The sequence below is a fragment of the Bos indicus genome, chromosome X, assembly GCF_029378745.1.
Source record: "Bos indicus isolate NIAB-ARS_2022 breed Sahiwal x Tharparkar chromosome X, NIAB-ARS_B.indTharparkar_mat_pri_1.0, whole genome shotgun sequence".
Classification (NCBI taxonomy): domain Eukaryota; kingdom Metazoa; phylum Chordata; class Mammalia; order Artiodactyla; family Bovidae; genus Bos; species Bos indicus.
In genome coordinates, this window is record NC_091789.1 from 69,318,058 (window position 1) to 69,462,236 (window position 144,179).

At 36.3% G+C, this 144,179-nt stretch overlaps 1 protein-coding gene and 1 non-coding gene across 2 annotated transcripts; both read right to left on the reverse strand.

Annotated features, from left to right (window-relative positions):
- Positions 1-16,233: 16,233 nt before the first annotated feature.
- On the reverse strand, positions 16,234-120,895 carry LRCH2 (leucine rich repeats and calponin homology domain containing 2). The gene is made up of 21 exons (XM_070785332.1): positions 120,529-120,895; positions 88,045-88,189; positions 84,242-84,368; positions 79,849-79,954; positions 79,630-79,766; positions 69,503-69,636; positions 63,055-63,142; positions 62,615-62,726; positions 62,073-62,170; positions 61,918-61,976; positions 59,899-60,006; positions 54,214-54,279; positions 41,537-41,585; positions 41,342-41,458; positions 31,765-31,809; positions 29,492-29,542; positions 27,174-27,231; positions 26,318-26,430; positions 26,008-26,145; positions 25,778-25,855; positions 16,234-19,284 (listed from the first exon to the last, which is right to left on the reverse strand). The coding sequence occupies exons 1-21, from the start codon at positions 120,878-120,880 to the stop codon at positions 19,165-19,167; spliced, it is 2,301 nt and encodes a 766-aa protein (XP_070641433.1). The 5' UTR covers positions 120,881-120,895; the 3' UTR covers positions 16,234-19,164.
- Positions 29,033-29,161, reverse strand: LOC139181809 (small nucleolar RNA SNORA35). The gene has a single exon (XR_011565548.1). It is a non-coding gene; the product is annotated as a small nucleolar RNA SNORA35 (small nucleolar RNA).
- Positions 120,896-144,179: the final 23,284 nt, after the last annotated feature.

Below are 144,179 nucleotides of genomic sequence, written 5' to 3' on the forward strand. Positions count from 1 at the left end.
GCAAAAACAAGACTTGGAGCTGACTGTGGCTCAGATCATGAACTTCTTATTGCCAAAGCCAGACTTAAATTGAAGAAAGTAGGGAAAATCACTTGACCATTCAGATATGACTTAAATCAAATCCCTTATTATTATACAGTGGAAGTGACAAATAGATTTAAAGGATTATATCTGATAGACAGAATGCCTGAAGAACTATGGATGGAGATTGGTGACACTGCACAGGAGTTAGGGAAGAAGATCATCCCCAAGAAAAAGAAATGCAAAAAAGCAAAATGGCTATCTGAGGAGGCCTTACAAAAAACTGTGAAAAGAAAGGAAGCAAAAAGCAAAAAAGAAAAGGAAAGATATACCCATTTGAATGCAGAGATCCAAAGAATAGCAAGGAGAGATAAGAAAGCCTTCCTCAGTGATCAATGCAAAGAAATAGAGGAAAACAATAGAATGGGAAAGACCAGAGATCTCTTCAAGAAAACTAGAGATACCAAGGGAATATTTCATGCAAAGATGGGCACAATAAAGGACAGAAATTGTAGGGACCTAACAGAAGAAGAAGAGGTGGCAAGAATACACAGAAGAACTATACAAAAAAGATCTTCATGACTCAGATAGTCACGATGGTGTGATCACTCACCTAGAGCCAGACATCCTGGAATGTGAAGTCAAATGGGTCTTAGAAAGCATCACTACGAACAAAGCTAGTGGAGGTGATGGAATTCCAGCTGAACTATTTCAAATCCTGAAAGATGATGCTGTGAAAGTGCTGCACCCAATATGCCAGCAAATTTGGAAAACTCAGCAGTGGCCACAGGACTGGAAAAGGTCAGTTTTCATTCCAATCCCTAATAAAGGTAATGACAAAGAATGCTCAAACTACTGCACAATTGCACTCATCTCACATGCTAATAAAATAATGCTCCAAATTCTCCAAGCCAGGCTTCAGCAAAACGTGAACTATGAACTTCCAGATGTTCAAGCTGGTTTTAGAAAAGGCAGAGGAACCAGAGATCAAATTGCCAACATCCGATGGATCATGGAAAAAGCAAGAGAGTACCAGCAAAACATCTATTTCTGCTTTATTGACTATGCCAAAGCCTTTGCCTGCGTGGATCACAATAAACTGTGGAAAATTCTTCAAGAGATGGGAATTCCAGACCACCTGACCTGCCTCTTGAGAAACCTGTATTCAGTTCAGAAAGCAACAGTTAGAACTGTACATGGAACAACAGACTGGTTCCAAACAGGAAAAGGAGTACGTCAAGACTGCATATTTTCACCCTGTTTATTTAACTTCTATGCAGAGTACATCATGAGAAACACTGGGCTGGAGGAAGCACAGGTTGGAATCAAGATTGCTGGGAGAAATATCAATAACCTCAGATATGCAGATGACACCACCCTTATGGCAGAAAGTAAAGAACTAAGGAGCCTCTTGATGAAAGTGAAAGAGAAGAGTGAAAAAGTTGGCTTAAATTTCAACGTTCAGAAAACGAAGATTATGGCATCCAACCCCATCGCTTTATGGCAAATAGATGGGGAAACAGTGGAGACAATGGTTGACTTATTTTTCTGGGCTCCAAAATCACTGCAGATGGTGACTGCAGCCATGAAATTAAAAGACGCTTACTCCTTGGAAGGAAAGTTATGACCAACCTAGACAGCATATTGAAAAGCAGAGACATTACTTTGTCAACAAAGGTCCGTCTAGTCAAGGCTATGGTTTTTCCAGTGGTCATGTATGGATGTGAGAGTTGTACTATAGTTGGAGAAAACTCTTGAGAGTCCCTTGGACTGCATGGAGATCCAACCAGTCCATCTGAAAGGAAATCAGTCCTGAATATTTATTGGAAGGACTGATGCTAAAGCTGAAACTCCAATACTTTGGCCACCTGATGCGAAGAGCTGACTTATTTGCAAAGACCCTGATGTTGGGAAAGTTTGATGGCAGGAAGAGAAGTAGACAACAGAAGATGAGATGGTTGGATGGCATCACCAACTCAATGGACATGGGTTTCGGTGAACTCAGGGAATTGGTGATGGTCAGGGAGGCCTGGCATTCTGCAGTTCATGGGGTCGCAAAGAGTTGGACACAACTAAAGGACTGAACTGTACTAACTGAATTAATTAAAAAAAAAAAAACACAGTATCTGCAAAGCACAATAAAACTGTTATGTCTATAGTCCCATCTGTACCTTTGTTCATTCAAACTGTTTTCCACAGGAATTTTAGAACATCATACTAAAAGAGATGATTTCCTCATGGCCTGGCAAGGTTTAGAATTTTTTTTTTCTTTTTTTTCCCTAGTCTATCTTTATGACCAGAGTGGCCTTCAAAAGAATAAAGCCTTTATGTATTCTCTCTTCCATCCCATATTTCCCAAGGCCATCTTAGCTATGTCTTATCTTCCCTACAGCACCAAGGAATAGTTTTGATCCCTGAAAATACATACTATTCCCATGGAAAAGGAGAGAAAAGCTAATTCAAAGGGAATACACAGAGAGAGAGAGAGAGGTAGAGAGAGACACTTACTAAGTAGTTTCAGAGTAACTAATAAAACATATCATTTTTAAGCCTATATCACAGATCTGACAGACATAGTTCACTGGAAAACAATTCAAAAATAATAATAATGACAGATAAAAGATTTCCTGAAATAGATAAAATCCTCTTTCCCTGAATGCAGTAGTCAAGCAGATGTCCCCCTTGAGAAAGGTTCTTATATTGTTATTTATATTGATTGGGAGAGTCTTCATTCCTTACAGACTGGAATTATAGTTCTCAGTAAAGTCTGCAAACCTGTCCCTGCATGTTTGTGTATACACATTTAGGTGTAGTTCACTCTCCTCATACACATATTCATCACACTTCACTTTGACTCTCCTGGTGAGAGTAGCAATATCTTCTGGGAACTGAACATGTACAAAGCCTGGTCAGACTGGGGTAGCTGGAAGACTGAAGTTTGAGGGGGAAGCAGATATGAGAGTGAGAAGTATGAAAATTAGGAGCACGAAGTACACCCATATACAAATGGTGGAGCAAATTCCATTAAGACATAGGAACTCATTACTGAACTTAGAGAGAATCCCACTCTGTAACAGACTTTTCAGTTCAGTTCAGTTCAGTGGCTCAGTAGTGTACAACTCTTTGCAACCCTATGGACTGCAGCAAACCAGGCTTCCCTTGTCCAGCACCAACTCCCACAGCTTGCTCAAACTCGTGTCCATCAAGTCAGTGAAACTATCCAAACATCTCATCCTCTGTCATCCCCTTCTCCTCCTGCCTTCAGTCTTTTCCAGCATCAGGATCTTTCCTAATGAGTCAGTTCTTCACATCAGGTGGCCAAAGTACTGGAGCTTCAGGTTCAGCATCAGTCTTCCAATGAATATTCAGGACTGACTTCCTTTTAGCAAAATGCAAATACTTGTACAAAGGGTACTTTTAGATGCATCCATTATTATCTTAGAGGATACAGCTGTCAAGCTAGCAAAGGGCAAGGCCCTATAGGAAGTAAAATCAAGCAAGACAGGAAGGGGATCAAAGAGCAAAAGTAAGATAATGGAGGTGGGGAGAGAGGCCGAACAAGGAGAACAGAAGCTACAAAAGAAACATGTTTGTCTGCTTCATAAATTTGATTGGTTCCATCTCCAAATTTTCAAGTTTCCCTTTTTTCTGCAGATTTCTCATGCTATACTTCATTTCCTAATCACTGTTCTTTAATTTCTAATCCAGACAGGATCGATCTAGTAGATTGGAAGAATCAGTGGGTAATTTCTGGGCACAAATAGAGGAAGTATACAAAATGAAAGCCAAATAATAAACAGAAAAATATGAAGTACAGGCAAACATGTATTATGGCTCTTTTTTCCCATTAGAATGCTTTAATCTCAGTTTGTTTTCATACCTCAAGTGACATTCAAAGTTATATTAGACAATTGTTAGACTAGAAAAAACTAGGACATAGTCCAGAGAAAGAACATTAAATTAAAATATATCTGGGAAGACTGAGTTATAAACCCTGTCCATTACACAACATATCCTAAATTAAACAAAAAGGTAATTGGCAGTGAAACTTCCAAAGAAGGAACTTGCTTTAATGGGGGGTGAGGGGACACCCATGCCTTGAAACTCCTGAGCATTCTAGAAATCTTGAGGTTTTATTTAAAGTTTCATAGATCTACCATTCCCATTTTAAAATATTTTCAAAATTATCATCCTTTTACAGCTTAAATATTTCTTATCCTACTTTCCTAGAAATATATGATAGACATTTTTATATATGTCATGACCTGAAAAATTCTAATAAAAATAGAGATCTTGTTACTAATGTCTTTTCTACCCTTGTTAAAATACTACATACATTATATTATTCTTGGAAGGCACAGATCATGTCCATAATGTAGGAAATGTTCTTCAGAACACAAGTCTTTTTGGATGTTGTTTATTAGTGTGTAGCCAGCTGTGCATGCAGTTCCATGTCATAATGTTGGCTTATTTTCTTTGTACATTAGTTTTTTCTTCTCTAGGGAATTTATTTTTAGTGTCTATTGAAATCAGAGAGTTCAGTGGAATTGGATATAATAAATAAAAACAGCTTTGTCAGAAAAACAAAGAAATTCAAGAAAAAGGAAACACTTGATTTGTCTTGATTGGGGCTAATATAGCAAATCCTTAGCTTCTGAAGAACGAGAAACATTTTATCTGCTACTTAAGGTTCGATCTGTGGGTTGATTTTCTCATTTGACTGGGAAATTAAATGGTTCTAGTCACTTCATAAAGAACATCAATGAGTAGGTACACAAATCTTTTAAGAACAGGTCTTCCCTAGAATTTTAATTCAAGTTTGTTCAGATATGCCAATGTATACCCCCAGGGAACAACTGATTGATTCCTTCCTGGTTATCTTTTAAGTCAAAGGACATATCTTGCAGGCCTACTTGGAACTTGTGTTGTTCGCATCACTCGAATTTACTCCCTGTAATCCAAATACGAATATGGAATAAAATGGAGGAAAAAAGTTTAGAAAGAGGAAAAACTCAACAGAAATTACATTAGAAAACTATAAGTAACTCAAATTCAATATATGTGGAACTTAACTGTCCTGTTCCAGATCTGCTTCTCCTTATATTCCTTATATTGGTAAGGGCATCACCATTAATATGATTCAAGTCAGAAAGCCTAGAATATACTTGACTTTCCCTCCAATGCCTATATGTAACCACTCATCAACTTCTGTTGATTTCACCCTAAAATCTCTCTCATATTAGTCCTTTCCTCTCCTACCCACTTCCACTGACCTAATCTGTGTCCTCAACATTTCTCACAAAAACCTGTCTCAGACTTCTTGTCAATCTTGTTTCCAAAAGCCCAATATGAATATTCCTTTGCTTAGAAACATTCCTTAGCATCATTTCTTACAGAATCATGGCTAAATTCCTTAGCATGGAGTTCAGGGTTTTTCACTACCTATCCTAGTCTACCTTTCCAACCTTATCTCCCAGTCACTCATTTACATGCATCATATATGCTAGCACTCAGGACTTTTTTCTCACAGCTAAACCATATAATTTCAGGCCTCTACCTTTTTTTCCCTCATGCTTTTCCCCCCATAACTTTCAACCACTAATAAACCCCAACTCATATTGAAAGACTTAATTTTCAAATATCACCTTTGCTCCACAGCTTTCCCTTATTTCCTCCACAGCCTCCATCTCCACTCTAGGCACACATAAATGATTGCTCCCTTGTGTATGTTTCTATAAGCAATTCTCTTACAGTTCTTTTCAATTTATTATCATCTTTGGAGTATTTGTATATACCAGTGATGACTTATTGCCTGTTTTTCACATCCCTGCTGGGTATACACCACCATAGTCTATACCAAATGACCCTGTTCACCCTCAAGCTGTGGCTGATTAGACCAAAAGGGAAATAGTGCTTTACAATAGACAGATCTGGTGGTCACATTAACCTAGTGGTAAAGCTAGACCTCAACAATAATGGAATGGCTTGACATGATATGCATCCTAATGTGATGCTGTGAGAATTATACACTGCTCATGTTATCTTCTCACTAGATATGTTTCACCAGTGGCTCAGATGGTAAAGGGACATCCACTGGAGAAGGGAATGGCTACCAACTCCAGTATTCTTGCTGGAGAATTCCCTGGACAGAGGAGCCTGGAAGGCTATAGTCCATAGCTTTATAAAAAGTCGGACACGACTGAGCAACTAATATACATCATCTTCTCGCTAGAGATGTTTCACCTGAAAGTAATTATAAGGAAATCAAACACATCCAGAATTCTGGAGAACATCTACTGGACTCTTCCATCCAGAATATCTGGACTCTTCAAAATTAGTGAAATGAAAAAAGAGGTAATGGGAGCCTCATATCCACTCTGAATCTTTAGAGCTATGAGCCAGACCCCTTAGAAATTCAAGCCAGAAAATAACTCCCTCCCTCCCTTGAATCCAAGACTCAAATCCTCTTAGAAGTGCAAAGAACCTACAGCTGTTTGTCAACATCCACTAAAGGAAAAGTCAGGATTTCTTATAACTGTCAAGCAACTTAATTCACACATGTATCATTTCTGTATGAACCTAAGTTCATTCAGCTCTCTATTCACCTTTTACCTATTCTTTTCACCTGACTGAATCTACCACTGATCTCTATCTCTTACTTCTTCAAAACCTTCAGAATATTTTAACTGTGCTACAACTGAAGCTTCTTCACTGACTGTAATTTCCTTCTCTAACTTTGATTTGAACAGGTTTATCTCTGGATAATATTTCTCCTGCTATACTATCAGGTAGAGACTATTATTTCTCCCATATTCAATTTACCTCTGGGTAAGTGATGGGACCTTAATCTCTGTCTTCCATAACTTCTACCCCATTTCAGTTGTGCACTTCCCTCAGGACCTTGCAGTCAGTCACCCAGAACTAATTACTTATGAAATAAATTTGTCACTATACCATTTGAGAATATTTTCAGGATTCTCACCCTACAAATATCAAGACATCAGTTCTTCAACCATCTCACAGACCCATCTACTTAATCCATATAAACCTTTTGTATTTGCTTTTCTCTCCTATAAAATTTAGATTTCATGTTCTAACACTTCAACTTCTGTTGTCAGTTATCTTCAACTCTCACATTTTGTGGCACCAAACTCCCACTGCCTTCTGGCTTCTATTCTTTCTGATGAGAAACCAGCTATGAATCTTATTAAGGTTCCTTTGCACATAATCAGTCATTTTTTACTTGCTGTTTTCAAGTTTCTCTCATTTTAACACTTTGATCATGATTTGTCTTGGAGTGTATCTCTTTGAGTTTATCCTACTTGGAATTTGTTGAACTTCTTGGATGTGTAGATTAATGTTTTCATCAAATTTGAGAAGTTTTATATGTAAGTATGTTTGATGGTGTCCCACAGGTTTCTCAGAGAAAGCAATGGCACCCCACTCCAGTACTCTTGCCTGGAAAATCCCATGGGCAGAGGAGCCTGGTGAGCTGCAGTCCATGGGGTCGCTAAGAGTCAGACGTGACTGAGCGACTTCCCTTTCACTTTTCACTTTCATGCATTGGAGAAGGAAATGGCAACCCACTCCAGTGTTCTTGCCTGGAGAATCCCAGGGACAGGGGAGCCTGGTGGGCTTCTGTCTATGGGGTCGCACAGAGTTGGACACGACTGAAGCGATGCAGCAGCAGCAGCAGCAGCACAGGTTTCTATTCATTTTTTTCATCTATTTTTTTTTTTCTGTTCCTCACACTGGATAATCTCAACAGTCCTATCTTAAACATGTCTGATTATTTCTTCTGCTAGCTCAAATCTGCTTTTGAGACTGACTCTAATGAACTGCACTTTTCAACTGTGAAATTTCTATTTGGTTCTGCCTTATAAATTCTCTTTACTGATATTCTCTATTTGGTGGACATCATTTTCATACCTCTGTTAACTCTTGATACACGGTTTCCTTTAATTTTTTGAGCATAGTTATAATTGCTTATTTGTATTCATTGTATAGTACTGGTATATCAAAATTCAGGGCTTCCTCAGGGATAGTTTCTACTGACTACATTTTTTAAGTGTATGTACCATACTTTCCCATTTCTTTGTGTGTCTTGTAATTTTTTGTTGTTGAAAATTGGATGTTTTAAATAAAATAATGTGGCAACTCTGGAAATCAGATTTTCCTTCCCCAGGGTGTGTTATTGATATTTGTTTAGTGTCTTCCCTTAACTAATTCTTCAGAGATTATATTCTTAGCCTTTTGTGGCCACTGAAGCCTCTGTTCAGATATCTGAGTGGTCAGCTCATGACTGAACAGCAGTTACCTCAACCACCTCAAACTAGTAAGCCTCCTACCTTTTACTGAGGTAGGAGGTTTGTTGACAAATGCCTTCAATATTGGCAGTTTGCAATCCCATCTTAGCCTTTATTTCCTGCTTTTGCATAACTTCAAGGTCAGCCAGAAAAGAGATTAGGTCTTCTCAGTTCTTTCTTGGGTATTTGCTCAGACGTGCACATGTTCATGGCCATCTAGATCCCCAGGGATACATCAGAACTTTTCAAAGATTCCTATGGACATTTCATTCCCCAGATTTTTAAGTTTTTGGCTTGCTGCCTGTTTGTCCCATCCACTGATGCCCCCTGAAGAGACTGTGATGTTAAACAACTGCCTCTAATTATGTTTTTAATGAAAAGTGTTCTAAGGATAGACTTTACTCATCAAGCAAGCCCAGAGTCAGGTCAAACAAAAGCCAGTTCTGATAATGAGGATTTCATAGAGAAATACTGAAAGGTCAAATGTTCTGGGAATGAGGCTCTTTGGGGAGCTCCAAATCCATTCTGTCCCTTTTTAAGTATGGGAGGCTGTAGTTATTCACAGCTCACATGGTCCTAAGACTGTTGATTTTCAAGGCTATCCCAGAGCTCACCAAAGGAGAATGGAAACAGGGCAAGTCAAAATTTCATAATGCTTACTATTTTACTGAGATTCATTCATTTCTCTTAAATAAATGCTTCTTGGATTGTCACAAGGCTTTGGTAAATTTTCAGAGTTGTGAAAGAGTTAATTTCGACAAATTTTGCTGTTCTCATTTCTTCTATGAAGGAACTGATTTCCAGAGGTCCATACACTACCATTGTGGAAGTGCTTCTCTCATCATCCTTCTATTTTGATTGACTCTTTTTCTCAAACCATTCCTCCTCTTATTTTAGAATATTTTTTTCTTTAATCTTTTAGTTGTTACTGTATTTTCTTATACATGCTTAAAGTACAAAGTTAAAAAAAAATCTTACCTTCTCCTGAAAAGATAAGCATCATAGAACATTAACTCAACACTTTCCTCTCAAGGTATGTTAAATATGGTCTGGTATTTTATCATATATAGTCTTTTTAGCCATCATTGTTATAATTTAATAGTCAATGTTTATTCTGATTTACCCATATGTTTAGCTTTACTCTTTTCATTTGTTCTTGAATCTCAGATGATCTCACATCATTTTCCCTCTGCCTAAAGTGCTTCCTTTAAATTTTTCATTAATGTGATTCTATGAGTGGTAAACAATCTTAGTTGTTGTTGTCGCTGAATCACTCAGTCGTTTCTGACTCTTTGGGACCCCATGGACTGCAGCATGCACTTTCCTGTCCTTCACCACCTCCTGGAGTTTGCTCAAACCCATGTCCATTGAGTTTGTGATAACATCCAACCATCTCATCCTCTGTAGTCCCCTTCTCTTCCTGCTTTCAATCTTTCCCAGCATCAGGGTCTTTTTCAATGAATCAGCTCTTCACATCAGGTGGTCAAAGTATTGGAGCTTCAGCTTCTGCATCAGTCCTTCCAGTGAATATTCAGGGTTGATTTCCTTTATAAATATTTTGTCCTAGTTTTTAAAAACCAGTCTGACTATACAGTTCTAGGTTGATAATGATTTTCTAATAGATACTGAGGATATTATTCTACTGTCTTCTAGCTTTCATTGTTGTTTTAGAGAAATAAGTAATCAGCATAATTACTGATGGTTTGTAGCTCATTTCACTCTTAGTGCTTTGTCTTTTGCTTTACCTCTGGCATTCTATATTTGTTTGTAAGTTTGGATATCTATTTATTTTGCTTGAGATTTGTTGGTCTCTTTAAGAATTATTTTTTATTCCATTTTGGTAAATTTCAGGTTTCTTCTATTCAATTATTCCCTCTCGCCCATTTTCTTTCACCTCTTCTTTTGGAAATCCCATTATAGAGATTAGACCTTCCCACTTTTATCTTCCATATCTAAATTTCTCTCTTCCTCACTTTGATAAATTCCAGGTAATTTCTTCTTCATTCTCTCTTCAGCTACCTCTGTGCTCCAAAATCTGTTGACTGAATTTTTAAAATTTAGTGATTATAACTTTATTTCTGGATCATTTTGATAGTTTTAAAAACATCTGCTTGGTCTTTTTTATAGTCTTTCGTCCTTTATTCATACTATCAATTTCCATATTTAATATCTCCAAACACTTTCAAAAATCTTTTATATTCTGTGCTCAGTAATTTCAACATCTAAAGTCTTTTCACTTCTTAGTCTATTTTCTATTATCTCTGTTGAACCCTTGTTTTCTTGTGGTTTGTTTTTGAAATTTGACTGTGAGTTTATATTCTATAAAACTCTGAGAATTTGTCATTGAAGATTCACTCCTCCAGAAGAGATACTCTTTTGCTTTGTTAAGTTACCTGAAAACATTACCAATCTGAGTACACTTCAATTAAACTCTATGTGTGAGGCTTTTGCAATATACACAAAAAAATGTGCAATAAGTTACAAGCCCATGCTGGAGATGGTTAATTTGAGGTTTTAAATACTTATGAGAGATTTTTTTTTTTTTTTCTTTTCTACTTAATGTCAAAGTCAAGCCAGGCAAGTTTCCTTTTACTCCTTATTACACAACCTTTTGAAGTTTAAGCCTTATGCCACATTCTCCTTTTGGAATGCCAACTTTGAAAAATCTCAGATTTTATCTCCTATCCTCAAGTCCCATGCAACTGTCAATACAGGATTTTTTTCAGAAAACATCAGGCTAATCTGCAGCTATGGTGCCTTATTATTAGCTCAGCAATGTCTTAAGCAATATATTTTATTTTTGTAGTATGACCTCGTAACTATTATATATATATATATATATATATATAAATAATCAAGCACTTTTAAGGAGGTGGATGGTTCTCGTGTTATTTCACTTATAATAACATAGGAAACAGACTATCTTGAAGTACTGTTCTAAACATCTACATCTCATTAAAATATGTGAACTGCACTGATACCAATATTCCAGACAAAATTTTAACTCTTATTTTTGCTTAATATTTTTCATAAATAATTGAAATGAATTAAGCTAAGCAAAAGTAGCTTTTCATGGCATGTCTAAAATATGTAGAAACTAATTATAGGCACCCTGAAACTTTAGAAACACCTACTTACCATTATCTAGATGATTTTTAAATCAATCATATCTGTATATCAAGCATTCCTCCACATTTTCATCATAACCAAGAGCCTAGAAACATGCAGGTAAATAGATGGAAGTAAGTGAATGAGAATTTCAAAGTATTTTGGTCTAATTTGTCAGTCTGTCTGAGTTTGTTGAAGACTTGGCAGAAACTAAGCTGGTCCAAAATAGGGCTCATTATTAATAATACTGTTAACCAAAAATTGCATCTTCAGTGTTTTCGGAATCCTGGCAATGTACAGAGAGATTAGTAAGCAGCTTTCTGTGCCAGTTTATAGAGCAAATTTAATTTCTTTTTATGGTTTTTCCTGGCAGGCAAGTCAGGGAAAGTCTTATTTTTAATGTGTCTTATTCCTGAAGAAGTTATTTACAAAGCTGCTCATGATTACTTTATTTGTGATTAAGAAATGTGCCTAGGTCCTTGCTACTCAAAATGTTCCACAGACCATCAGCAACAACCTCACATAAAAGCTTGTTATAAATGCAAAATCTCAGACTCTTCCCCAGACCTACTTGATCAGTTCATTTTAACAAGATTTCCAGGTAATTTGTGTGCACATTAAAGTTTGAGTAGCACTGACCTAGGTGACTCTGGTAGGTTTGTAACTGGTTGACAAATGACATTCACAGTGTTGACTGCTATCAATAGTGAATAAGATCTCAACCAGACTACCACATTCATAAAATGCTGAACATCACAATGTATAAAGACTTAGATGAAGACATAAATGGTGTGATTATAAAATTTTGGACTGCAGAATCAAAATTCAAAAAATATTTTGGAAAGGTCTGACAAATAACAAGATAAAATGTATTGAGAAGAAATATAAAGGTTCAAAAACTAAACTGTACAAACACAAAAGAGGGGACTCTTGTTTAATAGTAGTTCATATATAAAATACCTAAACAAGACTTCCAAAGGTCCTATCAATGATGGAAAACGAGCAAGATTACTAGCTTTTTTTCCCATTAATTTTCAAGAAACTATACAGGTAAACATAGACCCAAATAACTAATTTTAAGAAATCCCTGAAAACCCCCTGTGAAGGTGTGACAAGGGGCTGAAGTCTGGTGCAAAGGTTAGTTGGAGGCAGCAATGAGGGAAACGGTTAGGAAAAGAAGAGGTTTATGTTTTGGTTTTGTCTCTAGTCTGCATCTCCTTGAAATACGCATTACATAGGGCTAGCCAAATAAAATATGAGGTTTAAAAAAATCATTATAAAGAAATATTTATCCTATGAATACAAAGTTGAGTCAACATCAGAAAATCTGTTAATATAAATCTTTGCATAATAGACTACTGGATTAAATTACAATTGATGCATAAATATATTTGGTAAGGTTCAACATCCATTTATGATTATTTTTAAAAGTCATAAAAGCTGGGTACTTGATAAATGTTCAAAAACTTATAGAAAATATTATACTTAATGGAATAACATTAGTTATATTTCCATTAAAACCAAAATGAGTACAAAGCAGCCAGCTGTCACCGCAGTTTAACATGGTATTGCAGGTCCTGGACAATGTTATAAAAAATACATAAAATATAAAGAAGTTTACGGATTAGAAGGAAGACCTTAAAAATATCATTACTTGCAAATTATATGATTGTTTGCATAGAAGAATGTGTAGAATTAGCAAATCATTAAAACTATGAAGAGTTAAGCAAGACTTCCAGATACAAAATCAACAGCATTTTCCCATGCCAGCAACAACCAATTAATAGAAAATATACTATTCACAATTGCATCAAAATTTAAAAATATCTTAGGCATTACCTTAATCAGGTAGGCCTAATACCTTTATGGAGAAAATTATTAACTCTAATATAGGAAATATAGGTGGTGTTAGAGAAGACTCTTGAGAGTCCCTTGGACTGCAAGGAGATCCAACCAGTCCATCTTAAAGGAGATCAGTCCTGGGTGTTCATTGGAAGGACTGATGTTGAAGCTGAAACTCCAGTACTTTGGCCACTTGATGTGAAGAGCTGACTCATTTGAAAAGACCCTGATGCTGGGAAAGATTGAGGGCAGGACGACAAGGGGACGACAGAGGATGAGATAGTTGGATGGCATCACCGACTTGATGGACAGGGGTTTGGGTGGACTCCGGGAGTTGGTGATGGACCCGGAGGCCTGGCATGCTGAGGTTCATGGGGTCGCAAAGAGTCGGATATGACTGAGCGACTGAACTGAACTGAACGGAACATAGGAAACAGTTGAGCTGAATAGAGATACATTCCATGCTCTTGAATGGGAAGACTTATTATAAATATATCAATTGTCTCCACATTAATATTTAAATTCAATGTAATCTCAACCAAAATCTCAGCTGATTTTTAAAGAAAGTAAATAAATGTAATAAAAATGTACACAATGTAATAAAAGCCCACAAATTGCTATGCCAACCTTAAGAAAGATGAAGAGCCATAATAACATTTTCACTTTTTAAAAAACTGATCTTTTTGCAACAAATACAGAACAAAGTACAGTTTATCCCATTTCTTAAAGCCTTACCTCTCCAAGATTACAATTTATCAATTTTCTAAATATCTCCAAATTGTCCTTTCTTCTCTCCTTTCTCTCTCCACCTCTCAAAAATGCTCTTAAAAAAACAGAAATGGCTTCCTTTTAACTATTATTTAACTCTCTATTTTCATAATATTGAAGACTTAATAACTACATAAGAATTTTACAGAAAATAATGAAAAACTTTTGACTGTGAATATATAGATTGGAGCCATCAATGAACTATGCATGGGGCTTCCCTGGTGGTTCAGTGGTAAAAAATTCACCTGAAAACATAGGAGACATGGGTTTGATACTGGGTTGGAAAGATCCCCTGGAGAAGGAAATGGCAACCCACTTCAGTAATTTTGCCTGGAAAATTCCATGGACAGAGGAACCTGGTGGGCTATAATAGTACATGGGGTTGCAAAGTGTCAGACACGACTTAGCAACTAAACAACAACTGATATAAATCTTACCAACTAATTTTCAAATAATATCAAAAGTATCTACAAACAAGTACAGAAAATAGTGAAAAATTTCCTGCTACTTTATAATTTGTTTAAAAAAAAACTTTTGATTAACATTTTCATAGGCCAAAATTACCAGAGCTTCTGAGTAATATTAATGATTTATCTGCAACAGAACCATAAACATAAAAGCATTATATTTAAGCTAACGTGAAATATTCTAAAACTTAACACAGAGAAAGATCTCAGAGTTAACTGCTTTAGAAATAAACTATTTTAAAAAATATAAAACTTAATGAAATACATTGTTTTTTACGTAGAATATTTTACAAATCTATGGAATAGATATATCAATTTCCTCCATGAAAATATAGCATACTATCATTCAAAATAATTATTTTTTAAAGAAATATGACTGTCAGAACCAGCTAGCAGAAATTAATAGTCAATGACAAGCGTAGTACTGAGAGGTAAATTTCAAAAATTAAACTTGCAAAATATGAGCATGAAAAACAATTAAATTTTAATAGTTGGTAACCTCACTGACATCAGTCTTAGCAATGTTTTTGCAGATCTGACTCAAGGGAAACAAAAGCAAAAATAAACAAATGAGACTACATCAAACTAAAAAGCTTCCACACAACAAAGGAAATCATAATCAAAATAAAACGGCAATCTCCTGACTGGGGAAGATATTTGTGAATCATATATCTGATAAAGGGTTAATATTTAAAATAAATAAAGAACTCATACAACTCAACAATAACAACAAAGAAACTGATTAAAAATGTGCAGAGGATCTAAATAGACATTTTTCCAAAGATATACAGATAACCAATAAGTACATGAAAAGATGTTCAACATCACTAATTATTAGGGAACTGCATATCAAAACAAAAATGAGATATCACCTGCCTGTAAGAATGGCTATTATTTAAAAGACAAGAAATAATAAGTGTTGGCAAGGATGTGGAGAAAAGAGAACACTTGTACACTGTCGGTGGGATAGTAAATTGATAGAGCCGCTATGGAAAACAGCAGAGAAATTCCTCAAAAAATTAAGACTAGAACTACCATATGACCCAGCTATTCCACTTCTGGGTATTTATCTAAAGAACACAAAACACTAATTTAAAAAAAATATATGCACCCCTATGTTAACTGCAGCATTATTTACAATAATCAAGATACAGAAATAAACTAAGTATCCATTGATGGATGAATAAAAATATGGTTTATATACACAACAAAATCTACTCAGTCATAAAAAAGAATGAAATTCTGCCATTTACACAACAAGGATGGACCTTGAAGGTATTAGGCCAGTGAAATCCAAAAGAAAATAAAACAAAAACAAACTGACAGATTTCAAGATCAGATTAGTGGTTTATCAGAGGGTAAGGGGGTGGGGGAAAGGCAATATAGCTGGAGTGGGTAAACTGTATAGTGATGGATGGTAACTAGCTTTGTGGTGGTGACCACTTTGTAGTATATGTATACATGTTGAATTATAATCCTGTATACCTAAAACTTATATAATGAAAAAGAATAATAGCCCTAGGGTATAATTTCAATTACTACTTTATAAATTATACAACATTACTTTGTATTTCTCTGCATTAGAAATGACTGAGATATCTAAACAAAGTTCTAGAAAATTCAACTTGCTAACTGAAAAATCTATTTTTCCCATGTATTTACACATGTACATAATACATTTCTGATTTATTTAGGTAGCTACTTGATGCATACTAATGGAGCACAGTAAAAATAAATTTATTTCTAACTTTGAACGACAGGAAGCGCAGAGAGTCCCATACAGGATTAAGATGACATCATTTTCTAAAGATATCCAAAGAAACCATTTTTCTAAAAGAAAACATTGCCTATTAAAAATATCATGATGTACAGAAAATCTAGACTAAACTTACTTTGAATATCCTCTCAAAGTCTATTTTTCCATACTAGGGAACATAGACACAAGTTATCAAATACCTACAGAAATTGGATGCTGTGATGTTAAGAGAAGAGGTAGAAATGGAAAAAAGAAATCTCAGCCTTTAATTTTTTTGTTCAACTTTATACACAATTCGCATCGGTAATATACATTTAGTGTTCCATTTATTTTTAAATGCATCAGAAAATCAATCATGATAGATCTGTGACCAATACAAACATTTCTGAATTCAAAAAATTCAGTTAGTAAAGTCAATAAACTAGCACTTCTGTAAAGATAATTATTAAACAAATGGTAATGTATTTTTACTCCTTATTTCAGTTCTAACATATCCAACATCACTTCTTTCTTGTGCCATATAGGAATAAAATTTAGCAGGAAGAAAGCCATCTACTGTATGTTTTAGGGCCTAATAAAATATTTTAGTTTGATTACTTAACGTTCTTCAAATCACAAATCCAATTCAAATAATGATAATCATTCCTTATTCAATAACTGGTGAAGTAAATATATAATAACCATACAAACTATTTTGAATAAATTTTACACTTACTCAAAAACTACTAAAAGAAATACATCAGAGACTTGGTATAATGTTTGCTTGGGGACTATGCTGAGAAACTGAGCAAGAGAAGTGTTCTTTTTGTCACTCAGTAAATAAAACTGCCATGGTATGGACCTCAGATAGACCCATCTTAAACGGAACTTTGCAATAAAGAATGTTACAGAGGTTCTGGTCTATTTTCTCTTTAAAATAATAATTAATTGACAAGTAAGTGAAATGCAATAAGGAAATGGCCTATAATTTCACTAATATTTCAATGATACAAAACATGAACATACTTGTAAAATAATTAACATCTAGATTAATTAACAAGAGGAATTCTACAGCATGATAACTATGAAAGCAGTATGAATGATTGCTGTAGCTTTTTAATGATCACTTCATTTGTAACACTGTCAAATTTTTACATTAAAAACTAATAACTAAGGTATATATTTGTAATTTCTTACTTTATTACCCAATTTTTCACTAGAGAGAGATTTTTGTCAATGACTTTTTTTAGATCCAACTGAAAAATAACTAATTAGCTCAAATATTTAAAGTAATAAATTATCAATGATTTAATTTTTAAAACTTTTAGTCATAAAAAGCTTTAGTTCTTTAAAAGTTCCGATTTGACCCTTGGGGAATGTAAAAACACATCTGTATCCTAAAGCCAAAACTTAATTATATGGCTTCATGCCATATAACTGATCAAAAAAAGTAGAGTTGCTCTTAAACCAATCCTTATTATATCATTTGGCACAATAGTTTTTACCTTTTATAGATATCATTGAAACACCCAGGCCAACATTTCTAATAAGTTGCATCCATATTAAGAGGTAACAAGTGCAAATAATCACATACTTAAGATATGATACTTGCTTGACTACTACAAAAGTAATTATACTTAAGTTTTTCTGTAGGAAACTGATTATTCATTACAGTAATGTTTTTGAAAAATTCCTGCACTACTACAAATGTCAATTTATCCATCCTTAAATTAAACAAGGACTTTATATAATAGTATGCTTATGAAAAGATTTATAGAGTGGTCTGTATTTATTTCATCATGTTAATTGAGCATAAGTTAAGATTTACAGGATCCACAAATGGACATATTTTCTAATAAAAACCTATTCCTCAGCTGCTGCTCTCTGAATCTGAATATAACCAAAGGCAGCATACTGATGTAGTAATGTTCCTGAAAGTCAAGACATAAACCCAAACTTTGGCAGTTTTATCAAAATGTTCTTGATAATTAAATACTCTGCTAGTTCTCAAAAACCTTACTGCTTTGTGTAACATTTTCAATACAGAAATAAAATACTCTTCAAATAATATATTTCAAAAGATGATTAAGTTTTGCAAAATTAAATAGTATAAATTAAGCATATTAACATCGTTTTTCTGACAACATGAAATAACCAGTTTAAGAAAACTGCAATGGACTAAATAAAAAACACAAATGTCACAATGTGAGGCACATTTATCCTCACATATTACTGAACTTACAAAATCTACTAAAATATTTTAAAATTCCATTAATACATTTAAAAAAACTGCAAAAATGTTTAAGACTATATGAGAGTCATCAATTACACAGGCACTTCACATGTAAACAATCTACAGTACAACTGAAAATATTTTGGCACCAACCTATAATACTAAAAGAATTCAATATAAAGCCAGAGTTCTGTAACTTCTACTCACTTTTTTCTATAAAACTAAGACCAAAGACGGAAGAAATTATGTATAAACTAGAATCACAAGTATATTAAATAACTCAAATATAGAATTAGTTTTAAATTGGTAAAAAATGATTACCTTGTCCAGATGTTTACCAGTATGCTATGATAAAACAAAATAAACCTAATGTGATTATTAAATTGAAATCACATTTTAAACTTAGTGTTAATCTGATTATTGAAAAATAATCAAGATTATTAGCTAACTTAGCAAAAAGAGAATTTGAATTTATCAAAAACTCTTATCAAATTGATCTAGTTTTCCCTCAAAAGAAGTTTGGGCAATTCAAAATTGAATTTGATGTTTTAACATGATTTTTCTTAAATCTAAGGCTTGAATAATAAAATTATTTTTGACTAGACATCCTTATTCATAAATTTGAGATATTTGAAATCACTTCAAATAAATGAAACTAGACATTTAGGATTTTTAAATGTTATGTCAAGCCGTAGAAAGCTGAGATGCCTTGGTTGTAGGTAATTCAAGAAGAGCCTGAACTGTGACACCAACTTTCACAAGACCTCTTTCTTCCAAAATATGATGAGGCAAACAGAGTCTTTCCTGAAAAAACAAAACAAATGATATCTAAACATGTGCTTTTTAATAGTACAGCAAAACCTCAGTAAGTCAGAACTGGGTTTTTAAATCCTGCTTTTTTATAAAACTCCAGGTAAAAATTATACAATTCTAATGAAATAAACTTTAAGATGTCTGCTTCAATAGATTCTTATGGGCTGTATTTTTATCTGAGGTTGACCTGATCTACACAATAAGAAAATATTTTTAAGTGAGACGGTGGTGCTAGATGTTCCCTAAGCCCTTGTGCTAGAGCAGAAAGAGCACTATGCTTCCAGCCAAGAGATCTAAGGGTCATATGGAGTACTAAACGTACTAAAATTCCCTGAGATACTGTTTTTTCATCCTGAAAATGGAACTGTGTGAGAAACAAATAGAAGAATCTATATATGGAAGCATTTTAAGCATTTTGTAACCTGCTTAGTCCTATACAAAACTAGCCACTCTCCTTCCTTCTACCAGTTCTTAGGTTACATGGTCTGTGATGTATATAGCACTTCAGTACTTTTTTTGTCATTAAGATGACTTCCCTCCAGCTTCTAGTGATGTTGTGTTGCTTCTTAGTTAAAATAGTCTAGAATTTGGTAAATAACAACTGTCTTCTCTTCTAAGTCATTATATATGTCATTTCTTCACAATTCTATGAGAAAGAGAGCTTAGAGACAACTTTGCATTAGGTTTTATTAGCCTTCAGTGATCCTCTTTTAACATTCTTAATGTTTCCAAGGGTTCTGTCTTCACCCTCTTCTCTTTCTGTACTGTATTCTCTCTTTGGTATTCTCAAAGCCTCATCAAAATCACAAGGATTTTAATTGAAGATCTGCATGAATGTGCACAGCATCAAATAAATTTGGTGGTATTTTTTGAAGAAATGATACAGTCTACCGCTTCAGTTGGAACACTCACTCATCTCAGGAAAATAAGCTAGTAGTAGATAGAGTAGGCGCCAAACAGACCATTTATAGGTCCCATATGGTCCATGATTTGTTTTAGTTGACTAGCATAGTGTTTTATAACATTACTTTTTTTAATCCTGTGTTTCTTGAAACACTGGAAACTTTGGCAAGATAAGGCCCCTAACCCCAATGAGTAACAACTATATCTTCCATTCTGTTAATTTTCAAATCTTTATTTCCTGCCAAGATCTCTCTACTGAGCTCCAGATACAAACGTCAACTTGATACAGGCAAATGGATGTCCAACAGACATATCAAAATTAATATGTCCACAACAGAACTACTTCCTTACTAAATTAAATTTTCTGTCTGTATTCTATACCTCAGTCAGTAATACACTATTCAGTCTCTCTCAACATAAACCTGGGAATCATAATCATCTTTCTTCCTTATTCCCCTAACTCAGTCATCAAATACTACTGATACTATCCCATTTATTAAAACAGTTCTGAAAAACTATCTTCTCACTCCATTTTCACTGCAACATTTATTGCCCTCCTAATATTTTGCTTGTTTATTCAAAAAGTCACCAACATATATCAGAAACTAAAAAAGGTTTCAAATCAATGGCATCAGCTCCTACCTTAGAAACTAGAAAAAGAAGAGCAAATTAAACCAATGGTAAGCAGAAAGAAGCAAATAATGAAGATAAGAAAGGAAACCAGTAAAATTAAAAAACAGAAAATATTAGTGAAAAAAATCAATAAAACCAAACGTTAGTTCACTGAGAATTTTTTTTTTTTAGTTCACAAAATCCCTAGCTAGATTAATCAGGAAAAAGAGAGAAAAATACACGAATTAACAATATCAGGAATAAAAGAAGTGATGCCACAAGAGAATCTATAAATACTAAAATGATAAAAAGGGGGATATTATAAACAACATTATAGCAACAAGTTTGACAAACTAGATGAAAAGGACAAAGTCTTTTAAAGACACCATATATCAAAGCTCATACAAAAAGAAATAGAAAATTAGAATAGCCCTATATTTATTAAAGAAATTTAAACTGTAGTTAAAATTTTTCCTACAAAGAAAACCCCCTGCCTAGATGGATTCAAAGTTCAATAATGACTGTGACTAAATATTTAATGAGTAAGTAATATTAAGTCTATCCATAATATTCAATAAAAGTGAAGAGTGGGGAATACTTCCTAACATGTTCCATGAAGTCTGTATTACCTTGACACCAAAACCAGACAAAAACTTTAAAAGAAAGAAAACTAACAAACAATAACCCTATTGATATAGATGCAAAAAGGCTAAACAAAATTTTAACAAACTGAATCCAACAACATAAAAATAGCAACAACAACAAAATCCATCATGACCAAGTGGGGCTTATCCCAGGAGTCAAGGTGTGAGGTAGTATCTGAAAATCGACCAATGTAATTAACAATGCTGTGAAAGAAAAAAATGTTAACTCAGTAGATGTAGAAAAAGCACTTGACAAAATTCATTCCTGGTAAGAACTCTCAGCAAACTAGAATCATGTATTTCACAAGGAACCTGTATCTGGAATATATAAAGAAATAATAAAAGGTGACTAATTCAATTAACAAATGAGCACAGAATTTGAAAAGACATTTCTCCAAAGAATATATACAAATAGTTAACAGGCACACAAAAAGATGACCAACATCATTAGCCATTAAGGAAAAGCTAAGCAAAACCACAATGAGACCACTTCAGACCTCCTACTAGGATGACTAGAATCAAAAAGGTAGACAATAATAATTGGTGAGGATGCAGAGAAATTAGAATCCACATACACTGCTTCTGTGAATGTAAACTGGAAAATAATTTAGCAGTTCCTCAAAAAGATAGAGAGTTACCATATAACCCACCACAGAGCAACCATTTAACCTACCATATAACCTTGTTAACTAAGAGAATTAAAACAAGCATTCACACAAAAACATGTTCATGAATGTCCACAGTAGCATTATTCATAATAAACAATGAGTGGAAACAGCCCAAATATCCATCAACTGATGAATGGTGAACAAAATGTGGTACATACATACAATGGACTATTACTCAACCCCAAAAAATGAAGTACAGTCATGCCTCAGAGATAGTGAGACTTCGGTTCTAGACCACCCAAATAAAGCAAATATTGCAATAAAGTAAGTCACATGAATTTTTGTTTCCCAATGTATATAAAAGTTATATTTACACTATACTGTAGTCTCTTAGTGTGCAATAACATCTTTTTAAAAACACTTAATTAAAAAATATCTTATTACTAAAAATACTATTCATCATCTGACAGTGCAGGTTGTCACAAATCTTGAATTCATATAAAATGCTGTATTTGTGATGTACAATAAAGTGAAGTGCAATAAACCTGAGTATGTCTGTACTGCTTTATGCTACAACATGGATAAACCTTGAGAGCATATAATAAATGAAAGAAGCCACACACAAAAGACCCCATATCATATGACATTATTAATATGTAATGTCAAGAATAGGCAAATTCATACAGATAAAAAAGGGGAGGGACTGCTAACAGCTAAGAGGTTTCTTTTGGGGTGATAAAAATATTCTACTCTCATTAATAGTTTGCTGCCCAACTATGTGACTATACTAAAAACCATTGAATTATACACTTTAAATGGGTGAATTTCATGAAATATTAAATATTTTTTAAATAAAAAACAATGTGTGTGCCCAGGCCTAAAAAAAAGATAACTTCAATCCATACCTTTCAGCATATATAAAAATTAACTAAAATTTGATTATAGACCTAAATGTAAAAATTAAGACCATAAAAATTCTAGAAATAAATATAGGATAAAATCTTTGTGACCTTAAGTTATGTAAAGATTTCTTTGGTTTGACACCAAAAGTACAATCAATTTTTTTAAATGAAAAATTACAAAAAATTTAAAATTTCTAATCTTTGAAAGATACTATAATGAAAATGAAAAGACAAGGCAAAGACTGGGATACAGTATTTGTAAATCATATATTGCATCTGATAAAGGACTTGATCCACACATCCAATAAAGGACTTTGTCTACAGTTTATAAAGAATCTCAAACTCAATAAGAAATAACTCAAAAGATAGACAAAAGATTGGAACAGACACTTCATAAAAGTCATACAAATGGAAAATAAGACCTTGAAAAAATGATCAACATCATTAGTCTTCAGGCAAATGGAAACTAAAACCACACTGACAAACAGTACATACCTATTAAAATGAATAAATTTAAAAAAACACTGACCATATTGAATATTACTGAGGATGTGGAGGAACTGGAACTCCCCTACGCTGCTGACGGGAATGTAAAATGATATAACCACTTTGGAAAAGTTTTATACTCAATGTTAAGCATACACTTCCTATATGTTCTAGTCATTCCACTTTCATGTGCCTACCCAAAATTAAAGAATGTATATATCCAAAGACTGGTACATAAATGTTCATAGCAGCCTTATTTATAGTAGTCCCTAAAACTGTAAACAACCCAAATGGCCATCAACAAACGGGTCAATGGACTGACAAATTGTGATGTATTCATATAATAAAATACTATACAATAATAAAAAGGAATGACCTATTTATACATGCAACATTGATGAGTCTTAGAATAGCTACACTGAGCAAAAGAAGCCAGAAAAAAAAAATCGTACATATTTTATCATTCCAGTTATATATAACTCCAGATGGAAAATACAAACTAAACTATAATAACAGAAAACAGCTTTTAGTGGTTGACTAGAGGATTGCAAAGGGATAAAAGGAAACTTTTGAGGGTAATGGACATGTTCATTATCCTGACTATGGTAATGATTTCATGCTATATGCATATGTCAAAATTAATCAAATTGTATACTTTACTTATATGAACTTTATTGTATGTCAATTATACTTCAATAAAACTGTTAAAAATACAAAAATATCCTAAAAAGTTAAATTTAAAAACTGACTATATATTATCATTTTCAAGTCAGGGAAAAACAAATTGAAGCTAAAAATAAAATCTCTCCTTTTGTTACCAATACCTGGAGAGTTTTGAAAATGAAAGCTGGTAAGCCACCCTTATGGTGAGGATGGGTGAGTCACTAACTCTGTCATAGAACAAACAAGCAGGAGAAAGATGAGAGCATGCTAAGTAGAATAGTTTTCATAAGACCTTTCCTGTCATTCTCCTTGGCTACTGTATAAAGAAAGTGTCAGGAGTAAGTCAGACTATCTTTCATTTCATGTAAAAGAACAGAAATAGAGAATATCCAAGTTAGGGGGTGGGTTCTGGAATTAGATCACTGGGGTTCATAGTTTGCCTCCACTGTTTACTAAAGTTTTAGTAAAAGTAAAGTTTAGCAAACTTGGATAAGTTTTCTAAGCTCTCTGTGCCTCAGTTTCCTCATCTGTAAAATGTCATTCATTTAATAAATGTTGACTGAGAACCCCTCATCAAAAAACTCTTAAAACAAAAACTGACAAAACAGGAAAATATATACAATGCAATAACAAACTTCAAAAAAACCTTCCTAATTTTTCTACTTTCTCACTAAGAGATTAAGAGTACAAAAAGAAAGAACTAACATAAAAATGCTTAGGAATTAAAATTTCTAAACATCATGTCAAGCATAGACAAGAAGTAACTAGAGGAGAACTGAATATAGCTTCCAAATTAAACAGTAATTCAACTGATTCTCTCTATATAAATTATATTTATTCACTTGCAGGAAGCGGTTACAGTAGAATTTGTAAACCAGATTATTATGACACTATTGAAAAGAGAACTTAATAATCACAATATTTAAGTGTATCAAAACAACACACGGTACACCTTAAACTTACAAAATGTTATGTCAATGATATCTCAATAAAATACACTTTAAAAAATAACAGGAAAAAAAGTACAACTACATTGTGACCTGCTAACAATTCCAAGTCCTCTCAACAGTCCATCATGTTGTTAAGTTTATAATGTTATCAAAAAAGCAATATTTTTATTTTTCATTTTCATTATTTATAATATTGCTTTGTTAATTTAATACTATTACAATTATTACATGAAATATAAGCTAATTTCTACAAATGTCAGAAAAAGTTTATCCAGTGAGGTATTATCATAATGTCGCTAAGATTTCCAAATTGACATTTTAAATAAAGTTTTAAATGTTGTTCACACTGAATGCAAATCTTCCAATCAGAGTCTATTCTTAGATTAAAGGAATCCAAATATCCTCTATCAGGAAAAATAAGAGTAGCAACAGCATCATAATCAACTTGTCATATGACCAGTAAATTATGTTTATTCAATGATGTGCATGATTAGTAAATTTTTCTATATATGTAGCTATTTTATAATTACTTTAAAAGCAGCTTAAAAATCATTCAGTAGATAGCTTTTACATTTAAATATGGAATTCAGTAGAAGGTGAAAAGGAAGGTATTCATTTTCATGTTCAGAAAGCATTATTCACGCCTACTGTGAAGAAGCCAGTTTGCATGTAATAAATTCATATTTAAATGATCATTTTGTTAGAAAAATAATTACCTGTGAGACACCCAACTTTTTACAAGCATCAAGAAAATTTTCTACATTTCTTCGACATTTCGCCATGCTAAGCTTAGGCTGTAAAGTAAGAGAAATAGTATATTTTCAGGTATATTTGTACAAAACTTATAAAAACTGAAAATTATATTTATTGAAGAATATTATTTAAAGATTGTTTCAAGCAGCTTTATCTTTCTTTAGAGAACTAACAAACTGTAGCCAAAACTTACCACTGCTGGTGATGGCACATGAATACTAGCTACAGAGCGTGGCCTTATATGATTGGCTAAATGGCAAAGAACAACCCCATCCATCAGTGCAGCTCCTATGTCATCAGGCAAAATTACTTTTAACCTGGATTCAAGATTCTATAAAAGAAATGGGTATAAATCACAGACATTCTATTTAAATATATGTGTATATAACTAATCATTACATAATCTAAAATTTTAAAGAGTACTGAAAATAATATATTCTTTTTTAATTTTCCAAGTTAAACCCATTTCTATAAAGCAGACCTGAAAGGTCAATGTGACTTACATTGCGAAGTTGTCGTATTTGTTCTCGCTCTTCCCGTAGATGTTCCATCTTTCTTCTCATTGTAAAACCTGGATCTGCTGCCCCATATTCCTGGCGAGATGAGCGGCTGAAAGCTATAAAAACAGAAATTTCCTAGCTTATTACAAAGCTAATCGGAAGGATCAACCATCGGCGGGGAAAAGGCATGATACAAAGAACTAGAACAAAATGACATAAAACACTTTCATTATTAATGAATTCTAAATATTTTTTACAGAATATAATTGAAATTTACTTATCTGCATAATTGAAAACAATAGGGAAGACAAGTGTAACAACTGCTACCACCTATAGATGTTCTTACTTAAACATATGTTATTAGAAACATGATCCAGGTTAAGAAATCAGCCTTTATTATCTTTAAAGAAAAGGAAATTATTCTTGACGGTCAATACAGTTATTCAGGAATAAAAACTATAATTCAATACCTTGCCAAGTAACATGGATCCATTTTCTTTTGGGCTTGCCAATTGCGAAAAGATCCCTTTTTAAAACCACAATATAATGGAGTGCTATAATTTCAAACAGTGTTTGGTCTGCTGGCAGAGTGGTCATTCTAATAGCAGTCACAGTAGAGTAGAAATAAGACTGCAGTATATCTAAGGCAAAAAGCTGAGTTTTCAGGAGCTTGAAGGTAAAGAGGAAGAAAGAAATGGGGAATGGGAATTGGAAAGACAAATAAGGTTAAGAGAAAATTACTTTTAGGAGAGGGGAAAGAATCTACGTGTACTTAAAACTAAGGAATCAATCCCATTTAAGCTGAGAAACTCTAGTTTTGTATATAACCAATAGATTGTATTTGTGAATATATATTTACCTGATCTAGGCTTCAAGCCAAAGGGACCATGTGAAAAAACATCAGTTCTATCATACTCCTAAAAACAAAAAACAAATAAAATCTTTTTTCTTTCAAAATAAAGTAGTTATATCCATTCCAATTTTGAGAAGTATTTATTTTTTTCCATAATTAGTGGAGTAGAGAAAGGTAAACTGCAGTTTAATTCAAATATATAATGTTTCATTTTTAAAAGGTCTACAAATATTTGCTAATTAACCTCTCTCTTAGCATAAGGGAAATGAAAGTTATTGAAGTGAATCAAATAAACATATACTCTTTTTTTGAATGAAGAACCATATTAAAGTCTCCTGAAAAATGGAAAAAAGTTTCAATGAAAAGATAAGTGAAATTAGTGACACTTACTCACTGTCTACTATGGACTTGACTCTTAGTGAATAATCTGAGGCAAATATACACATTCAAACTAACAGTGGCTACAGAGTGATAGATAATAAAACATTATTTGTTCTATCTGAATTCACATTATTTCAAAGTGCTTTCAAACAGTAGTGTACTGTGAAAAGAAACGTGGTATATTTTAAAAATCTGAACTCAGAGTCAGAAAGTTTAGACTAAGTTTTAAGCAAAACATTTAATTTTTCTGTAACTATCCTTTCACCTTTAAAATAGGCTGCTGTAAAAATTAACTGAGATAACTAAAAGAAAGCACTTTGTAAATTATAAAATGGAAATATAATGCAATTTTAATAGCATCTTATTTAATCTGTACAACAACTGTGACGTTGTTAAGAGTTTGGGCTTCAGTCACTCCTCTACCATTTATTGACTGAAGTCTTTAGGAAAACTTATCACTCTTGAGCTGTAAAAGGATGAGGATAATACCCAGCTCATGGGACTGCTCTTAGGTTTAAATGTATAAGCAAGCACTTTGTTAATAGTAAAGCACAATACTAATTGTTTTTACCATTTTCCTTTCACTGATGAAACTGAAACAATCAGCATTCTGGTGACTCTCTTAATTTTCTGATTAATATGGGATAAGCAATTCAACTGGAACATCAGTTGAGCTACCAAAATACATGCTCACCACCTATCCATCCACAAGCCTGTTTGTCTTGATTATTTCAGTTAAAGTATTATGAATTTCCAGACACAAATTTAGCTTATCCAAATGTAAGGAAAATGTGTTACAAAAACAATATAGATTAATTGGGAAAATTGGCACTGATCCTCTTCTCATTGAGCATAGATCATAAAATCATAAAAAAGTCTAAGTAAATAAGTCATCACCTACATTTGTTATAACTGAATGTAAAAGAAAGGATTTACAAAAGCATGTGACAAAGACGAATTTTAGAATATCCTAATTTAAACTGTTTTGAAAAAAGAATGTAAACCAGTTTACCTGCCATATAAGTAATTTAGAAACATGTTTATGAAACTAATGTCCAAGTCCATCTTAAAGTTTTATAATGCAACTCACCCAAAACAATACATAAACAATTCTGGCTTTAAAAAAAATAATAATACTACCTATATAAAATGAAATACTGTCTAATTAACCAAAATTATATTGTGATTTAATTCACACAATATAAATTTATTGTATTTAAAGTCCTGAATTCACCAAATAAATAAAAAATCATCGATTTACTAATGCCAGTATAGTTTTAGAATACTAAGTAATCTGAAATAGAAGAGCTATTGTTTCGAATTTTTAAAATTTATCTCATAACATATTAAAAGCAACACGTTTAACTAAATTAGAAGAGTCAATCATTCAAACCAAAAGAATATTTGGTTGAGATCTCAAAAACTCTTAACTTTCATCTAGCCCTTTTCCCCATGCCCCCTCCTTAGGTCTAAGATGCTAGGAAAAGTGTACCCTCTTGTCGATAGGAACAACCCACTACAGGGATGTTTCTCGTGGAAAAAGGAAGTTTTTCTTGCATTGCTTTCAGACCTAATTGGTTATGAGAAAAACCAAAGGTCATTGCACAATGCTGAAGTATTTTTTTCAAATTTAAAATCTGAAAGCTACTCTTGTCATTTATTTCAAAATATGGATGAATTATAAAACATAAAAATTTATAAAGTGAATTATTCCATGTGATCTATAGGCATTTTTCAATAAGTAATTTAAGTGATATTCATTATGAATATTTGTACCAAAACATGGTGTTCTTAGAAGTTTTTGTAGGCTAGTTTTGTACAAATTAACCTACTATGTATTTTTAAATATGGGTGAATAAACTACATTTAAAAAAGAAAGATGAGGTTAGAGAGAAGTGACAAAGAAAACCTATGTAAACACATTTAAAAAACAGAACTTGTACCTCAGATGATACTGGAGATTGTGGTGATATATTAGCATTATCACTGTCTTGCTAAAATATAAAAATAAAAACATGAAACATGAAATTAAAATATGAATGATGATTCAGACATGTAAAAAGAAAACTGAAACTACTAAAGGAAGGATCTGGAAAATACCATCCACCACCTTGCCAAAGTGTGGTCTATAGACCAGTAGCATCAGCATCCTCTGGGAGCTTGTTACAAATGCAAAATCTCAGGCCCCACCCAAGACCTACTGAATCAGAATCTGTATTTCAGTAAAATCCCCAGGTGATTCATAAGCAATTTAAAGTTTTATAAGTAGTATCTACTTACATCAAATATACAAGTTTATTTCCTTTAAATATCACAAATGAAAAACCTTTCTATAATTCTTAGAAAATAGCCACATTTTAAGATTAATTCCTGATAGGAAATGGCAGCAATATGTTCTAATGTGTGACAGACACATGGACGCATGCAAAAATTCCATCACCCCAAATAATAACATTTACCTGGAAAATTACGTTTATCTAATATAAGCTTAGAAATAATGACAAAGAATTGAACTGCATAAAATACTACTAAATGGTTCATGTTTTTTCTCAATGACTACTACTAAACAAATACAAAAATCTTAACATTTAACCTTGAATATACATACAACATAGAGTATACATTCATCATCAACAAATGATTACTGACTGTCTACTATATGTCAGATACTGGTGCTAGACCCTGGGAATATTGAAACTTAGTAAAATATCATCCACTCAAGGATCTCTCAGTCTAGGGGGAAAATAGATTCATTTACAGAAGCAATACAAACTTCTCAGAACAATAATAGAGCTATGCATAACATATTTTAGGCACAGATAAGGGACACGGGGAAATGGTGGGGCTGATAAGTAAAGGCAAGTTTCCTGAGAAACTAAAAACTGAGATGTTTAACAATATTCCAAGATAAGAGGACAAGGACAAAGGCACAGAAACAATAAATATAAGGATGAGTGCAGAAAACCTTGTGCTGTGCTGTGCTTAGTAGAAAACCTTGTAGTTTTGTATTTTTGAAGAGTATGGTGAAAGGAAGGTAAATCGTGAATTGAGGCTGATGTGGGAAGCCGAAGCTTGATCAAGAAGAACCCTGAATTTACTATCTAAGTGATGAGGAGACAGAGAAGGTTTCTAAGCAAAGGAATGGCCTGATCATATTTGCGTTCTTTGAAACAATCATTGGCAGCAGAGAGGAAAACAGATTGGAGAAAGGGAGAAGATCAAGTATGCTATTGCAGTAGTACAGGCCAGAAATGATAAGGGCTTGTGCCAGAGCAGAAATGCAGATGGAGAATGTATTCAAAATATTTCTGTATTCAGAAAAAAAAGAGAGTAGGTTTTGGTAACTGATTAGATATTGAAGCATGCAGGACCAAAGTGGATTAAACATAAAAAGGAACAAAGAAAGCATCCAAGCGGAACCTCTAACCTACAGTACAACACACACTTTTTGGGTGATTCCATATCTTAAAATTAAAAGAGCTTTCAGAAGTCCTCCCAAGTATTCAACATCATATTAATTACCAATCTGTCCAAACAAAAGTACATAGAGTTACTTAAGTATTTATGGTGATGAGACTGTATCATTTCAAAAATGCCAGGCTGTTGTACAAGTTAAAATGATGAGGTATAAATACCAGGTTCGATGCACGATACTGGATGCTTGGGGCTGGTGCACTGGGACGACCCAGAGGGATGGTATGGGGAGGGAGGAGGGAGGAGGGTTCAGGATGGGGAACACATGTATACCTGTGGTGGATTCATTTTGATGTTTGGCAAAACTAATACAATTATGTAAAGTTTAAAAATAAAATAAAATTAAAACCAAAAAAAAAAAAAAATTTACAGTAATGCTCAAACTGTAGAAATCTAATTTTAAATGTTAAAATAGTATACAGAGTTGTGAAAAGAGAATAATAAATTTCAAAGGAAAAATCTCAATTGACCACCATGCTGATTTAAGATAAAATATGCAAAAATTTTAATCACAGTTTCAATATGAATGTTAATAAAATTCTAAGACCAAACTACTAAGAACATGTGGAAATTATATAATCAAACTAATAACAGTCTAATCATGCTAATTTTTTTATTACTGGATAAAACCCATGCATTAAATCAATAAATAACAAGATGGATTATCTTTTACTCTGATTGAGCCAATTACATATGAAAATAAATGTTTTAAATAATTACTAATATTACACTCTTTTCTCACCTCATTGTTTTCATTGCCACTTGAACTCTTCCTTGATGATTTATACTGAAAAAAACACATAAAACACATACTTTATTTTCCCTTGGACATGAATTCTCTAACTAGTAAAGTATATATGAGGTTTATTCACATTTTGATACTTTTAAATTATCTAAATTATATGTAAAATGTAAATTTTATGTAAATATCTTTAAACTGTTTAATTTCATAATCATTTTAAACAGTCCTACTACTTACTAATAGCAAATACAAATAGTACTTTCTACATGCAAGGCATTGTTCTAAGTACATACATCAAGTAACATTTATTTCCTAAACCAATCTATTTCCCATTCATTCAGGTTTGCTGAGTCTTGTCTTAAATCCTCCTTTTTCTTAATCCACTATATACAAAACATCAGATCAGTTCTTTCTGAAAAGCCTCTCAGACTTCTGAATTCTCTCAACTATTAAACTATTAGTCTATTCTAGGCCTTATTACCTCATGATTAGTTTGCAATCTCACCATTCAAAAATGTCATTCATTTTTAAGAAACCTACTGATTTTAGGTTAAGAAATTCTACATGACATGTATGTATTGACTATACAATAATAGTAACAGTGATAATAGCTAACTTATACTAGTGCTTACTATTAATATATACTTGGCACTGACTGAAGTGTCTTATATGTATACACCCACTTAATCTTAACAACTCTGAGGTAAATACTATTATCTCCATTTTATATGAGGAACAGAGGTAATATGCTTAATATCACAAGTGCTGGAATGTAAAAAGTGCTTTTACTAGGATCAATAATCAAGGAAATACAGTTTTGACACATGGCATCTGGTCCCATCACTTCATGGGAAATAGATGGGGAAACAGTGGAAACAGTGTCAGACTTTATTTTTTTGGGCTCCAAAATCACTACAGATGGTGACTGCAGCCATGAAATTAAAAGATGCTTACTCCTTGGAAGAAAAGTTATGACCAACCTAGATAGCATATTGAAAAGCAGAGACATTACTTTGCTAACAAAGGTCCATCCAGTCAAGGCTATGGTTCTTCCAGTGGTCATGTATGGATGTGAGAGCTGGACTATGAAGAAGGCTGAACGCCAAAGAATTGCTGCTTTTGAACTGTGGTGTTGGAGAAGATTCTTGAGAGTCCCTTGGACTGCAAGGAGATCCAACCAGTCCATTCTAAAGGAGATCAGTCCTGGGTGTTCTTTGGAAGGAATGATGCTAAAGCTGAAACTCCAGTACTTTGGCCAACTCATGCGAAGAGTTGACTCATTAGAAAAGACTCTGATGCTGGGAGGGACTGGGGGCAAGAGGAGAAGGGGACGACAGAGGATGAGATGGCTGGATGGCATCACTGACTCGATGGACGTGAGTTTGAGTGAACTCCGGGAGTTGGTGATGGGACAGGGAGGCCTGGCGTGCTGCAGTTCATGGGGTCGCAAAGAGTCAGACACGACTGAGCGACTGAACTGAACTGAACTGAAAGTTCTTCTGATTCCTCCATCAGAGAAATTTTCCTGCAAATCAGTGGTAGATTGACCTTTTTCAAAACACTAACTCTTCTATTGGAAAAACACTAATTTTCCAATTACGTCCAAATTTCTCTGCTGGCATTCAAGGTTCTATTTAATGCCCCCCACCTTTACTTATGCAGAATTATCTTCCATAACTCTTGGAAAAACAGATAACCTACCTGGTAACTCAACCACAAACTGGAGGATGAACAGCATCAGGGATTATAAATATAAGACCTAAATTCCTCTAAGTGTCTCTCCTGTGGCTTACAAAAACTATCAGTAATCTACCAAGGTGTTCTTTGCAGCCAATCCCAGACAAAGCCTCAATACACTTTCAACCCAGTGTTCCAGATAGCCATTGAACAGAGCTGGCATGTGTGAATAAACCTATTTTCCACCCTTAAGCATGATGTCACTGATGGCACTTGTTCTATTTCAATAAAAGAGTAACACCTGGAGAGTGAACACCAGGACCCCAAGATAGCATCAGTCACACTATTGAAGGAGAAGAAACTCATGGATGTCAAAACAGAGGAACTGCCCAAGCTTGTTACTGCTGCAGGATTTCACCTCTAAAGGCACTGTTGAAGAGTTTCAAAAAGGTTTTCAAAAAGGTATTACAAGCATGTCACTGGAGTTTCTATGCTTACGTGCTTTTCAACTACTGCCTTTCTTAAAAGGAACTCAAACATGAGCAGTTATACAAGTACCCACTGAAGAGGACACAGTCTGCATTCCTGACCATGACTACCTTTGCCCAACAGCCCTGATCTTTACTGAATCCTTTCATATTTTAATTGAGAATTAACACCTGATAAAAGATGACTAGTAGAAAAACAAACCAAAAACAAAAGAATGACATTTTAGTAAATAATAAGCTAAATAAGTATGGGGAAATACATACAGAAATTTGTATGCAGGTCAAGAAGCAACAGTTATAACTGGACATGGAACAACAGACTGGTTCCAAATCAGAAAAGGAGTATGTCAAGGTTGTATATTTTCACCCTGCTTATTTAACTTATATGCAGAATAGATCATGCGAAATGCCAGGCTGCATGAAGCACAAGCTAGAATCAAGATTGCCAGGAGAAATATCTATAACCTCAAATATGCAGATGACACCACCCTTATGGCAGAAAGTGAAGAAGAACTAAAGAGCCTCTTAATGAAAGTGTAAGAGGAGAGTGAAAAAGTTGGCTTAAAACTCACCATTTAGAAAACTAAGATCATGGCATCTGGTCCCATCACTTCATGGCAAACAGATGGGAAAATAATGGAAACAGTGACATACTTTATTTTCTTGGGCTCCAAAATCACTGCAGATGGTGACTGCTGCCATGAAATTAAAAGATGCTTGTTCCTTGGAAGAAAAGCTATGACCAACCTAGATAGCATATTCAAAAGCAGAGACATTACTTTGCCAACAAAGGTCTGTCTAATCAAAGCTATGGTTTTTCCAGTAGTCATGTATGGATGTGAGAGATTTATCAATAAAGAAAGCTGAGCACTGAAGAATTGATGTTTTTGAACTGCGGTGTTGGAGAAGACTCTTGAGAGTCCCTTGGACCGCAAGGAGATCCAACCAGTCAATCCTAAAGGAAATCAGTCCTGAATATTCATTGAAATGACTTATGCTGAAGCTGAAACTCCGATACTTGGGTCACCTCATGTGAAGAAGTGACTCACTGGAAAAGACCCTGATGCTGAGAAATATTGAAGGCAGAAGGAGAAGGGGATGACAGAGGATGAGATGGTTAGATGGCATCACTGACTTGATGGACATGAGTTTGAGTAAACTCCGGGAGTTGGTGATGGACAAGGAAGCCTGGCGAGCTGTGGTCCATGGGGTCGCAAAGAGTTGAACACGACTGAGTGACTGGACTGAACTGAACTGAAGTCTGGAGAAGGGTATGGCAATCCACTCTAGTTCTTGCCTGGAGAATCCCATGGACAGAGGAGTCTGGCGGGCTATAGTCCATGGGGTTGCAAAGGACACGACTGAGTGAATAACACACACACACACATACACACACACATGCTAATTAAGTATATACTCTTTGCATTGGAGAAGGAAATGGCAATCCACTCCAGTGTTCTTGCCTGGAGAATCCCAGGGACGGGGGAGCCTAGTGGGCTGCTGTCTATGGGGTCACACAGAGTCGGACATGACTGAAGTGACTTAGCAGCAGTAGCTGTGGCAAGTACTGTTTTAAGCACTTTACATTATTCATTAAATAATTAATTATTCATTAAATAATTCAGTAGCTACAATAATCTTGTGAAGGAAGATACCAAAAGAGTCATTTGAAGATAAAAATAATAAGCTCAGCAAGATTAGGTAATTTACCAAATTTACCAAAGTCACTCAATTAGATATCTAAGTGAGAACTGGAACCAAAGTGGTTTGATTTCTGAGGACAAGGCTCTTAACCACTATGCTATACTCTCATTCCTAAATCCTAAATGATTAGTAGGGATTTTTCAGGAATAAGGAAATGAGCATGCTCAGAAAGAGGAGAGCACAAAGGAAAAAAGTTCAGCCTTGGAAAAAGTCAAAGAGTTGCTAATGAGACTGTGTCAGGCAATAGAACTTAGGTAAAGATGGACATGATGCTTTTAAAAAGTCCATATTTTGTTATTGCTAATGGGGAGCCAATAAAGAATTTTAAGCCAGGGATTTCTCTACAAACTGTGAAACTAGAGAAAGCAGAATCATTAAGAAGTTATTATTAACACAACTGCCCATAAAAGAAAGAATATGTGTTCCAACACAAGGAAGGGCAGTAGATATGGAGAAGAGGTAATGAACTGGAGAAAGATGTATAGTTAGCATTCTGGTGAACAAGTAGGTGAGGAGAAAGAAAGAGAGCAAGATCAAGGAAGACTGAGGTACAGAGCTTAGAAAACTGGATGGGTAATACTGCTATTAACTAAAATAAAGAATAGAGAGGAAGAGCAAGTTCCATGGTGGTGGGATGGGACAGGGAGACACGATGAATATGAAACACATGGTATCCAGACAATTAGAAACACAGGTACAGAGACAAGTGAAAAAAAGTTATGAGATGTAAATTTAGACCCAGGAGAATATGAGACATCTGAAATCATAAAAGCTTCAGAGAGAGTAAGGAAAGAGGATGAGACCCTAAGAGCAAGTAGGAGAAAAATCAGAAGAAAAGTTAGCCAGGAGTATCAAAAAGAAAAAAGAAGAATCAGGGAAGGAAAATGAGGAAGAAACCAAGTAAAGGGTTTTGAGAAGAAAGATGTCTCATCACTGTCAAACGCTGAACTGAATTTTGCCGTTAATAGGTATGTTACGCTCCAGTGAGGCTATTTCAGAGAAGGCCATGGCACCCCACTCCAGTACTCTTGCCTGGAAAATCCCATGGACAGAGGAGCTTGGTAGGCTGCAGTCCATGGAGTCACTGAGAGTCGGACACGACTGAGCGACTTCACTTCCACTTTTCACTTTCATGCATTGGAGAAGGAAGTGACAATCCACTCCAGTGTTCTTGCCTGGAGAATCCCAGGGATGGTGGAGCCTGGTGGGCTGCCATCTATGGGGTTGCACAGAGTCAGACACGACTGAAGTAACTTAGCAGCAGCAGCAGAAGCAGTGAGACTATTTTAATGGCGAAATGGAAGTAAAAGCTGCACTGCAGTGAGTTAAGTGAAATGAAAGTTGCTCAGTTGTGTCCGACTCTTTGAGACCCCATGGACTATAGCCTGCCAGCATCTTCTGTCCACGGAATTTTACAGGCAAGAATACTGAAATGGGTTGCCATTTCCTTCTCTAGGGGATCTTCCCAACCTAGGGATTGAACCCAGGTCTCCTGCATTGCACACAGATTCTTTATCATCTGAGCCACCAGGGAAGTCCAAGAATAATAGAGTGGGTAGCCTATTCCTTCTCCAGGGGATCTTCCCAACCCAGAGATCAAACCGGGGTCTTCTGCATTGCAGGTGGATTCTTTACCAGCTGAGCTACCAGGAAAGCCCACAGTGAGTTAAGGAGTGATCAAAAACTGCAGATCTAGAAAAGGCAAGTTTGGTCCCAGAAGAAAGCAAAGAAACAAGGCAACAGCTGAAAAGGGAATCAGGGATAACAGTAGAGGTCTGAGCACATTTATAAGATGGAAGGTAAAGAGACAGGACATAGAAGAGTGAGCAGATAATTGATAAAGGAAAGAAACAGAGGATGATGCAGTCAAAAACTCGATGAGACTTGTATTATTGTTACTCAAGTACTATTCTAATTTAAAATATCTATTATACACAAAAACTTAGAAAGATATTTGTTTTGCATTACTGTACATATTTAAATATCCTAAAACCCAAATCTGAAAATATACATAGATTTAAAGTATTCTGTAAGTCCAAATTCTTACTAATTCACCTCAGCTATCCTCAGTTAATATTAGTTTGAAAAACTGAAGTTTCATTAATTCAAAATTCAAAATTCAAATACTATACAATAAAGGCCTATTTAAAAAACAAAGATCAGTTTGTTCATCTCTGAAGCTCATATTAACTTCACAGAAAAGACAGTACTTGTGCACAAACTTACTCAGAACAAATCAATTCACTTCACAAGCCCAGCTGGCTTCCCTATTCTGGTACAGTTAAACACAGTCAGAAAAAATATTTTCCTTCAGGTTAAGCCTAATTAAACTATCGTACTATATTTACAAAATTAAATAAGTATTCTAAGAGTCATAATGCTTTATCACAAAAGTAACGAGATACATTTGAAGACAAATATATATATCGCATTTAAATAAATCAAATAATCCATGTTGATGTATGGCAAAACCAATACAATATTGTAAAGTAATTAGCCTCTAATTAAAATAAATAAATTTATATTAAAATAAATAAACTATGTTAAAAAACTAATTTAGAACAGTTATCTAGTGTTTTTAACTTTATTTAAAAAAGAATCAAATGCATTTAGAAATTTGTATTGTCATTCCATTATTTCATTCCAATATTTCATGATGAAATATTCCATCATTTCATTACAAGAAATGAAAGCTTCTAATTTACATTGAACATTATCAACAAAAGGTTAGATTTTCATACTTTGTTTATATACTAACACATTTCTCTAAGATTTTTTTTTAAAGTAATGTATTTTCTGGAATACCTTTACTTTGAGAAATGCAGTGGTTTTATTTCAGCAACAATGACATTAAATTTTATTTACTAGAATAGTAATCTAAACAAGGGTGGCCAAGAGTCTAAAAGTTAACATAACTCTCCTACAATGATCTACTTACTCATATAGTTTGACCTAAATTATCTTCTTACTCACATTATCTGGCCAATTATGTTGAAACATTTTTTAATTTCGTCTCAGGGGCTTACCTGAAAAACATACCTCCCCAAACCAGTCCCAGCAACTAAGAAACTGGAGAGCTAGAGTTTACACACACACATTTTCAATAAATCTCCTAAATAACAGCATCATGAATAATTTACCATGGGACACAAACAAAGAAATCCTGTGGTTCAGTCATTTATATGTGCTGGGGTAAAGTTGCACAAAAGCTCTATGTTTCATAACAAAGCAAGTTAAAGGAGCCATCACTGAGTGAGTTTAGTGATAATTTGATATATATCTCTAGAGTAGTATACATTAACTATGTATCTAAATTAAGTTCAATATTATATCTTATGAGTAAGCCTTTTAATTCCTGAGGGATAAGTGATTAAAAGAAATTTTCTTTTTGAAAGAAAGATACTTCACAGAAATCGATGATATTTTAACCATGAAAACACTGGCAAATCTGAACAACACTTTTGACTTCACTTAGTAGTATCTCAGGAGAAGGCGATGGCACCCCACTCCAGTACTCTTGCCTGGAAAATCCCATGGACGGAGGAGCCTGGTAGGCTGCAGTCCATGGAGTCGCTCAGAGTTGGACACGACTGAGCGACTTGACTTTCACTTTTCACTTTCATGCATTGGAGAAGGAAATGGCAACCCATTCCAGTGTTCTTGCCTGGAGAATCCCAGATGGGGGAGCCTGGTGGGCTGCCGTCCATGGGGTTGCACAGAGTCGGACACGACTGAAGCAACTTAGCAGTAGTATCTCAATTTTACAGTTTTTTTAACATCTTAGGAAAAAATTGTTGACATTCAATTTCTTACAGTGTCCTAACACTGACATCTTCTGACTATTGAGGAGAACTACATATCTGTTTAAAACATTTCCCAGTACTTGAAGCTTATCTTTGCACCTACTTTATTAACTATAGTAGAAATTCACATTTGTTGAATGATGATTATGGACTCTTCAAATATTATCTTATTTGATCCCTTAGCAACTTATAAAATGGTAATATTATGGAAGGTATACTTAAGCCATAGAAAACAAAATATTAAACAACAAATTATTCTAATTAAATCAAACAACTATTTTTTAAGGTTCACTGAGGCTTATATTAAGATTTTTATTGAGAGTTTTACTTGAGTTACAATAAATTAAAAACACAAAAGTGTTCATTTGGTATTAGGCTATCCCAGTAGATCAACAGGCAGCACAGCACAGGCTCTGGGTTCAATGAACTCAGACGTTTGTTACCCTAAGTGACCTGGAGCATATTACTTAGCCTCTCTGTGCCTTAATTTGCCCATCTATAAAGTAAACATGGTAATAAACGTACTTACTCATAGGGTTGTTATAAAGATTAAATGAGTTGATATTTGTAAAGTAAGTACTTAGAACAGTGCCTGGCACTTACTAACTGCCATATATAAGTATTTTGACAAACAGAATCTGTATGCTTTTACTACACTAATGATCAAATAAATATCAAATCTCTTTTATTAGTTAAAAATATTAAAATTTATACCACATCATCAGTTACTCATCAAGTTTTATCTGTTAACAAATTTCCTTTAGTGCCTTTGTTCAAGTTCCATAAACAAAAAAAGGGGACTTTAAATTAATAAATATCAGAATGTAAATATAACTGCAGATTTGTAAAGGGTATTGACCAGGGTTCTACCTAGAATGTCTTTCCCTTTTTCCCTTTGTCTTTTATTTCTTCATTATCTCTCATATTGACCAGGTAACATGAGGCTCATTAAAAGGATCCAGTAATTATTTGTTGACAGCATAAACTTACACAGACTAAGACATATAACATTTTTGTTTTGGGCGTATGATACTACTTCCAAATATATGTTACACATACATAAAAAGAAAACTGATCAGTGTGCATAGAGATCCACTTTTATCAAACTGATAACAGCATGAAATAAGAACTATGTACTTATATATGTATTTATTATTAGACAAAATTAGGTTTGGGGAAACAGAAAAAGTCCACAAAGACAACAACATTTGCTGAATAGAGCAGGAACTTCTTTTCACTGTTCATTTGAATCAGAAATTCCAATAACAAATTCAAGAGTACTCCAATTCTAATGACTGGTCACTACAAATACAGCAGACCTGAATCACAAATAGACAAAAAATATTTCAATGTTTACGAAGGCGTATGCAATGAAATTTCATTAAAATCCTGCTAACTAGAAATTTGAGATAATTCAGATGGCCTGAGCCTTTAATTGAGACAAAACATCATCCTAAGAAATATATTAAGGTAATAAGAAAATGGGGGAGAGGCTTTTTAGAATTATATAAATAGCATTTATTTACATTGAAACAGTTAAATGCTAATTGTGAAAATGTGTCAACTCTATTGAAACAAACTCAATGAAAGACCTTTTTAGGCAATTCTTTTAAAACATTATTACATATAGCTACAACAATCAGTGTAGTAAACATTCATATTTCTTGTAAAGTATCTGGAAAATCACAATTCACTCTGATCTACTCTTAATTATTTTGAATGGCTGAAATTTTATGGAAATAACTGGATCATATAATTATACCACATGCATGTAGGAAATCAAGATAAAATAACACATTTACTATATTTAACTAGAGAGTTATATTCTGTCATATTGATGTAAAACAAAATGGGTAAAATCAAAACTAATAATTACAAAGTACATTTTATAATTGAATAAAGTACCTTTAAATATTCTTTTCTAATCTGTTTGCTCCGCCTCCTTTCTTCACTCTGCCAGATTATAGGGTGAGATTCTGGCCATTGCTGCCCATCTGTTTGATCCTTTTGATTTTCTAAGGGCTGTAACAAGATAATTTATTTTAATGAAATAAATGAGAAAAAAATATTAGATATAACAGAAATTTAATTTCTTCTTACCTGCCATATGAGGGGTGATAATGGTGAATTAACTTCATCTGCTGAGACACTAAAAAATTAAAAATGGCTTATTATTTAAAATATTTAGAATTACTCTTAGGTATACATTTTTAACATTATAAAATTATCAGTTTTTTCTTTTTACCAGAAATCTAAAGAATTTACCCATGCCTATGCTTTGAACTAATAACATAAAACTTTTACAAACCGTATTCAATTCTGATTAACTTATGCTCGTTTAAAAAACATCAAAATGCATTTATTATTTAATAACACCCTATGCATAGAGCTACTCTAAAGACTTTTGAGCCCAAAAGAAATGTAGTATCTGGAGATATATAGTCAAAAATATTATAGGATATTTATTATATTAATTCATTACCAAAAACTAAAAAAAAAAATGCAATTTCTTTAGATGATCTGCATGAAACTTCAAGTGACCTAATATAATTGGAGTTCCAAAATAATATATGCTATGTGATAGGAATGATGAAGATAAATAAAGACTTCAAAATTTCAAATTTCATGAAAACAATAAACACACAACACACAAATTTGAGCACAATGAACTCCAAGCAAAAAAAAAAAAAAAAAGACGAATACTACAATAAGATACATCACAATTAAATTAAAAGCAAATGATAAAGATAAAATATAAAAAGCAGCCAGAGAAAAAAAATACACATTAGGCTCAGTAAACTGACAAGAGAGTTCTCAAAGGAAACACTGCAATCCAGAAGACAGGAGAAAAACCTCTTTAAGGTACCAAAAGAAAACAAAATTCTCAAATATATTCTCATATATATATATGCTAGTATAAAATTCTCATTTGATAACTTTGTTTTGTATACTAGCAAAGATATCTTTCAAAAATGAAAGTGAAATACTCTTTTATGGCCACACCATGTGGCTTATGGGATCTTAGTTCCCTGACCAGGGGTTGAACTAACCACTGGACAACCAGGGAATTGTCAAGACGTTTTAAAACATTACAGAAACTGAAGGATTCAACATCAGCAGACCAGCAGTAAAAGTAATGTGAAAATAGTTCTTTCAGATAGAAGGAAAATGATATGCATGGAAATACAGAACTACACAAAGGAACTAAGGCTACTGGATGGTAACTAAAGGGGTAAAGATAGAAGACATTATTCTGATTAAATCTCTTTAAAGAAAAAATTGACTAAAGTAAGAATAATACCCATGTAAAATACACAGAAGAACTGTACAACAAAGATCTTCACGACCCAGATAATCACGATGGTGTGATCACTCATCTAGAACCAGACATCCTGGAATGTGAAGTCAAGTGGGCCTTAGGAAGCATCACTACGAACAAAGCTAGTGGAGGTGATGGAATTCCAGTGGAGCTATTTCAAATCCTGAAAGATGATGCTGTGAAAGTGCTGCACCCAATATGCCAGCAAATTGGGAAAACTCAGCAGTGACCACAGGACTGGAAAAGGTCCGTTTTCATTCCAATCCCAAAGAAAGGCAATGCCAAGGAATGCTCAAACTACCGCACAATTGTACTCATCTCACATGCTAGTAAAGTAATGCTCAAAATTCTCCAAGCCAGGATTCAGCAATATGTGAACCATGAACTTCCTGATGTTCAAGCTGGTTTTAGAAAAGGCAGAGGAACCGGAGATCAAATTTCCAACATCCGCTGGATCATGGAAAAAGCAAGAGAGTTCCAGAAAAACATCTATTTCTGCTTTATTGACTATGCCAAAGCCTTTGACTATGTAGATCACAATAAACTGTGGAAAATTCTGAAAGAGATGGGAATACCAGACCATCTGATCTGCCTCTTGAGAAATCTGTATGCAGGTCAGGAAGCAACAGTTAGAACTGGACATGGAACAACAGACTGGTCTTAAATAGGAAATGGAGTACGTCAAGGCTGTATATTATCACCCTGCTTATTTAACTTCTATGCAGAGTACATCATGAGAAACGCTGGACTGGAAGAAACACAAGCTGGAATCAAGATGGCCGTGAGAAATATGAATAACCTCAGATATGCAGATGACACCACCCTTATGGCAAAAAGTGAAGAAGAACTAAAAAGCCTCTTGATGAAGGTGAAAGAGGAGAGTGAAAAAGTTGGCTTAAAGCTCAACATTCAGAAAACGAAGATCATAGCATCTGGTCCCATCACTTCACGGGAAATAGATGGGGAAATAGTAGAAACAGTGTCAGACTTTATTTTTTGGGGCTCCAAAATCACTGCAGATGGTGATTGCAGCCATGAAATTAAAAGACGCTTACTCCTTGGAAGGAAAGTTATGACCAACCTAGACAGCATATTCAAAAGCAGAGACATTACTTTGCCAACAAAGGTCCGTCTAGTTAAGGCTATGGCTTTTCCTGTGGTCATGTATGGATGTGAGAGTTGGACTGTGAAGAAGGCTGAGCACCGAAGAAATTGATGCTTTTGAATTGTGGTGTTGGAGAAGACTCTTGAGAGTCCCTTGGACTGCAAGGAGATCCAACCAGTCCATTCTGAAGGAGATCAGCCCTGGGATTTTTTTGGAGGGAATGATGCTGAAGCTGAAACTCCAGTACTTTGGCCACCTCATGCGAAGAGTTGACTCATTGGAAAAGACTCTGATGCTGGGAAGGATTGCGGGCAGGAGGAGAATGGGACGACAGAGGATGAGATGACTGGATGGCATCACTGACTCGATGGACGTGAGTCTGAGTGAACTCCGGGAGTTGGTGATGGACAGGGAGGCCTGGCATGCTGCGATTCATGGGGTCACAAAGAGTTGGACATGACTGAGGGACTGAACTGAACTGAATATCCCAAGTCCGGGGTCGGGGCGGCAGCCGAGAGGAACTACCCCGTGTCTGAGGTCAGGGGATGCATTCGTGAGTGCCAGGCTGCGACTGTGGAGGAGCAGCTGAGAGGAGGTACCCCAAGTCCAAAATCAGGGGCGGCAGCTGGGAGGAGCTACCCCACGTCCAAGGAGCGGTGGCTGCGCAGGCACAGGAGGGCCAAGGGGAGCTACTCCATGTTCAAGGTCAGGAGGGGCAGCAGTGAGGAGATACCCCTCATCCAAGGTAAGGAGCAGTGGCTGCACTTTGCTGGAGCAGCCATGAAGAGATACCCAAGTAAAACGGTAGGTGTTGCAAGAGGGCATCAGAGGGCAGACACACTGAAACCATAATCACAGAAAACTAGTCAATCTAATCACACTAGGACCACAGCCTTGTCTAACTCAATGAAACTAAGCCATGCCCAGTGGGGCCACCCAAGACGGGCAGGTCATGGTGGAGAGGTCTGACAGAATGTGGTCCACTGGAGATGGAAATGGAAAACCACTTCAGTATTCTTGCCTTGAGAACCCCATGAACAGTATGAAAAGGAAAAATGCTAGGATACTGAAAGAGGAACTCCCCAGGTCTGTAGGTGCCCAATATGCTACCGGAGATCAGTGGAGAAATAACTCCAGAAAGAATGAAGGGATGGAGCCAAAGCAAAAACAATACCCAGCTGTGAATGTGACTGGTGAGAGGAGCATGGTCCAATGCTGTAAAGAGTAATACTGCATAGGAACCTGGATGTTAGGTCCATGAATCAAGGCAAATTGGAAGTGGTCAAACAGGAGATGGCAAGAGTGAACGTCAACATTCTTGGAATCAGCGAACTAAAATGGACTGGAAGGCGTGAATTTAACTCAGATGACCATTATATCTACTACTGTGGGCAGGAATCCCTTAGAAGAAATGGAGTAGCCATCGTGGTCAACAAAAGAGTCCAAAATGCAGTACTTGGATGCAATCTCAAAAACAAGAGAATGATCTCTGTTCGTTTCAAAAGCAAACCATTCAGTATCACAGTAATCCAAGTCTATGCCCCAACCAGTAATGCTGAAGAAGCTGAAGTTGAACAGTTCTATGAAGACCTACAAGACCTTCTAGAACTAACACCCAAAAAAGATGTCCTTTTCATTATAGGGGACTGGAATGCAAAAGTAGGAAGTCAAGAAACACCTGGAGTAACAGGCAAATTTGGCCTTGGAATATTGAATGAAGCAGGGCAAAGGCTAATAGAGTTTTGCCAAGAGAACGTACTAGTCATAGCAAACACCCTCTTCCAACAACACAAGAGAAGACTCTACACATGGACATCACCAGATGGTCAACACCAAAATCAGATTGATTATATTCTTTGCAGCCAAAGATGGAGAAGCTCTATACGGTCAACAAAAACAACACCGGGAGCTGACTGTGGATCATATCATGAGCTCCTTATTGTCAACTTCAGACTTAAATTCAAGAAAGTAGGGAAAACCACTAGACGATTCAGGTATGACCTAAATCAAATCCCTTATGATTATACAGTGGAAATGAGAAATAGATTTAAGGGACTAGATCTGATAGACAGTGCCTGATGAACTATGGACTGAGCTTCGTGACACTGTACAGGAGACAGGGATCAAGACCATCCCCACTGAAAAGAAATGCAAAAAATCAAAATGGCTGTCTGGGGAGGCCTTACAAATAGCTGTGAAAAGAAGAGAAGCAAAAAGCAAAGGAGAAAAGAAAAGATTTAAGCATCTGAATGCAGAGTTCCAAAGAATAGCAAGGAAAGATAAGAAAGCCTTCTTCAGCAATCAATGCAAAGAAATAGAGGAAAACAACATAATGGGAAAGCATAGAGATCTCTTCAAGAAAATTAGAAATACCAAGGGAACATTTCATGCAAAGATGGGCTTGATAAAGGACAGAAATTGTAGGGACCTAACAAAAGCAGAAGATATTAAGAAGAGGTGGCAAGAATACACAGAAGAACTGTACAAAAATGTTCTTCATGACCAAGATAATCACAATGGTGTGATCACTCATCTAGAACCAGACATCCTGGAATGTGAAGTCAAGTGGGCCTTAGAAAGCATCGCTATGAACAAAGCTAGTGGAGGTGATGGAATTCCAGTTGAGCCCTTTCAAATCCTAAAAGATGATGCTGTGAAATTGCTGCACTCAATATGCCAGCAAATTGGGAAAACTCAGCAGTGGCCACAGGACTAGAATTCCAATCCCAAAGAAAGGCAGTGCCAAAGAATGCTCAAACTACCACATGGTTGCACTCATCTCACACGCTAGTAAAGTAACGCTCAAAATTCTCCAAGCCAGGCTTCAGCAATACGTGAACCGTGAACTTCCAGATGTTCAAGCTGGTTTTAGAAAAGGCAGAGGAACCAGAGATCAAATTGCCAACATCCACTCGATCATCGAAAAAGTAAGGGAGTTCCAGAAAAACATCTACTTTGGCTTTATTCACTATGCCAAAGCCTTTGACTGTGTGGATCACAATAAACTGTGGAAAATTCTGAAAGAGATAGGAGTACCAGACCACCTGATCTGCCTCTTGAGAAACCTATATGCAGGTCAGGAAGCAACAGTGAGAACCGGACATGGAACAACAGACTGGTTCCAAATAGAAAAAGGAGTACGTCAAGGCTGTATACTGTCACCCTGTTCATTTAACTTCTATGCAGAGTACATCATGAGAAACGCTGGACTGGAAGAAGCACAAGCTGGAATCAAGATTGCCGGGAGAAATATCAATAACCTCAGATATGCAGATGACACCACCCTTATGGCAGAAAGTGAAGAGGAACTAAAAAGCCTCTTGATGAAGGTGAAAGAGGAGAGTGAAAAAGTTGGCTTAAAGCTCAACATTCAGAAAACAAAGATCACGGCATCTGGTCCCATCACTTCATGGGAAATAGATGGGGAAACAGTGGAAACAGTGTCAGACTTTATTTTTTGGGGCTCCAGGGTCTCTGCAGATGGTGATTGTAGCCATGAAACTAAAAGACACTTACTCCTTGGAAGGAAAGTTATGACCAACCTAGACAGCATATTCAAAAGCAGAGACATTACTTTGCCAACCAAGGTCTCTCTAGTCAAGGCTGTGGTTTTTCCAGTAGTCATTATTGGATGTGAGAGTTAGACTGTGAAGAAAGCTGAGTGCTGAAGAATTGATGCTTTTGAACTGTGGTATTGGAGAAGACTCTTGAGAGTCACATGGACTGCAAGGAGATCCAACCAGTCCATTCTAAAGGAGATCAGTCCTGGGTGTTTTTTGGAAGGAATGATGCTGAAGCTGAAACTCCAGTACTTTGGCCACCTCATGTGAAGAGTTGACTCGTTGGAAAAGACTCTCATGCTGGGAGGGATTGGGGACAGGAAGAGAAGGGGATGACAGAGGATGAGATGGCTGGATGGCATCACTGACTCGATGGACGTGAGTTTGAGTGAACTCCGACAGTTAGTGATGGACAGGGAGGCCTGGCATGCTGCAGTTCATGGGTTCGCAAAGAGTCGGACACGACTGAGCGACTGAACTGAAATGAACTGATGTTAACACAAATGTAAAACGTATGGCAACAATACTGCAAAGGCCAGGAGGGAAGATATAGAAGTATACTCTTGTTCTTATCCAATATATATATATGGCATAATAGCACTTAAAGATAGACTGTGATAAATTAAATATACTTTAAACCCTAAAACAATCACTAACATAACAACTAGTTATGTCTAATAAACCCACAACAGAGATAAATAGGAATTTAAAATGTAATTCAAAAGACAGGAGAAAAAGAAGGAAGATATTAAAAATAATGCATAAGACAAAATTTAAACACCTAATGATAGAGTAGACTTAAATCCATTAATACCAGTAGTTTCAATTAAATATTAAAAATCCTAACATTGGAATTAATAGTTAGATTGTCAGATTTGATAGAAAAGGAAGATGCTACCATATGCTAACAACAAGAAACTGCCTTTCTCCATAAAGACACAAATAGGTTAAATATAAAAGGAAGAAGAAAGATATATCATGTAAACACTCAGAAAGAAACTAAACTAGAAGAAAGCTGAGGTGACTCTATACTATCAGGGAAGTATACTTCAGAGCAAAGAATATAACCAGGGGACTTCCCTGGCGGTCCAATGGTTAAGAGTCTGTGCATCTCTTGAAGGGGGCATGGGTTTGATCCCTGATTGAGGAACTAAGACCCTGTACACCACACACAAAAAAGCCACCCTAACCAGGAATATTTAAAAAGTCATTTTATAATGACAAAGATGTAAATCCACCAAAAGGACATTATAATCCTAAACATTTATGTATTTAATAACAGCTTTAGAATAAATGAAGGAAAAATGAAAGAACTTTAAAGAGAAAGACAAATTCACAGTGTTGGAAATTTCAAATAGTCTCCTATCACTGCAGATGGTGACTGCAGCCATGAAATTAAAAGATGCTTACTCCTTGGAAGGAAAGTTATGACCAACCCAAAGCATATTGAAAAGCAGAGACATTACTTTGCCAACAAAGGTTCGTCTAGTCAAGGCTATGGTTTTTCCTGTGGTCATGTATGGATGTGAGAGTTGGACTGTGAAAAAAGTTGAGTGCCAAAGAATTGATGCTTTTGAACTGTGGTCTGGAGAAGACTCTTGAGAGTCCCTTGGACTGCAAGGAGATCCAACCAGTCCATTCTGAAGGAGATCAGCCCTGGGATTTCTTTGGAAGGAATGATGCTGAAGCTGAAACTCCAGTACTTTGGCCACCCCATGCGAAGAGTTGACTCATTGGAAAAGACTCTGATGCTTGGAGGGATTGGGGAAAAGAGGAGAAGGGGACGACAGAGGATGAGATGGCTGGATGGCATCACTGACTCAATGGACGTGAGTCTGAGTGAACTCCGGGAGTTGGTGATGGACAGGGAGGCCTGGCGTGCTGCGATTCATGGGGTCGCAAAGAGTCGGACATGACTGAGTGACTGATCTGATCTGATTAATTGATAAAAGAAACACTGTTTTGCACCCAGGTGGTGGTAGGGTGGTGAAGACAAACAATGAACAAATAAAGAAGTCTGAGATATGAATAATAAAGTACTGAGAATGTCAGATGGTAAAAAAGTATATATTTACAATGTCAGACAGTACTAAGTTCTGTGGAGAAAAGTAAAGCAGGGTATGCGAAAAGGGAAGAAGGAATGAGGAAGAGACGCTCTTTTATCTAAGCTGTCCAGGGAATCTCGTGCTGAAGCAATGAAAGTTGAGCAGAAACGTAAAGACAAGGGAATAAGCCATATGGTTTTCTGAGAGGAAATCATTTCAATAGAGGCAAAAGCTTTGAGGGGGTGGGAAACTTGGGAGTATTGGGAGTCAACAAGGAGGCCAGTATAACTAGAGAAGAATTAACAAGCAGGAAGAACAAGGCAAAAGGAATGCAGTAGGGAGCCAAATAATGCAAAGGTTCACAAGTCCTTAAAAGACCCTAGTTTTTATTATGAATGAAATGAGAGATCATTAGAAAATTCTGAAGAATGACATGATGCAACTTACATTTTAAAAATACCAATCTGATTCTTCTTCTTTTTTTTAATTGAAAACAGACTAGAGAGAAGCAAGGATGGAAAGGAGACTTGGTAGAAGGCTGTTATAACTGAAGTAAGAGATTTCTAGGGCTGGGGTGATAGTTGTGGAGGTGGTAAGACATGATCAGATTCTGGGCATATTTTGAAGGTAGAGTCAATAGAATTTGCTAAAGGATTAGTTGTGGAATGTGAAAGAAAGTGACAAGTTACAGATGACTCTGAGGTCTTTGAGCTGAGCAACTATTAATAGAAGGATGGAGCTGACATTTTCTGAAATGGGGAAAAATGCAAGAAGAGTTAAGTTTTGAGGGACAAAGAGAATGATTAAAAGTGCTATATGGGAAGGTTAAGTCTCAAATGCATCATACATCCTAGCAGAGCTGTTGAGTAGGTAACAGGCAATACAACTCTGCTGTGTGTGTGTGTATGTATATATATACATATGTACACAGAAATACACATGCACATGCAGATGTTCATGCATATGTACAGAAAACTGGTTTAAGGGGAAAATACCAAAATATTAAGACTTGTCATCTCTGGGGAGTAGGATAATAGATGATTCTTTTTTTCCTTTATGACAAAATTTTCCTATTTTTAAACAATAAAGCTACATTATTCTGATAAACAGGAAAAAACTAAAATTTTGTTTTGTTTTTAAAGAAGAAATTAGGTGACTGTTCTGAAAATGAGAAAAGTGAAAGTAAGAGTTTTGTAAAGAAAAGGCCAAGATTGAATACCACCATTTTGAAGTTTGGGTAATTGGGGCTTTCTCAAGAGAATGTTAGGAACCTGGTGAGGAAGCTTAAGATAGAAATGAAAGAAACTGACAATGTATGGCAAAAACTACTACAATATTGTAAAGTAATTAGCCTCCAATTAAAATAAATTAAAAAAGGAAAGAAACTGAGAAGGAAGGTAATAACAGAAACTTCAAGGACAAAAAACATGTGAGATAAAGAATCAGTATTCAAAAAGGGAGAGAGTGGGTTAAATCCAGTTTAATGCAGGAGATATAGAAGATGAGGGCTCAAACCCTGGGTCAGGAAGAGCTGCTGGAAGAGGAAATGGCAATCCACTCCAGTATTCTTGCCAGAAGAATCCCATGGTCAGAGGAGCCTGGTGGGCTACAACCCATGGGATCACAAAGAGTTGGACATGACTGAATGACTGAGCACACACATACACACAAGTGAAATTTGAGACAGATGAATGTTTCTAGATTTGGGTATAAAAAGTTATCTTATACCTGAACTGAATTCTAAAGGCTAAGTGAAAAATTGTTCAAGCTGGTTTTAGAAAAGGCAGAGGAACCAGAGATCAAATTGCCAACATCCACCGGATTATGGAAAAAGCAAGAGAGTTCCAGAAAAACATCTATTTCTGTTTTATTGACTATGCCAAAGCCTTCGACTGTGTGCATCACAATAAACTGTGGAAAATTCTGAAAGAGATGGGAATACCAGACCACCTGACCTGCCTCTTGAGAAATCTATATGCAGGTCAGGAAGCAACAGTTAGAACTGGACATGGAACAACAGACTGGTTCCAAATAGGAAAAGGAGTACGTCAAGGCTGTATATTGTCACCCTGCTTATTTAACTTCTATGCAGAGTACATCATGAAAAACGTTGGACTGGATGAAACACAAGCTGGAATCAAGATCGCCGGGAGAAATATCAGTAACCTCAGATATGCAGATGACACCACCCTTATGGCAGAAAGTGAAGAGGAACTAAAAAGCCTCTTGATGAAGGTGAAAGAGGAGAGGGAAAAAATTGGCTTAAAGCTGAACATTCAGAAAACGAAGATCATGGCATCCGGTCCCATCACTTCATAGGAAATAGATGGGGAAAGAGTGGAAACAGTTTTTTTTTTTTTTTTTTAAAGAAAAAAACAGACTTTATTTTTTTGGGCTCCAAAATCACTGCAGATGATGACTGCAGCCATGAAATTAAAAGACGCTTACTCCTTGGAAGGAAAGTTATGACCAACCCAAAGCATATTCAAAAGCAGAGACATTACTTTGCCAACAAAGGTCCATCTAGTCAAGGCTATGGTTTTTCCTGTGGTCATGTATGGATATGAGAGTTGGACTGTGAAGAAGGCTGAGCACCGAAGAATTGATGCTTTTGAACTGTGGTGTTGGAGAAGACTCTTGAGAGTCCCTTGGACTGCAAGGAGATCCAACCAGTCCATTCTGAAGGAGATCAGCCCTGGGATTTCTTTGGAAGGAATGATGCTAAAGCTGAAACTCCAGTACTTTGGCCACCTCAGGCGAAGAGTTGACTCATTGTTAAAGACTCTGATGCTGGGAGGAATTGGCCACCTCACGCGAAGAGTTGACTCATTGGAAAAGACTCTGATGCTGGGAGGGATTGAGGGCAGGAGAAGACGGGGACGACAGAGGATGAGATGGCTAGATGGCATCACCGACTCAATGGACGTCAGTCTGAGTGAACTCAGGGAGTTGTTGATGGACAGGGAGGCCTGGCGTGCTGCGATTCATGGGGTCACAGAGTCGGACATGACTGAGCGACTGAACTGAAGTGAAAAATGGAAGAAGAAGGGGCAATTCCAGCAGAAACACCAGGACACAGAACACAGAGATATGAAATCATGTTGGAATAAAGGAAGGAGTACTATGGTTCCTAGCTGTAAAACGTGCCAGTGCAAGAGTACACAGGCTGAGGCTTACAAGCTAGGCAGAAACTCACTTCAATCTTGTGGGTTAAGCCAAACATTTTAAGCTTTATTCTAAAAGTTAGAAAAAGAAGATTAATAACTTGGAAACACATGTCAGGCCTGTGCTTTAGAACCATCACTCTAAAAAAAAAAAAAAGAAAAAAAAGAACCATCACTCTTACACCATTGGCACAGAAAACAGATTTAAAGGTAGGCCAAACTTGAGAAACGAGGTATGGCTGCGAACTGTTGCAATAGTCCAGGTAGAAACGTAGAAAAGACAGGGCCTGAGCCAACATCACTGCAACAGGAATGGAGAGGTTGAGACAGATGTAAATAATGTTAAGAAGTTAAGATACAAATAATGTTAACAAGCTAAAGTTTTCTGTGACTGGCTGGATTGGGAAGAATGTGTAAGAGAAAGCAATTTCCAATGATTCCAAAGTTGACTATATAAACAGTGGCACATTCACTCAAGGTGCACTATACAGGAGAAGAAATAGATTTGGGAAAAGTAAGTCCAGTTTGGATTGTAAGGTAGTTTGGAAAAGACATCAATGAAATGTATGCATCTGGAGAAAGCAAGCTGTTCTTGTTTCCATACATTAAAAGTTGGGGTTCTGAAGCCAGACTTCCTGGGTTTAAATTCTCACTATACCATTTACTAGCTGTGTGACCCTGAAAAGCTATGGCAATTTCTGAGCCTCAGTTTCTCACCTATAAAATGGGGATGACAATAGCAACAACTTCTTAAGTTATTATGAGGATTAAATGAGATCATACAGCTAAAACACTAAGAATAGTATACATACAACAACCATTTAACAAATGTTAATTCTCTCTGTGTGTTATTCTGTACCCACACCCTAGCCTTCAACTTTTACATTCCCATAGGAATAACTCAGAAGTTGAGTTTGGTGCAAATTTTCAAACCACCAAAAAGAATAAATAGAAACTTTCAAGGTCCTCTAGTTCTCTGGAATTCATATGTCTGGATTTAGACTATGTATTCATATAGAAGAAGTGAATAAAACCTAATGAAAAAGAAATTAAAAAGTGAACTATAACATAGAGAACAAATACAATCAATGATAACACATTATTCCTGATCATAATACTAATACAATAAATGTCTGCTAAATGGATAAATATTGAGAGCAAGAGAATGAGATGGTTGGATAGCATCATCAACACAATAGACACAAGTTTGAGCAAACTGAGGAAGATAGTGAAGGATAGGAAAGCCTGGTGTAGTGCAGTTCACAGCATTGCAAAGAGTAGGACATAACTTAGCGACTGAACAACAACAACAGGTGGATAAATGATTCTGTCATCAAAACAAAATGCAGGTATGAGCACAAAAAGTTTAAGTCAGCATTCTTGCATTTGTTTACATCAAAAGTCAATTTAACTTATATTGTATAATACATTAAAAAAATTAAAAAGCCATTTCTTCTTTAAATTATCTCATTATATTAAATTGATATCAATTATTCTATTAAAACCTACATATAGGAACATTACTGTCAAAGGATCAACTCTCATTATACAATATTGACCATAAGAACTAAGATATTTTTATACCTCTTTTCGCATTCCATAGTTTGTTTTGGCTTGTTTCTTATGACATAAGTTGAATGATTAAGAATCCTAGAAGCAAATCAGCACATTAATTTCATAATATATTAAAGAGAATAGTGTATATACATGATATAAAAATGTCGATAATAAACTGCATCTGGTCCATGAAGATCTTTGCTAGAAAACAATATTTAAATATTATTTAGATCAGATGCCCATAAGTTCACTGGCTATTATGAAGGAATGAAGCTCACCAATTCTTCCATGCATTTTCTTTTATAAACCCTTTATCGAGGCTTGGATATTTTCCAGCCATGTTATTTTCCTGTGCATATCAAACTTTTAGCTGAGATAGAAGATAAAGAGATGCAGATTGTTTAAGTATCATCATAACTGACTTCATTTTTCCCAGCATAGCAAATGATAAGGCCATGTAGAAGTAATAAACAATCATTTTGCCAAATAATAAACTTTAATTCCAAATGCAAAGCCAGCGCTAAGGTTCAATTCTTTAAAAAAAATCCACAAGTCTATAAAACTTTTAATAACAGAATGAAACAATATATTTGAAGAAAACCAAAAAAAGAAAGAAAAATAAAGACTGATAAACCATTACATGAGAGAACCATTTGTTCATAATTTTATAGAATTCTAAGTATTGATCTCAAAGTCAAAAGCAATGAATAATAATCTATCTTTAATATAAGTAACTAATATATTTGAATTAATATTTATCTATTTACTATGGATATAAATGTTAATTTTCCATTTTAAAGTTTAGTTTTATAGGTAGTAGAATATCTGCCTTTTATTCAAAATAATATAACCAGATGTCAACTATCAAAAGAGTACACAGAAGAAGAGAATTTCAAATTAAAGATACATATTGACTATTAAAATATATAATGAAATAAATATAAGTTCATAATTACAGAAAGATGGTTTCATAAAGAAACCAATTTCCACTACCCCAGTTTTTCTCACTAGCTAAGATCTAGTAGAGCCTCAACAGGAGGAAGCTACAGAGAGAGGCAAATGACAAGTATCACATACAAAGCAGTGTAGCTTTGCACCAAGTAATTTCTAGATTACTGACATCTTTATTCTTCTTTGTGTGGACAGGCACTAAAATTGTATTGAATCCCCAAATGCAGAGGAATTTAGATAATAAAATATCTAAGAACATCAGGAAAAAATATATCATTAAAGACTAATTTTTTAAAAAGGAAGTGAATCCTAAGAATTCTCTTCACATGGAAAAATATTTTTTCTGTTTCTTTATCTGTGTATGAAATGATGGATGTTCACTAAACTGCTTATGATAATGATTTCATGATTTATGGAAGTCAAATCATTATACCAAACACCTTATACAAGGCTGTATGTTAATTATATCTCGATAAAACTGAAAAAGTAAAAAATTGATTTAAAAAGGAGATATATCCTTTTTAACACTGCAAAGTTCCTGGGAGAGGGGGAGGGTCAGAATTATTCCCTTGGAAGGGGGCATCAAACTACAATGCTCCCCACTGCAGTAAATTCAGAATTCTCCCCACACCACACACACTAGTGTTGTGACTACTAATGTGCATGAGTCACATTAGAGGAGAAAGAAAAATATTGAGCTCTACTTACTGATATAATATATTTTATATTAAAAATTCTCTGAAAAATTTTACTCTGTACATTGATATTTAATGTTTTACTGTGTGATACTCAGAGTCAAAATAAATGTCTGTTTTATCTAAATATCTGTTCTAGATTATTAAAACACTTCCCTAATCCAGGTACCAGTACTGAATTTTAGGTAAAAGAGTATATGTATAATTCAGTTGCATTAACCTGGCCACTTAATACTTAAGGTGTCCACAAACTCTAGATACCTTGATGCACGTCCTGCTGCTCTGGTCCTCTGGAAGAATTTTTCACTGAATGATGCTCTATAACATAAAGGCCTCCGTCTGTATTCATATTTCACGTACATCAACCAAACCAAAAGATGGAAGAAGTAAGATGTTTTGGGAGAGGATAGGGAAGTCATTAGTAAAGCAAGCAGAAAAGAAAGAATGGATAGATTTTAAGGGTTGAGAGAACTACCTAATTAGTTATAACAAGCTAGAAGTTAACATAATGCTCCTCAAATTAAGAGTTCATATGATCAGAAAAAGAAAAAAAATCACATGAAAAAGTAATGTACATAATTTCTATAATTCAAAACTAAAATACTAAACTGCTCCAAATCTGATTTTGCTTTACATGATCCTTAAATAATTATACTTCAATATAACTTTTCATAATTACTTTTTAAAATTTAACTGTATTACATAGTACTCAGAAGTACATCTTTCCACAGTAAGTAAAAACTCTCAGGACACACATAAAAGCAAATCAAATAATTATTAAAAGTAAATATATATTAGAAAATACTACAGAATAAGCTAACAGGAATGAACATGCTGTGGGAACCAATCAACGGAAGCTATTCATTGCAAAAGTCTTCATATAATCATTTCTTAGCATGAAAATCAAATTTTAAGAAGCCAGCTAAACATTTACTTAATAAGCCACATAGTAAGAAAATCAGTATAAGAAAGAACAGTAGCCACTTCTCTAACACTAAGATACATAAGTAGAGTTGGTGGAAATTTGAAGAATTGGTTAAATAATTTACAGAGCAATATTATTTTAAGATAATAGTTTTTTATTTAACTTCCAAAATTATAATAAAAATAAAATTATGATTTGTGGAACAGCTATTTTAATATAGACAAGGTCACTGACTCAAGGGGACTTCAATACACTCAAATACAAGTAAAAATAATCCGATCTTTTAAGAAAGAGGATAAAGATTAGCTTTAAAATTTTAACAATAAACTGTCAATATAAAGTAGTTTAATATATGCATCTCAATTAGACAAAGAAGGGCAGTATTATAAATAACTAGGTTTCAGACTTTGAACACTTAGGATTTATCTACTTGATGGTTTACTTGGTGATCTCTTTTCCCACCCTTTTTGATTACTAATTCTGTGCAATATTCTCTTGTTATTTTCCTAGGATAGTTTCATCTACCAAGTACTAGTATAAACCTTATTAAAGAATTACATATATCTTTTAAAAAAACAGTGTGAACTAAAGTGGCAAAGATGCTCTAAGAAAATCATCACTGAACTCAACATAAGCTGTTTTTAAATTCCCTCTAATTTTGAAGAACAATGGCTGGCTTCTTTTAGATTTAGCTGAGAGTTAACACTGCATTTACTTTCCACGAATAGCTAGCTAAAGAACAGCTAAATAATAAGCATACAGTCAAAGTAGAAATCCTAAGTGGTACTTCTTGCTATACAAGAATAATCTTACCCCAGATAAATTATTTTAAATCAAGACTAACAATAAATAGACAAAAACATTGCAACAATTATATTAAAACTTAAAAAGAAATATCAAAACTTCTGGTTGATTTGCAATTTTAAATAGCATTTCAGATTCATTTAATAAAGCTAGAATCTAAAACAATACTTTGTGAAAGGGGAAATCTACAGCCAGAGAAGGTATAAAAACTCAAATCCTCTAAGGAATATATTCTTTTAGAAGATTACTTTTGACTTTTAGACTCACTAAAATTTATGTGTTGTAACAGTAAACAATAATTTTAATTATCTAAATCTAAGAGATATAAGCATTAGCAGGATATTTTAGAAGGAAGGATGATATGATTTAATGGAGAAAATAATAGATTCAGCATAAGAAAATTCTGAGCCCAGTTTAAGTTTAGCCATGAACAGAATTGGCTAGGGATCTAAACTGTCTATAGATTACATATTTTAAAAGTAAAATGTACTCCTTACTTTATGTCCAGATATCATAAAATTTTAATGCCTTCAAAAATTAGACATAGTTATTATAATATTAATGTCACTGATTATTAATCCAAAAAGCTCTTATATTTATATGCACTAACATCTGAAAAGGAGAATGGAAACAGTTCAGAGAAAGAAATTAATTTTGCATAAATTTCAAAAATAACAAAAATTATGTAGAGAGAACATATTAACTACATTAATGGTTCCTACTAGCTTTAAATTTGATCTCATTTTCAAGTAATTAACCAGTAACAGTACTAACAAATACCTACTATGTACAAGGCAGAGCTAGGTACTGCTTTGTATTTATTACAAACTATCAAAAAGCAAGACCTATGAAACATCATTTGATGTATTTAGGTTGAAAGAGTAATTTAAGTCAGAGGGATAGATGTAAAACTAATACAACAATAGGAGAAAAATGAAAATATAGAAATGATATATATGGCTATATTAAAATCTAAAATTATACACTCAAATGCAATTCTTGACATGAGGGAAATACATATTGTTGTGGGTTCTTATAAAATCAATATTCTCTGTTCATAATGATAAATCCAATTTTTTCACCTGCCAAGTAGGGGAGGTAGAAACTTAACTACTTTGTAAACTACATAGAGCAGGTGGTGGCTTGCTTCATCAAAACTCTTAAACCAATGGGGCCATCAATACTTGAATTATACTGAAGGGGAGAAAACACATACAACCTCATAAGTAGTCAATTTTTAAAAAGGCCCATTAGAAATGAATCACAGGAAAGATTAGAAGATAAGCTTCAAAAAGGATGACAGAAAAGCGTGATAGAGAGTTATGACAGAAGAAAAATGTCAATTGGGAATGAGGATACATTAGATATAGAAGGGATAAATATATTTTCTAGTACGGTTTTTAATTCTATAAATGTAGTAGCAGTGCAAAAAGAGATACTTAGTGGTTATTTTAAAAACTATTATAGTGGCCCCTAATACCACACATCAGTCATTGAATAAGTTTTAATAGTAATTATTTTTCAAAACATCTTTAAGCAAATGCCAACATACTTTTTTAAACATCCTAAAACATGGTCCTGTGATCCATAAACATTTATTGCTTTGAATATGTAAAAAACATACCAGTTATCCAAGTTAAATGCACCAAAATTATTCTTTTAATTTTCTCAAAACAAACAAACAAAATCTCAGTTCTATTTTATTATTTCGAAATTATTAATATAAATGTAGCACTCTCAATACATGAAGATGGCAATAATAGCCAACCCTCAGCAGCACGCAGAACCTTCTCTGTATAAAAAATGGACTTGCACTGATTTTATACTCATTAACACAAGGTCCTGCTCATTGCCAATAACATGCATTTGGCGAAAGCCTAGCCAGAGGGAGAAATGCTCATTGACCAAGACACAGACTAAAGTGAACCTGTGATTCTCAAACTGTCACACTGATTTAATCAGTGATTATATAATTCAATTTTAAGGAGTTTACACATATCCCAAGTAACTCAAAATCAGATAAAAAGCACACTATATACTTGTGACATGTACTTGGAAAGAATGCTTATAACATATCATGCTATTGTGAGCTAAGATGAATATCAATTATTATTATTTAGCACAAAGGAATAAAAAAGATACTGAAGCAATAAATAGAATGACTATATGAGGATAAAGTATTCTGTTAATTATATATGTAATTTTATATTTCTTTCCTAAGTATTTCCTATTATCTTTTAGTAGACGGTCTTCTTGTTTACTGTTTGACAATCTTTAAATATCAAATTTAATGATTATAAAATTTGCCCATTTAAATCTCATTACTGAAAAAAATACCTGTTCTTCTGCTCTTGCTGCAATAACTGAACAGCTATTTTCCTCAAATCAGTTACTTCCTTCAAACCATCATCCTCTTCCTCAGTAAGTAGTTGTTCTTTCCCAAGTCTGAAAGGTAACATAAACATGATTATCCAAAAAGTAAGGCAGATGATATTTTATGCCAGCTTTCAGATGTAGAAACCTTTTTTTGTTTTTAATAGCACATGAAATGTTCTTGTATTTAAAATGTTAAAATAAGAAATAAAGAATATTGAAGGAATATACAAACATATTAATATCTATCCTCTCTACTCAATAGGAAATGTCGCATTCTGGTTATATTAATATAATTAATGGCTAACAAAGTAAACTGCATTACCATTTTGTAATTTCTGAAATGTGAAATGGCCATAGTAATTTAACAATGCATATTCTCCATCTTGAGTATAATAAGGACCACAGAGCTCTATTTGCCTATCTTTAGAAATAAATAGAAAATGTTATGAAAATTTTTCATTTTATCAAACCACTCTGCTTTTATCAGTTCATTTATTTTGATTTTTAAAATCTCTGTGTAAAATGTTTAAGTAGTAGAAATGCAAAATAGATTCAGATAAGATTGGAAAATTTGCAAGAAAAATTCATTAAAATATATGTATCTTTTTTATCATTCAAAAGAAAACAAAGAAATTTTAAAATTTTTCTCTAAACTCTAGCAATCTTATCCCAAAGGCATTTCATTTAAAAAATGGTGTCAGTGACTTCCCTGGCAGTCCAGTGGTTAAAACTCTGCATTTTCACTGAAGAGGACACAGATTTAATCCTTGGTGGGGAAACTAAGATCATGCATGCTGCATGGTAAGATAAGTAGGCAAGTAAGCAAGTAAATAAATAAACAATGGTATCAAACCTAAGACTCTGTATCTTTACCATATCTTACATGCTACTGGAGTCTCTCAAGGTAAGACAACTGTCCTCATGCAATAACATGAGAAAGTAAGAGAAAAATGAAACACAGAGAGTAAAACAAAGCACTGTATCTCCTTATGGAGCACCAGAGATGATTAATTAATGACTATTAAAAAGTTTCCAATGAGGTCATTTGAGGGAAGCACAATACAGAGAAAAGAGAAAAACTTGGGGATCAGAAAGCTAGACTCAGGTTCTAGTGGACACTAGCTAAGTGGTTTTAGATAAGAAACTTTATAGTCTCCCAGCTTTACCTTCCTTATCTGTAAAAATGTGGACAATATCCACCCTGTAGGATTTAGTGACAGAGAAGGCAATGGCAACCCACATCAGTACTCTTGCATGGAAAATCCCATGGACGGAGGAGCCCGGTGGGCTGCCGTCTATGGGGTCACACAGAGTTGGACACGACTGACGCGACTTAGCAGCAGCAGCAGGATTTAGTGAAGATTAAGTAAGAAACATAGCAAAGCATGTAGCACAGATTCTGGTAGATGGTAGGTATTCAACAAACACTCTTTCTTTTCTGAAAAAATGTGGTAGGTCAATTTCTATCATTTCATAAGATAAAGGATACAGAGAAGATCCAAAGTAAATTATTTTAATAAAATAAAGAAGTAAATACCCTTAAAATTACCATAACCAGTCTCATGTAATGTAAAGTTTATTAAACCAAGAGTCAGAACACCTCAGTTTGAGACACTTGAAACTCCAGGTCTCAGTTTCCCAATTGGTCAAATTATACCAATACCATCTGTTTTAAAGAACAGCTAAATAGCTTAAATGAGGCAATGTATGGGAAAGTATCATTTTCTTCAATAATAGTAATAGGGGACATTATAATTACACTTATGGAGAAAAACAGTGTATATACTACATTTAACTTATATGTTTACTATAATTTTCAGCTTCATTGAGGAAAACAGGCAGATGAAATATTCACAAATTAACTATCTGAACTTAACAGGTAAATGAACAAAGAATTTATTCATTCAAGCTTCAGAAATATCTGTGATATTTCAAGTATTAATAAGCAATACTTCAATTTGCAAATTCAGGTGTGCTTACCTTTTTGCATCTCCCAATTCTTCATTTTTCTGAGATTTTTCAGGACCTTTCTCTTTTCCCTTATATAAAAGAAAGTTATCATTTTAAATTGTATGGTTCACTTTTGTGAGATTAAGGAGAACTTGGTATTGATATTTGTTCAAAGTTTTCTTTACCTTAAGGAAAGCAACAAATGATCCAATATGTGCATCTCCTTGTTCAGGAACTACTACATCATTTGTGTTGGCGTCAGTAAAATCATACACCTCCTGGTCTAAGTATAGATTAATACTTATTAGAAAACATGAATAGTAAACAGTGTGCTCTGCCACTGCAGTGCTTAGAAAAAAGTATCTTTTTCTCAATAAAAGAGTTGATCAAAGATACTATAATTTGGGGGCTTCCCAGGTGGTGCTAGTGGTAAAGAACCCACCTGCCAATGCAGGAGATGCAAGAGATGTTGGTTCGATCCCTGGGTCAGGAAGGTCCCCTGGAGGAGAGCATGGCAACCCACTCCAGTACTCTTGTCTGGAGAATCCCACAGAGAGAGGAGCTTTACAGGCTATGGTCCATAGGTTGCACAGAGTCGGACATGATTGAAGCAACTTAGCAAGCACGCACACACTATTATTTTTAAAGCCCACTTTAAAAAATATATTCATTTTTAAAAAGGGATATATATACATGACATAAAAACAGCAGACACTTTATGAATTACCTTTATGAGAATCAGGTTTACTTCCTGTTGAGTGACTGTCATTTCTTGATGTCTGCTCTCTATTTGATTCTGAGACTTGAGAATGAAGGCTGATTGTGTCATCATCTGATGGCTGAATGCAATAAGTAAAAAGTAAAAATGAGGCATTTTAAATATATGATAAGGATTGTTTTAATTACATATATGAAGTACAGAACACCTGATTTAAATCTCCAGTTTTAAAACCAAAAATTAATATGAGGTTTACTGTTTTGCTTTTAAAACTGCACGTCTTTTTTTTTTTTAACTTGAGGTCATAAAATGCAATGCTGATCACATTTTTAAGCAAAATAAATGAAATGTGTGCAAGTGCCTATCTACTTCAAAGCTCCAGTAAATTTTTCGTTTGTTTTTCTAATAAAATTTTAAAATAAAATAGTTCAGTAATAGAAAAAACTCACTTCTGTTGTAGACAATCGTTTCTCTCCATTATCACTTCCAATTCCAGAGTCAGGACCATGATTTTTATTTGGATAAAAATCTTCCATACTATGGAAATACAAATTCTAAGGGCAGTTAAGGTTTTCTTCTTAAATAGATAATACATAATTGACCTAGAATTTTGCTAGATAATATAGAATATATATTTTTGATATGTAAGATCCTTAAAAACATGAGGAGAAAAATACTGGATCATATAAAACACTTTATTCATGTCCCTCATGTAATATTTTCATGTGCTCTATTGTAAAATAGGTTACAATAGCCTTAACAATAGCCTATTATTTATTCTGAGAAATTCAGAGAAGCAGATAGTCCTGCTAGAAAATCATCTTGATAAAGACCTATTTTTCTTATGAGTTTGTCAAATTTTACCATATAATGCTGAAATGTTTTTTAACCTTAATACAACCATTTCTTCTTCATTATCTCTAAAAATATATTTAGCTTCATAAATAAGGACCATTAAGTAATTAAGAGAAAAAAGGTCAAAAAACGCCTGTAAAGCATTGAATAAGCAATTGTTTTGGTGTGAGGAAAGAGCTGTCCTTGTAAATTTCTGAATTACAGAATACCACCGAAGTTGCAAAATAGTTTTCACTTTAATTTGCAAATTTATCATATACTGTACATTGACCACTGGTTATATGCCAAGAACTGGGCTAAGTTTTTCTTAAAGTATTTTAAAGATAATACTTCATATTCCTTGTGAAAATTCTAGCAGGTTATTGGTGCTTTCTCATTTTACAGAAAAAGAAACTGAGGCCAGAAAGGGTTGAAAAAATGACTCAATGACATACAACTTGCAAATGGAAGTCTAAGTTTTATCCCAAGATTATCTAACACTGAAGTCCCTGATCTGTTATATTTCTTCCCCAAATACTGATTTTATACTTTTCAGGAGTATATCAACAAACTTAGGGAAGCAATTACCAAGGGTTAAGGCACTATGCTGAACACCTGAGATGAGATGAATTTTAATGTTTGCTTTCAATGCATTCTCAGCCCAGCGGGGGAGTATGCTTATCTGTTCTGAAGGATATGACAAAGGTAAACGGGGCTTCCCAGATGGTTCAGTGGTAAAGAATCCACCTGCCAAGCAGGAGACGAGGGTTTGATCCTTGGGTTGGGAAGATCCCCAGAGAAGGAAATGGTAACCCACTCCAGTATTCTTGCCTGAGAAATCACAGTCAGAGGAGCCTGGCAGGCTATAGTCCATGGGGTCACAAAAGAGTCAGACACAACTTACCAAATAAACAACAAGAACAAAGGTAAATATAAATTTCTCCTTGGGAAGGTGAGGAAAGGCTTCACCCAAGAAAGAAGCATTTGAGATTAATCTTGAAGGATGAAAGACAACAATTGCTAGCATTTGCTGAGTGTCTACATTGTATTAGATACTATGCCAGGTGCACCTCATATTTTATTTATAATGAAATTGTACGATTTATGCATTATTATTTCTTCTTACAAATGAAGAAATAAAGCTAATAAAAGTTAACTTTCCAAGGGGAAATATTATGACATTTACTGAGTATCATTTACTGAACTAGTTGCTAGGCACACATTTAATTCTCACAACAAGCTTTTGAAATATGTATTGTTAACATTTTAAATAAAGAAACAGGCTCAGAGAGATTAAATAACTTACATAGGCCAAGGAGGAATTAAGAGGTTTAATGAATTAATCATTAAACCATGATTAGAACTGAAATCCATCTGACTCCACCACCCAATAATATATCCATATACTATACTAACATACATTGGTGTGTTTGAAACAGATGACAATGATAATAATAAGTTATTTGTTGAGGAATTAATAAGACACCATGATAAATACTCTATATGCATTATTTTATTCAATCCTGACAACATCTGTATGATTATTTTCCTTTTCACATACAAGAAAGCTAAAAACCAGAGATGATATGATACAAGGACATACAGTTATTAAGAGTTGGAGAAGAGCTTCACGAGGATATTATGTCTGACTGCAAAAGCTGAAGATAAGTGTAACTACTGCAATGCCTATATAGAATAAAGAGTTTACAAAATATCAAGGAAAGGTATTCTAAGTAGTAAGAACCATATAGCCAAGAACATGAGTGAGAAACTAGAAAGTACATACAAGAACTAAGTAATTCAATACCAGCTCTGTGTGAGAGATAAGTACACCCAAGAGCCACAAATAAACTCTATTGATCTGTCCTGTCCAATACAGTAGCCACTAGTCATGCTTGGCAACAGAGCATTTGAATGTAACTAGTCCAAATTGAGACATGCTACAAATGTAAAATACATGCTAGATTTCAAAGATTTAAAAGAAAGTGAAATAACTCACTAGTGTTTTATATGTAATTATATATTGAAATTTCAATTATGTAGAAGCTTTATACAGTCAGCAAAAACAAGACCGGGAGCTGACTGTGGCTCAGATCATGAACTGTTTATTGCCAAATTCAGATTTAAATTGAAGAAAATAAGGAAAACCACTAGACCATCAGGTATGACCTAAATCAAATCCCTTACAATTATACAGTGGAAGTGACAAATAGATCCAAGGGGTTAGATCTGATAGAGTGCCAGAAGAACTATGGATGAAGGTTCAAGACATTGTACAGGAGGCAGTATTCAAGACCATCCCCAAGGAAAAGAAATGCAAAAAGGCAAAATGGTTGGGTGAGGAAGCTTACAAATAGCCGAGAAAAGAAAAAAAGCTAAAGGCAAAGGAGAAAAGGAAAGATATATACATCTGAATGCAAAGTTCCAAGGAATAGCAAGGAGAGGTAAGAAAGCTTTCCTCAGTGATCAATGCAAAGAAATAGAGGAAAACAACAGAATGGGAAACTAGAGATCTCTTCAAGAAAATGAGAGATACCAAGAGAATATTTCATGCAAAGATGGTCACAATAAAGGACAGAAATGTTAAGGACCTAACAGAAGCAGAAGATATTAAGAAAAGGTGGCAAGAATACACAAAAGAACTATACAAAAAAGATCTTAGTGACCCAGATAACCACGATGGTGTGATCACTCACCTACAGCCAGACATCCTGCAGGTGCAAAGTCAAGTGGGCCTTAGGAAGCATCACTACAAACAAAGCTAGTGAAGGTGATGGGATTCCAGCTAAGCCATTTCAAATCCTAAAAGATGATGCTGTGAAAGTGCTGCACTCAATATGCCAGCAAATTTGGAAAACTCAGCAGTGGCCACAGGACCGTAAAAGGTCAGTTTTCATTTCAATCCCAAAGAAAGGCAACGACAAAGAATGTTCAAACTATGGCACAACTGTAAGCATCTCACACGCTAGCAAAGTAATGCTCAAAATTCTCCAAGCCAGGCTTCAACAGTACATGAACCAAGAACTTCCAGATGTTCAGAGCTGGATTTAGAAAAGGCAGAGGAACCAAAGATCAAATTGCCAACATCCATTGCATAATAGAAAAAGCAAGAGAGTTCCAGAAAAACATCTACTTCTGCTTTACTGACTATGCCAAAGCCTTTAACTATGTAGATCACAACAAACTGTAGAGAATTCTGAAAGATATGGGAATACCAGACCACCTGACCTGCCTCCTGACAAATTTCTATGCAGGTCAAGAAGCAACATTTAGAACTGGACATGGAACAATGGACTGGTTCCAAATCAAGAAAGGAGTACATCAAGGCTGTATATTGTCACCCAGCATATTTCACTTATATATAGAGTACATCATGCAAAATGCCAGGCTGGATAAAGCAAAAGCTGGAATCAAGATTGCCAGGAGAAATATCAATAGCCTCAGATATGCAGATGACACCATCGTTATGGCAGAAAGCAAAAAGAAACTGAAAAGCCTCTTAATGAAAGTGAAAGAGGAGAGTGAAAAAGTTGGCTTAAAACTTAACATTCAAAAAACTAAAATCATGACATCCAGTCCCATCACTTCATGGCAAATAGATGGGGAAACAATGGAAACAGTGTCAGACTTTATTTTCTTGGGCTCCAAAATCCTTGCAGATGGTGACTGCAGCCATGAAATTAAAAGATGCTTGCTCCTTGGAAGAAAAGCTATGAGAAACCTAGACAGCATATTTAAAAGACATATAAAAAATAGACATTACTTTGCTGACAAAGGTCCATCTAGTCAAGGCTATGGTTTTCCAGCAGTCATGTATGGATGTGAGTTAGACCATAAAGAAAGCTGAGTGCCGAAAAATTGATGCTTCTGCAACTGTGGTGTTGGAGAAGACTCTTGAGAGTCCCTTGGACTGCAAGGAGATCAAACCAGTCAATCCTAAATAAAATCAGTTCTGAATATTCATTGGAAGGACTGATGCTGAAGCTGAAGCTCCAATACTTTGGCCACCTGATGAGAAGAACTGACTCACTTGATAAGACCCTGATGCTGGGAAAGATTGAAGGCAGGAGGAGAAGGGGACGACAAAGGATGAGATGGTTGGATGGCATCACCAACTCGAAGATCATGAGTTTGAGCAAGCTCCACGTGTTGGTGATGGACAGGGAAACCTGGCATGCTGCAGGCCATGGGGTCACAAAAAGTTGGACACAACTGAACAACTGAACTGAACTGACATACTGAAATGACATTTTTAATATATTGGGTAATGTAACATGCATTATTAAAATTAATTTATTATTTTTTAAATGGGTTACAAGAAAATTTAAAAATTACCAATGTGGCTCATATTGCCTTTCTATTGGATGGCACTGCTAGACACCATCTTCAAATCTATCTCAATTCTGTCCACTCCTTTTCATCTCTACTGCAATAACCCTATTCTAGACCCCTTGATCTTTTGGTAGTACCACAATACCCTAACTAGTCCCTGTGTTTTCACTTGTTTGCTTCCAATGTATTCTCTCTATAAGAGCCAAAATAGTTTCTTCAAAAATAATTTAATCATGTTATCCTCCTGTTTATAATTGTCCAATGACTACCCACTGTACTTTAAATAAAATTCAAACTTCTTACCACAACCTCCAAAGCCCCCGTATAACTTCAGCCCTGACTAACTTTCCAAAGTCAACTTGTACCACAATGCTGGCCTCCTCTCAGGTTTTTTTTTTTTTTTAACATACCAAGTTTCTTTCTAACTTAAGACCTTTGCCCATGCCATTATTTCTGCCTGAAATGCTCTTTCCCTCACTCTTTCCACAGCTAACTTTTCTCCTTTCAGGTCTTGACTTAAAACCTCACCTTCCCAAAGAGACACTCCTCAACCACACTCCTGAAACATGTTCCTTCCTTTCAAAGCACTCACCAAAATTTAAAATTATGTGTGTGTGTCTGTGTTCTTGTTTTATTTAACAACCAACTCCTCCACTAGAATGTGAGCTCCATGAGGGCCGAGGCCAATATGTAATTCAACAAACCCTGAATCTACTGGTAGGCACTCAACTTAAATAAATAAATGACTAATATAATGTATGTCTTACTAAAGTAATTTTGAAATAAATATAAAAGCATACTAATAGAGATTAGTATATGAATTAATTCTAATTTTTGTAGAATTGTTTGGGCTACTATCATTTATAATATTAAGCAAACTAATCTTTGGCAACTAAATTTAATGCTCAGATTCTTAATCATTCTAAGGCAACAAAAATATTTGAGAAAAATCCTATTTCGGATTCAAAAACTTGCACTGTTAACAATAATACTTACTATGTTGGCATTCCATGTAGTCTAAACTATGCCATAAATACAATAACAAATCTTTAAGTATTTAAGTCAGGGACAGTCTCCCTTTGTATAGTCTCATCCCACTCCAAATTATTTTCCATAGTATTGGATGGAATTATGTTTTCATAAAATCTTTCAGTCTAATCTACGTCTCAAAAGGATGAATTAAAAACAAAATATCAAATCTAACATTTCAAAATCTTTTGAGGAAAAAATACCAATATCAAACAGAATATCAATGATAAATCATCCCTTATCCATAAAGAATTGAATAAAAAAATATCCATATAGAAATGCATCAAGAAAACAGAGGTGAAACGTAACCAACCACAAATGTCTTACTCTTCCACTAACCTCAGTTCAAAGTCAAATTCTACTTATTCCAAATTTACAGCATAGTGATTACAGTAGAACATTAACAGTTGTCAAGTGCTGAGAAATTAGTTCTTCTGTACTAGAATGTCAGAAGTGCACTTTTACTTTACATTTTACTACTAAAAGCTTTAATAATAAATTTTTTGAGAAAACTCCAAATTTATTCTACTATCAGAGGTTCACTCTATGATGGTGATATTTCACTTCAGCTAATTACTGATTTTAACACTGGACCAATCATCCTAACTATATTCATTTCACTCAAAATAAACAAATATCATCTATATATAGAGAGAAGACACCATCATCATGAAATTAGAATCTTACAGAATATTACATTACCTGTCTGTGAGAGGTTGGGAGGGCATTCTTTTACTCAATGATGGAAGATCCAGAGAATCTGGTTTCTTATCCATTCTGCAACACGCTTGGATATTTAAGTATTTAAATATGTGTACTTTACCTTTTAAACATATCTGTCAATAAATAATAGAGTAAGATTATAGTTCCAAATATATAAAGTCATTTACTAATTTATTAATAAATTTTAATAACTTCAAATTACTCTGAGATATAACAATCATGATACTTTACATATTTAAATACTTTGTACTTCTGACACTAGGTGAAAAAAATCTGACAGAACTGACAATAAAACTATTGTAGTCTCTGTTCTTATTATAAAAAACTAAGTTAATTTTTCTGTATTTCCCTGAACTATTTTGTTAAAAGCACAATGTACAAACCACTAAGCAATATAAAGTTTATAATTCATAAAAGTTGCCTTCACTAGAAAAAATGCTGCTGCTGCTAAGTCACATCAGTCGTGTCTGACTCTGTGCAACCCCATAGACAGCAGCCCACCAGGCTCCTCCATCCCTGGGATTCTCCAGGCAAGAATACTGGAGTGGGTTGCCATTTCCTTCTCCAATACATGGAAGTGACAAGTGAAAGTGAAATCACTCAGTCGTGTCCGACTCCTCCCAACCCCATGGACTGTAGCCCACCAGGCTCCTCCGTCCGTGGGATTTCCCAGGCAAGAGTACTGGAGTGGGTTGCCACTGCCTTCTCCAGAAAAAATGAAAAGAAATATATTCTTTATAGTGGTAAGAACAGAAAGAAAAAAAATAACCCATGTAATTCTTTAAAGTAACCTCATCAGAACCACTAAGTCTAAAGACTGGAAGAAAGTTAATCAAAAGAATGCAAATACAGGATAAATTTGTTGAAAGGTGTGATGGTAAGCCACTTAAAATAAAACAAAACAAATTTTTAAATCGTCAATTCAACTAATATAATATCCAGGAAAATTATTTTCATTGACAATAAATAAAAAAAAATAATAAGGGGGAAATACTGTGTGAAAGAAAGTACTTTATATAAAAAAGATAGACAATGAGCAGTAGGGAAACAATAAGTTGGCTTTACAAAGGATAACTGCAATCACCATAAATGTTATCAAATAAGTATTTCTCAAAATTTAGAATAGAAAATATTGTTTTATGGATGTACATAACCTAGCAACACACAAAAACAATCAAAGAAAACAATAGAGATAGCACATTAAAACGTAATTATCATTCCAGGTAGAAAGGAAAAATGGTTCTTAGGTAAATCTAATAGATACCAGATCTGACTTGACCACTGAAAAATTTCATTTAAAAGGAAAATGTAAACCATTTGTGCTTTAGAACATAAATATATTACCAATTAAAATGTATCCTATTATCTATCCAAATTTATAAAAATTATCTATTTCCAAATTAAATGCTGAAAAATTACTTTTGTAAATTTAATTTATATCATCATAATTCACATACAGTTTTAAAATCAAAGAGAATTATAAAACAGTTAACAAAAAATTAATCCCCTGTTCCACCCCTTTGGGCTTCCCTGTGCTGTGTCTCTAATAATAAACTATGCACCTGTTTTTCAGAGGTTAAAGTGTCTGCCTGGAATGCAGGAGACCTGGATTCGATCCCTGGGTCGGAAAGATCCCCTGGAGAAGGAAATGGCAACCCAATCCAGTACTCTTGCCTGGAGAATCCCATGGAGGGAGGAGCCTGGTAGGCTACAGTCCATGGGGTCGCAAAGAGTCGTACACAACTGAGACCCAGTCCCCACATTTAACTCTTTCAGTTGGTTTCTGCTTTTTACCTTCATATTTATAAATAACATGGTTCTAGTGGTATTTTTTATTTTTCAATTATAGATTTTATTTATCAAGATCTTACTAAGGAGGATGAGGACTTAGATTTCTTGTTATCAACACCACTGACGTACCAGATAGATGGGCCCCAGGCTGAGCAGCTGAAATCCTCTGTGGATAGATACTTCAAGATAAAGATAATGGCAGGAACAAGGAGGAACTGAGTCCTGCTTGAACTTGGATAGAAGATAAAGAGACCACATATTTCTCATTCTTAAGGTCAAAGAGGCCTCTCTGACTATACATGTGCAGAAAGGTTCCTCAGTAGGTCAGAGAAGGGAGGGAGCACCAGACCATAATATGCTCTTCTTCCCAGAAGCCCTTGCCTTGGAATCCATCTTGGCTAAGAGATGCACACACACACAGGGGAAGACCCTGAGTTAAACCAAATAGGGATTCAGAGCCAGGCAAAAGCCAGATGATTGGCCAAAGGAGACTTGGAAAAAGTGCCCTATATGAGTGATTTAGGGCTGGTGTGCTCCTCCTCACTGGCTGGGGAGGGGGAGCAGGGGGTGGTGCTCAGGGTGGACCACACACACTTTCTCTCCAGTATGTATCTCTGCCTTGCTTCTCTCTTAAACAAACTGTTTCTCTGTGTGCTCTCCGACTTGTGTGTGTTAGTCGCTGAGTTGTGTCCAACTCTGCAACCCCATGGACTGTACCCCACTAGGATCATCTGTCCATGGACTTGTCCAGGCAAGAATACTGGAGTGGGTTGCCATACCCTTCTCCAGGGGATCTTCCCGACCCAGGAATCGATCCTGGGTCTCCTGCATTTTAGGTAGATTCTTTATCGTCTGAGCCACCAGGGAAGTGCTGTGTCTCTAATAACAAACTATGTACCTGTTTTTCCAGTTTTTGCCTCCTTGAAACATTCTTACTTTCAAACAGGGGCAAGAGACAGCTAAATTTTGCTTCTAGCCTCTAGGCAGAGGTTCAATTCCTAGACAGGGAACTAAGATCTTGCTGCAAGCCACTGCTCACTGCCATCTGCATGAGATCACCACCACTATCACATATCATCAAACCACCATTCTCCCATCACCAACACCTATCAACTCATATAAACATACTTCCTCCCTCTTCAGAAGCATAACATAGTGGTTGGAACATGAATTCTGGAGTTAAGATTGCCTTGGTTTGAAACCAGGCTCCACTACATGCTAGTCATGTGACCTTAGAAAAGACAGAAAACAGCTACAGCTCTGTTTTCTCTTTTATAAAATGAAGTATAATGACAGTACCTATTTTATAGGGTTGCTATAAGAAATGAGTGAATGCACGTAAAGCATGTTCAATACAGTGCTTGGAGCATGGTAAGTGCCATATAAATCTTTGCTATCATTACATCTATGTCACAATTTTTCATTAAATCAAAATCTAGTATTTACAACAATATGACCAAGAAAGTAGTCACAGATGAACCACAGAAGTTAGTTAGACTCATTTCCTTTCTCTTGTAAGTTTTTGTTTTTCCTAAAGTGACTACTTGCCCCATTTTTCTACTTTGTTTAATTTTCTGATGCAAAGAACTGACTCAATGGAAAAGACCTTGATGCTGGGAAAGATTGAAGGCAGGAGGAGAAGGGGACGACAGAGGATGAAATGGTTGAATGGCATCACCGACTCAATGGACATGACTGTAAGCTCTGGGAGTTGGTGATGGACAGGGAAGCCTGGTGTGCTGCAGCCCATGGGGTCACAAAGAGTCGGACATGACTGAGCAACTGAACTGAACTGATAATTTTCTGTGTGCCTACTACTAATTCATTCCTGACTCTGACAGAATTGTAAAATGTCTCTCCATACTGACATGTACATCAACTCAACTATTCTTTATTCTTTTTCTATTTTCTTCTGGGAGACAACCCTCCCCCGACCAAACTGATTGGTTGCTAGACTCTAGGTCCATGCATACCAGTCTACCTTAGACATGAAGAATTCTTAATTTGTTCCTTCATTTTGATATAGTACACCCTCTACTGGCTGGCTTTCTAGTAAAGTGTTCAGTTCAGTTCAGTTCAGTTCAGTCGCTCAGTTGTGTCAAATTTCTGAGATCTTGCATGTTTGAAACTGTCTTTTTTTTTTTCTATCTTAAAATTGACTGACAGTTTGAGATTACAAATTTGGGAATATTCCTTCAGTCACTGAAGGCATCATTCTAACATCTTCTAGTTCCTCATGCTGCTGCTGAGAAGTCATTCTGATTACCACCACTATGAATGTGACCCATTTTGTCTTCATGGAAGCCTTTCAGTCTCTGTCTTTCATGTTAGAAATTATTTCTACAATGTCTAGTGATCCATGGCTGTCTGTTCATTTTCAAAAGAAAAATGATAAGAAGTCAAATGGAAGCTCTTTGTAAGAGGGAGAAGTTTATCAATGGTCAGCCCATGTCTAGAGAACAGATTGTGACTTGTGCTTCAGGGACTGCCAATGATCAGTATAACTATAGGTCTTTTCTCCTAGTTCAATCAGTCTACCAAGAGAGAAATCACCATCCTAAGTCACATAAGAGAGGCTGCCAGCATTCTGGGAGCCAAGCAAGAGAAGTCTACTGACACTCCCAATATTCAGTATGTATGCATTCACTGTTGTCAGTATGGGATCTCATTCGTGTCCATAGCTGTACCTGCAGCCCCTAACTCTGGTTGAGTCTCTCTACAGCTGTGCTATCCAATACAGTAGTCACTAGCCACATGTGGCTATTTAATCTAAATAAAACTAAAAATGCAATTCTTCAATCACACTATATACTTTCAAGTGCTCAACAGCCACTTGTGGCTACCATATGCTATGCTATGCTATGCTATGCTATGCTATGCTAAGTCGCTTCAGTCGTGTCTGACTCTGTGTGACCCGATAGATGGCAGCCCATCAGGCTCTGCTGTCCCTGGGATTCTCCAGGCAAGAACACTGGAGTGGGTTGTCATTTCCTTCTCCAATGCATGAAAGTGAAAAGTGAAAGTGAAGTCACTCAGTCATGTCTGACTCTTCACCACTCCATGGACTGCAGCCTACCAGGCTCCTCCATCCATGGGATTTTCCAGGCAAGAATACTGGAGTGGGGTGCCATTGCCTTCTCCGGTGGCTACCATATAGGACACTACAAATATAGAACATTTCCATCATTACAGAAAGTTCTAATAGACAGCGCTGCTCTAAAGAGTAAATTCCAGGCTTATGCTGAGGGAAGGAATGATACTCATTTCACTGATGAGCTGAGGAAGAGAATCTGAGAGAATCCACCTACTCTTCAGAGAAAACCCTAGGTTTCTGCTAAGGCAAGGGGCAAAATCAGTACAAATTTAGATCTATATTGTTGAATATATTAACAACTAGTCATGTAAAACTATTGAAATTTCAATTAATCAAAATGAAATTAAATGGAAAATGTTGTTCCTTAGTCACACTAGTCATATATCAAGTGCTCCATAGCAATGCTACTGCTGCTGCTAAGTCACTTCAGTCGTGTCCAACTCTGTGTGACCCCATAGACGGCAGCCACCAGGCTCCCCCATCCCTGGGATTCTCCAGGCAAGAACACTGGAGTGGGTTGCCATTTCCTTCTCCAGTGCAGGAAAGTGAAAAGTGAAAGTGAAGTTGCTCAGTCGTGTCCGACTCTTCGTGACCCCATGGACTGCAGCCTACCAGGCTCCTCCATCCATACAGAGGAAAACAATAGAATGGGAAAGACCAGAGAGCTCTTTACGAAAATGAGAGACACCAAGGGAACATTTCATGCAATGATGGGCACAAAAAGGACAGAAATGTTAAGGCCCTAACAGAAGCAGAAGATATTAAGAAAAGATGGCAAGAATACACAAAAGAACTATACAAAAAAGATGTTAGTGACCCAGATAACCACGATGGTGTGATCACTCACCTACAGCCAGACATCCTGCAGGTGCAAAGTCAAGTAGGCCTTAGGAAGCATCACTACAAACAAAGCTAGTGAAGGTGATGGGATTCCAGCTAAGCCATTTCAAATCCTAATAGATGGCACTGTGAAAGTGCTGCACTCATTATGCCAGCAAATTTGGAAAACTCAGCAGTGGCCACAGGACTGGAAAAGGTTGGTTTTCATTCCAATCCCAAAGAAAGGCAATGCCAAAGACTGTTCAAACTATGGCACAACTGCAAGCATCTCACATGCTAGCAAAGTAATTCTCAAAACTCTCCAAGCCAGGCTGCAACAGTACATGAACTGTGAACTTCCAGATGTTCAAAGCTGGATTTAGAAAAGGCAGAGGAACCAGAGATCAAATTGCCAACATCCGTTGGATCATAGAAAAAGCAAGAGAATTCCAAAAAAACATCTACTTCTGCTTCATTGACTATGCTAAAGCCTTTGACTGTGTGGATCACAACAAACTGTGGAACATTAAATAGATGGGAATACCAGACCACCTGACCTGCCTCCTGACAAACTTCTATGCAGGTCAAGAAGCAACAGTTAGAAACAGAAATGAAACAGTGAACTGGATCCAAATCGAGAAAGGAATACATCAAGGCTGTATATTGTCACCTTGCATATTTCACTTATATAGAGAGTACATCATGCAAAATACCGGGCTGGATGAAGCACAGGCTGAAATCAAGATTGCCAGGAGAAATATCAATAGCCTCAGACATGCAGAAGACACCACCATTATGGCAGAAAGCAAAAAGGAACTGAAGAGCCTCTTGATGAAAGTGAAAGAGGAGAGTGAAATAGCTAGCTTCAAACTCAACATTCAAAAAACTAAAATCATGGCATCCAGTCCCATCACTTCATGGCAAATAGATGGGGAAACAATGGAAACAGTGTCAGACTTTATTTTCTTGGGCTCCAAAATCCCTGCAAATGGTGACTGCAGCCATGAAATTAAGACACTTGCTCCTTGGAAGAAAAGCTATGACAAACCTAGACATACTGTGGAGAAGGCAATGGCACCCCACTCCAGTAGTCTTGCCTGGAAAATCCCATGGATGGAGAAGCCTGGTGAGCTGCAGTCCATGGGGTCACTATGAGTCAGACACGACTGAGTGACTTCACTTTCATTTTCACTTTCATGCACTGGAGAAGGACGTGGCAACCTACTCCAGTGTCCTTGCCTGGAGAATCCCAGGGATGAGGGAGCCTGGTGGGCTGCCGTCTATGGGGTCACACAGAGTTGGACATGACTGAAGTGACTTAGCAGCAGCAGCACCAGACAGCATATTGAAAAGGAGAGACATTACTTTTGTGACAGAGGTTCATCTACTCAAAGCTATGGTTTTTCTAGTAATCATGTATAAATGTGAGAATTGGACCATAAAGAAGTTCAGTTCAGTTCAGTTCAGTCAGTCATGTCCAACTCTTTGCCACCCCATGGACTGTAGCATGCCAGGCTTCCCTGTCCATCACCGACTCCTGGAGCTTGCTCAAACTCATGTCCATTGAGTTGGAGATGCCATCCAACCATCTCATCCTCTGTCATCCCTTTCTCCTCCTGCCTTCCATCTTCCCCAGCATCACAGTCTTTTCAAATGAGTCAGCCCTTCGCATCAGGTGGACAAAGTATTGGAGTTTCAGCTTCAACATCAGTCCTTCCAATGTATATTCAGCAATGACTTCCTTTAGGATTGACTGGTTGGATCTCCTTGCAGGGACTCTCAATAGTCTTCTCCAACACCACAGTGCAAAAGCATCAATTCTTCAGCACTCAGCTTTCTTTACAGTCCAACTCTCACATCCATACATGACTACTGGAAAAACCATAGCCTTGACTAGACAGACCTTTGTGGACAAAGTAATGTCTCTGCTTTTTATTATGCTGTCTAGTTTGGTCATAACTTTCCTTCCAAAGAGCAAGCATCTTTTAATTTCATGGCTGCAATCACCAACTGCAGGGATTTTAGAGCCCCCAAAAATAAAGTCAGCCACTCTTTCCACTCTTTCCCCATCTATTTGCCATGAAGTGATGGGACTGAATGCCATGATCTTTGTTATCTGAATGTTGAGCTTTATGCCAACTTTTTCACTCTCCTCTTTCATCAAGAGGCTCTTTAGTTCTTCTTCGCTTTCTGCCATAAGGGTGGTGTCATCTGCATATCTGAGGTTATTGATATTTCTCCCAGAAATCTTGATTCTAGCTTGTGCTTCATCCAGCCCAGCGTTTCTCATTATGTACTCTGCATATAAGTTAAACAAGCAGAGTCACAATATATAGCCTTGACGTACTCCTTTCCCGATTTGGAACCAGTCTGTTATTCCATGTCCAGTTCTAACTGTTGCTTCCTGATCTGCATACAGATTTCTCAAGAGGCAGGTCAGGTGGTCTGGTATTCCCATCTCTTTCAGAATTTTCCACAATTTGTTGTGATCCACACAGTCAAAGGCTTTGGCATAGTCAATAAAGCAGAAGTAGATGTTTTTCTGGAACTCTGTTGCTTGTTCGATGATCCAACAGATGCTGGCAATTTGATCTCTGGTTTCTCTACCTTTTCTAAATCCAGCTTGAACATCTGGAAGTTCGTGGCATAAAGAAGGCTGAGCACCAAAGAATTGATGCTTTTGAAGTGTGGTGTTGGAGAAGACTCTTGAGAGTCCCTTGGACAGCAAGAAGATCAAACCAGTCAATCCTAAATTAAGTCAATCCTGATATTCATTGGAAGGACTGATACTGAAGCTGAAGCTCCTATACATGGCTACCTGATGTGAAGAGTGAACTCACTGGAAAAGACCCTGATGTTCAGAAAGACTAAAGGCAAGAGGAGAAGTGGACAACAGAGGATGAGATGTTTGGATGGCATCACCAACTCAATGGACATGAGTTTGAGCAAGCTCTGGGAGATGGTGAAAGACAGTGAAGTCTGGCATGCTGCAGTCCATGGGGTCACAAAGAGTCTGACATGACTGAGTGAATGAACAACAGTATTGGACATCACAGATTATACAACATTTCCATTATTTAGAAAGTCCTATTAAATAGCAGAGCCTTAGATATTCTACAGACCTTCATGTTTTAAGTCTTTCATCCCTCTATTTAGTTACATGTTTCATTCAATAATCACCAAGGAAACACCCAAGCCATTCCCAAATTTAACACAGTTAAATCACCTCGCTTCTTGTTGCCTTCTCCCATAGCAGACACAGGTTTTGGGTTTCCCCATCCTGCTATGGTAGCTACTACCAAGACTCCAGCCAGCTTTTAGTATTTGAATTTAGAAAAAAGGCACTCGTTTGCAATGAGTGGAATGCACCTTAGTAGGAACAGAGGAAAAAAAGGCAACTCTTCTGGATGTATACAAACCCAGTGCCAGGGCACATAGCTTGGAAATAGAGTACAGGCTGGCATTTCACTACCATGTGCCTCCTCAATCAGATACTCTTGAGCAGTGTAAGTGGAGATCCTAGTTACCACTATTTCACCTATTTTCCATTTTCCAAAATTCTGTTGCCATCTCTCCCCTGCTGTCCTCTTCTCTCTCAATCTTTGTCTTCATGGGTTTAGAGTTTAGTGTACTCCTTTACTATCATTTTAGTGGATTCCACATGAATTTAATTCTCAAACTTAAAGTCAAACCAGTCAGTCTCAAAGGAAATCAACCCTGAATATTCACTGGAAGGACTGATAGTGAAGCTGAAGCTCCAAAACTTTGGCCACCTGATGCGAAGAGCCAACTCATTGGAAAAGACCCTGATGCTGGGAAAGATTGAAGGCAGGAGGAGAAGGGGGCAACAGAGGATGAGATGGTTGGATGGCATCATCGATTCAACGGACATGAGTGAGCAAACTCTGGGAGACAATAAGGGACAGGGAAGCCTGGCATGCTTCAGACCATGGGGTTGCAAGAGACAGACATGACTGAGTGACTGAACAAAAAAGTAGGAATTAATACTTTTCAACTTGAATCTTTCTTTCTGTTATGATTCCACCTATTGGTGCTAAAAATGTATTCCAATCAATCACACAACAAATCTCAAGTATATATATATACCTGAGTAGGACAGAGGTAGACAGAATTCTTAGTCTATCCTTTTAAAACAACACAAACAACCAGAATTATCAGTTCACAGCAGAAAGTTGGTATCTGGGTTATCCAAATCCTATTCTCTAGAAACAAAGCTAAACCTCCTATGCAAGTGAAAAAGCCACTTCCCAGAAAAAACACTTTTGAGAGTAATACCTCAAAAACAAACTGACTCCTAATTCTGATGCTTTTGTATTTACCAGAAACATATAATTCTGAATAAAAATAAAAGAAGCAAGTATCATTGTTTTAAATTACAAACCTGTGCTGGTGGTACTTGCAAAGGATTGTTATCCAAAATTATTACTTGTAAATGATGCAGCTTCCTGTAACAAACTGGAATTTCGGTCACTTTATTACAAGAGAAATCCAGCTTGACTAAGGGAAGATCTCCTAATTCTGTTCAGAAACAAAAATAATTTAATTAAATTCTATATAGTTATTCTCTTATTCATGTGAGTAGGAACAGTGAGCATCTTACCATCTGGTAATGCCTGAAGATTATTTCTTCTTATGTTTAGCTCTCTAAGTGATTGTAATTTTCCCATTTGTTGGGGAAGAACCTGAATCTCATTGCAGCTAATATCCTAAGGAAAAAAGAAAATAAAATTATAACAAACTAATGGAGAAAGAGAGCTATATTTCTACTTTTTAATTAGAGCACATGGCTAATAGCTAGCAAGTCACCTCCAATGTCATTTCTCTAAATATGGATTATCAGGCAGATTTATATTTACATCATGAAATCAATCCAGCACAATTAACATAAATTTTTTTGTGTAAAAGTGTGAGATTATAACTTAGTAATACACAAGTCAGCATTTTGAAAATCTCAACTAAAGACCACTCTTATCAACTAAAACCAGAAGGTGCTCTTCATTCATAGGTAAAATGAAAGAGAACTATCAATCACTGGGATAATTTGTCAATTATAGTAGTTGTTTGGGCTTCCCTGGTGACTCAGACGATAAAGAATCTGCCTTCAATGTGGGAGATTTGGGTCTGATCCCTGGGTTGGGAAGACACCCTGGAGGAGCACATGGCAACCCACTCCAGTATTCTTGCCTGGAAAATCCCCATGGACAGAGGAGCCTTGTGGGCTACAGTCCATGAGGTCTCAAAGAGTCAGACATGACTGAGTGACTAAGCACAAAAAGTAGTTGTTTTGAGATACCTGGTTGGGCAGGAGGTGAGAAAGTCAAGGATTTACAGATGTGAGCTGGAGAATCAAAGCCCATGGTCAGAACTGATTTAACAAAACCTGTTTCTATGAGGGATTACAGGCTCAAAATTTGGTGGCTCACATCATAACTCAAAGACATTCTAAGAGATCTGGTCAGAACTGCCTCATGGTTATGTTAAAATGCAAACCTCAATTTAAAGGTAAACAATACCACATTTCCACAATAATAGAAGAAAGGAACAGCTTAAGTTATTAAACTGTGCAGTCCTCTCCCCCTTTCTTATCACATCAACAGAAAGGGAAGAAGAATCTGCAAGATCTCAGGCAGAAGTCATTCTAGACACACTGCAAATGAAATTCATATTCTACTGCAACTGCCCCCAATTTCCAACTTTGACTGGAAATGACATTTAGCTTGGAAGGAAAGGGGTGGCACATACATGTACTGTTTTATCAAAAGTAAAAAAGGCAGGAGGGTAAATTCAAAAGAATATTGTTGTTGTTTAGTCACTGAGTGGTGTCCAACTTTTTTGCGACCCCATGGACTGTAGCCTGCCAGATTCTCCTGTCCATGGGATTTCCCAGGCAAGAATACTGGAATGGGTAGCCATCCCCTTCTTCAGGGGATCTTTCCAACCCAGAGATCAAACCCTCATCTCCTGCACTGGCAAGTGGACTTACCACTGAGTCATCAGGGAAGCCCCTAAAGAACATTAAATAATATCTAATCATCTATAGATTTTAAAATATATCTACATGCCATCTTCATTCAACAACTATTTATCAAATACGAACTATTTGCTGGGCACTGTTCTAGGTGCTGGGGACGTATCAATGAATAAAACAAACAAAAAGTCCTGCCCTCATAGCTCCTTATGGATACTGCATTATAGCAAAAGGAGTAGATTACACAATATGCTAGAAGTGCTATGGAGGCAAAAAACAGAGCAGGGTAAAGGAAAATTAGTGTTAGTAATATTGGAGAAGAATAGGAATTTAGATTGTTTCATAAAGTAGTTAATATTTGAGCACTATTATCGGAATTGAGAGTATGAGCCATGCCAATACATAAGAAAGGAGTATTCCAGACAGAAGGAACAATAAATGTAAAGGCTCTTAAGCAAAGCATATGTAACATGTACTAAGAACAGCAATGAATCCAGTGTAGCTAGAGAAAAGTGGGCAAGGGGAAGACTAGGATGGAGGGAAAAGTTTTGGCTTTTACTCAGAAATGTGGCCAGGTACCAGAAACTTTTAAACAGAGGTATGACACAATCTAACTTATGTTTTGACAAACATCATCTTAGCTATTGTGTTGAGGATAGTCCAAATGATGGATAAGAAAACTTTGGAAAAACATCCATTAGATACTATGGCTCCCTCCCAAAAGAGCCTAATACTGAAGATGTCCCTACAAAAAAAATAATAAAAATTTGACAGGCAGCTGCCACTTCATAGAAGAAACAAACCCGGCACAGGATACTGAACTACTCACCAATGGGTACTCTACAAAATACTTAGCTGGGATTTGAAGGCCTGAGAGTATTTCCTAGATCTAATGACAGACTTCACTATAGCTGGCTATGACATTCCTAGGATATACTGTCCTGGGAAAACATTCCAATGACAGGTAATATCCACAAATTAATTCTGTGATGTAAATTGTCAATTCAAAAAATAAAATTATCAATTAGCCACCCTAATGCAATCTATCCACTGTTACTGATTTTGAAAGTTGAAAGTGCAATAAATTTACAGTGCTAGTAAAACAATGATTAATATGTTTTAATATTCTGTTTAAATAAAAATACTACACTAAATCTCAAAATCCTAAATATTTTTGAAATTTCATTTATCCAAAAACTATCTCATGTAATGTAATTTAAAACATAGGGTTAAAAACTGAATGAAAAAGAAAGAAAAAAAGAAATTACAGAGCCATAGAATCTTTTTTAAAAAAATATTTATTTGGCTTCTTCCCGTATTATTTGCAGACACAAGATCTTTGTTGCATCATGCAGGATCTTCCCTTGCAGTGCTCTGGCTCTCTAGTGGCAAGTGGGCTTACTTGCCTGATGGCATGTGGGATCTTAGTTCCCTGATCAAGGATGGAACCTGCATCCCTTGCATTGCAAGGTGAATTCGTAACCACTGGACCATCAGGGAAGTCCCAGAATCATAGAATCTTAAAGGAGAATGTACATAAAAATCTTTAAAAACATTAACAGTGTGCATGCCAAAGACAGTAATGAACCCCTTATATTATGAATTTGTTAGATCACATCTGGCATCTTCTGTTCATTTCTGAGTGTTACATTAAAAGAGACTATAATAAAAGGGAGCATTTTAAGGATAGAAATAGCTAAAAATAAAAGGCAATAAAGAATAGAAATATAGAAACCATAAAAAGGAATAAAGGTAATAAAAATATTTAAGCCACAGAAAAACAGGTCTTAAGAGTTTGGTAAAATGGAGAGTACACACACAATAAATTATAAATATCTGAAGGGAATAAAAGTTATCAGTATCTATACTTCTTCACATGATAGTCTCAAGACCAATGGATAAAAGTGATGGGGCATGTATCTTAGTTCAAAATAAGAAAGTTAACAAAATTTTGCAAAAGAGAATTAGGGCTGCCTCAGATACACAAACACAGATTTGTCCACCATTGAAAATATACAACTAGATGTGTCAGGGATTCCTGCATTAGGAAGTGGTTTTATCTGATTACTTACAAGATTTCTTACAATATTAAAATTCTGTGGTTCTACAACATAATAAGACTAAACTCAAGGAAGTTTCCTTGCATTACAACTGCATATGCTTATGAATTTTAAAAAAGGCATTCCTGAAATTTCTGTTCATTACATTCTATTTGTACATTAATTTCCCACTATAAACTAGTACATAAGTTCCTCAAGAAAACTTTTCGCCCTCCACACATAAAAAATCATATTTATGAACACTTGAAAAAAATCTATGTATTGGAAAAGCATTACTCAAGATAAAACAGAAAATAAAAAAAAAAAAACAGCATGGTATATTGTGTAAGGTAGAAGTAACAGAAAGATGTGAAAATAGCTCACTGTTTTGAAGATTTGATTATGTTTCTCTGAGTTCATTGTCCTATAATACCTAAAATGATATGTTCAAAGTAATTACTTTAAATTATTCCTATATTTCTACAATCAATTATATATAAAGGCCTCTTTCCATTTATCTTCATTTCAAAAGTGTTATAAAATTACATGGGGATATAGACAAAGGTCATTTTATTAATTCTACTGCATGTAGGCATTGTACTTTCTTTCTTATCTCCTCTCTCTGAAGACTTCATTGAAGTCCTGTAAAACCTTAAAAAAAATAACCTTACCTTTTTCTGATCTAAGAACTTTACTGTCTACAAAAAGGATAGACAATTGCTTATTTGTCTGAAAGTATTTTTTAAGATTTGTAAGCAAGTCTTCTGATCTCACTAGGACTAAGGAACAACCAAGGTTTTTACTGTAGTTGTGAGCTAAAATCAGACATAAGCAAGGGTATCTCGAAATATCATTAAAGAGAACTTAGGCATATACCAAGATTTTTTTTTTAATTAAAGTGAAATTACATAAAGGAATTAATCTCCTGAAATATAAAGATATGTGTTATGCACATTACATACAATCGATACAACTATTTTACTCACCAATTCCATTAAATCTTTTAATTTTCCGATTTCTTCTGGAATGGATACCAGTTTATTATTACTGAGGACCAAAACTTTAAGGGGAAGATCGAATAGGTATTTTGGCAATGTTGATAAAAGATTTCGACTGAAAAGAATAAGAAAGTCTCATTATGAGAAATAAGTCTGAAATGAAGTATGTTGAAAAAGAACAAATCACTTCAAAATTAAGAATTTTTCACTAAATAACAACTATTATTTAATTATTGCTTACTTTGTAACAGGCTAATATCTTTACATGCACTGTCTCATTAAATCCTCATATTAACCTAACAAGACAGGTGGTATTACCTGCATTATACAAATAAAATTAAAGGTTAAATTTGGTTAAGTCACGTGCCCAGGCACAATCCTGAACTGTGATCTGTAATATTGTCCTACACATCACCAGCTCTCAAAACTCAGAATTTTTCTGAGCTAGAGAAAATTCTAACAGAATTCTCAAAATTCTTCCGAGCTAAAGAATTGCCAGAACCTTCTCTCTGGTATAATTTCACTATATTCAATACCTCTACATCTCTCACTAGGGGAAGGCTCCAAGGATAAATTTGCATGCCCTGTGTTCAAATTTATGAAAGAATGAATAGAATTATACCTTTAAAAATACGTAGTAACCTTAACCCATTCTCTTTTGTTGCAGGTTTATGGTAGAACAGTCTACTAGCACCTTCATTTCAGCTCATAGTTGATACAACATTCCCGTCTCTGCAGATTTATTTAAATATAAGGACAACTAACATTTGTTACTATGTAGCAGGCCATGTTCCAGAGAAGGCAATGGCACCCCACTCCAGCACTGCTGTCTGGAAAATCCCATGAATGGAGGAGCCTGGTGGGCCATAGTCCATGGGGTCACTAAAAGTCAGACACGACTGAGCGACTTCACTTTCACTTTTCACTTTCATGCATTGGAGAAGGAAATGGCAACCCACTCCAGTGTTCTTGCCTGGAGAATCCCAGGGACGGGAGAGCCTGGTGGGCTGCACAGAGTGGGGCTGCACCTCTATGGGGTTGCACAGAGTTGGGCACGACTGAAGTGACTTAGCAGCAGCAGCAGCAGCAGCAGGCCACGTTCACAGCACCTCACATGAATTAACTTGACTAATCCTCACAACAACCTACTTTAGGAAGATAGATACTATCATAATGCCCATTTTACAGATGAAGAAAAAGTCTAAAAGAGATTAAGTAAACTGCTCAAAGTCACAGAGCTGGTAAGTGAGAGAACCAGGATTCAAATCCAGGCGATTTGGCTTTGGGTCCCTTACCCTCAAACTAATTTTGGCCAAATTTGCATGCCAATGTAGATTGACCTGAACTATCCCTGCTGTAGACTAAATGTTTGTGTTCTCTCCACTCAAAACTATAATATTGAAGCCTAATCCCCAACGTGATGGTACATGGAGGTGGGGCTTTTGGGAGGTGATTAGTGGCCTTAAAGAGAGACCCCAGGGAGTTCCCTTGCTCTTTACTCCATGTAAGGACTCAGCTAGAAGAGAGTCATCTATCTATGTAAATCAGGAAACTGGTCTTCACCAGACACTGAATCAGCTGGCACTTTGATCTTGAAATTTCCAGCCCTCAAATCTATGAAAAATAAATTTCTGTTGTTTATAACCACCCAGTCTATGGTATTCTGTTATAGTGCCATGAATGGACTAAGACAACTCTACTACCAAAATATATATAAAGTGTACCACTACATTTACATACTATCAAGCATTCATTAGCAATTTGCTATTATTTTCCCTGCTTTTCAAAGTGATATTTATAGGCTTGTACATAGCATTTTATATAACATACACAGCAATAAAACTCCAGTGTTACCCCAAGAGAGGGACTTCAAGCCCTTTTGCCCCATTTTATGCCTGCAGAGGATGTCCAGAAAAACTAGACTGGTTTAATCACATGGCACAGACTTCAATAAAAAAGGCTAATGCCCCAAGACCAGAAATCCTAGCCAGACTGTTGGAATGTCAAATATGCTAGGTGTTTGTCACAACTCTTGCACTTTAAGGATCAAGTACAATCCTTGGGAAAGTGGTCTGTCTGGAGCACAGAGGGTCTTCCTGAGGATTCTACTGAAAAGAAGCATAGTATACAGGAAGAAAGAATAAGCTAAAAATTATCTTACAAGTTTCTTAAAATCTTTTCACCAAAATAAAAAATAAATAAATAGGAAAAAGAATGGCACATAAAAACTCAATCTAATCTCCCTCATACTAGGAAAGTTTAAAAATTGGTTTCTTTTCTTCCCTTAAGAAGCAGGTTTATTGAATTAGAAGTCAGCTCTCTATTTCTTTATACATAGATAATAATCATAAATCTTCACTTTTCCCACATGCTTTAGAGACAGCCAGAGGAAGCCAGTCATTAGAACAAGTGTTATGTTAATATTGTGTCTGTAAATAAAAATTACAAGTCAACTTTTAGAGATCAAAATGGGAAAGAATCACAAAAAGTTTTAGTAAAGCTATTCTAAGATATACCATAAATGTTAATATATAAATGCAATTCAATTTTTGATAAATTGTTTTTTCCATAAAAGAACATAATAAAATGATAATAAAGACAAAAAACTTAAAAATACCTCACTTTCCTCAAACCTTTCCAAAGCCAGGCCAAGGAGATTATGTACCCAGTTAGAGAAAGGAGCAACCCAAATGACCAATATCTATGGAAGGAAATTACTCTCACACATATTAAGGTTAAAATTGTTTCAGTTAAAGTAATATGTACTGCCAGGTGACCCCACTGAGGGAGATATACATGATCAATATCACAGAGAAAGGAACATTATCATTGACGTATATTAATTATATTTACTACTTCCCTATTTGAGAATTTAGACAAGCAACTTCATTAAGGAAGAAGTTTTCCCTTATAATTCAAAACATAAAACAAAAATAAGAATAAGATTCTAAAATTAAGTCACAATATACCACTTCCCATTTATTGTCACTCATTTGGTAGGGCATTTTTTTTCTTATACTTATTCAATGTTCAGTCTATTATAAAAACAGCATAAAGCTAAGAATGAGAGTTCTACAGCCATACTGCTGCTTTGATTAGAATCTTGGCTCTACCAGTTGCAGCATGTGTAATTTTGAGCAAATAGTTAACTTCTGTGCTTCAGTTTCCTCATCTGCAGTGCAGGGATAATAACCACATATCTGAAAATGTTGTGAAGATGAAATGAGGTAATATGGGTAAAGTATTTTTAACACTGCTTGGCACACAGTAAGAAATTATTATTAACATCAACTATTATCCACTTCCTAACCTTCCAATAATCCCATCCCAATCTATCCATCCTTGAGGTAGCAACAAGAAGTCACAAGAGTGAAAAATATAACTCAAGAACTGTTTCTTTATAATGTTCCACTTTAATTGGGGGTGCTAATAAATAAACCTGTGTTGTAGTACTATTATTTCAGCAAAATATTTCTGCTCTAAAGCCTTGGTACTCAAAGTGACCTAAGGACCAGCAGGCATGGGCATTACCAGAGAGTTGTTAGAAATGCTGGCCTATGAAATCAGAATCTGCATCTGGTTCCTTTGGGCACTGAAGTTTGAGAAGCACTGCTCTCAAGAACAAGACCAAAAATCTATAAAGTAATATGGACATATAGAAAATACAAATAAGATGCTGTTGAGACATAGGTTACATAGCCAAACCAATTACATTCCTTTGCAACTAAAAATCATTAGAACTGTATTAAAAAAAAAAACAAAATTTATTCTCCCCAAAATTGCTTCCTTACCTAATGTTAAGGTATGTTAACATCTGCAGGTTTTTAATGGCTTCAGGAATGATTTTGATGCAATTATGGTATAAATTTAATGTTTCAAGAGGTGCAAATAACCAGACCTCAGAAGGAATTTCTGTAAAACGATTTCTTGAAAGATCTGAAAAATAAAAGCAATGTCTGCATGTCAAACACACACCTACATTTGTGGTAATTAACAGAACTATTTACATACTTGCTGAATTACTGAGAATCCAACCAACTATTCAAAATACTGACCTTGACCTTTTGCCTTCACCTTGAAGGCAAAAAATATATAGAAATATACTCAATGGAAAGTCTGTTCATTAACAAACTGCACTTGATATACTTCAATATCTTTAAATATTGTTTTTTTTAAATACCAATGAAGAATTCTCTCTGATATTTAAAAATATGAATAAAACCTTCCCTGATCTCACATCCCTCTCCATCCACCTCTTCCTCCTTTACAACAAAACTTAAATAAATCTACAACATAACTATATTTCATACTTACCATGGACTTTTCAACCCATTATAATTTGCCTTCTATTCATTTTTTATGTCCACCAAGGTCACTAAGCCTCCATATCAACCACCACTCATCCATTTGGAAATGTTTCTCTTCCCTTGGCCTGGAAAACTACACTTCTGGATCATTTCCTATTATCTCCCTGGCTTCTACTAAGTCTCTTGCTAGATTCTCCTCTACCCATACTGTGAATGTTTTTGTTCCTAAGGACTCTGATATAAGGTACTCTTTCCTCAAAGTGAAGTGAAGTCGCTCAGTCGTGTCCAACTCTTAGAGACCCCATGGACTGCAGCCTACCAAGCTCCTCCATCCATGGGATTTTCCAGGCAAGAGTACTGGAGTGGGGTGCCATTGCCTTCTCCGCTTTTAAAGGCCTAGAAGCTGTAATTTCCTACACCCAAAAGCTAGATCACTAGATCCAAATCCTCTGGGGCCCATCGCTTGAGAAGTCAAGGTTTTTCCTTAAGACATACTCTATTAGATGATTTAATCCAAAACTAGGGTTACTATTCATATGCTGACAATTTCAAATTAAATATATGTTTGAACACCTATGTGCTAATCTTTAGGACTTCCTCTTCATATCTCTCAGGTACCTCAAATTCTGCAAGTGCAAAATCTTAATTGAAGATCTTCTTCCACATATCTGTTTCTTTCACTTTACATAATGTCATAATCACCAACATTCTCCTCATGAGCTGCTCAAGCCAGAAACTTGGCATTTACACTTGATTCCTTCCTCTCTTAAACTATTCCAAGTACAAATAAATAATTCTATTCACTTAAGTTTTCACACACACATGCACATACACACACAAATAGAATTATTATAACTATTATACATCTATTGATACTTTGTTAAATGAAATTTTGAAAAATACTTATGATATCAGGTGGCAGGAAAAAAATACCCTAAAAGAGTTTCTCAACCAAAGTATTATTGACTTTTTGCATTGTATAGCTATTTGTTGTATGGGGCTGTCATGGGCACTATAGGATATTTAGCAGCATCCCTAACATCTACTAGACGCCAGTTAACACCCTCTGGTCATAGTAGTCAAAAAACATCCCATGGAATATAAGCCCTCCTACCCCTGAGAACTTCTGCCTGAACAATTATCAAATTAGCTATCTTACCATAGGAATATACTTTGCTAAGGGCTTCCCAGGTGGTGCTAGTGGTAAAGAACCCACCTGGCAATGCAGGAGACTTAAGAGATGCAAGTTTGATCCCTGGGTGGGAATGATTCCCTGGAGAAGGAAATGGCAACCCACTGCAGTGCTCTTGCCTGGAGAATCCCATGGACAGAGGAGCCTGGAGGGCTATATTCCACAGGGTCACAAAGAGTCAGATCTGACTAAAGCAACTTAGCACGCATGCACACACACACACACACACTGCTAACACTACTTCATTATACTTATGTGGTTAAAAACATAAGACTATCATTTACCTTTATCAAGAAAAACATCTATGCAGTTAGGGAGTTTGGAACCAACATGTACACACTGATACTGCTGCTGCTGCTAAGTCGCTTCAGTTGTGTCTGACCCTGTGCAACCCCATAGACAGCAGCCCACCAGGCTCCTCTGTCCCTGGGATTCTCCAGGCAAGAATACTGGAGTGGGTTGCCATTTCCTTCTCCAATGCATGAGAGTGAAAAGTGAAAGTGAAGTCTCTCATTCGTGTCCGACTCTTTGCGATCCCATGGACTGTAGCCTACCAGGCTCCTCCGTCCATGGGATTTTCCAGGCAAGAGTACTGGAGTGGGTTGCCATTTCCTTCTCCACTGCTATATTTAAAATGGTTAACCAACAAGAATCTACTGTATAGCACAGAGAACTTTGCTCAATGTTATGTAGCAGCCTGGATAGGAGGGGAGTTTGGGGAAGAATGGATACATGTATATGTACAGCTGAGTCCCTTTACTGTCCACCTGAAACTATCATAACTTTGTTAACTGGCTATACTCCAATATAACATAAAAAGTTAAAAGAAGAACATCTATGGTGTATCTTAGGCTGCTGTTCCTCATCTGGTCTGCCCACATAAGAACAGCTTCCTACCAACATTAAAATTTCTCACTCTGAAGGATGACATCTATTTATTTAGCAGCATAATAATTTGCTATTCAGAATATTAATATCTATGTATGTTTTTACATATGTGTGTATACATGCACACATTCATTCACCTAATGCAAAATTTTGTAACTGGCTAAAGAAAATTTTAGTTATGATTATATAATATAAAAGTTAATTTGGATTCTTTTTCTTCTCACCAAAAGACTCTGAATAACTAAATAAAAGGATAGATGGGATTATTAGAAATCAAAATCTGAACCTGAAATAGAAGTTTTCAATTTACTGGCTCACCTCCTCTAGATACCCAGGCATCATGCAGTTCTATTGAGGGAGAAAAATTAAGACTTCTTTTTTTTAGTTTAGAATATTTCTTTTACATTTGACTTTTACCTCTTATCCTTATAACTTCAGAACTCTAGGAGTTGAAAATTACTGTTTACAGTTAATTTGAAATCCTAAAAACAAATTCTGCCCAGTTTGTTATTCTGTATAATATTTAGTAAATACTCATAAATAATACATAAATTCTAGTGCCCTAGAATTAGATGATGGTAGCTTGCATGGAGATGGCAAGAATAAAGATAAAAAATAGAATTTGAAATATATTTTGATATTAGTACTTACAGGAATTGGGCAAGTAATTGTCTATGTGGGATAAATAAGAGACCGTAATCAAGAATGGAATCCAGAGAAGACTGGAAGGAGAACAAGATGGCAGAGAAGTAGGATAGAAGTGCTTGCAGAACACCGGCTGAGAGCTGATAGGAGTACCTGACCACCAGAAAAGAATATATAGAACCAAACAAAACTCAGTAGGATGAAGGAACTAAGAGGGAAAACAGGAGTGTTAGTAGGACTGGACCTGCCCTCGGTGGGTGGGGGAACTGAAACAGGGGTCCAATTCCCACATCAAGGTAATTATCTGGGTCACAAAAGAAACATTTAAGGCTGAGAGTGAAGCAGCTGATCTGTGGTAGCCTAAATGGAATGAGAATCAGACAGTCCTTGCCACAGCCGTATGTACCCCAGAAAGGGACACAGGTCCCCTACAAGGTGCAGCAGTGGGAGCTGGAGCATAGGGATTGTAAAGCAATCCCAGGGTGAGCGCTGCTGTTAACTGCAGAGAGATGGACCAAGGGGACCTGAAGGAGAAGACTGTGGTGGGAAATGCCTGTGGAGGAAAGCCATGGAAGCAAGGTGATACTGTGAGTCATGCATAGTGGGGTGGAACCATCACCACAGTCTCTCTCTCCCCACAGGCCATCGCCAGCAACTGAATAATAGAGAGGCTGGCCCATCAAGCACCTGATGCACCCAACAACAGAGAAGGACCCTAGACAATGGAGCCTTCTAAGTGCCTGAACAGGTGGAGCTATGGAGAAATACTAGCCAAGGAGGCCCTCTGATCACCAGAGGCTAGAAAAAAAGACTCTGATAGGGCCATAAATCCTGTGGCTGAGGCAGTCTGTGTCCCTGCACACTTGGCACAGCCAGGGTCCCTGCAACCCAAGCAGCTGTGCCAACTTCATGCTTAACTCTCACTGGGGCAGACACAAGTCTTCCAGGGCAAGCTCAGGAGCAAACCCCAGTAGACAACCCACATACACAGGTAGAAATAAAAGCACAATTGAAACCTAGAGGCAGTGTGGCTAAGGAAGAAGACCCAAAACCTTCCCACCAGCTGTACAAGCTGCAGATTAAATCCACATGATCAACTAGGCAGCCTATGTCTATGGAATATATAAAAGGACATTGAGAGTTCCCACAAGAGAAAATGCACTAGTTCTGAGAGCTGTGGACATTGGCGGCAAGAACACAAAGGAGCAGGACCAGATTAGAGTCTGAGCTGCCCTCACTGCAGATCTGGAGACCAGAACAGTGCTGGAGGGCATCCTAGGTAGGCGAGGTGGACTGTGACTCCCAGCAAGGGAAAGAACCCTGACAGCAGTGACTCAAGAAAAACATTTATTCTTCTTATATTTTGACTTGTTCTGTAGTTTCTTTTTTTTTTTTTTTCTTTCCTTTTTTTTTTCCTCTGTTGTAGTTGTTGATTTTATTAGCACTATGAAATATAATTAAGCTTTTGAGGTTTTTTTTTTTTTCAATCACACTTTTTATTCCTGTTATAAACCTCTACCTCTACATTGGCCTTTTGCAGTTCTGTAGAGTTTTCTTTTTTATTCCCTCTTTTTTTTAATTTTAATTTTTAAATTTCTTAAACCTATTATTTTTTCTACATTTATTCCTTTGTTTGCTTTTTCTACTGTTCCTTTCCCCTTGCAGTTAATTTTTAATATATATAAATTTTCTTTATCTACCTCTATTTAACTTTGCATATCTACTCTTCCTTTCTTTTCTTTCTTTTTTCTCATATTTGTTAGTTTTGTTTTCATTGCTTTATCCCCAGTTGGCACCTTGCTTTAGTTTTGTTTTTTAGTTTGTGTTTCAGTTAGTGTTCTTAACTGGTGGATATCATTTTTGGTTTCCAGTGTTTGCAGGGTCAATCTATTGTACTTTATTTTTGTTGGACTATCTTGATTTTGCTTATGTGTGTATGTGTATATGTGCATATTCCACTATTTTAATTATTATTTGCATGATTTTGTAACTGCCATTTGTCTGGGGATCATCTTGGGTTTCTCATTTTTGGGTATCTGTTTTAATCTCACTTAATGCCGTAACAAACTACCTGTGGAATCTCTGTTCCTGGCCAGAGATCAAGCCCTGAAAGAACTGATTCCAAGACCCTAGACTACCAGAGAACTCCTAACCCAAGGGAATATCAAATGGTGAGAACTCCCACAAAGGAAACCACTTGAATACAAGACCCAATATCACCCAACTACCAGTAGCACCCTGTGCTACTACTAATCCAAATAACAAACAAGACAAAAATACAAACCCAATCATCAGCATACAGGATTATCACCTCACTCAGCCCTGCCCATCAAAAAAAATAATAAACTCAGCACAAATCTCATGCTACACAAAGCTTACACAAACCACTGGACAAACCTTAGACAGGCAGGAACAAAAAAGAAGAAAGAATTCAACCTTGAAGGCTGGGAAAAGGAGACCTCAAACACAGTAAGTTTTTTAAAATAATGAAAAGGCAGAGAAATAATGCACAAATGAAGGAACAAACTAGAAACACAGAAGTCCAAATAAATGAAGAAGAAATAGGCAAACTATCTGAAAAAGAATTCAGAATAATGATAGTAAAGATGATCAAAAACCTAGAAAATAGAATGAAGAAAATGCAAGAATCAATTAACAAAGACCTAGAAGAATTAAAGAGTAAATGTACTGAAACAAAGAACACAATAATTGAAATTAAAAATATTCTAGCAGGAATCAATAGCAGAATATCTGAAGCAGAAGAAAAGATCAGTGAGCTGGAAGATAAAATGGTGGAAATAACTGCTAAAGAGCAGAATAAAGTAAAAAGAAAGAAAAGAACTGAAGATAAACTCAGAGACCGCTGGGACAATATTAAACACATCAACATTTGAATTACAGGGGTCCCATTAAAAAAAAAAGAGAAAAAGAAAGGGTATGACAAAATTTTTGAACAGGTTATACTGATCTTTCTACAGAAACTCTGCAGCCCAAAAGAGAATGGCAGGATATAGTTAAAAGTACTGAAAGGGAAAAATCTAGAACCAAGATTACTCTACCGAGCAAGGATCTCATGCAAAATTGATGGAGAAATTAAAAGCTTTTCAGATAAGCAAAAGTTAAGAGAATTCAGTACCACCAAATCAACTTTACAAAAAATGATAAAGGGACTTATATAGTCAGGAAATACAAGAGAAGATCTACAAAAACAAACCCCAATTAAGAAACTGGAAATAGGAACAAATATATCAATAATTAAAAGTAAATGGATTAAATACTCCAACCAAAAGACACAGATTGGTTGAATGGATACAAAAACAAGACTCATATACATGCTGTCTACAAGAAACCCACTTCAGACCTAAAGACACATATAGACTGAAAGTGAGAGGATGGAAAAATAGATTCTATGCAAATGGAAAGCAAATGAAAGCAGGAGTAGTAAGCCTCATATCAGAAAAAGTAGACCTCAAAATAAAGAATACTACAAGAGATAAGGAAGGACGCTACATAATGATCAAGGGATCAATCCAAGAGAAAGACATAACAATTGTGAATATCTATGCACCCAACACAGGAGGACCTCAATATACGAGACAAACACTAACAGACATAAAAGGAGAAATGGACAGTAACACAATAATAGTAGGAGACTTTAACACCCCACTTACCAATGGACAGTTCACCAAAACAGAAAATTAATAAGGAAATATGTCTTAAATGATACATTAGATGAGACAGATTTCACTGATATCTTCAGGACATTCCATCCAAATGCAGAAGAATACACCTTCTTCTCAAGTGCACATGGAACATTCTCCAAAATAGACTACATCTTGGTCACAAATCAAACCTCAGTAAATTTAAAAAAACTGAAATTGTATCAAGCATCTTTTCCAACCACAATGCTATGAGACTAGATATCAATTACAAGAAAAAAAAAAAAACTGTAAAACACAAACGCATATATCAATTACAAGAAAAAAAAAAACTGTAAAACACAAATGCATGGAGATTAAATAATACATTTCTAAATAACTAACAGGTTACTGAGGAAATAAAAAAGGGAAATCAAACATATCCTGGGAACAAATGACAATGAAAACATGACAGTTCAAAATCTACAGTATACAGCAAAAGCAGTTCTAAGAGGGGAGTTTGTAGACATACAACCCTACCTCAAGAAACAAGAAAAACATCAAATAGACAATCTAACTTTATACCTAAAACAACTGGAAAAAGAAAAAAAAAAAACCCAAGATTAGCAGAAGGAAAGAAATCATAAATATCTGAGCAGAAATAAATGAAAAAGAAATAAAGGAAAAATAAATAAAGATTATTAATTAGTAAAGGTTTACTAATTATTAATTAATGAAGATTAATAAAACTAAAAGATGGTTCTTCAAGAAGATAAACAAAATTGACAAACCAGACTCATCAAGAAAAAAAGACAGAAGAATCAAATCAGCAAAATTAGAAATGAAAAAGGAAAGGTTACATCAGACAATGCAGAAATATAAAGGATTATAAGAGACCATCATGAACAACTATATGGCAACAAAATGCATAACCTGGAAGAAACAGATTCTTCAGTTCAGTTCAGTCACTCAGTAGTCTCTGACTGTTTGCAACCCCATGAAACACAGCACACCAGGCCTCCCTGTCCATCACCAACTCCCAGAGTCCATCCAAACCCATGTCCCTCGAGTTGGTGATGCCATCCAACCATCTCATCCTCTGTCATCCCCTCCTCCTCCTGCCCTCAATCTTTCCCAGCATCAGGGTCTTTTCAAATGAGTCAGCTCTACACATCAGGTGGCCAAAGTACTGGAGTTTCAGCTTCAACATCAGTCCTTCCAATGAACACCCAGGACTGATCTCCTTTAGGATGGACTGGCTGGATCTCCTTGCAGTCCACGGGACTCTCAAGAGTCTTTTCCAACACCACAGTTCAAAAGCATCAATTCTTCGGTGCTCAGCTTTGTTTATAGTCCAACTCTCACATCCATACATGACCTCTTCCTAGACTGAACCAGCAAGAAATAGAAATTATGAACAACCCAATTACAAGCACTGAAATCAAAACTTTGATCAAAAATCTCCCAAAAGAACAAAAGCCCAAGACCAAATGGCTTCATAGGTGAATTCTATCAAACATTTAGAGAAGAGCTAATGCCTATCCTTCTAAAATTCTTTCAAAAAATTGCAGAGGAAGGAACACTTCTAAATTTATTCAACAAAGCCACCATCACCCTGATTCCAAAACCAGACAAAAACAACACAAAAAAAGAAATCTATAGGCCAATATCACTGATGAACATAGACGCAAAAATCCTAAACAAAATTCTAGCAAACAGAATTCAACAACACATTAAAAAGCTCACCATTAAAAAGCTACATCATGATCAAGTTGGGTTTATCCCAGGGTTGCAAGGATTCTTCAATATATGCAAATCAATCAATGTGATACACCAAATTAACAAACTGAAAGATAAAAACCATATGATAATCTCAATAGATGCAGAAAAAGCTTTTGACAAAATTCAGTACCCACTTATGACTAAACCTCTTAAAAAAATGGGCACAGAAGGAACCTACCTCAACATAGTAAAGGCCATATATGATAAGTCGAAAGCAAACATTACTCTCAATGGTGCAAAACAGAAAGCATTCCCATTAAGATCAGGAACAAGACAAGGGTGTCCACTCTCACCACTATCATTCAACATAATTTTGGATGTCCTAGCTACAGCAATCAGAGAAGAAAAAGAAATAAAAGGAATCCAGATCAGAAAAGAAGAAGTAAAGTTCTCACTGTTCACAAATGACATGATACTACACATAGAAAATCCTAAAGAAACTATCAGAAAATTCCTAGAGCTAATCAGTGAATTTAGCAAAGGCACAGGATACAAAATCAATACACAGAAATGACTTTCATTTCTATATACTAACAATGAAAAATCAGAAAGAGAAATTAAGGAATCAATCCCATTTACCACTGCAACAAAACTAATAAAATATCTAAGAATAAACCTACCTAAGGAGACAAAAGAACTGCATACAAAAAATTATAAAATATTAATGAAAGAAATCAAAGATGGCATAAACAGATGGAGAGATATTCCATGTTCCTGGGTAGGAAGAATTAACCTTCTGAAAATGACTATAACTACCAAATGCAATCTACAGATTCAATGTGATCCCTATCAAATTACTAAGAACTAGAACAAAAAATTTCACAATTCATATGAAAACAAAAAAGACCTTAAATAGCCAAAGCAGTCTTGAAAAAGAAGAATGGAGTTGGAGGAATCAACCTTCTTGACTTCAGACTATACTACAAAGCTACAGTCATCAAGACAATATGGTACTAGCACAAAAACAGAAATACAGACCAATGGAATAAGATAGAAAGCCCAGAAATAAACCCATACACCTATGGGTACCTTATTTTTGACAGAGGAGGCAAGAATATACAATGGGGCAAAGATAGCCTCTTCATTAAGTGGTTCTGGGAAACCTGGACAGCTACATGCAAAAGAAAGAAATTAGAACACTAACATCATACACAAAGATAAACTCAAAATGGACTAAAGACCTAAATGTAAGATCAGAAACTACAAAATTCTTAAACATAGGCAGAACACTTGATGGCATAAATCAAAGCAAGACCCTCTATGACCCACCTCCTAAAGAATATAAATAAAAACAAAAGTCAACAAGTAGGATCTGATTAAACTTAAAAGCTTTTGCACAGCAAAGGAAACTATAAGCCAGATGAAAAGACAACCCTCAGAATGGGAGAAAATAACAGCAAATGAAACAACTGACAAAGAATTAATTTCCAAAATATACAAGCAGCTCATACAACTCAATACCAGAAAAACAAACAACCCAGTCAAAAAGTGAGAAAAAGACTTAAACAGACATTTCTCCAAAGAAGACATACAGATGGCTAACAAACACATGAAAAGATGCTCAATATCACTCATCATTAGAGAAATGCAAATCAAAACTACAATGAAGTATCACCTCACACCAGTGACAATGCCCATCATCAAAAAGTTTACAAACAATAAATGCTGGAGAGGGTGTGGAGAAAAGGAAACCCTCTTGCACTGTTGGTGGGAATGCAAATTGATAGAGCCACTGTGGAAGATGGTATGGAAATTCCTTAAAAAACTAAGAATAAAGTCACCATACGACCTAGCAATCTCACTCCTAGGCATATACCCTGAGAAAATCAAAACTGAAAAAGACACATGTACCCCAATGTTCACTGCAGCACTATTTACAATATTTACAATAGCTAGAACATGGAAGCAACCTAGATGTCAATCAACAGATGAATGGATAAAGAAGTTGTGGTACATATACACAATGGAATATTACTCAGCCATAAAAAGGAACACATTTGAGTCAGTTCTAATGAGGTACATGAACCTATCTATCTTAAAAGGATAGATCTTATGATATGCATTCACCACAATATAAAGGAGTATTTTTCAAAATAGGTAGATCTGTTATACAGAGTGAAGTAAGTGAGAAAGAGAAAGATAAATATCCTATACTAATACATATATACGGAATCTAGAAAGATGGTACTGAAGAATTTATTTGCAGGGCAGCAATAGAGAAACAGACATAGAGAAAGGACTTATGGACACGGGGAGAGGGGAGGAGAGGATGAGATGTATGCAGAGAGTACTTACATTACCATATGTAAAACAGATAGCCAATGGGAATTTGCTGTATGTCTCAGGAAACTCAAACAGGGGCTCTGTATTAACATAGAGGGGTGGGAAAGGGAGGGAGAAGGGAGGGAGGTTCAAGAGGGAGGGGACATAGGTTTACCTATGGCTGACTCATGTTGAGGTTTGACAGAAAACAACAAAATTCTGTAAAGCAATTATTCTTCAATTAAAAAATAAATAATTTTTTAAAAAAAAAAAAGAATGGAATCCAGAATTCTGGCTTAGGCAACTACATGATGCTACTTAACAGAAAAGTGAGAGGTGGAACAGGATTTTTATTCTTATTTTTGCTATACAGCTTTGTTTTGCCTTTTGAAGAAGAGGATAGAATCAAGGGTTCAATTTCACATTTGTACAAACTAAGATATTTGAAAGATAAGGGACTGTGAAATGGCAAGCTAATCAGATCATTCTGGATCTCATACATGAGGTCTGGGATGGATACATAAAATTGAAAGTTGTGGGAATATGGTTAGTACTATAAAATTATAGAAATGGAAGACATCACCTAAAATCAGAGTACTAAGTCAAAAAGAAATTCAAGACTGGGCCATCCAGAAGACCAATGTTTATAAGTTAAGCAGAGAAAAAAAAAAAAAAAAAAAAAGAGCAAGCAGAGGAGACTAAAAATAATAGTCAACAGAAAATACAAGAACCATAAAAAAGAGAACATTCAAAGAAGCAACTGGAGAAAAAGCAAAAGTGTCAGTATTAATAACCAATGGTTTTAATAATTTAAATAAAACCAAAGTATTATTTTAATAATTTGCATATTTATTATTGTGTGATGCTTTATATTCCTTCCCCTCCAAAAACAAGACTCAGTTAAATTACAAAGTAATATTATGAGCTCCCTTAGGGAATTCAAATGAATTTTCATTCACAAACTATTTTCTGAATGAGCTAATACATTTATTTAGTAAACACCACTTAAAATTACAATTATTTTTCAGGTATAATTGAGTAAAGCAAATAAAGTATAATAAAGTCAAAATTAAAACTCAAGCCATTATAAAGGCTCTAAGAAAATCTTGTTCTAGGCTTTTTCAGATATTTTTTCTTTTTTGTTTTGTTTTATTTTAGGGGGCTCATTGCATTATTTGTTTACTTGTTAATTGGAGTACAGTTGATTTAGGCTTTTCCAATATTTTAAATCTGTATAAACATCTTTTCTAAGAATGGGGTAAACAGAATAACAGTGCCAAAAGAAAAATACAACCATAGAGACAAAGGTAGCCAATAACACAAAACAATCTGTATTTTAATTTCTTGATCTATCTCACACTAACAGTATCTCATATTTTCCTTCAAAAAAGTAAAAATTAACTTTTACATAGATATAATGGATAAATTTAACCTCTGATTTAATTTTTTATCCTGTGATGTACAATTAAATAAGATTTTATAACATTAAAAATCATTTAATGAACACATGCACTAAGGCAACTAGAATAATATAAAGAAAGAACATATTATACTCAAGAAATACATGCAAAATTGGTATTTTATTTAATATGGCTCCATCTAAAGATGGAAAACACACTTTTAATTTCTTCCTGATGGTGAGATTCATTTCACAACAGCTTTAAAGTCTACCTTCTCAGGGGACAAGTAAGACTTGGGAAAAGACAATTGTAAAAATGTTTCACCTTTCCCACACACACACAAGAAAAGAAATTAAATTCTGCTCTTTATCTTCCTGTAGCGAGCTGAATGGTGCCCCTCAAAGATATCAGGTCCTAATAATTCCTGGAACCTGTCAATGTTAGCTTATATGGTAAAATTTTTTGGCAGATATAATTAAGTGTCTTGCAGTGGAGATTATCCTGCATCACCCAGGTGGGTACTAAGTGCCATCGCACATATCTTTATAGGAAGACAACAGAGGGAAACAAGAGACACATTGAGGAAAAGGCCATGTGAAAGATGGAGGCAGACACTGGAGTGATGAGGTCACAGAATGCCAGCAGTCACTAGACGCTGGAAGAGGTGAGGAGTGGATTCTATCAAGTCTCCAGAGGGTTTATAGCCCTGCTGAAACCTTGATTTTAGCTTCAAAAGACTTATTTTAGACTTCTGGTCTCAAGAACTATAAGAGAGTGAATTTCTGTTGTTTCAAACCACCAAGTTTATGGGTCATTTGTTACAGCAGCCACAGGAAACAAACACATTTCTCAAAAATAGTTTATCAGAATTAATGAGAAAATGCCCGCAAAAATATTTTAATAGTTGTACATTTTTTTTCTTAAGTAGTAAGGTGATAACTCAATTAATTAGTATCCTTGAGGATAAAAACCTGTATCACCAGTGAACTAGGTTTCATCTTAGTTTTTATTATAAATCATATCAAGCAGTATTGGCAATAACTCAACAGTAGACAGACTGTGTACTGTTTCTTGCCTTCCTTCAAACTGCTCCTTGTAAAACTGCTGGGAGCCTGTTAGAGATGTTAATAGATCATTTTAAATAATCTGATCCAAATTATGTTCTGTATCACTCAAGTTTCAGAGGTCAGAAAAGCTAGAGAAGGGAGAAAAGGAGTCAGATGGAATGGAAATCTGTTTGCTGCCTCCCAAGCTGCAGCCACAAGAGCCATAGATGGGTCCATCTGTCACCAAGTACAATTCTTGGCCCATTGGCTATCATTTCTGCCAAGGTACAGCAAATTATTTTCAGAAAGTATACTATTATACTATACTAATTTCAGTTTTGTCTTATTCACTGTACAAAAGGCTGTATGACTTTTGTCACAAATTGTTAAAATGAACTAAGATACATGAGTCTTCTCTGAGTGATATTTAATAGTACACACTGCTATAGTTGCTCTTATTTAAAAAAAGTCCTAGATCATCTTTGAAAAACTGTCACATTTTCACCTATGGAAAAATGTCTAACAAATGATGGGTGTTGTTAGAACAAAGGCTCATCATTAACAGAGATAGAGAATTTTCTGCTTAAAGAAATATGACAGTTAAGTAGAGAAATAATTTGAAATCAGTATTGTAAATTCACATCAACAATAACCTAAGTGGAACTAAAGCAAATACCTCATACACACACTTGCGTGCATGAACATAAACACGTACCTTCCATATATGTTAGATCTGAAGGCTATAGGCTTTGCACAATTTCTAATCTTCAAAACAACCTTATGAGGTAGCCACTACTCCTCATTATACACATGAATCAAAGACATATTGAATGGCATGTCTAATGTTAAAAAACTACTACTAATAATTGACAGCACAGAGGTTCCCAACTCAGATATGACTTCAAAGTCCATGTTTTATGTGTGCTCATCCATTCCTCCAACACATTATGCACTGTGACTTCCTGTCTCAGACTTCAAATATTCTGTTCCATTGGAACCCCAAAGTAGAGTCAAAGAAAGTCTAAATCTCCTAACTACATTCATATCCTAGGTTTCTTCTTGCAATAGGAAGCAGAACAAAAATCTTACTTCAAGCACCAATTGTTAGTTAAGAAAATAATGAACATTATAAAACTTTCAGCTGTTCCCAATTTAGCATTTCGGAACTGCTTAGTCTGAGCCAACACACAGCTTTCTTGGCTCCTTAAAAGAGAGGACTCTTATTAATTTCTCAATATTTTAACCAACTCAATTAACAAGGATTAAAAAAATTAAACAAGTTTCTTCAAAAAGTTTGTAACATCTTACAGGCAAAACCATTCTATTGAGTACTTGTCAAGAACTCTAAAGGATCTGAGACTTCAACCTACTTGTCAGCCAACAAGTTAGCCTAACAGTTTAATGGGTGCTGGCAGAAGGCATGAAACCCCTGTGTGAGTCAAAGGACTCATTTACTCATAGCAAAGCAAGTGGCATGACCAGCATATCTGTAGCAGTTCCTCTTTCTCCCCAAATCTCACAGGGGCAACATATATGGGTATAGATGGATACCTGCACCTAAAATACACCACACTACAGAAAAGGAGCTCCGAATTAAGGGAACTCAAATCTTTTATAATACTACATATGCCTGCACTGTGTTCAAAAGGAAACATTATTTTTCTTGATAATAAGCATAATTGTCCTTTGCTCTCGAGACAGAAATTATCTCATTCTTCCAAAAGATGGTCCTGAACAAAGGGGCTGTTAGTGTTTCATTGGTAAGATGTGTAAAAACACGAGACCCATGGAATATTATCTCCCAACTCTACCATGTACATTCCTTATTGACCAGAGATTAGAAGTTGCAGCCTCACCACAGAAAATATACAAGGTAAAATAAATATTATAAGCACCAAATTCTCTGTAGTTCTGCACTCAGAGTCTGAGACAGAGGCAGGCAAATCCTCATTCTCACCTTCCAAGTCTCATTCTTATTTCCCAGGCAGCATCCTAAACTGAATCATAACCTGTGTCATTCATTCAAAATTCCTTAAGGACCAAATCAGGTACTACATGTTAGGGTAGGTTAAAAGCCAATCAGATATCACCTCTAAGAAATTCTAATTATGGTTCCCTCCTAGCACCAAATATTATCAGCTCAGATTATAACACTTCGGTAAAAGGAACTATGCAAAAAAAAAAAAAAAAAAATACCCCCACTTAGTTTGACTAAAATTGTGATTTGTACAAACATGTTGTGATGGGACCAATACTTCATCATCCTTGGGGTTTATCTCACAGTTTACAGAAGTCCTGTAGACTGAAAAATTAGGTATAACTGTTACTTAGTAGATGAGCACTAGACTGTATCTGAACTATATTCTAATTCTATTCATGATTACCTATAAAAGATTGTCCAAATCACTTAATTACTGCTCCTCACTACCTCAGAGCTACTGGAAATGAGTAAACATTCTTAAATCCCTGGAGGAAATAAGCAAAAGAAATGAAAGGAAAATTATCAATTTGCAGCCAATGATGTATAATGTTCATAAAGGTACAAAATAAAATGCTGAAAACTATTATACTTAGTTCTTATTTACATGAAAAATATATGCTAGAATTACATGTCTTTAGGAAAGTGCATAAAATCAACTAACTTAAATACTTATTTCCCAACATGAAAATGAAAAAAATAAATTTTCTGTGCTTTTCAGTAATTGGTGTACATGGTATCTGATTAATATGCTCTAAAATACTAATGCTTCCTTATCTATTTTCTCATCTAAAAGAAATGTTAGGAGTAGAAACAAAAGCAACAAGAAAACACGAGGCACCACAGCTGTCTGTCGATAAAAGAATGGAGAATATCTTTGAAGTATTAGACTCTGATGTTGGAACTTGATGGGAAATGACAACCCCATGGCTCTGGCATCTGCTTTCAACAGATGCACTCAGCAAAGACAGGTGATTTCTTGATTCAGTATTCCCTAAAAGGGTATTGTGCTGTCATTCTGAACAAGAGAATGAAAAATCAGTCTATAGCTGCTGCTGCTGCTAAATCACTTCAGTTGTGTCTGACTCCGTGTGACCCCATAGACGGCAGCCCACCAGGCTCCCCCATCCCTGGGATTCTCCAGGCAAGAACACTGGAGTGGGCTGCCATTTCCTTCTCCAGTGCACGAAAGTGAAAAGCTGAAAGTGAAGTAGCTCAGTCATCTCCGACTCTTAGCAACCCCATAGACTGCAGCCTACCAGCTCCTCCATCCATGGGATTTTCCAGGCAAGAGTACTGAAGTGGGGTGCCATTGCCTTCTCCGCTATAGCACTGAAGCCTTATTGAATAAGATGCACAACTCAAGAATTTATAAGCTACTTCATGATGAGTTAAAGTATTAACCATAAGTACAGTGGAGAGAAAAAAAGTGATGTAGATATTCAAAAAAGTGAATAAAAATGCTTTAAAGCCAACAGTTATGAGAAACAATAACAAGCAGACCTCAGTGACCTGCAGCAACCAATAATGGAAGACTTCTTTTTGAGCACAGGCACTTTGAGAAACAAGGGTGCAAACAAAAACAGATGCTGCAAGGAGAAACCACAGCTGCTAACCAGAGGACAGATTACATGCATGCTCAGTGAGAAAAGGACTTTGAGTCATACAATTACTAAGCCACGTGGAAAGACAAGACTTTATTTTTTAAGGGGGGAAGGGCAAGCTCTACGCACAGCTGTCTGTAGAAAATTCTACATATTGTTTCAATTTCACAAAAAAATAATGCAGTATAATGACATTCAAACATCAAAGTGATGTTTGAGAATGGCACTCTACTTCAGCCCCTATAAAATTGATTATACTATAAATTTAGCATTTTGAACTCATGTTGTATTATTTATTAAATGGTTCTCAAAAACTTTTTATTTTCAAAAGACAAATGTTATAGTCTCATCACATAACTTTTACTAAAATAAGTTTCAGATGGAAGAAAAAGATAAACATAAAGATGAATCATAGAAAACTAGAGAAACATTTTAGTGAACAGTCACTCAATTCTAGAATTGGGGATGGACTTTCAAAGCATCAAATGAAGAAATAATTCACAAATGAAAAGATTTCTAGATTTAGCTACATAAGTTTTACATAAAGAAAACTACAGTCTGTCAAAGAGCAAAATGAGGGACTTCTCTGGTGGTCCAGTGGCTAAGACTCTGTGCTCCCAATGCAGGGGCTTGTGTTCAATACCTGGTCAAGGAACTAGATCCCACATGCACCAACTGGGAGTTCACAAGCCACAGCAAAAATCTCACATGCTGAAACTAACAGTTCATATGCTGCAATTAAAGATCCCCATGCCGCCAACGAAAATCAAAGATTCAGAGTGCTGCAAGTAAGACCCAGTGCAGCAAAATAAATTTTAAAAAGTTTTTTTAAGCAAAATGATACTAACAGTTCATATATAAAGCCTGGGCCAAGGACATAAATAGATTCAAAAATAAAAATTATCAATGACCAAGATGTATGTGAAAATACATTCAACCTCACTGTTAATCAAAAGAAGAGTAAAGAATAAGACACTATAATTTGCCCATCATTTTAAAGGTTCTCAAAGATATTACAGGGGCTTCCCTAGTAGCTCAGCTGCTAAAGAATCTGCCTGAAATGCAGGAGACCCCAGTTAGATTCCTGGGTTGGGAAGATCCCCTGGAGAAAGGATAGGCTACCCACTCTAAACCCCAGCTGGGTTGGTAGAGCTGTCACAGCCAGAATCCCGAGTGGTGGCCACCAAGATCTGCAGGGTGAGAAGGAACCAGTCTGGCTTAAGTAACTGATGACAAGTGTGTGACCCATGCTTAGGGAATGTGTCTAAAAGCTGCTGGTCCCCCTAGTGTCTAGAATCTGCAGGCCCCCTGACAACCTTCAGATGTGTAAATGAGCACAGGAATCAATCAAAGAGTAGAAGGATGTGCGCTCATCTTCTCCTATGAGAACTCCAAAACTACAACTTGATGCTGAACAACCATTGACAGAATGTTGGATCCCACCAAAAAGATACCTCATGTCCAAAGGCAAAGGGGAAGCCCCAAAAAGACGGTAGGAGGGGCAAAATCGCGTTTAGAATCAAACCCCATACCTGCCAGAGATGCTTGGAGGGCTCAAACAAAACCTTATGCACAGCAGGACCACAGAGACTGAGGCAGACCTGCCTTTGAGTGTTTAAGTGTCTCCTGCAGAGGCACTGGTCAGCAATGGCCTGCCGTGGGGACAGGGGCTCGGACTGCAGCAGACCTGGGTCACGCAGCATGTGGCATAAGCCCTCTTAGAGGAGGTCACCATTAGCTGCACCATAAAGCCACCAGGCAGATGACCCACAAACTGCAGAACAACTACATCAAAGAAATTCCTGCACTGTTAAGAAAGTTCTAGGACTGACAACAGATTTACCAACCTGGGGATCCAGCAAAGAGACTGAGAACCCTCAGGGAATTTGACTTTGGAGTCCAGTAGGATTTGATCACAGAACTTCCACAGGACTGGGGAAACAGATTCTTGGAGGACACAAACCAAACCTGTGTGCACTAGGAGCCAGGAGAATGGAGCAGTGTCCCCACAAAAGACTGAGTCAGACTTGCCTGTGAGTGTCCAGGAGTGGAGGCATGGGTCAACAGTTTGGCCTCAGGCCAACAAACAGGGAGGGAACACAGCCCCACCCATCAACAGAAAATTAGATTAAAGATTTACTGAGCATGGCCCTGCCCATCAGAACAAGATCCAGTTCCCCCCCCCCACCCCCAGTCAGTCTCTCCCATCAGGAAGCTTCCATAAGCCTCTGATCCTCATTCATCAGAGGGCTGACAGAATGAAAAACACAATCACAGAAACTAACCAAACTGATCACATGGACCACAGCCTTGTCTAACTCAATGAAACTATGAGCCATGCCATGTAGGGCCACCCAAAACAAACAGGTCATGGTGGAGAGTTCTGACAAAACATGGGATGCTGGAGAACGGAATGGCAAATCACTTCAGTATTCTTGCCATGAACAGTATGAAAACGCAAAAAGACATGACACTGAAAGATGAACTCCCCAGGTCAGTAGGTGCCCAATATGTCACTGGAGAAGAGTGGAGAAATAACTCCAGAAAGAATGAAGAGATGGAGTCAAAGCAAAAACAACACCCACCCAGTTGTGGATGTGACAAGTGATGGAAGTAAAGTCCAATGTTTTACTTCCAGAACAATACTGGAAAGAACAATACTGCATAGGAACCTAAAATGTTAGGTCCATGAATCAAGGTAAACTGGAAGTGGTCAAACAGGAGGTGGCAAGGGTGAACATCAACATTTTAGCAATCAGTGAACTAAAATGCACTGGAATGGGCGAATTTAACTCAGATGACCATTATATCTACTATTGTGTGAAAGAATATCTTAGAAGAAATGGCATAGCCCTCATAGTCAACAAAAGAGTCCAAAATGCAGTACTTGGGTGCAGTCTCAAAATCGACAGAATGATCTCTGATCGCTTCCAAGACTAAGCATTCAATATCACAATAATCCAAGTCTATGCCCCGACCACTAATGCCAAAGAAGCTGAAGTTGAATGGTTCTATGAAGACCTACAAGACCTTCTCGAACTAACACCAAAAAAAGATGTCTTTTCATCATAGGGGACTGGAATGCAAAAGCAGGAAGTCAAGAGATACCTGGAATAACAGGCAAGTTTGGCCTTGGAGTACCAAATGAAATAGGGCAAAGGCTAACAGAGTTTTGCCAAGAGAATACACTGGTCATAGCAAACACCCTCTTCCAACAATACAAAAGCCAACTCTACACAGGGAGTAGATGTGTACATCTACTGTGTAGTGATGTAGTAGATATGTACATCCCTATGTAGTGATGTCTACACAGGGACATCACCAGATGGTCAGTACCAAAGTCAACCAATTATATTCTTTGCAGCAAAGATGGAGAAGACATATACAGTGAGCCAAAACAAGACTTGGAGCTGACTGTTGCTCAGATCATCAGCTCCTTATTGTAAAATTCAGGCTCAGATTGAAGAATATAGGGAAAACCATTAAGCTATTCATTATGACCTAAATCAAATCCCTTATGATTATAAATTGGAGGTGACAAATAGATTCAAGGGACTAGATCTGGTACACAGAGTGCCTGAAGGACCATGGATGGAGGTTCATAACATTTCACAGGAGGTGATGACCAAAACCATCCCCAAGAAAAAGAAATGCAGGAAGGCAAAGTGGTTGTCTGAGGAGGCATTACAAATAGCTGAGAAAGGAAGAAAAATGAAAGGCAAAGGAGAAAGGGAAAGATATATTCAACTAAATGCAGAGTTCCAGAGAATAGGAAAAACTAGAGATCTCTTTAAGAAAACTGGAGTTACCAAGGGAAAATTTCATACAAAGATAGGCACAATAAAGGAATAAAACAGCAATGATGGAACAGAAGCAGAATAAATTAAGAAAAGGTGGAAAGAATACACAGAACTGTACAAAAAAGCTCTTAATGACCCAGTTAACCACGATGATGTGGTGAATCACCTACAGCCAGATATCCTGGAATGTGAAGTCAAGTAGGTCTTGAGAAGCATTACAACAAAAGTGATGTAATTCAATTCATTACAAAGGACTAATGCTGAAGCTGAAGTTTCAATACTTTGGCTACCTGATGTGAAGAACTGATTCATTGGAAAAGACCCTAATGCTGAGAAAGATTGAAGGTAGGAGGAGAAGGGGACAACAGAGGATGAGATGGTCAGATGGCATCACCAACTCAATGGACATGAGTTTGAGAAAACTCGGGGAGTTGGTGATGGACAGGGAAGCTTGGCATGCTGCAGTCCATGGGGTCCCAAAGAGTCGGACACGACTGAGCAACTGAACTGAACTGAACAACAAACAAAGCTAGTGAAGGTGATGGAATTCCAGCTGAGCTATTTCAAATCTTAAAAGATGATGCTGTTAGACTGCTGCATTCATTATGCCAGCAAATTTGGAAAACTCAGCAGTGGCCACAGGAATGGAAAAAATCAGTTTTCATTCCAATCCCAAAGAAGGGCAATGCCAAAGAATGTACAAATTACTGTACAATTGCACTCATTTCACATGCCAGCAAGATTATGCTCAAAACCCTTCAAGCTAGGCTTCAGCAGTACATGAAGAGAGAATGTCCAGATGTACCAGCTGGACTTAGAAAAGGCAGAGAAACCAGAGGTCAAATTGCCAACATACGCTGATCATAGAAAAAGTAAGCGAATTCCTTAAAAACAAATGGGACCTAATTAAACATAAAAGATTTTGCACAATGAAGGAAACCATAAGCAAGGTGAAAAGACAGCCTTCAGAATGGGAGAAAATAATAGCAAATGAAGCAACTGACAAAGAATTAATCTCAAAAATATACAAGCAACTCCTGCAGCTCAATTCCAGAAAAAAAAAACAACCCAATCAAAAAATGGGCTAAAGAACTAAACAGACATTTCTCCAAAGAAGACATACAAATGCCTAACAAACACATGAAAAAATGCTCAACATCACTCATTATCAGAGAAATACAAATCAAAACCACAGTGAGGTACCATCTCATGCCGGTCAGAACGGCTGCTATCAAAAAGTCTACAAACAATAAATGCTGGAGAGGGTCTGGAGAAAAAGGAACCCTCTTACATTGTTGGTGGGAATGCAAACTAGTACAGCCACTATGGAGAAGAGTGTGGAGATTTCTTAAAAAACTGGAAATAGAACTGCCATACAACCCAGCAATCCCACTGCTGGGCATACACACCGAGGAAACCAGAATGGAAAGAGACACGTATACCCCAATGTTCACTGCAGCACCATTTACAATAGCCAGGACATGGAAGCAACCTAGATGTCCATCAGCAGATGAATGGATAAGAAAGCTGTGGTACATATACACAATGGAATATTACTCAGCCATTAAAAAGAATACATTTGAACCAGTTCTAATGAGGTGGATGAAACTGGAGCCTACTATACAGAGCGAAGTAAGTCAGAGAGAAAAACACCAATACAGTATATTAGCACATATATATGGAATTTAGAAAGATGGTAATGACGACCCTATATGCAAGATAGCAAAAGAGACACAGATGTAAAGAAGAGACTGTTGCACTCTGTGGGAGAAGGTGAGGGTGGGATGATTTGAGAGAATAGCATTGAAACATGTATATTATCATATGTGAAATAGATCGCCAGTCCAGGTTTGATGCATGAGGCAGAGTTCTCAGGGCTGGTGAACTGGGATGACCCTGAAGGATGGGATGGGGAGGGAGGTCGGGGGAGGGTCAGGATGGGGAACACATGTACACCCATGGCTGATTCATGTGAATGTATGGCAAAAACCACAATATTGTAAAGTAATTAGGCTCCAATTAAAATTTAAGAAAAAAAAAAAAACATCTACTTCTGCTTCATTCACTATGCTAAAGCCCTCGACTGTGTGGATCACAACAAATTGCAGAATATTCTTAAAGAAATGGAAATACCAAAGCACCTTACCTGCCTTCTGAGGTAGGTATGCATGTCAAGAAGCAACAGTTAGAACTGGACATGGAACAAAATTGGGAAAAGAGTATGTCAAGGCTATATATTGTCACCCTGCTTATATAACTTATATGCAGAGTATATCATGCGAAATGCTGGGCTGGATGAAGCACAAGCTGGTATCAAGATTGGTGGGAGAAATATCAATAACCTTAGATATGCAGATGACACCACTTTAATGGCAGAAAGTGAAGAGGAACTTAAGAGCTTTTTGATGATGGTGAAAGAGGAGAGGAAAAAATCTGGATTAAAATTCAACATTAAAAAAACTAAGATCATGGCATCCAGTCCCATCACTTCATGGCAAATAGATGGGGAAAATGTGGAAATAGTGTCAGATTTCATTTTCTTGGGCTACAAAATCAATGCAGAAGTTGACTGCAAAATTAAAAGATTCTTGCTCCTTGGAAGTATAGCTATGTCAAACCTAGCCAGTGCTTTTAAGAAGCAGAGATATCACTTTGCCAACAAATGTCCGTATAGTCATAGCTATGGTTTTTCCAGTAGTCATGTATGGATGTGAGAGTTGGACCATAAAGAAGGTTGAGCGGTGAAGAATTGATGCTTTCGAACTGCCGTGCTGGGGAAGACTCTTGAGAGTTCCTTCAACTGCAAGAAGATTAAACCAGTCAATTCTAAAGGAAATCAACCCTGAATATTCATTGGAAGGACTGATGCTGAAGCTGAAGCTCCAATACTTAGGCCACCTGATGCGATAGGCTGACTCAGTGGAAAAGACCCTGATGCTGGGCAAGATTGAAGCCAGGAGGAGAAGGGGACCACAGAGGATGAGATGGCTGGATGACATCAACAACTCAATGGACATGAGTTTGAGCAAACTCCAGGAAATGGTGAAGGATAGGGAGCCTGACATGCTGCAGTCCATGGGGTCAAAAAGAGTCAGACACAACTTGGCAAATGAACAACAACAAATATTATTATATAACCCAGCTATTTCATTCACAAGTATACACACAAGAAATTCTTGCATATGTACAACAGGACACATGAATAATAAGGCTTATAGTAGTACTGTTCACAAGAGTAAAAATATGTTAATAATATTATGGCTACCAGTGAGAAAGTGGATAAAGTATGCTATAGTTGCACAATGAAAGATAATTCAGCCATCAAAAAGAATGAACTACAGTTTCATACAACAATTTATATCTTTGCAACTTAGTAGTAAGTAATATAATATTAAAATTACCAGTTATATAAAGCAGAGTTATGAATTACATTTTTTAAAAGTTCAAAACAAGAACTAAGCAATGTATTATTAAGGAGCTAGCTTACTGGCTCGAAGCTGTCTTAGTAGCAACAAGTGTCAAGCAGATTTGCTTATGAGAAAGAGTCCTCATGCTACAGTATGAAGAACAAATTGGACTTGAAGCAAACTGAACGTGAAGCAGAGAAATCATTTGGGAAAACTGCTGATAGAGTCAGTTAAAGGTGAGGAGAGAAGGACATAAACAACAACAACTGACACTGAGATTAGACAGGAATGGAACAGAATTGAAAGCTATTCAAAGAGTTATGATCAAGAGCCCTTAAGTTCCAACCATATATAGAGGGTGAGGGAAGGTGAAGAGTCAAGAACAATTCCCAAGTTTCTGGTCTGCAAGACCAGAGGTCCTAGGGTAAATACAAAAGTTGATTTTTTTTTTTTTTTGACATTTTGAGTTTCAAGAGACTCTGGGATGTCAATATTCATGTAGTATCCTCTTTTTTTTTTTTTAAATGGGCTTCCCAGGTGGTGCAGTGATAAAGAACCCGCCTGCCACTGCAGGAGGTACTGGAGACATGGGTTCGATCCCTGGGTTGGGAAGATCCCCTGGAGGAGGAAATGGCAACCCACCCCAGTATTCTTGCCTGGAAAACTCCATGGACAGAGGAGACTGGTAAGCTACAGAGAATTGGATCCTCTTTTCATGATTAAATATAAAATCTGATCCTTTCCCCTTCAAAGCCTATCCTATAATCGATGTCACCATTCCCTCTTCAAATTTGCACACTGCTTTGTTTTCGCTTATGACATTCATCTTACTTTAGCCAAGCAGTGCTCAGTCTTGGCACCATTGACATTTTGGACTTGGAAAGTCTTTGTTGTGTGTGCAGTCCTGTTCATTTTAGGATGCTTAGCAGCATCCCTGGCTTCTACCCACTAAATGTCAGTAGCATCCCCAAGTTATGACAATCAAAACTGTTTCCAAAAACCAATGAAGTTGCTCAGTCGTGTCCAACTCTTTGCGATTCCATGGACTGTAGCCTACCAGGCTCCTCTATCCATGGAATTTTCCAGGCAAGAGTACTGGAGTGGGCTGCCATTTCCTTCTCCAGGAGATCGTCCCAACCCAGGGATCAAACCCAGATCTCCTGCATTGCAGGCAGACGCTTTACCATCTGAGCTACCAGGGAAGCCCCAACATTACCAAGTATCTCTTGGAGGCAAGTTTCCCATTCCTTAAAACCATGATCTAGCCTATATAATAGATACATGAATACTTAATTTATACCACCACTTTAAATCATAAATTCCCTAAAGGCAGCAACTTTACCATCTTGTCCATTTATATAAAATAGATATGACAAATGTATTCTTACATACTCATCAAGGTAGATTAAGGAGATAGTTATCTATGTTTGATTTACTATTTTTAAATTTATAAATAACTTTAAAAGTAATTGATTTCCCATTGACACAGGCATCTCTAATCAATTAGCTAAAGTACTAAGGATTTATTTATTGGAATTCTTTTTTTAAGAGGGGAACATTTCTATGCTGCACGTTCTGGAGTCTCTTAGGGACATAATCATTTAACGAAGTCATTTTTGAATCAAATCCAAATTCACAAATGTTCTAGAATTGGTTAGTCTCTATACAGTTCAAATAAAAGTGTACACACAGTCATTTTATTTCTGTCTTTTGTCCCCTTACATCCCTAATATTATGCATAAAATTTCACCGAAAGAAGCATAATTAATTTAAACACTAATCCATGCCTCAAATTATAAGAGTATACAGATAAACAATGTCCACAAATAGGTAAGACTTTACTTTCCTATTTGGAAAAAAAACTTAAAAAATTTTTTTTATCAAAATATATATTAGAAAATATCTATTGTTTAACTATCCATTACAGTCTACTGACTGGTAGTCTATAAGTGGAATGCTATAAATTTATAATTTATTTGAAACAGAAATGTAAAGACTAAAAGACCTTTAGCAGACTGAATATACTAGTTTAAAATGAAACTAAACACAAACTTAAATTATTGTTATAAAACTCACTTGTACAGTTTTCTTTTATTACATTAAATGGTTCCCTGGAGTATAAGGTATTTTTTTTTCTATAAAAGGGAAATGGGGGGAAAAAGGGAAGCAGAGAAAACTTTCTGAAACTTTTCAGAGAACTGATTGTATTACAATGCTTCAAGAACTACCTAAATATACACAAAGTATAGAGAAATGTAAAAGGTTTCCCCTTCTAAATTGTTCATGATGATGAACAGTCTCTATACAATGGGGGTGGGCATCACACAGTTTAAGTATCCCTTAGAGTGTACTGTTGGGATGGGCTAGAAGAATGATATACCCTTTTGCAAAGTGTGACTGTATGCCTTGGAACTTAAATACCACCTCCCAGGAAATCAATATGCTCTAAGTCTTCAATTACTTTTATTTGTGAAAAGTGTCCTGAACATTACTTCTCATGCTGTCAATGAGGTTCTGGATCTTGTATATCTTTATGCTTTTGATGATAAATAAATACTTCAGAGTTTATGTTACAAACAATCTAAATCAAAATATTAAAATTTAAACTTTAAGCCAGTGTCTCTATAATCCCAATTCTAAAATATTCCAATCAACCACTTCTGTTCTTTTACCTGTCATGTAGTATATATGGTAATTTTTTTCAGAAAACATGGTAAGCTCATATTTTTCAAATGCAACTAATCTAGCTGCTTATCACACAGTCCTAATTCTAAACTGTGGCTTATTCTCCATAATGACTCCTTAAAGCATTTTGCTCTATTGAGTACCTATTCCTATGCTTGTAAACTTGTTTTCCCAGATGACACTGCATCGATTAACATTAAAATTTAAGACATTATTATCCCCACGGATCTTCATTCCCGTCCACCTTAGTAAAAGTCAGGGAACTAGGTAACCCCTCCCTTCCATTGCTAAGGACTCTCCACCCAGTCCATGAAGATCCTCCCTCCCCATCTTGTATTTTAACACTGAACTCTCCACCAATTCCCTCCTCTCAGCCTCCAAGTATGTTTGAGAAAATACAGAGTGAACTTTCAGGTAACATCTGCCCTTAATATGCAATGCCATTCTCAACTCCATATGGGTGTAATTTCTCCCCTGAAAGCCTGCAACTGTCCCTTTCTGCTTAATCCTTACCAACTCGGCATGCATGGGGTCGCAAACAGGGGGACACAACTTAGCAACTGAACCGAACTGAAGCTGATCCCATAGTGATCATTTAACTCAAGATTCAGCAAGTTAACTTTATAGGAAATTTTCTCAAACTAACTTAACTCCCAATAAAATTAAGCCGTATGCCACAGTTCCATATAACTTATTTGTATAGTTTATTAAAATATATATTTTTAATATTGCTACATCTCTTTTCTAATAATTACATATATTACTGAACACATGCACCTATTTTATAAACCTTTAGAGGATCATGTTTCCAGAGTTAGAGTTTAATAAAAGCTTGCTTAATGTACCTATTGTAAAACCAATACCATGAAGACAAGCTATGCAAATATCATGTGCAAAACAAAACACACTGGACCATAAACAGAAACTATATAATCTATGAAGCTAAGTCAGTGTTCATCTTTCAGACTAAATCACCCATTTATTAGCACAGTGTTTATTAATAGCTTTGTTATAAGAAGAGAAAGTATTGCAACAGAAATAACACTGGAATAGTGTTAAATTTAGAAAATCTAGCCTCTGACCCACACTCTGACATATACTAGCCATTTAAATTCTGGCAAATCACTTAATCTCTCTCAACAACAAAGGGTAATTACTATGCACTCTACAAAGCTCACAGGGTTATTATTAGGATACAAAAGGGTAATATATATGAAAGTGCTTAGAATTTACAAGGAGCTGTATAAATGGTATGAGTTTAATGACAAACATACACTCTGATTTAAGATAACTTTTTTTTTTATTTTGTGTTTCTTATTTACCGTGGGTTTGGGTTTTTTTTTTTTTTTTTAACATTTTAAAATGTGAACTTGCAAAAGAAAGAAAGGGCAACTATTTATGCTCTAGGAGAATTCATCACTGAATAAAAACACTGCAAGGTTTAGCAACTCAAATTCAATCTGAACCAATTAAAATATGAGTCAACCAACAAAAATGCCCTTCATATTCAATTTTTCAGCAAGATATTTATTACATAAAGCAAGACAGATATTTGACTCTGGCAACAAAATCACAAGCTTATTCCACCGAATGCACTAAGATGGCCTTCACCTATGTAACAAAATCAGAGACTGCAAAGTTTAACTGGCTCCATTTTACAAGCAGATACAATGCATCATGCTCCACAGTTGAAGAGGTGAACCAGCACATGTAGGAAATACTAGAGTTGACTCCAGGTTTACAGGAAAACATGTGATTCACCAGGACACAGCACAATCTGATGTATGTAAAGAATTCCTAAATCTGTTTCACAGACCTATTGTTTATGGGCATAAAGAAGTATGAATAAGCAGAGAGGGCAGCTGCAAATAGACTGAGACTTACTTGTAGTACTGGTGACAGTCAAATATGAAAAGTTTCCAAATTTGTTTTCATAACCATTACCCATTATCATTTTTAAGCTCTCTTAAAGTCAACAAGTATCACAGTATCCAGATAGACTAAAACTTTCTAGGCAATTTCCCTTTGTCTTGCCAAGTCTACCCACAGACCAGCAAAGATAAGACATTACAACCAGAGTTAGCTACTTTCCTAAAACTTTCTGATCCCTGATTTCATGTTTTTATATGGATGAGGATTTTAATTAAGAAGTATCTGGAAGGCTTATCAATTCAAAAAAGGTCGTGAGCACAACCAAATGGAGAATCAAGTAAATTGGCAAACTCTCTCTTTTAAATGTTAATCGCCTAGAAAGGCTGCCATAATTAGTTATTAGCAGTTGAGCTCCATCCCAGCAAAGAAAAGGGAGTGAGGCTGAAGAGGGGAAAAGAAATAAGGAGGGCAGCAGGAGGAAGGGGACAGGTGAAGAAGAACAGACACCAGAAATGCAAAGAGAAATAAAAAAGATACCAAAGATAAACTTTGCCATCAGCTACATATAATCCACATTTCCTCACAGGAAGACTATTAATAGAGAAAATAAGACTTTGCTGCTACATATTTTACAGTCAGTATTTTAACACAAATTTATCCAACAATGTTAAATGTAAAACAGTTATTCAAGGGAACTGGAGAAACTATAGTTTCCTGTAAGTTCCTAGTCACTACAGACATAATATGATGAAAAAAAATGAGTCTGCTTCACACAAGTCTATCTGAAAGAGTACTGAACTAGAACGTGAACATTTAGTTCCTTCCTAGCTTTGGTTTTGACCTTCTTGACAATTAGCTTTAGGTTAGTCACCAAACTTTTATCAATGTTCTCATTCACTCAAACAATAAATATTTCTTAAATGTCTAAAAAATTCTAGAGTTTCCCAACCCTGACTGCACAGAAGAATCACCTGGGAATATTTACACACACACACACACACACACACACACACACACACACACATCTCTTTGCCCCTGAGACTCTGATTTAATTGGTCTGGGGTGGAGCCCGGGGAATAGATTAAAAAAAAACTCCCTTGCTATCTTAAAATGCAGGCAAGGTGGAAAGCCACAGGTCTATTTCATCTTTTATATACATGGTAAGGAACAGCAAACAATGTGAAGAGCTATCTCCCTTCCTTTAAATGTATCAATTTCCCCTTCTAATCCAATTTTGTTTTAACCTAGATTCTCACCACCTCACACCTAGATTAACAAATAGCTTCCTACCCATTTTCCCTTCTTCCAGTCTCTTCGCAACTCAATAAACCATTGCTGTCTAACTAATCAATTTGGTACTGAAACATTATTCCACTGAGAGTCATTTTAAATATAACAATAACAACAAACAGAACTGTTTTCATTGAGCAGAGACTATATTGCATATACATATTTATATGTTTGTATATATACAGGTATGTATGTATAATCTCAAACATGCTCTATTTTTCTTCAATTCCATTTATATACAATGGATACTAGTCTCTTGTGGTTGAATTTGGTCAAAAATGAATGGCAAATGAATCACCCACAGATTTCTAATTTAAATTCTCATGTGTTCCCACAAGGAACACCAATTCAATTTTCTTTAAAAAGTAAAAGGAGGTGAAATTATTTCAAAAAGTTCTCTGTTACTGTAGACACTGATAAAGTTTATGATGAATGAATTTTACCAAGAATAAATATGGTTCTGATTTGTGTTAAAACTTGCCTCAGAAAACAAACTGAAGCCTTAAAAGCCAATGGTTATAATCACATAAGATGATATTTATATTTATGAAAAATATTAAGTACAATATAAGCAGTATATAATGAGAAAACTAAGGAACTGTATTACTTATTCCCTGCCCTTAAGCAGTTTTCCATCTTCCCAGGGAAAGCAAAACGTAAAAAAGAAAATAAAGCCAGCACTAGCACGTAAGTGGTAAAGACATTAAGTACCATGGGAATTCAAAGAAACAGAAGACTGCCCTGGACTAAGGGAGGTGGAGACAGCATCTTGGAAAAGCTGGGGCTTGAACAAAATTAAATAGGTGGAGAAAAGGAAATCTCATGAATATGGATCTTCTACAAAGATGAGGCAGAAATTCATAAACTATGTTTGAGGAACTGGGAGCTGACCTAGTTGGAACAGAGGGTTCTATGTAGGAGCATTTGAGGACTTAAGGTTACAACAATAAACAGAAGCCAGACAATGAAAGGCCAGAATGCCAACCTAGGATGCTTCAACTTTGCACTATAGATAGATAAATCTTTTATAGCTAACCAACAAGCAAAACAACAAATCCCTATAATGATGCAGTCTGAAATCATTTTTCTTGAAGCCTTTGAAGAACATACCTAGTAGTACAATGTCTTGCCAATATATCTTGAATATGTGAACATCTTGTTTAGGAAATCTGTTCAGAGTGAAAGAGTAAATACTCAAATATGCTTTCCAACACACAAAATCATTGATGGTTCTTAGGATAACTCCTAAGAGAATAACTGGATAGGAGGCTTCAATTTTAGGTTCTCTTCCTCGCACCACCCTCATCCAAACACACATCTTGATTTAATATCTAGAAACACAATACAATGAAATAGTGTTATTCTGAAAATAAGAGGTCTTTTATTACCTCCCATTATGAGTGAATTTACTTACTACATTGCCTCAAAATCACTAAATTTATTAAGATCATTTTGTCCATGATTTCTTTCAGCAAAGCAGATGAAAACAGATACATAAATAACATATTTGAAGATTATGAAAAGTGAAAAGTCTTTCATCAAATCAAAACACAACTAAAATAATCATCATTGGCTTATAAGGCAGAGGGGAGACTGCTCATAACAAAAAATGCCATCCACAACAAAGAGTACCAGAGAGTATATGAAGAACATTACAATAGCCAATTTCCCATCCAAAATGATAAGCCAGTAACCCACAACTCCAAAAAGAATGGAGTTAATTTTGATTCTCAAAAATGCCCTTACAATTTTTGGTTACATCTGTAATGAAAATTAAGACTCCAACACAACTCAAAACAAGGATTCTTTCCCTTAGTAAAGCAGACACATAAGTGATTGATGATTTAATTTGCCGTTGCAGCAAATACTAATTTAAGCACCACTACCTCAACACCAGGAAAATGACAAATCTCAGTATTTAAAGGCATACGTGACAAGAAGCCAAGACTATTATAGGATGATTAAAACACACACAAAATAAGAACACAGAAAAAAACCGTGGCAATACTGCTGCTGCACTAGGAAAAGGGATATACCATTCCTACAGGCACGCATGGCTTTAAAGAATATGTATAGATTATGGTCTCATGTATTGTCTTTTTTTCCCTCCAGGAAAGACCGGAACATTCACGAGAGTTGGAAGAAGTGCATTCAGGAAGGTGTCAATACCTCCCTCCCCATCCCTTTAGTGGAGAAACTCGCTTTAACAGTAATGCTCTTTCACTCCTCACATCCCACCAGGTTTCCAGAGACCCTTCAGTCAGCATTCCTGCCCACCCCCCACTACCCCCACCCGCCCCCCGCCGCCACTTCCCTGCTCTGCCCCTCACATTCAGAACTGGCTGCTCCGACTCAGTCTCGCCGCCCCCGCGCACCCGCCCAGATCAGCAGAGTCTAACAACGCAGCCACGCAGCCACCCAGAAACCCACTGCCCCCACCTCCTCGCCCAGTTTCCCCTCCCCCTCCCCGCCCTGTCACCTGCTTGGGTGGTGTCCGTCAGGTCGTAGCCGCTGCCCGGGAAGTCTCGGAGCTTCCTACCGCTGAGGCTCAGGATGCCAGAGTTGCCCGCCTCCTCCAGGGCCCGGTCCAGGCTCCTCACGGTGTGTTGAGGCTGCAGGCTCCCCGGGTTCCACTGCGGCCCGTTGGGGAACGGCTGACCGAAGAGAGTCGGTACCGGGATGGGCACCACCATGGTCCCGCCGCCGCCGCCGCCGCCTCCCACTCCGGCTCCGCCACCTCCCCCGCCGGCCCCACCACCGCCACCGCTACTTCCACCTCCACCACAACCGCCGCCCCCACTGTTACCACCACCTCCCTGACTCGCCGCCATGTTCCTGGGATAGAGAATAGCCCCCGACAATACTCTGAGCCTGTGCCGCGAGTGTAGGGGGTTCTTAGGACGCATGCGCAGGCTGGGGGCGGGAGGTGGGGGATGCGAGGTAGAGGGTGGGAAGGAACCAGGGGGCGGGCTGGGAGGAGGTGTTGGGTATGGAAGAGACGCTGTTCAAACGTGCAGAATGCTTGCTTTAAGAAATGTGCTATCAGAGGAAGGATGCTAAATCCCGGTTCCGCTGCTTTGGGTACCAAAATCTTGCGAAGCGACACCAGCTTAACTCTAGGTCGTCAGGGATGTGACCCCAGATCTCTAAGTTGCTTCACCTTTTGAGATCTGCGAAACAAAAGTAAATATATTAGAGATGAAAGAGATTCGTTTTAGAATATTTTGAAGCGGCATTTAGAAGGACTATCAGCTACCTGATGGAAACGCTTACTGCAAATGCCTCAGGAATCCTTTAGCAGTGTTAACACGGAGAGAAACTTCGGGGAGGAATATGGGTGCAGAATTGTGTTTTAAGCCTGCATGAATTTTGCCATAATTTAGAATTCCCAAATAAGAAAAGCATTTTAAAATGTTTTCAAGGAAGCCTCTCGTTTCAGTGTGTGTATGTCTCAGCCAAACTGCTGCCTTCCAAAACTTGGAAAAGTTCTCTACATTCTGTTCTATAACTCTTTGAAGTGCTGCCAAGGTCTCCAAAATATCTGGAATTTCTTCTCATCATGTTAGTATGGCTGATGGAAAACTCTAATCATCAAACAACCTTAAAGTTTATTTTTGATATACAGGCTTTCTGAAGATTTAATGCTGTGGATAGGAAGCTAATCAATCTTGGATTTTCCGAGTTCATTCTTGGAACCTGAAGCCAACCATTTAGATAGGTCACTGCCATCCCTCCACTCGCACTCAGAGTTATTCAAATCTTTTTCACTCGTAGAAAAGTTACACAAGAAAACTATCAGAATACTTGATCATATTCAGTTATCATTAATTAGAATATCTTCTGCATCTCTTTTACATCCACTTCAGTTTAAACAATCTATCAACAGTCTCATTTTCTTGGAGAAAGCTCCACAAAAATCACTACTTTGGGGAAAAAATACAGGAAAGAATTACAACTTGTCTAAATTGCTTTGTGGCCATATAGGTTAACTAAGATAACTATGGTGCAAGAAATCACATTTGCCACATGCATGACCCACAGAAGGACCAATACTGAAAATTAGACCTCCACAACATATTAGGAAGCGAAATCAAATTATTTAAACTCACTGGTGTCAAAAAAGAACATTCTACCTTATATCTCATCTTTCTTACATCACAAATCAAATTAGGTATTAATTGAGAATTCCCAGAATCAAAAAGGGTGGAAAGGGAAACTAAATGCATTAGATAGAGATAAGATTAGGAAAGGAATATTTAATAACTAGGCAATAAAAAAATTAGTGATTATTTAAAACAATGTATTGGACTCCAGGAAAAGTATGTCCTCAGAATACCTGTCAAGAGAAGGCCTTATACAACAAATTTCAGAAGAAAAGTAATCTTTCAAAGAATTTAAAAGATAGTGTAAGTAGAAAAAACAGAAAGCCTACAAGGTAGGCTAGATATACATGAAAATCAGGCAAAATAACACATTCTGAAGCTCTTTGACAAAGAGTTTTGAACAAAATATGCAGTCTTTATTGAATAAAGCACTGGCCAACTACAAATGTGATTTGTATTCAAGAGAACCAAGCAAATTGGTAGTTACCCAACATTTATAAATAATATAGAGAAGAAGACGCAGAGTCCAAAGCTCCAAATTCTTCTATTAGACATCAAGATTATTGGGATAGACTACAGGATGTTCTTATCAGCCTACAAATAAATTAAAAGTGAGATGTTTTATTTCAGGATCTAGAAGAAGGCAATGAACTTGAGGATGAACTACACGGAATTGTAATATCAATTTTTGTTAAAATTCTGATCATGATGCAGGAAAAAGCCAAGGGAGTCTCTGCAGTTTGTTTCCTGAAAACTTTAGTATTTAACGTCAGCTAAATACTAAACTCAGGGGAGAAGAAACAGTGAAATGTTGAGTATCATCAAGACATATCAAGGGGGCTTCCCTGGTGTCTCAGCAGTAAAGAATCTGCCTGCAATGCAGGAAACTTGGGTTCTATCCCTGGGTCAGGAAGATCGCCTGGAGGAGGGCATGGCAACCTACTTCACTTAAGATTTTAAAAGACATATATATTAGAAACCCTGAAAACATTAATTACATCATACTGAACTATTCCAAGGTCAGTTTTCATTCCAATCCCAAAGAAAGGCAATGCCAAAGAATGCTCAAACTACAGCACAATTGCACTCATCTCACATGCTAGTAAAGTAATGCTCAAAATTCTCCAAGCCAGGCTTCAGTAATATGTGAACTTACTGATGTTCAAGCTGGTTTTAGAAAAGGCAGAGGAACCAGAGATCAAATTGCCAACATCTGCTGGATCATGGAAAAAGCAAGAGAGTTCCAGAAAAACATCTATTTATACTTTATTGACTATGCCAAAGCCTTTGACTGTGTGGATCACAAAAAACTGTGGAAAATTCTGAAAGAGATGGAAATACCAGACCACCTGATCTGCCTCTTGAGAAATCTGTATGCAGGTCAGGAAGTAAAAGTTAGAAGTGGACATGGAACAACAGACTGGTTCCAAATAGGAAAAGGAGTACGTCAAGGCTGTATATTGTCACCCTGCTTATTTAACTTCTATGCAGAGTACAGCATGAGAAATGCTGGACTGGAAGAAGCACAAGCTGGAATCAAGATTGCTGGGAGAAATATCAGTAACCTCAGATATGCAGATGACACCACCCTTATGGCAGAAAGTGAAGAGGAACTCAAAAACCTCTTGATGAAGGTGAAAGAGGAGAGTGAAAAAGTTGGCTTAAAGCTCAACATTCAGAAAACGAAGACCATGGCATCTGGTCCCATCATTTCATGGGAAATAGATGGGGAAACAGTGGAAACAGTGTCAGACTTTATTTTTTTGGGCTCCAAAATCACTGCAGATGGTGACTGCAGCCATGAAATTAAAAGACATCTACTCCTTGGAAGAAAAGTTATGACCAACCTAGATAGCATATTGAAAAGCAGAGACATTACTTTGCCAACAAAGCTCCGTCTAGTCAAGGCTATGGTTTTTCCTGTGGTCACGTATGGATGTGAGAGTTGGACTGTGAAGAAGGCTGAGCACCGAAGAATTGATGCTTTTGAACTGTGGTGTTGGAGAAGACTCTTGAGAGTCCCTTGGACTGCAAGGAGATCCAACCAGTCCATTCTGAAGGAGATCAGCCCTGGGTGTCCTTTGGAAGGAATAATGCTAAAGCTGAAACTCCAGTACTTTGGCCACCTCATGCGAAGAGTTGACTCATTGGAAAAGACTCTGATGCTGGGAGGGATTGGGGGCAAGAGGAGAAGGGGACAACAGAGGATGAGATGGCTGGATGGCATCACCAACTCGATGGACGTGAGTTTGAGTGAACTCTGGGAGTTGGTGATGGACAGGGAGGCCTGGCGTGCTGCGATTCATGGGGTCGCAAGGAGTTGGACATGACTGAGCGACTGAACTGAACTGAACTGAACTGAACACAGCTTTCTGGATGGGATCTTAGTTCCCCCATCAGGGATCAAACCCAGGTTCCCTGGCAGTGAAAGCACTGAGTCCAAACTACTGGACCACCAGGTAGTTCCCCCTTTGCACTGCTTTAACCAATCCTAACACATTCATTAATCCAAAAGTTAATATTTCTTAACTCAAAAGGGATTTGGAGAAATATAGAATGATTACTGTTACTTAAAAGAGACTATTATATAACTAATCTTTAATGGTGATGTCAGTAAGCACTATTATGTTCTGTCTTGGTTAGAATCCCTGCTATGATGCTTACAAGACGCAAGATAGACAAGTCATTTAAGCTCTCAAAGTCTCAGATTTCTTGTTTATCAAACAAGGATCATAACATTGTTAGATATCTCAGAAGACTGTAGTAAGGATTACATGAGATATTTACACAAAGCACGTATAACAGTTGTTACCTTTTTTTATGTTTACTTTGCCTGTAGAACACTGAGCAAAGTGAATGATGAATTATCAGCACAGCAGTTCTTAAATTCCTCTGTACTACTGTGCTACCAGTATTAATAGACCTTTTCTTCTGTGTTGCTCTTGAAGTTACATCCTTACTGATTCACCCCAGGTTTCTGCCTCTCCTAACTTTTGTGTTTTCACTATATGATCCGGTAACTTGATTCCAATTCTTGCTTACTGTCTCTAATGCAATCCCAGGTTTTTGACCTCTGTGTTCCTAGTATGAGACCCAAGTTCAATCCCTGGCTCGGGAAGATCTCCTGGAGAAGGAAATGGCAACCCACTCCAGTAGTCTTGCCCCCTCCCCACCAAAAAGGGGCTCCTGATATCATGAAATCCATTTAAGTATCTGTTCCAAATCCTCATTTAAAATATATCTTAAATGTTTTTGCTTTATGTAAACAACACAGAGGTTCTAAAGGCAAGAATACTGAAGTGGTTTGCCATTCCCTTCTCCAGTGGACCACGTTTTCTCAGAACTCTCCACCATGACCTGTCTGTCTTGGGTGGCCATACATGGCATGGCTCATAGTTTCATTGAGTTGGACAAGGCTGTGGTCCATGTAATCAATTTGGTTAGTTTTCTGATATTGTGGGTTTTCATTCTGTCTGCCCTCTGATGAATAAGGATAAGAGGCTTATGGAAGCTTCCTGATTGGAGAGACTGACTGTGGGGGAAACTGGGTCTTGTTTTGATGGGCGGGTCCATGCTTCATAAATCTTTAATCTAATTTTCTGTTGATGGGTGGGGCTGTGTTCCCTCCCTGTTATTTGACCTGAGGCCAAACTATGGTGGAGGTAATGAAGAACTGACTCATTGGAAAAGACGCTGATGGGAAAGACTGAAGGCAGGAGGAGAAGGGGACAACAGAGGATGAGATGGTTGGACAGCATCACCAACTTGAGGGACATGATTTTGAGTAAGCTCTAGGAGTTGATGATGGACAGGGAAGCCTGGAGTGCCACAGTCCATGGGGTCACAGAGTCAGACATGAAAGAATCCTGAAGAGTTTCTTATTAGTGTATAAAATACAGATTGCTGAATTTTTGCTTAGTTTAGCTTGGCCAAAAGAAAGTAAATAAAATATCACATTAAATTATTCAGACTCTTATGTCCAATTAGAAAATATAAGGTTGAGAAAGATTTTTTAGTTTTCTTTGGTATTACATTGAAAATTCTCCTCTTTATAGGTAAACATGGAAACAAGCCACATGCCTTTTGGGCAATCTTGTATAATTATCTTCCTCTGCTGGCAGTATGTGAGAGAAAATGATGAAATAGGGCCTTTTCAAGCAAAATCTAAATTCCTAAAAGGAAGACCTAGGCAACTGTCATGTTACCTCTAAGTAGGCTATACATGTGTAAGGGAAAAAATAAAAGATGTTAATGACATTTCAGTAAAGCCTGTTAAAGGAATTGGGCTTCCCAGGTGGCTCAAATGGTAAAGAATCCACCTGCCAATGCAGAAGACTTGGGTTTGACCCCTAGTTCATGAAGATATCCTGGAGAAGGAAATGGCAACTCATTCCAATATTCTTGCCTGGAGAACCCCAGAAACAGAGGAGGCTACAGTCCAAGGGGTTGCAAAGAGTTGGACACAACTTAGCGACTGAACAACAACATTAAAAGAATTACAATATCAAGATAGATTAAAACCCCAGGAGAAAAGATAAATCCCCAAAAGGTTTAGATTCTGTATTTCCTTAAACAGAATGAAATAGAAATACTGGACCAAAATCTGTGTACAAAATGAAAGTTGGAATGAAATGATGAAGAATCAAGTTGGGCATCTACCAAAGTCTAATTATATTTGTTTACCTTAAATTTTGCTTCAAATCTTCATCACTATATATGGGAAAGTGTGTCTGTTAGAGGTTTATGGGGTTTTGTTTCTTTCTCTAAATCAAATAAACATATGAAATCTCTGTGGGAGTGTGACTGAAGTGACTTCAGGCCTGGTGGCAGTGTGCCTAAATTATAAGGTTTTTTTTGTTTTGTTTTGTTTTTAATTTATGATGCAACTTCTTTAAAAGGCTGAATCTTTAACCTGAAGCTCTCAAGTGATAACTGGGTCACACATGACCTTAAAATCCAGTGCTTCTCTCTATGTGGCAACAAGACTATTTCTTCTGAACCATGGTCATGATCGTGACCCCAGTTAGCCTATTGGTGGGTTGTCAGAAAGAAGAGTCAAAGCTCTGTTCCAATAAGAGAGTGTATTATGAAATATTGCAGGATATTTTAGATGTATTTTGTTTTGGTGTGGCAGTCAGAAATTTCAGCCTTCACTTATAAGTCTAGGTTGGCAATGCTGACCCTTAAGAAGAAACTTACTTCTGCTTAAGTACTTTGTCTACAATTATGGTATGATTCTACAAAGTAGGAGAAAATATATTGGTTCTGATGACCTCATGTTTCACACTTCCGGGTTTTAACAGGTGTATTGATGTAGGAAACTAACATACTTTGCCACTCTTTTGTGGTTTTAAAAATCTCTTTCTTAAAACAGCTAGCCATAGTCCTTAAATAATGGAGTAGATAATTCTAAGGTACTAATTAGTAAAGTGTTAGGTTATCCTTGATGACTTCATCCCCTTCTTCCATTTTGTATTTCTTAAACTCTCCTTAATAAAATCTTCATCTTAAATACCTCTACTTAGAATAAATTCTTTTTTTTCCAGGACACATACTTAAAGTTTCAGAGGACTTTAAAATTTCCTGAGATGGTTGTGATTTCTCCCACTGGTCATAGACAATAGACTTTTGATAAGCTGACAAAACCAAAGATAAAAATGTACCGTACTGTTTGACTACTAGCATTATCTCCACTGCCACAACCTTAACTCAAGTCACTATTTTCTCTGGACTACTACAGTTGTCTCCTAATTGACTTTTCTACTCCTACCCTTCTACCACTTAATAATTATGTGGCCTTGGGCAAGAACCTTAGTTTCTTCATGCCTTCATTTTCATCTGAAAAATAGGAATGATAATACTACCTACCTTATAGGGATATTATGAGGATTAGAATTAATACATGTCTAGCATATGGTAAGAACTTTAGCTAGTATCATTGTCATTATTGTTATCATTAAAATTTTCCACTGGCTAATAATATCTAGCAGTGAAAGGTAAATTATCTCTCTGAATTGCACAAGAGTCTTGTGCAGTGGACATTATTATCCCCATTTTACATGTGAGGATACTACACTCCAGAGAAAATAAGTAACTAGTGCAAGGTCTCAGTTGAGAAGTGGCACAGCAAAACTTTGAATAGAAACATACCTGACTGCTAAATTGAGGCTCTTAACCACTGTAACTTCTGGCAGTAATCTATTGATATTTGCCTTGTATCTTTTCTCAGTCCAAAAATTCTTAGCTGTTTAATTCCTTCCAAACTATCTCCAAAAAACAGTTGCTAAGTGCTGCCTGGTAAACTTATATAAAATTATTAAGTTTATTCATTAACAACTTTCATCAAGTTTCAAATCAACCTTTTTTTAATTGAAATATAATTTATGTTTCAAGTGTACAACGAAGTGACTGAGTTATATATATACACACACACATATATATATATACACACACACACACATGCTAAGTCTCTTCAGTCGTGTCCAATTTTTGCAACCATATGGACTATAGCCCATTAGGCTCCTCTGTCAGATTCTTTTCCACTATGGGTTATTACAAGATACTGAATATAGTTCCTTGTGCTATACAGTAGGTCCATGTTGTTTAACTATTTTATATATATATATTAGTGTGTATATGTTAATTCCAAACTCCTAATTTATCCCTCCCCCCACTTCTCCCCTTTGGTAACCATAAAGTGTTTTTTCTGAGAGTCTATTTCTGTTTTTAAAATAAGTTCGCTTGCACCATTTTTTTAGCTTCCATATACAAGTGATATCATATGGTATTTGTCTTTCTCTGGCTTACTTCACTTAGTATGATAATCTCTAGGTCCATCCATGTTGCTGCACATGGCATTATTTCATACTTTTAAAAGACTAAGATTCCATTATACACACACACATGCATATATATATACACACACACACACACACACACATACATATACACACACACCCCACATCTTCTTTACTCATTCATCTGTCAGTGGATATTTACATTGCTTCCATGTCTTGGCTATAGTAAATAGTGCTGCTATGAACACTGGGGTACATGTATCTTTTTGAATTATAGTTTTGCCCAGGAGTGGGATTACTAGATCATATGGTAACTAATTCTATTTTAGTTTTTTAGGGAACCTCTATACTGTTTTCTATAGTGGCTATACCAATTTACATTCCCACCAAACAGTGTAGAAAGTTTCCCTTTTCTCGACACCTTCTCCAGCATTTACTATTTGTAGACTTTTTGATGATGACCAATTTACTTTTCTATATGGGCTTCTATTGACTGGCTTCTTTTTCAAAATGCCATAAACCAAATTATTATAACAGCCTTTTTAAAGGTTTTTCTCTCATTATGAAAATTTTCTCATAATCCTAATTCATGAAGACAGCCAAAGGGATATATTTAGTGATAAGTTTTTTATGTATTTGATTCCAGGCTTTCCTATTAACACAAACCTTTATTTTATTTATAAATATTTACAAAACTTATTTATTTTATGAAATTATTTAAGTACTTTTATTATTATACATTCTTTATAGATATTATAGCTAGATACTATATATTGTATAACACTCTATATTATATAACCACATACCACTTGATATGTACACCTGCTATGGGATAGCTAGGTTCTTACCAATATTCCTTTATTATATATAAGCTTTCTATTAATATTATTTTAATAAAGAATTTTTCTTATTATTCCTTTATGTTAGAGTCCAAAAAATTAAGTTATTCAATCATAGAGTAGAAGTACTTTAATCCTCTTAATAAACATTGCCAAGTCATTTCCAAAATGCTTGTACCAATTTACATTGTCAATAACAATATAAGCAAGAAAAAATTTTTTTTGGCTGTACCACATGGCTTGTTGGATCTTAGTTCTCAGACCGAGGACTGAACTCATGCCCTCATTAGTGAAAGTACAGAGTCCTAACCACTAGACCACCAGGGAATTTTCTAAGAATATCTTTGCCAGTATTGGGAATGGTCAGTTTTATCTGTAAATATCTTTAGTATATTATGACACAGAAAAAAAAATGTTAGTTCTTCTGCTTTAAAGACAAAACTTAGCCTCTCACCTGAAACCATCAAAAATTTGGACAATGTATATAGAACGATGACTTTCAAAATACTGAGTATCACTAAACAAAAACAGTAATACTGGTATGAGACACAAAAGAAGTAAGGCCTGCAAATGCCCAATCTTAGTGTTTTGAGTGAGTTTCCAGAAACTTCTTCAGCTGGAAAAAAGGGGATCTATGAAAAACCTACAGCTAACAATAAACCTAATGGTGGAAATGTGCATGAGTGTGTGCTCAGTCGTGTGAGACTCTTTGCAACCCCCTGGACTGTAGCCCACCGTGCTTTGCAGTCCAGGAGATTCTCCAGGCAAGAATACTGGAGTGGGTTGCCATTCCCTTCTCTGAGGGTTCTTCCCAATCCAGGGACTGACCTGCCTCTCTTATGTCTCCAGCATTGGCAGGCAGATTCTTGACCACTGAGCTGTGATTGCAAAAGACTGAATGCTTTCTTTCTAAGATCAGGAACAAAATAAGGGTGTTCAAGGGTGTCCAATTCATGAATAATGTACTAAAGTTTCCAGATGGAGTAAGAAAGCAAGAGAGAAAGAAGGGAAGAAGGTAAAGAAAAGAGAGAAGGGAGGGTAAGAGGATGGAAGGGAAGTGGGAAAGGAAAGAAGGAAGGGAAGGAGGCAGGCATCCAGATTGGAAAGGAGTCTTTATTCACAGATAATATGATCATTTATTTAGAAAATAAATGGAATCTATAATAAGGCTACAAGAACAAATAAGTGAGTTTGGCAAAGATAAAGGATAGAAACTCTGACAAAGATGTGAAAGACCTGCACACTGAATACTACAGACCATGGCTAAAGGAAATTAAATAAGACATAAATAAATAAATAGAGAGATATATCATCTTCATGGATTAGAAGACAATATTGCTATGATGCCAGTTCTCTCCAAAGTCTCAGCAGGCCTTTTTTAGGAGAAGCTGATAAGCTAATTTTAAAATTCATATGAAAATGCAAAAAATCTAGAATAGTGGAAACAATTTGGAAAAATAAAACAAAGTTGGAAGACTAAGACTATGAAAATGCAAGACTTACTACAAAGCTACACTAAGATAGTGTCGTACTGGTATAAATATAGATACATAAATCAATTGCACAGAATAGAAAGCTCAAAAATAATGTCTTGTTTATGGGCAAATGACTTTTGACAAAGGTGTAAAGACAAGTCAGTAGGAAAAAGACAGTTTTAGCAAATACTGTTAGCACAATTGAATATCCATATGCAAAAGAAGACAAAGTTGAATCCATACTTCACATTACATCTAAAAATTTACCAGTAATCCATCATAGACTTATGTAAAATCGAAAAGTTAAGACAAAGGAGAAAATATTTCTGGCTTTGATTTAGACAAAGACTTCTCAAATATAACACAAATAGCACAATCCATAAAAGAAATGGTTGATAAATTGGACTTCATCAACATTATAAACCTCTGCTCTTTGAAAGAGATTGTTCAAAGAATAAAAAAAAACACACAGAATGAGAGAAAATATTTTCAAACCATACATAAGATAAAGACTCATGATTACACTATGTACATAACTCTCCAGAGTAATGAGAATCATAAGTAATATTAAGAAAACAAACAACCCAATAAAAAAATGAGCCAAAGATTTGAATACTTCACCAAAGAAAATATCTGGATAGCAAACAAGCATATGAAAATGTGCTCAACATCATTACTCATTACTGAATGAAAAATAAAACTATGAGATACTACTATACCTCTCTTAGAATTACTAATATTAAAAACATTGACCATACCAAATGCTAACAAGGAGGTGGAGAAATTGGAACCTTCATACTCTGCTGTTGGAAATGTAGAAGGGTAAAACCACTTTGGAAACAGTATGGCAATTTCTTAAAATGTTTAACAAACATCCACCCTATGGTTCAGTTGGTCCACTTCTAGATATTTACTCAAGAGAAATGAAAGCTCACATACATACAAAGATTTACATATGAATGTTAACAGAGTATTTGTCTGGAATAGTAAAAACTGTTAGTCAAATAGTCAAAAACTGAAGACAGCTTAAATGTATATCAATAGAAGAATGGACAAACAAATTGGATTATTTCCATACAGTGGAATACCTTTCAGTAATAGACAGGAATGAACTATTGATACACCATAACAATGTGAATGAATTTCAAAATAAATATGCTGAATGAAAAAAGCCAGAAAAAAAAGAGTACATAATGTATGATTCCCTTTACATAAAACTCAAAAAATGCTAACTAATCTCTATGGAGAGAAAGCAGACTAGTGGTTTTCCGGAGGCATATAGAAGTGGGGAGCATGGGAAGAGAAATCACAAAGGAGCATTAAAAAATTCTTGGGGGTAATAGGAATATTCACATCTTAATCGTGATAATAGTTTCATGGGTATGTATATATGCCAAAAATTATCAAATTTACATATTCCATATGTGCAATTTATTTGATGTCAATTATACCTCTAGAAAAATGTTAAAGTGACAAATTATTCATTGCAAAATGAACATGGAAAAGATTTTTTTAAGATTAAAATTTCAATAAATTTAAAGTTAATACAGGCTGTATATTGTCACCCTGCTTATTTAACTTCTATGCAGAGTACATCATGAGAAACGTTGGACTGGACGAAACACAAGCTGGAATCAAGATCGCTGGGAAAAATATCAGTAACCTCAGATATGCAGATGATACCACCCTTATGGCAGAAAGTGAAGAGGAACTAAAGAGCCTCTTGATGAAAGTGAAAGTGGAGAGTGAAAAAGTTGGCTTAAAACTCAACATTCAGAAAATGAAGATCATGGCATCTGGTCCCATCACTTCATGGGAAATAGATGGGAAACAGTGGAAACAGTGTCAGACTTTATTTTGGGGGGCTCCAAAATCACTGCAGATGGTGACTGCAGCCAGGAAATTAAAAGACGCTTACTCCTTGGAAGGAAAGTTATGACCAACCTAGATAGCATATTGAAAAACAGAGACACTACTTTGCCAACAAAGGTCCATCTAGTCAAGGCTATGGTTTTTCTTGTGGTCATGTATGGATGTGAGAGTTGGACTGTGAAGAAGGCTGAGCACCGAAGAATTGATGCTTTTGAACTGTGGTGTTGGAGAAGACTCTTGAGAGTCTGTTGGACACAAGGAGGTCCAACCTGTCCATTCTGAAGGAGATCAGCCCTGGGATTTCTTTGGAGGGAATGATGCTAAAGCTGAAACTCCAGTACTTTGGCTACCTCATGCGAAGAGTTGACTCATTGGAAAAGACTCTGATGCTGGGAGGGATTGGGGGCAGGAGGAGAAGGGGACGACAGAGGATGAGATGGCTGGATGGCATCACCGACTCGATGGACGTTGAGTTTGAGTGAACTCCGGGAGTTTGTGATGGACAGGGAGGCCTGGCGTGCTGCGATTCATGGGGTTGCAAGAGTCAGACACGACTGAGCAACTGAACTGAACTGAACTGAAAGTGAGTACAAAAATATTTACATGTTTTAGTAGCATTTAATATAAATTGACCAAAGAATTAAATTTAGTGAGTTGAGTTTATTCTTTTTTTAATTTTTATTTTTAAATGGAAGATAATTGCTTTACAGTGCTGTGTTGGTTTATGCCATACAACCACGTGAGTTTACTCTCAATATGCTTCTTGACAAAAATAATGAAATGTAATTCTGAATTAAATGTTTGTATAAAATTAAGAAATGAATATGTCTTTAGAGTCCAAATATCTACTGTATCAATATGGCCCAAAATATTTGAATAAAAATGGTTTAGCTCCAATTGAGATTATTGAGGCAATTGTCAATTATATCCCTTTGGTGAGTTTGCAGTGTAGTTGTAGAAGCAAAACTTGCATGTAATAATTGATTCCATTTATAATGGTACTGGGAAATCAGAGAATAGAGTTAAGGAAATATTTATGGAGGAACTTGATCTGAATCTTGAAGAGTGATGGCCTAGACAGAGCAGAAGGGACATGACATCTCAGGAAAGGGCAAACACAGGAGTAAACATGTGGTGTTTTAGGAACAGTATTCAACATGGCCTGACCAGAGCAAAGGGGACATATTGGGGAGAATGGAAAATAAGCTTACCTAAGTAAGATGGAACTGGATTATGGTTGGTCTTAAAGTCAGAAAGAGGTGATTAGGTTGGATTCGTTAGATAAATTTCTCAGAGGATCTGGCATCATTATGCTCGATGATTTTAGGCAGAAGGAGACTGGAGTGGGGGAAATTAATTGTGATGTTAGACTAAGGTAGTGGTGTTAGAGAAATGTTTAGGAGACAAATTTAAAAGAGGTTTTACAGGAAGACTTAACAGGATTTGGAGATGGATTAGACATTTATTCCCTAGTTCTATTCCTTGTTTCCTTGACATTAATAGATATTTAGTGATAATTTAACATTTACATCTCCTTTCACATCTATATTCAAGAATAATTGCATAGTTACATTTATGCAGTCTAAGCCTGGGATCTTTTCTCTTCTTATCCAAGCATAAAATATCATCTAATTCTTCTTGATTAATTTATTCAGTATTAAGAATTCTGAGTTCAGTTTCATTGATGTGCTTTGTATAATTATGTTCTATTATAACCTTATTTCACAATCTGATACACTGTTTATTCTGATTTTTTTCTTACACAAGATTCATTTTCCAATGTATATATCAACCGTTATCTTAAAAAAGTTAATATTTTAAAGTTTATTCTCTGTGATTCAGTGCAAATCACTAACAATTTACCTTTTATTCTAGTTACTTCTTACTGTTCTTGTACATTCTGAACTGATATCATTATCTATTGCATTCCATATGGTCTTCTGGACTCTCCCTTTGCAAAATAAACATTTCTGGCACAGAAAGCTCCTTTTTGTGTGTGTGTGAGATCGCTTACAGGATATTTGTGCCTTGTGAGAGAAGGAAAAGAGACAGTTGACAGAGCCTGTCTCCCTCATACTAACCCTAACTTTCTTTATTCCCACTGTACAATTTAGCCTAAAGCATGCTAAAACATGTGAGTTATTAACCCTCAACAGATTAAGCAACAATCTCCAGTAAATGGTTACCTCGAAAGCTGAGAAGGATATTTTTTGAAAATAACACTTTCAGAAGAAATTTTCAACAAATATCTTCTCTGAAATAATCTTTTTTGATGCTGCATCACGCCACCCCATTACTCTTTTTCTGTTGCCACCACATTAACCCTTTTGACCTCAAGGTCACACTCAGTCTTGGATCAAAACAAAAGAGCAACAACAACAAAACTCTTTCTAAATAGTCTCAAACTCAAATCCATTCCCTTTCTGCCATCCTCAATAGACCCTAGTCATCTCTCTCTTGGATTATTACACCAGCTTCCTAACTAGTGTCCCTGCTTCTGGTCTTGCCTTTCAGTTAAGTTCAGTTGCTCAGTCGTGTCCGACCCCTTGCAACCCAATGGACTGCAGCACGCCAGGCCTCCCTGTCCATCACCAACTCCAGAGTTCACCCAAACTCATCTCCATTGAGTCGGTGATGCCATCCAACCATCTCATCCTCTGTCGTCCCCTTCTCCTCCTGCCTTCAAGCTTTCCCAGTATCAGGGTCTTTTTAAATGAGTCAGCTCTTCCCATTAAGTGGCCAAAGTATGGGAGTTTAAGCTTCAACATCAGTCCTTCCAATGAACACGCAGAACTGTTCTCCTTTAGGATGGACTGGTTGGATCTTCTTGCAGTCCAAGGGACTCTCAAGAGTCTTCTCCAACACCACACTTCAAAAGCATCAATTCTTCGGCACTCAGCTTTCTTCATAGTCCAACTCTCACATCAATACATGACTGCTGGAAAAACCATAGCTTTAACTAGAAGAACCTTTGTTGACAAAGTAATGTCTCTGCTTTTTAATATACTGTCTAGGTCGGTCATAACTTTCTTTCCAAGGAGCAAGTGTCTTTTAATTTCATGGCTGCAGTCACCATCTGCAGTGACTTTGGAGCCCCAAAATATAAAGTCTGTCACTGTTTCCACTGTTTCCCCATATATTTGCCATGAAGTGATGGGACCAGATCCAGGATCTTCATTTTCTGAATGTTGAGCTTTAAGCCAACTTTTTCACTCTCTTCTTTCACTTTCATCAAGAGGCTCTTTAGTTCTTCTTCACTTTCTACCATAAAGGTGGTGTCATCTACATATCTGAGGTTATTGATATTTCTCCTGGCAATCTTGATTCCAGCTTGTGCTTCATCCAACCCAGCGTTTCTCATGATGTAGTCTGCATATATGTTAAATAAGCAGGGTGACAATATACAGCCTTGACGTACTCCTTTTCCTGTTTGGAACCAGTCTGTTGTTCCATGTCCAGTTCTAACTGTTGCTTCCTGACCTGCATATAGATTTCTCAAGAGTCAGGTCAGGTGATCTGGTATTCCCATCTCTTTCAGAATTTTCCAGTTTGTCATGATCCGCACAGTCAAAGTCTTTGGCATAGTCAATAAAACAGAAATAGATGTTTTTCCTCTGGTCCTACCTATTTCCACACTGCTGCCAGAGTGACTTATCAAAAATGGTCACTTGCCACCTTCCTTATTTCCTACAAAAGAAGGTCCAATTCCTTCAGTATGGCATATAGGGCCTTTCATGACTGGTTCCTGCCTATTTCTCCAGTCTCACCTCACCATTCAGATGCTTTTTACTTTATGCTCTAGTCTAGCTATACTAAATCACTTATATTTCTTGCCACACACCATGCTGTTTCTCTTGACATAAATGACCTCCCCAAACTATTTCCTCTGAGTAACTCCAACTCATCCTTCAAGATTCAGTTTAGACATCACTTTTCCAAAAAGCCTTTCTTCAACTTCTCATCAGTTGACTTCCCTACAGTTCACTGCATTCTCAAAACACTCTGTGTATATTTGTTTCACATTAGTTATTACACATTATCACTTTTGGTCTTGTTTCCTTTCTCTCAGATGTGAACTCCTAAAAGGCAGGGACTGTGTCAAATTCGTATTTGTGTTCTGAAACATAGTATAACTCAAAAATATTTGTTCCAGAATAAAAAAATGCAAAATAAGGCTTAGGATAAACACCTTGTATTTTGCTCCCAACCCCGTTTGAGGCATACATATATTTGTATGAGAATCAAAGTCATTTAATCCTAACATCCACAATAGAATGATTTTTTTTTTCTCAGACTCATGTTCAAAGCTTGCCTCTCTCCACATCATAGTTGGAATCCACTCTCTATTCTTGTATTTAGCACAAAGTTGCCATTTTCCAAAGCTTTGTTATTTGCAAGCCTGGAATTTTCCTCAATGTGACTGCCCCCTGTCCCTGGCAATTTCTGGGAGCCTCAGACTCCAGCCTTGTGAGCAACTAAATTCCACTGCTTACTGCCTTAAGTTCAAATCTAAGAAAGGTTTTCTGGCTCATAAATTTTTCCTGCTGTTTGGAGTAGAGGGCAGAGAGCCTGGGTATCATAACAAAAAGTGCTAATCTGTACGTGGGGTGTATTGAAGCATGTAAAGCCAATTTGCAAAAGTCTATGACATTTTTATCAGGTTAAAAGCATCTTGCCAGACCTATTCAAATTGTATACATGTGGGAGAATTGTGCTCATAGCTATTTTTAGAGTTTTAGATCATCTTCAACAAATATGCCAAGGTATCCTCAGTAGTCTATTAGAGATCAAAAATATTTCCAAAGACGTGTGCCAAGGTCCAACTTCTTCTGATGTGGCAGGACTGATTACAGGATGCTGATTCTTACTGTAGGTTAAGTAGGTCTACTAGCTTTCTAATAAGGAGCTAAACAGATTGCTTATCTGCTGACTTCAGAGAGAGAATCAGTAGGTAATAGTGAGCACCAGCTCTTATACATGGCTGGCAGTAGGAAATCTTATGGGCAGTGGGAGAAGGAAACTTCAGTCTTTGAGGAGTCTATGTGCCCCCTTTGGCGGAAATACTATACATTGCTACCCCTCTTCAGGATATACTTCTGTCTACTGTCATCTCATCCCATTCCCTCTTTCCTCTTTTCTGTGACTTTGGGTAATCCATTCCCTGTAATTCATTCCAGCTTTTTCAGGTTTTAGTTAATAATAGAATCACAGTCAATAATGTGACACCTCTACTGAAAATTGGTGACACAATTGTGTACAATTTCAATAGAAGTACATGAATCAGGTTAAAGGAGATACTATCTTCACTTTACTTTTTGTTCATCAAAATACAACTGGGTATTTGGTTCCAGCATGAGAGCTACACTTAAAGAGAATGAACAAAAATATCCAGGGAGTTTGAAGATCAAGTGTTACAAATATCATTCATTGTGAAAAATTTTAAATTTATTTTCCTGGGCAGTGTTTCTTGATGAGTAGTTTATCTGCATCAAAATTATCTGGGATGCTTGTTAACTTTTCAGATTCCTAAGATCCATCCCAGACCTGCCCAATCGGTATCTCTGGGAAATGGACTAGGTGATCTGGGTTTCTTAACATGCCCTCTAGACAATTATTTTGCATATTAAAGCTTGACAACTAATGATTTACAAAGTACATCATAATGGCTTTCAACTGTTTGTAAGGGTTCTTATATGGAAAAAGGAAAAGATTGAATCTGAATTGCTCAAGAAAGGAAAAGCATAGGTTTGTGTAGTTTAAGAAGGTAGAACTTAAACTATGGATGAAGGCTATAGCAATAAAATTCAAATATGAGGAAGATATTTTTAAAGCAATTAGGCATAGCCATCAATAGAAGTAGCAACTGTCTTGCAAAATACTGAACTTTTACCCCTGAAAGTGTTCATATATAGAGGACAGAGAGTTCTCTTTAAGGTACGATGTAGCAGAAATTCTTACATTGAGTAGGGAGTTCAGTAAACTGACTTCTTGCATCTCTTCTAGCTTACATGTTTGATAAATTTATATAAAATGCTTTGAATCATTAAAATTATGTCAGGGCCTCCAAAGCTGATATCCCTGGTCTATCTGATCTTTCCTTCATTTAGCATTCATTTATAAGCAACTACTATGTGCCGAACATTGTGCTACATTGTAGAGATACAATGGTCAACAGGCAGCAGCATTCCTGTCTTGGTGGAATTTATAGTGTCCTGAGTAAAGGGTAAAAGTACAGTTATAGAGTGACTTGGTGGTAAAGAACCTACCTGCCAATGCCAGAGATGCAAGAGACATGGGTTTGATCCCTGGGTAGGGAAGATCCCCTGGAGGAGAAAATGGCAATATGTTCCAGTATTCTTGCCTGGAAAATTCCATGGACAGAGAAACCTGGTGGGCTACAGTCCACAGGTTCACAAAGAGTCAGATACGACTGAAGCAACTAAGCACACACTCACAGTTATAGAATAATAAGTGGTGTGGTGGAGGAAGTGTAAGGTACTAAGGGGACATAGAGAAAGGGCACCTAACTGAACTTGGGAGTCAGGGAAAACTTCCTGGAGGAAATACTATCTAAGCTGAGATTTCAGCCATTAGCAGTAGTTAGCAAGGCAAGGGAGTGAAGAGCTTGTGCAAAGGGCAGGAGGTAAGAGACAGCATGCTCAATCAAGAAAATGAAGGTAATTCAGAATGGCTAGAGCATGGCTTCTCCTGTGGCTCAGTTGGTAAAGAATTCCCCTGCCATGCAAGTGACCTGGGTTCGATCCCTGCATTGGGAAGATCCCTTGGAGAAGGGAAAGGCTACTCACTCTAGTATTCTGGCCTAGAGAATTCTATGGACTGTATAGTCCATAGGGTCACAAAGAGTCAGACACGACTGAGTGACTTGCACTTCAGAGCAGAAGTGCCGCAAAGATACAAAATGACTGAAATGGTACATACAGTGTTCACACTCTCTGGCCCACATGCTGCTGCTGCTGCTGCTGCTAAGTCGCTTCAGTTGTGTCTGACTCTGTGCGACCCCATACAGAGCAGCCCACCAGGATCCTCCATCCATGGGATTCTCCAGGCAAGAACACTGGAGTGGGTTGTCATTTCCTTCTCCAATGCATGAAAGTGAAAAGTGAAAGTGAAGTTGCTCAGTCATGTCTGACTCTTAGGGACCCCATGGACTGCAGCCTACCAGGCTCCTCCATCCATGGGATTTTCCAGGCAAAAGTACTGGAGTGGAGTGCCATTGCCTTCTCCCTCTGGGCCACATAGATTATCATAAAAGTTTGGCTTTTGCCCCAAAGGCAATGTGGAGCCATTGAAGGGTTCTAATACAAGAAATAATATGAACAAATATTCAGTATACAAAAAAAACCCATTCTTTAGTACACAGAATGCCTTTTGCTCTGTCTTTCAGTACCAGTATTCTGGAAACTTATCCACTTATCTAGAGTCCAACTAGCTTTGATCTCTTGCACATAGTTTCCTGTGACTACTGCCTGCTTTCTGAGTGCTACTTCACAGCCATCATAATATAAAGTAGAAAGTAAATATGTGATTGTGGATCCACACTAACTGATCTTAAGCTAGGTATACAACCTTTCTAAGACTCAGTAAGTGGTTCATCACCACAAGATCATAAGCTCCATGAAGACAAAAATCTGGTTCACTGTGCTATCCCTAGAACCTGGGACATCTTTATTACTTAGTATTTGTTGACTGAACAGTGAATTCACAAAATGGGGACTCTGGCACATACTTACCCACTGCTGTGTTTAGTATTAAAAGTGATAGCTACATAATGAGTATAATGCCTAGAACATAGTGATGGTCCACAAATAGGGCTGTCATTATTATGATGATGCCTTGTTGCTCTTGGCTCTGCTGCTGCTGCTAAGTAGCTTCAGTTGTGTCCGACTCTGTGCAACCCCATAGACGGCAGCCCACCAGGCTCCCCTGTCCCTGGGATTCTCCAGGCAAGAACACTGGAGTGGGTTGCCATTTCCTTCTCCAATGCATGAAGGTGAAAAGTGAAAGTGAAGTCGCTCAGTCCTGTCCAACTCTGAGCGACCCCACGGACTGCAGCCTACCAGGCTCCTCCGTCCATGGGATTTTCCAGGCAAGAGTACTAGAGTGGGGTGCCATTGCCTTCTCCGGCTCTTGGCTCTAGAGCACCACTTTATCTCCCTATTCTATTATAATTTACAGCTGTGGCTGGATCCAGTGACCCTGACTTTTCACCTCCTATGTAATTGCATGAGATTGCCAGTTGCCTCAATACTTGGTAATAATTTCTACATCCTCTCTATTTCTGTAATTGTGATTCTGATTTCACCCAAAGCAGAAAGATTAATAAAAGTGTCATTTAATGTATGAGTCCCTTCAGTGTTCACCTGAAACTATTACAGCATTGTTTGTTAATCAGCTATGCCCCAATACAAAATAAAAAGTTTAAATAAAGAAGAAAAGATACCTGCACTCATTAGTAGTCACTCCCTTTTCTCCCCAATCTCTAATCTACTTTCTATTGCTATGGGTTTGTCTAGTCTAGACATCTTATGTAAAGGGAACCATAAAAAAATGTCATTTAAAAATTCTAATGTATTGAAATTAATGCTGAAAATGTATAATTCAGAATATTAAAAATATATTATTTACAACCTTCATAATAATAACCTCTGAAATTAGAGTTGTACGATATAATTAAAAATAAAAGGGAAATGAGTCAATCAAAAAAAAGGAGCATAGTACAGAATTTCATAAAAGAAAACCTTATCAACTAATATAAAAACTGATGCAGTACAACTTTGTTTTCAGCTGATTTTATATATTAGACACTCTCAAATTCTTAGAGGGCAAAAGCAGATGATTTGGAAATAGTGATGATGTGAAATGAACTATGAAAAGATAAATTTGGTGAATTGTTCTGTCAGCCCTGAGGCAGGGAATGAGTCTGTTTACCAGCTGTCTGCCTGTCTTCCTAATGTATCTGCTGGTACATTAATGCTATAGAAATGAAAACAAACAGTAGTCTTGCCAATATAGGTAAAATTCTGAACAAGTGACTTAAATAAAGGTAACTGATATGGTAAAAGAAAGAATAATGCTACATAACACTATGCTGATTTTTATATTTTAAAGGCCTTAATCTCTAAAACTAGAGTGATTCATAGAGATTGGATTTAAATTTTTGTAGGTCTAATAATCGGGCTTCCCAGGTTGCTCAGTGTGTAAAAAATCTGCCTACAATACAGAAGATGCAGGAGATGTGAATTGGATCCCTGGGTTGGGAAGATCCCCTGAAGGAGGGCATGGCAACCCACTTCAGTATTCTTGCATGGAGAATCCCATGGACAAAGGAGCCTGGCGGGCTACAGTCCATGGGATCACAAAGAGTCACGACTGAGCAACTAACACTCAGTCACAGAGTGTCACAGGGTCATAGAGTCCGAAAGGATTGAAGCAACTGAGCACACACGCACTCAGGTCTGATAGTAATAAAAATTTTAGTTCATCCAAAGATAAAAATAATTAAATGACTAGAATGAGGAAAAGACATAAATTTGTGTTAGTACCTTGGTTAGCTCAACATCACTGATCACCTTTAGAACACTATTATAGAAGCAAAACTGTAATACATAATATACATTTACTTAAATGCTTGAAAAATAGTTGATAATATATGAAAATGTTTAGTTATTGTATAGTAAGTAAACAGCCAATCCTATTATGTCCTAACTTTTTCCATTACATTTAAAGAAATTTTTAGAAAGCAAAATACTTGTTATACTAAAAATAATAGCATAAAGATATTCTAGCCTCGATATGTCAAACCTCTTCAGAGATTAGGCTTCATAAGTCTATCTAGTGGGTTATATTATGAATCCCTATCAAAGAAGATCCTGTAAAGAACATGAATGGATTTCATATTCATGATTTTATAGTATACATAGCAACAGTCAAAAATTACAACAAGCAGAATGCATGCAGGTTTACACTTACCAGATGAAAGGGTATAGGCATAAATAAGTCTTTCTCTCCAAGATATAATAGGTCTCTCTGTGGAGGAGCAAATCTCTCCTTTCTTTATCTGCCAGCCCAATGTTGAATATAGGCCTTATTGTCTCAGCTAACTAACATTTAGGAAATTATCATGTGTCTTCACTGTAAGGCCTTTCACAAAGTTAACATATGAACTGAGACAGAATGCAGAGGAGAATGAAACAAAAATGTGTAGCTGAAATGCTGTCAGAAAATTCCTGAAAAATTAAGGCTAAGTCCCATTTATTAGTGACAGAACCAGTTCTGGAAGGCTGAAGATACCTGAAATATATTAAAAGAGCTCTTTTTCTATCCACCTGATTTGGTAGTGGAGTGCCTCTTAGTGTCCATGGTAACTCCCACAGAGTGGTTTTGAAATTCATCATTAAAAGGTTTGCACATTAAAATATAAAGGATCAGCCATAGTACTTAGGTAATGCTCGGTTTCTGAACTTCAAAACAAGTTTAAACCATTCTATACCTTTAGGAACATATTATCAAAGCAACTGATATATTAAAAATTACCCAATTTTTAAAATCCACATCAATATAATTTTTCAAGTACTACAAAGTATAGCTAGTGATTATAGTATGGAAAAGATAAAACATGACAGGCTTTGGAAATCTAAAATAGTCTCACAAAATATAAATAGCATATATAAATTATAATCATAGAAATATTAATAAAGGAATATTGGAAAGTACTTCTATTGATGTCCTTAAATGGCTGTTTTGCTTTGCATTCTTTGTTTTAGAGGAATATAAAATGGTTGCATTTTTAACTTGGAAACTTCTAACATTTTTTTGGTTATCCTTTCAGCATTAAAAAGCTAACTAAATTGAGGCAAGACAGGATTTAATATAGTGAATTGAAACTAAAGAAATATGTCTTGGTTCCTACTTAAAGTCCTTCCTTGGCAGGTTTCATAGTACGAATTGAGAAATTGGTTAAATGCATGGAAATACTTCATTGACCTGCTTGAAAGCAACTGACCTTTACTCAGACTGTTAATCA

What these genes read in the sequence shown, in the direction of transcription:
- LRCH2 (XM_070785332.1), bottom strand. Translation starts at nt 120,880, where the DNA reads ATGGCGGCGAGTCAGGGAGGTGGTGGTAACAGTGGGGGCGGCGGTTGT. An exon ending in GAATTGGGAGATGCAAAAAG is followed by an intron (nt 60,007 to 61,917) that starts GTAAGCACACCT and finishes GTTACCTTTCAG; the next exon opens with ACTTGGGAAAGAACAACTAC. An exon ending in AAAAGTTGGGTGTCTCACAG is followed by an intron (nt 19,285 to 25,777) that starts GTAATTATTTTT and finishes TTGTTTTTTCAG; the next exon opens with GAAAGACTCTGTTTGCCTCA.